This window comes from Pempheris klunzingeri, chromosome 16, assembly GCF_042242105.1.
Source record: "Pempheris klunzingeri isolate RE-2024b chromosome 16, fPemKlu1.hap1, whole genome shotgun sequence".
Lineage (NCBI taxonomy): Eukaryota > Metazoa > Chordata > Actinopteri > Acropomatiformes > Pempheridae > Pempheris > Pempheris klunzingeri.
Genome location: NC_092027.1, coordinates 9,949,359 through 10,071,254, shown reverse-complemented (window position 1 = coordinate 10,071,254; position 121,896 = coordinate 9,949,359). Strand labels below are relative to the sequence as shown.

Sequence of the window (121,896 nt, the reverse complement as noted above, 5' to 3'; positions counted from 1 at the left end):
GCATGATCAATTATTTAAAAGATAAGAAAATCAGTATTGCCTCAACATTCAGAGTGCACAAGGTCGTCCTGTCTAAAAGAATGCTTTAAGGTTTAACGTAACTACTAGAGGTATTAATCTGCAACCAGTACACCACAACACACTGACTGCGCTGGCTTAAAGTTCTTATTTCATTTTGTAAAGTTCTCAACAGAGTACAGAACTTGTCTGATTTTGTATTTGTTGCCTTGGTGTCTTAAAATTTCTGCAGAAAGAAAACTCATCTCACAGTTGGTTTTAAGCAATAATGAAATTTGACCATTTGCCGGCAAACTGTGACTTAACCCCAAGAAAACGCATCAAAACCTCGAAATGATAAACTTCACCTTTACCATGATATGGGTCAGTTTCCACCGTCAAATGAACCAAACAAACAGTAGAGAACAGCTTCTTGGTAAAGTCTTATCAGACAAAAGTTACACAGGCATATGTCTCAACATTTATACAAAGTCGTGTACATACATGCAAAAATTAAAGATGGCTAACTTGTGATTGACAGGTAGCATAGCAACCATTGCTATTGTTCAAAAGCACATGTGGGTCTTTCTTGTGGGCTCAAAATCCCAAGTGTGAAAAGGTATCTGACTAAACCGTGAGCTTAGCTGAAATCAAGTATCATAATGGATGACTCTGATAAACTGGTGCATGGGAATCAGTAAAGCAGTCCGTTTGCTCAACTTCTGCCTGACATAACTTACGTAACTTTTTGACACGGACAAACATACCTATTAGAAAAACTGTACAAGTTACCAGGCACTGGGCGGAATATTTTTCATTCGTGTATTTTGGATAAGCATAGAAAAATATCTTTTTTCTGTCTTTTATTTTCTATGGGCCTATATCATTTTCTTCCAGGGAGTCCCATGGTGATTTTTTTTTTGTTTTCTAGCAACTAAGGCAGCAAGGCTGGAAAACTGATTCTCTCTTTACAAAAATAAACAAGATGGCCACCGTGTTGTTTCATTCTGAAGAATCAAGGACCTGACTGGCATGACTCTCTCAATGACAATAATAAACCATGCAAAAAATGCTAAATTTGGTTTAATGAGAGGCTCCGTCATAGATTCAAATGGGTCTTTCCTTTAATTGTGTTTAAAAGACTGATTTACCCAAAAGTGGGTAATGAATGGAAGAAAAGTGGGGTGAATGAATTGAATTGGAGTTGAAAGCAACGTGATTGTTTTACTTCATTGTTTTATAAAATTTTACTTTACAATGTCATCTTGTGTTTGTTCAGTATCATTTAGGTCTAACATGTAACAGTTCCCATCCATAGAAAAGGCAACTTATTTTGCAGATTTTATAAGATGCTAACATGCTACATAGAGGTAACCTACCAAACTCTCAGAAATATGAGAAAGGCTGAATAAAACACTGTAGGCAAGAAGCTCTGTAAACTCAATACAGAGCAAAAGTTTATACAGTTAACCCAAATAATTGATCCTTATGATAAAATTTAGGGTTCATCGCCCTAAGTTCCTAAGTCTCTCTCTATGTAACCTAACAAAATGTGAAAGACATACAGAAAAAAATGTTACATACCAAGACAATTTTGACCTAGAACATAAAGAACACGATAAGAACATATATAAGAGAACATAAGAGAACATTATGCAACATGCTAAAACCATTAGACCATTTAACATGTAAAAATGATGTGTCACATGCTATGAAACAGGTGGGTTGGTGTGCAACACGTGTGACCCCTGAGGACTGAAAAACCAAGCGCAAGCCTTCATTATTTTACATCATCGTTTGGGGACGGAAACATCCTTTGATCCTTACACACAAACGTAATTACACAAATGCACACATACACACAACCCCCTATTTTGCTGTACCATTTCTGTTAGACGGCTTCTATCAATGTAACAAGTCTCCATAAGAACAAACAGTCCAAAAATAAGAGAAAAAACTCAAATAGACTAATTTTTATAGTACCATTTCCTGCAAGAAAGCATTATTTGCCTTTACAAAATAACATATTATATAGGAAAGTGTAGCAAATTGCATGTTTTGTATTATAACATCATCATAATTATTATTACCATTATTATTATTAATATAAATGTTAAGCAGGTTAATAGATGGTTGTTTTATTAGGCAGGCAGCCAGGCACGTAGCTAGTATCATGGCACGGAGGAAGGTAGAAAGTAATGTCACTTGGTTCGATCCAAATGGATGAAGAGAACACTTCGGTCCGGAATTACTCCGGTTTTACCAGTTACAACTGGTTTTAATCAGTTTGAAAAGTCAGCATCCCAACAAGTCTCCCATGTCGGGCCACTTTGCAGCCGTGGTGATTTTGTCAGTTTCAGAAACAACAGGGCACATGTGAAGGAAACAATCTGATCCTTTTGTACCAAAGAAAAACACCAGCTGGGCTGCAGCCTAGAATAAACTGGCTGACCTCTGACCAGCTTCAAAGAGTCAAAATAAATTTTGGTTTTGGATCCATTTGCGCAGCGGTGAAACAGTCAAGAACATGCGCTGGACCAGAACAAAGTAGTTCTCACCAGATCAGATCTGGTTGTACCGAGATAAAACAGTCAGAACGATGCATCAGACTAGTTTGGACCAGCTCAGGGTTCTGATTAGCATGGCGCACAACAGACCAGCTCAGTTCAATTCAGTTTAAGTGTTTTGCTTCTAGCATTTTTTTTTTTTTTTTTGCTCTGCTGTGAGGTGGCTGTGCAAGTGCTGAGCTCCTCCAGCTCATCCTAAATGAGACCAGTCCAACTTTCGGTGAAGCTTCCAATCCTCTTATTTGGAAAGCACATGAAGTGGCTGTTTATTAAAGGTGATTTCAGCTGCATGCCCGGACTGTAGTTGAATACTTGCCACAGAGCTGTCAAGTGACCGTCACTCAACACAAGATTCAGGCTATTTCTCCAGACTGTCCCTGCAGCAGTTCAGCGGGATCCTACAATGATTTTTGACCATTTGACAGCTGAGTGCTTCCAGCATAAGGATGTGTTCCATTTAGTGCCCAGGATAGGCCCATTTTGACATGAGCTAGCCTCCGGGAACGTGGAGGCGTACAGCTTATTCATCCAATAAAATGCATTCTTAAAGGTTTGTGTGAGTCAAAGGCATGAGATTAATTACTCTGTGTTGTCATCTAAATTTTCAGATTCAGCAACAGGTGCAACATCTGTGGTTTTTGTGATGTCATCACTATCATCTGACACCATCTTAATTCCCAATTCCTGTTTTTCCACGTCATGACCGTCTTCTTCGACCTCCTTTTCAACTCCTGTTTCATTGTCTGTGGCATCATTACCTGTTATTTCTTTTACTTGGTTGTCATGACAAACTCTTTTGACATCATTGCTTTCATCTGTGATCTCGCTACGATCATCTTCTGCGTTTTCCTCTGGCGTCACACTATGACACTCGCGCTCCGACACTAGTGTGACACTCTGAATTATGCCATCTTCTATGTGACCCTTGTTTTGTGATGTTTTGTCTGTGTACCTGTGTAAGCCCCTCTGTATGTGTGTGGTGAAATCATAGCGATCCACACACATGTGGAGGCAAAAACTGCATTGGTATGGTCCCTGATCACCATGGCAACTCATGTGCAGGGCATACATGACCTCATCTAGGAAGTAGATCCCACAGTGGATGCAACGGTTGGTCAGGTCATCCTGCGTGGCCACTTCCACCATTGCGCGATTTGATGGGACACTTGATCGACTTTTTGTCAAATGGTCCCTTTCTTCCTTTCCTATTTCCCCCCTCTGGCTCCTTCCTTCGTCTGTCCTGTCCTCCTCCTCTTTCTCTCCTTTCCAGTTCTCTCTCAGCCTCTCAGCTTGTGGTGACTCTTGCCTTCTTCTCTCTGCACCATTTGTGGACATGTGTGCATTCGGAGCACTTGTATCTCTCTGTCTTATTGCAAGATCCAAAGGAGCATCGTTTTCTAATGATGATGAGGAGGTGGTTTGGGAATGAAGAGGAGGAGGAGGATAGTGAGGAGGAGCTGGAGGAGGGGGAAGAGGAGAGTAGGGGGAGGCACAGTAAGGCACTGTGTAGCTTTGCTGATGATGCTGTACTGGAGACACCATTGCACCAAGATAATGAGCGTTATTTCCGAGACTACCGGGGCTGCTTAGATTACTGATGCTACCAGGAACCCCAGAGGCGGCTGCCATCTTATACTTGGTCCAGAATCTGAGCCAATCTGACTCAGGGGTCAAATCAGGTGAGAGGGTTAATGGTAGGGGTAAGGAGAAAAGGGGATACTGATACTTTTCAATGGGTGAACCAGGAGGTGAATAACTAGACGGTTTGGATGGACGCATGTATTTTTCAATCGGACTCCCTCTTTCTGATCCCCCTCCTCCTTTACCTCCCTCTACTTTTGATATAATCCCTCCCTCAGTGATGCCCCCGTTGCCCTCAGCCACCAATGAGGAGGGAGGGTGTGAAGGGAGGAGCAGAGGGGGCATGCGTCGGTGGATTTCCAATGTTTGATTGGCTAGGAAGGCTTGCGTGGATCGGGGTGAGCGTGAGCGAGGGGAAGGCTGCTGGTTTTTGATTGATGCACAGCTTCTGTCTGACTCCTCCCCATTCATACGCTCCTCGCTGGCGATGCGTTGTTGCTTGGGGGTGGGGGTTTCTGATGACAGCGAATCAGGGTTGAGACGTTTACGGGTTCGACGTCTGATAATTTGTTCACCGTTGTTCTGCTTGATGATGTTTAGAGGTCTGGGTGTCTACAAGATAAAAGAAACAAAGAAAAATATCAAGGAAAAAAAGGAAAAGGTTAGTGAACAGTTAATGATAAATGTGATAATCATACATTTTCCTGTTACAACAAGTTAACATCACTGACATGGATTTTCCCAACTTATTTAAGGTTCCTTATCTGACCTGACTAATGTCAAGCTTTGTAGTAACCTTGCAAAACACACATTTTAACAGTTGAGTCAATACAACATATTTATTTGAGCTTGTGACCAATAAATAGTCTGAACAGAAAGCCATTGGCTATTTAGTGAGATCCTCGTAAGATGGTGGCACTATGGCTGACTATTTCTCAGTTCTGAATTCTGTTTCTGAATTCAAAGTTGGATTGCTAGAAATGGTAGAGCTAAGTTTTAAAAGTTTCAATTCAAATGGACTTGATTTAAATGTAAAACCCCTCCGGACTGTGGTTTTTGCCCTTACCACAAGGGGGAGTGCTTACATGCGACTTTATTGATCTCTCATCTTATGTCTTACTATCATCAAGTAATCTAAAAGTCTAGGAATATAGCAAACAACAACACAAAAGCACTTAAGTGCAATGAAAAGCGGAAACAGGCTTTAAGAGCACACAAGAAAGTCAGTGTTTGGGTTAAAAGGTACGAGTCAAGCAGAGTTACTAAGAATAAAAACTGCTCAACATCCACAACACAATTTCTGAAGCCCTCCTCATTTATTCAGTTCTCCACTTGGACTGATTAAAAACTTCAAAATAAAACTTTTTGATGTTTCACTTTACAATTTAAAGTGTCTTTGAAAGTGTCTCCACTTACTTACTTACTACCCGTCGATTATTGAAGACACCCCTCTCTAAATACACATTACGAATAGTGACCTCAACACATTAACTGAAAAAGTCACATTCAGCTGTCATGAAAAGAAGAGCCTTTCAAGGATAACAAAAAAAAGTTCATGTATTATATTTAACAAAACCATGCAGGTCCAATTGATTATTACCTTGTGGAATAATTTGGAGTCTTATTGCGTACGAGCAGTGTGTGTAATGCCTGTATTTGTTTGGAAATTCCATGCTGTGTCTGTATGTGTGTAGGTGATGTAGGGCTTCTGACATGCATTGTGGCAGATGAAAACCAATCACAAAAACATGCATAGAGAAGGACCAAGCAAGAAGAGATAGATAGTAAGAAAAAAATGATGAGGGAACGTGGATGAATAAAAGAGGTGTTCATGTGGATGAAAAACAAAAACATAGGTTTCTAAGCAATAAATCTCTCATGCTTTTGGAATGTATGCTGCGTCTATGCTGAAATCGCCTAGAACAACATGTCCACGTATGTGAATGTATTTATGGTTATGTGTGAACCTATGTGGAAAACCTTATGTCTGTGACTGACATTGTGTGGCCCTCAAGGTATTTGTATGAAAGCATAAGCTTATGTGTGAGAGCCAGCGTGTGTAGTAAGACAGTGTCATTCTCAGTGTGGAGTGTATCATTGCAGAGCAGCTACTGAAGCTATTTAAGAAGAGAGGAGTCATTTAAACCAGCAATCCAGAGATGTTCTGCTGCACTTGTAACATAAAGAAATGATTACCACATTAATTGTGACAATCAAGCCAACTTAACCTCAATATGCTTGTGACTAAACTAGCTCTACAAAAATCCTCAGCAGCTAAACTGCTAATCGTCACTGTTGAAAATCAAAGACCTGTCCTGCTGATGATATTCATACACATTTTAGACACCTGGATCATTACCATAAGCAAGAGTCCATCATTGAGCAGACTGACAGCCGCCTCATTTACACAAATTATGTCAGTCAAATCTTTTACATTTTTCTCATTCCTTATGGTCCTCGGATTTTGTAATTCTGGCTAAGGACCGAGGAGTGAGGAGTATAAGAGAAGACAGACTAACGACAAGAGGTGGGATAAATGAGAAGGGAGAAAGACTAATATATGCTGAACAAAGGAAGAAGTAGGGGGAGGAGACATGAAACAGAGGAAAAGAAAGAGGATGGAGGGAGGGACAGGAGTTAATACAGGAGGAGGATGGCTAAAGAAGAAAGGACACAGCACAGAAATCGCGACCCCCCATGGTGGAAACAGTCCAAAACTGTGCCCTAATTACATATTACACACTAATTTTTTAGACAGATTACACCGACTCACTCTGTAAAGGTGACAAAACAAAGGATACCCAACAGTCAGTATGAATATTGTAAAAATCTTTGATTTTTTTTGAGTGTGCTGTTGCTGGGCATTATTTTCCCAAAATGCAATTATAAAAGGAAATAGAGGAGGAATTATGAATGGTAATGAAACACCTTAGAAAATAACTATTAAAACATTATTGCTGTATATGTGTTAAGTGTAGTTGTTAGTGGCATTTTAAAGTCTTAGTTTCATTTGCATATAATATTCTATACAGTTAGTATGTAGTGTGGAATTGGGGAAACAGCATAAGTTTCCCTTCTTGCTCCGTTCAACATGTTTTGGTCAAACCTCTCCCTCATTACCTGCCTCCAAATGTCCTCCTCCTCCTCTCTACCTTGCTAGTTTACAGTAAGTGTCTTGGTCACAGGGTGTGTAACTACATGATGTCTGATATGTTTCAGTATGGGAACTTGATCACTGATCTCTGGAATCTCACCAATTATTTTTTTTAACTTCAGTTATTTATTTATTAATTTCATTTATACTGTATATTTTGTAATGACAGCTTCAAGCCCAAATAATCGGATATGTACAAAGAAAGCAAGACGGTAATAATTTATAGCTTTTCTGTTTCTACCACCCTGTGTGAGACCCCCAAACTGCCGAACAAGCACACACACACACACAAGATAACCATAATGTTGTACACCTTTATGGCTGAGTGTTGGTTTGATCGAATAGCTGGGCTTAGTTGCTGCTGGTACACATAATTCTCCCTCTATCTATCTTTCCATCACTTTCCTTCTCTTCTTGGATATTCCCCTCTGCATTCTTCCCTAATCTCTCTGTCTCCCTCCATCTCTCGATCTTTATACACACCCTCCCCCTTCATTATCTTTGTCCTCACTCTTTACCTTAATCCTCTCCTCTTTTTTTTGTCTTCCTCCCTTTCCTCTTTGTTTTTCTTGCTCCCTTCCCTTCATTCCCTCCCTTCATGTCTACCTTTTCCTCCCTCTTTATTCATAACTCTCCCTTACCCTCTCTCACTCTGAAGTGTTTTACTAGCTGCTATCCTCTCTAATAATGTGTGTAGAGCATATAAAACTTTTATTATGGGATATAAAATACGGTTGTCGTGAAGATTGTCAAGAGAAGAGGGGAATGGAACGTGATTGGAGCAGCAGATGAGATGAACGGGCTGAACCAAGGACATCTGCAGGGGCAGGAAGGAGTAAACTGCCATGGCTTGTCATCCCCTAAAAGGTCTTTAAAGCTCCATTCGATAATTGCGGTACAGTGCTCTGGGTTGTAACACGGTCAACCCACTGACGCATTTATTGACACTGTGATTTATTACACTGAAACATTTTCGTTCACTTTGAGATTTTACAAGCTGAGCTTAAAATGCCAATATGTTAACATGAACCTGGCATGCACATATTTATATGTTGTGTTCAGAAGGCTTGTTTGCACACCCGCAATATTTGCAAATCTCCAAAGCATATAAATTGTGTTACATATTACACTGAAGTGTGAAATCATCTTAATCCCCATAAAAACACATCTGAGGTGAGAAAGCTCAATATCGTGAAGTCAACTAAATTTGAGGCTGGGTCTTTATCTCATCTGTAATTCATGCAGTCTAATTAAATTTAGGATTTCCATAGACTTTCCCCAGGCTTAGATGGTAAAGTTGATTCATTCCATCATATTTCTCACTCCATGGAACTCCCTAACTGTGACTGCTGAAATGGTCTGTAACTCCCAGCTCCCATTGAATCAAATATACTTTTTAGATAGAATTACTTTTCCACAGCGGGATTCGCCAAATATATACAATAATTTAACTGCAGTATGCGCAATTTAATTTGTGTCGTATGCTAATCGGCCAGACAGGAGGAATGATAATTAGTGGTCAAAACCGCCCTGTGGAGTCTATAAAATATTCTAAAGCACTGGGTTCCTAATCCAGTACAACCTTTATGAGTGAGCATGCGTAGGTCCCTTATGAGTCGATAGGAATTCAGCACTGCAAATTATACATGATGATACGCCTGAGTTTCAGCTCAATTCTAGGTGTTTCTCACTTTTCTAATTTGTCTGATAGAATTGAATAAAGGGGATCACAAACGCACAGAAACTGACACTTAATATACCACATCTGGTACAACTGTTGTATTTCTATTTAGCTCACATTTATCTCATGCCTGCTGTTTTCAAGCACCTGTAAATGTATGTATGTAAATGTATAACTTACCGAATGTAGTTTTTGGTATAAACCACATGCGTTGCAGACGTAGCCTCCATTAGCGTTCTTCCTCCACAACGATGTCTTTGTGGTTAGACAGTTTGCACAGAAGACCCCGCTGCCTCTGCGCCGCTACGGATGGAGAAAGAAAGACAACGTAAGACAGGGAAGTAAAAAGAAAATAGATTGGTGAAGGAGCATTGGGAGGGTGAGAAGAGGAAAAAAGGGAAATAAGACAGAAAATGTTGACTTAAGTTTTGATACGTTTTCAATTTTCACACTCAGAAACAATGACTTGGCAGTAAGGTCAGGAGGGAGAAAGAAAGAAAACAGATTGGCTTGGTGGCAGAGAAATGATGTGCTCTCATTTATCATGCCTAATGGAAAATCCTATAGAGAACAATGTTCTCTACACTGATTTTCTCGTTATAGAGCAAGGTTAATAAAAACACTAAAATATACTTCAATGAAAAGAAAATGATCCAGTTGTGCTGAATAAGTTGTGTGTATTCTTAATATGTGAGTGTGTGTCTCTGAGAGGCCGTGGGATCTGGGAAGACAGATGTGAGATACTACTGTAAAGTTGTCGAGTACTACTCAGCGGACATGTGGAAAGAGATAAGTAATGTTTTCACCTTGGAGCATTAAGTGTTTTAGTGTTTATATAAACTGCAGGAGGTACTTTACAGGTAACTGTATTAGTGTGCATATTCTTATACACTCACCTCTGCAGTTCACGGAGCAGTGGAGCATTGAAAAGTGTGTGCAAGGAAGGGAGGGGGTGAAAAGGCCAATTGTCGTGGCAACGTGCTCCATCACAGTAATGAGCCAATCACAACGTTTCTCCATCCCATTAAGTCTCTGGCCCCATTCACCACCTTTATGACCCTGAGAGGACAGCATACCTCATCTTTCTCCACCACCACTCTCTCTGTTTCTGTCTGTCTGTCTATCCAACCATTTCTTCCTCTCTAATTCTCCGTCTCTTCTGTAGGTTTTATCTCTCTGTATTTAGCATTGTCGCTCATCCAATCTGTTTTCTGCTCCCCTCTAAATCTAAGTTTTCAATGTTTTTCAAAGTGTTTCACTGATTTAATAATATGAAAATGGTCAAGAAAACACCAGTATGTAATTCAGTACACCTCATTGATGATCTCACTATGGTTGTGTTAATAAATGTCTGCAAACTGTATGTGCCTATGAGTTTGACTTACTAAAATCCATAATTTCTTTGTTCTGAGCATCTTTTCCTCTATCTCTCCGTCTTGCTTTCTGACTGTTATCCCAATCTGTTTCTCCCTCTCCCTCCATCATGGACTTTGTGTCCACTGGGACCTTCTCCTTTCAGCGCAGGCTTCTTGTTGTTTTATGTTCATGACAGTGCTGAGAGCTTAGCATATTTTTTTCAGGCTCAGAGAGACCAGTGCTAGAAGTTAAAAACATTTCAACTTTTCACAAAAGAGCGCTGCACTTCAATCAGGCTGTCTGTAGTCTCAGAGCTACAGATGGAGCCACTACCAGCACTTCCACTGAGCATCTGTTTCGTGCTGCCAGCTAAAAGCAAAGGAGCCCAGTGGGCACAGCACTGTTCCGTTTATTTTTGCAGTCTAATGTACAAAAAGGATCACAGCACAATTAACCACTTCAAATTTCTCTGGAAAAACACACCACACACAGACATGCACATACATGGCCTTGGCAATGCAATGCAGATCCATTTGTAGATTGTCATTTGTCGGTTTGGTGCAGTTCTGGTGCTGCAACTGTGAAAAAATACTTTCCAAATGCTAATTTTACATTGTGGTGTTGGAGAATTCCCCCAACATTTAAATGTAATGGAAAAAGAAATATAATATTAAAATAAATTATATGACCATCAAAATAGCAACGAATCAGGAACTGATTAAACATCTGTACTAGACAGTGTTTAAGGATTAGACATCAATCCTCCTGCCAATGAAAAGGGGTTTAATAGCTCTTTTGTTTCCTTGCTGTAATTTTAGCTCATAAACACACATTTATGATGACATTCTTCATACTGTCTGGATCTGACTGAAAAGTTTTAGATTGTTCAAAGATTTAATACAAAGGAATACCATAGATGTGTTTATTTATACTGGAAAATCTTTGTCTCCCCGTCTCAATATGTGTATAATAAAACATTCTGTTTACAATAATGTTGCATGTAATAAACACCTGAGCTAATATTATACTCTTTATGGTACATGTGTTTTCATCCATCTGACATCAGACAGCAGAACACTTACATGATCAAATCCTCTCAGTGGCACACTGAGCCAGAGACTGTATGTGTGTGTGTGCCTGCCTATGTGTGTATGTTGCACACACCATACGGTCACCACATGTAGAGAGACAGAGCCAGGTGATTGATTGATGTACGCTTCCTGTGTCTCTCTGTGTGTGTGTGTGTGTGTGTGTGTGAGTGTGTGTGTGTGTGTGTAGCGTTGCAAGCCAAACACTGCATCTGTCATCAGAATTCAGTTTCCCTCCGAGCGCCCAAATCACTCACATATGGCCCCACAGCTGCCCCTCATCGCAACACACGTGCACACACACACACACACACACACACACACACACAAACGCACACACACCTGAAAATATTTGCTTCCACTGGCTAATGAAGGCATGCAAGATTTGGATGAGAGGCCGCAATCCGCCAAGAGAGTGTGTTTTGGGGGTATCTTGGCTACTCCAAAACCATGATAAAGGGATAGCAAAGTAGGCGCGCATTCAGTATGTGTGTGTGTGTGTGTGAGTGTGTGTGTGTGGGTGCGCATGTGTGCATGAGAAAAAGAGCGAGCGGGGGGGGGGGGTTCAAGTGTCAATTACACAGGAAAGTGCAGATGTAGCCTCCACCACCTTCCAAAATGCACACGTGCACACACAAGACTTGGCTCATGATCTCTAACTTCCCCTTCAATCATCAGCTGGTTGGCGTGACATATGTGGAAATGTGCAAGCTCACGTGCGTGCACACACACACACACACAAACACACAGAGTTCTACTGTTAGCTTAGGTTGTAGTGGGAGCACATCTCTTGGTGACTTTGTAACTGTGTTTGAGTGCTAGGTGAATCGGTGTGTATCTACAGAATGTGTGTATATCAGCGCATGTTTTTGTGATTGATTACTGATACCTGGCCTCTCCCACTCACCTCAACCTGCAGAGGAGGGCTGCAGGTAATTAGAGCTCAGGGTCTTAATGACATCTATTTATCTGCAGCCTATAATTCCATTCAATTAGCACCACCAACAATGCCCTCTGACACACACGTGCAGTGCATGTATGCAGAGGCGCACGCAAGCACAAATGCGTTCATCAGTAAGGAAATGAAAGTCTTTATCAACTTCCTCCTAATCAAGCAGAATCCATGACAACAAATACACTTCAGATACAAAGTTAAGTTGGGAAGTATATTTGAGTAACCAATGTAAACACTTTTCTATTATCCCAAGACCTATTTCTGAGTTGTGCTAACATCTGAAGCTGGTGTCCATTTTCAGTGTTATTAATAAAAAACGCACTTGTGTAATTTTCTTATTCCTTTGTACTCAAATACAGATGCACAGATAAAAGACATCAAATAATTAATCTCCTGATGAAAAGATCAGATCAGCATAAACAATGAGTGTACATCAAAAACATAACACTGACAGGTTGACCATATTTGAAGATTTCATCAGTCTCATAATGCTCATGAAAGGTCCAGCAGAAATTAAGAGTACAATCTCCTCAGTGGCACACTGCACATAAAACAACATTTATTGGTTTCATAACTTTCACAATCAGTGTGATCAGTCTCTCTGCTCTAATGCACTGACAGCTTTAATGGAGAGCCTTCTTCCCCTTGTGGGAGAAGATGTAATGCAAGAATGCATAAAAGAGACTACAAAACCTTACCGTTGTTTGTTTGGGAAAATATGCACTTTGAAAATAGGCTACATTTTGCATTACATGTATTCTGCTCCCTTCTGTGTTCGTGAACAACTCCAATACTCCAATTTTAATTTTGTTTTTAGACTTTTATGGGTTTGCACTGCTTTGCCAATTTTCCATTAAATGGGTTAAAGTGATTGCTATCCTTTAAATTCAAACAGAAGTTATGAGCTGTTTCTCAGTGACTTTTTCGTGACTCTTCTCATAAAATATACTAATAAATTATAACTTTATTCTCGAGAATCTGATTTCTCTTCCAACATCAAAACATATGGTGTAACCACACAGTGGCTGAACCCTTCAGCTGTAGCTTTGAGCCCACTCTGACATTCTCCTGAAGCCATAAATTTACAAATGTTGTACAAACTGTTTACACAGCATGATCTTTTAGATCTTCATGGAAGAGCTGGCCGAGATAGATAAGTATCCACTGGTTTAGGTTGTGTAGTCTCTAAAATGTATTTTAGCCACCATCTGCAACCAATATGTGGTGGCATCTTTAAACTCTGGTGGTGTAGCTTAACTGGAAATAATTTGACGAGGCAGACTGGTGGCTTACACATGATTTGATGCTAAATGTTTTACATTTACTTTGAAAATAACACTCAAGCTAATTGTTGTCTCCCAGTGTATTAAAATATCTTGTTGTCAAGGTCTTAAGACATCATCCACCCATTATCTATACTGCTTATTCTTAAGGGGTTGCAGGGGGGCTGAGGCCAATCCCAGCCAACATTAGGCGAGAGGCATGGTGCACTCTGGACTGGTCACCGGCCAATCGCAGGAACAACATATAGAGACAGACAACCATTCACGCTCAGACTCACACCTACGGGCAATTAAGAGTCACCAATTAACCTGCATGTCTTTGGACTGTGGAAGGAAGCCGGAGTACCTGGAGAGAACCCACGCAAACATGGGGAAAACATGCAAACTCCAGTGCTAACCACAGCACCACCTTAAGACATCATCTCCCGATAATTTCTACCAGTTTGCTTTAAATACTTGATAACCAGCCACTTTCAACAAGCAGGATTGCAATTTTATAATGGCACAAATCTAATTTAGCAAAAAGCAAGCTGACTTTTCACTGTATTATGGTGAAAGAAACCGACACTTTCAAATATTGAACTGCTGCTATCCTTGAAGTAATGTGGCACAATAGACAGATACATAGAGAGAAGTAAAAAAGAGGATAAAGACACAGATTGAAGCATCCTGCTGTCTGAAATACATTCAAAAAGAGGGCTTTCTAAAAGTCTTTCAAAATGAAATTACATTTAATTCACTTAAGGAATAAGTCAGACCATCTTTTAACAAACATGTACACACACACAGACAGACACACGCCACCTACACACATTGATACACGCACCGACTTGCATTAAATCAGCGATTATTTAATCAAGGTAGAAGACTAGCTGGAGGAATTAACTAAATTCCATACTGCCAAGTCCAATATCCTATACACTGGATCAGGCTCTCTCTAATTTGCGTGCGTGCGTGTGTCACACACACACACACACACACACAAACACACAACTGTAGAAAAAGAGGAAAAAATAGACCTATGGACAGTTTCAGATAAAGATTCACTAAGTGAATCCTCCTAACGTGCACACACACACACACACACATTAGAGAGGCATCTGGGACCAATCTAAGAGAGTCCCCCCATAGGTGCTACCAACCATCAACTACATGTGTGTGTGTGTGTGTGTGTGTGTGTGTGTGTTTGTCCAGGTCTGTGTATGTGTTGCGTATAAGGCTGCAGTAGTCCATCTATGTGATTCACTTTCAGACTACTGTGCACATCTAAATTGCTTCCCCTAATAGTATAATTAGGTTTGAGTTGAATGAATTTAAGTTGAAGTGAATTTATTCTGCTAGTATATTCTTACTCAACAAGGAGAAAAAAAAACAACCATTGTATGGCACCATTTAAGTTGCAGAGGTATAAACGGCATACAGCCACTAAAGCAGTTCATCAGGCCACTTATAGATTGTTAAAGTCAGCAGGGAGAAGAAAGATTCACTACAAACAATCTGTGATTCAGGGAAAAAAATAATTAAGAACTGAACCTCTGTTTTTCACTTGGAAAAATGGATATGGTCCAACTACAACCTGGAATGGAGGCTGCTTTTCCTGCTGATTATCTACTCAGATGACTTTACAAGTGAGGCAGGGAGAAACTAGTACAGCAGCAAATGTGCAAAAATGCACTGCGTATGGTGGCCTATCTTTGTGAAGGGCTGGAACCAAACGACTAATTATCCCCTCAGGAATCACCAGATAATCATAACGTACTATAGAAAGAAAATGCTATGTTTTTCAATTGTGTGTAGAGTCCTCCCACTGAATTCTAAATAACAAAGTTGAACATCAAGTTTTGCAGCTGAACAACACTTCAAAATGTTGTGATTTCTGTAGCAGTACAATTGCAATACTAAACAAATTAGAACTTCTTAAAAAAAAAAAACATGTGGCATACAGTAAACTGTTGCTAAACAGATGCTTGTCTGTTTCCTGACAAAGCACCTACTGCCCAGTCACACCGAGTATGACCTTCAGCTCAGTGTGCGCCTGCTCCGAGGTCCCCTCTACACACTACCTGCAGCTCTCCTCTGGCAGTGTCTGGCACTCCCAGCACAGCGATATTTGTAAGCACATTCAGCAGTATCTCCCCTTTTTGGAGGCTGCGGTGACACAATTTGAAGAAAATCAAATTTTAGGACAAAAAAGTTCAGTGACGACATGAGACTGTTTAAATACTAAGACTGGTTGTTAGGAGCAATCACGAACAAGGCTCAGTGAATAAAATCTGACCTTAGACATTAGCTATGCAGTGTGAGCAGCAGGAGAGGAGCTGGAACTTGGGCTGCGAGACGGATTTCATAGGGAGTCATCTACTGCAATAGCACTGGTGAAGGTATTACTCTGAATACATACAGTATGCATACAGTCATGATGCAATTGTGTTTGGGGCAAAGCCCATAGCTGACGGCGCGTACGTACAGTGGTGTGCAAAAATGTGGGCATCTCGAATGAAAATGCCCTTTACAATGAATATTTAAATGAAAAAAAAGACTTCTAAATGGCACAAAGTTCACATCAAAGTTTCAAAATAGAGGAATAAACGGCTGTTACGGCCCATGGCCTTTGGTATAGTGTTTCACCCTGTCTCCCCCTGTTTGTTACAGAGCACCGCCTGTGGACTGGAGGCGTGACTTATCGGACTGCGGCACGCCCACACCTGGTTCTCTCTCCCACAACCGGTTACCATTGGCTGATTGACCATCCAGTGAGGGAGCTCCTCAACTCAGCGCGCTTCCTTTAAAGAGAGACCGGAACCAGCAGTCGAGGCAGCTGTTTGTTTGATTGTGTTAGCAAACGTGGTGTGTGTTGCTCTTTGGTAAACAGCTTGCCTCTGTGTAAATCTCTCGCTCCTTTGTTAAAACCTGTCGATCCTTTATGAGGACTGGGCTTAGCTATAGCTACCTTTTTGTTTGTGTGTTCGGTAGCTTCGTGTGTAAACGCTGTTTAGCGTCAAGGGTGCTACTCCCCTGTATTTTTGTTCATTAGCATAGAGTAGGAAGTCTTTTGTTTCTTTTACCTTTGAGTGGTGTCCGAATTTAGTTTAGTTTAGCAGACTCAGGTTGAGTCCTCTTTTTGTTCTGATTTGTTGTTTTGTTTGAGTAGCAGCCAATCGCCCACCTCTTTTTCCTCCTGTCATTGTTTGTCCGGCACACTTTAAACCACGCCAGTTTGTAATAAAACAACTGTGAGCTGACCTTTATTGTACAATCTGGTCCTTTATGTCTGCGTCTCTTTCCCCTAGCGAGCCGGGGCGTAACAACGGCCCTGTGCAAAAGTTTGAGAACCCTTTTGGATTATCCTTTGCTACTTTTGACAACAATGATTAATAAGGCCCAGACTCTGGTGATTCATTTCTTAGGGCTTTAATGAGTCAGGTGAATGTAATTCAAGGGCTAAATTATTTAATCTCATATTACTCCATGCCTTCCAAAGCAACCCGTTACATTCTGTGCTGTTCTGTTTGGTGCTAACAACCATGTATTCCTCTAAACAGTGTCCAACGGGTGTCAGAATCAAGACTGTTCATTTCCACCAACAAGGAGAAGGCTATAAAAAAAACTCCCTAAACTTTTCAAACTAGCTACTTCTACTGACAGATACATTATCAGAAAATGAAAGTTAACTGGAGCAGTTGAATGCATTCAACTCAAATGCTGAGAATAACCCACACATCACTGCAAAAAAGAAGAGCAGACACAGGTGTAGTTACTCACAGGACAACAATGTTCACAGGAATACTTTAAACAAAAATTACCTACATGGCAGAGCTACAAGAAAAAAAAACAACCTTTCCTTAACACAAAATGAAATGTGCAAAAGCAAAAGAAAACCTTCAGAAGCATTGAAGTTTGAGGCTTTAAGGAACATTTTGCTTTGGACTGACAAAACCAAAATGGAATTTTTGGTCAAAATCAAAAAGAGGTATGTTTGGAGAAAAAAGGGAAAAACGGACTGAAAAGTTTTCTTTAAAAATGTATAGCAGGCTCTAATATAAAATAGGTTAAGGTGTTACTTCGCTATACAAAAAAAGAAAGATCATCCGGTGAGGCAGAGCATACAAGCCTCATCTGTTTCACTTCTGCCAAGATAATCAAGTGTAACGACCCTTTTATCCCTTCTGTCTTAGGCCCTAACGTGATGGTATAAGCAGGAGGAAAGTGATGATCGCTTGTCATTGATTGGTGTTGATGGCCGTGTTAATGATGACGGTATTAATTTGTCTTATCCTGCTGACCTGAAACTCTGTACCAGCACCCAGAACTGTCTGTTGTTCTGCCTCTTAGCCTTTCAGTTTTATGCAAGTTGCTTTTAATAGCTGCTGGGACAAAATAAAGCTGAAAGTGAAACTTGATAAGTGTGATATGTGCTGGGCTGTTATAGCAGTTTGTGCAATGAGAATATTGTACATATACAGTTGCAACTTCTCCATAAATATAAAAAAAACACTGCTAGTCTCTTCACAGCAGAGGGGCTGGATAAGGGACAACCCAGATCCTTTGTTAATAAGATACTACAACACATACACATACACACACATGCATGCTCAGCTCTTTGTGAGGGTGAAATAAAAGGTGTCAGCTTTCACAACAGCCCTGTCATTCTGTGTGCGTGTTTCCCTGTGTGTGTGTGTGTGTGTGTGTGTAGAGAGAGAAAGAGACCAACAGAGTCTAAAGAGAAGCACCAGAAAACACCGGAACAAGATGACATCACCTTGACACACACACACACACACACACAGATGTGGGCCACAATGTGTGGCCCTCTTCCCTCCTTTCAACCTCCTTTCATTCTTTCACCCATTACTATCACTCTTTTCCGGCCCTTTTTCCTCTTTCTGTCATGGCCTTTTCATCCCTCCGGTGTTCAGTCCATACAGTAGTTGCTACCTTTTGTTGAGTCTCTGTGCAGAAAATGTGCACACTTCATACACAAACAGACTGGGCCACACTTAAGCAAAATCCTATTTTCATTGATCTAATTTTGATAAACGATCGCGGTTGCATCGACTTCACAGTTATGTGTTCTGGGTAAAAGCCTGATAATCAGTGAACTGTAAGAGAGAGAGAGAGAGAGCTAGAGAGCGAGCGAGAGATAGAGGGAGAGAGAGGGAGAGACAGAGAGCAAGAGAAGCACATTAGCAAACAGAGAAAAAAGGAAATCGTTCCACGTTGATCTAATTTTGATAAACAGCCTCAGTGCATGCAGACTCTGAGTCCATGGACCAGGATTGTGAATGTGTGCTCATGTTGTTCTGTACTGGAGTGAGTGCAGTAATGTGTATTTATGTGTCTCTTTTCTCTGTTTGTATCTGGACTGCTGATATCCAGTTTCGTGGGTTTGTGTTTATCAAGAAACTGATTCTATGAAGCTAAAACTTCTCATTTTGATAAGATAGCACAAGATACTCTGTGTGTGTGTGTGTGTGTGCGTGCGTGCGCGCGTTTTTCTTCTTTCTGTCTTCCTGATTCAACCTTGTACCTTCTCTGTGCAGTGATAGAGCATGTAATACATGGAGAGGAATAAAAAAGAAAACAGAGGGCAAATTTCATAAAATTAACCTGAAACAGACCGAACAGCTTTATTTTGTATCAAATTAGTTAGTGTTTACACCTTCTATATCCCTTCTCTTTATGAAGCACACTTTAAGAGTTACTGATCTAAAGCTAAAGCCCAACCTGGATGTTTTGGGGACAAAAGATGAATTTGAGGGGTCACTGGATGATAGATTTATCTTTTTTCACATGAAACACTTATACAAATACTGCCACCTCTTTACGCCTATTAAAAAAAAAATCTGAATATCATTAAACTGCATAAAACACAAACTAAGGTCATAACCTCTCATGGGGGGGTCAGAAGGACATTGCTCCATTTAATAATCTGTGATCAAGTGCATGAAATTCAATATAGAGTTGAAGGATAACTAAGTATTTTTAAACCATGAAGTAATCCTTTGGGGCAACCACGCTCATTAAAGTATGTCCACTAAAACTATTTGCTTTTGCCACTGAGGCAAAGTGTCTCACAATACTACAGAAAATGAATCCTGCACAGACAGACCTTTAGATCTTTTTTGCTCAACATGAAATTACCGTTTTATTGGTGTCTTCAAAGCCGCCAGATACCACTGACAAAAACAGTAATTTTACCTCGCAGAACATGGCAGTTGCTGGTCTACTACTGCAATGATCAGTTAGTTTGTTGGTGTTATTGTGTGACCTTGGCGTTTTAAAAGGTTAGTTCAGATGCAACACAATACTTATGTGACACACAATAGTGGGTGTACTTTGACCCCAAAGGCTTACGCCACAGTAATCCTTCCTGTGTCATTGTAACCTATTCGCAGCCCGCTTGTGGCTGCCAGCTGAGCTGATCTACTGGACGAAATAACTTTCTGTACCTACTACTCATTTGGAATGCAAAATATGAAAAAAATAGGAATTTAGAAATAAAGTTATATGTGAAAGGAATCCAGCTGAATTTCCATTATAAACAAAAAATGTTCTGCCTTTTCCTTTATAATTGATAATTTGTATGTTCTTTATCTGGTTTTATGGAATACATTTTCTTCATTAAAAAGCTACATGTTCATTTCCTTGGTTAGAAGTTATTTTCCTTATCTAAAATTATATTTCCTTCCTTAGAAAACTTTTTTTTTTTTATATTTGTGTCTGGAGAGCAGTGACCCACTTCACACTGACCAGTAAAGCACCATGTCTGTGTGTGTGTGTGTGTGTGTGTGTGTGTGTGTGTGTGTGTGTGTGTGTGTGTGTGTGTGTGTGTGTGTGTGTGTGTGTGTGTGTGTGTGTGTGTGTGCACGTGCGTGCGCGTGTGTGTGAGTGAAAAAGGGAATGAAAATGAATGTTTAAGTAAGAGAGCATGTGCATGCATGTATGTGTGTGTGTGTGTGTCTTCATGAAAAGGGCCTGTAGGTTGACATTAACACACTTTGCTGCAACATGCATGCACACACACACAACTTGCACATAATCTAGTGTGGAAACCAGGACACTGAAATCTTAGCTCACTCCACTGCCCAAAGGGAGAGAGAGAGAGAGAGAGAGGGGGAGAGAGAGAGAGGGAAATATACAAAAGTAAGAGGAGAGAGTTATTATAATGTGCATCCTTAATACCTGTAGTCTTATCCACTGGTATTAAGTTTCTTATTAAATGTCTTAGACTGTATTTTATTGTTTATCTGGGAATAGTTTAGTGGGCTGATTCCCACACAAGGCAGACCCACATGACCCATCCAGGTACTGGTGGGCTGGAAGCTAACATTCCTACTATTAAGACTGTCTGTGTGAAGTGTTGAAATGAACACTGCTCGAACACTAGGCAAACTGAAACCTAAAACACTAAACTGTGCCACCTAATCAGGCAAACAGATGCCCTTTTGATGGGAATTTATGAATGGTTGAGGACTGCAATACTGTGTTTTCTCTCCAAGCAGGGATAACAGGTCATCCCCCAGCCTAAATTTAGGATATTATCAGCATCCAAAATAAAGTGATGCCTGACATATGGGATATCTAGATAGAAATATATCAGTGGATGATTACTATACCAAACTCAAGTCACTGCTCAGGATTAAGGTAAATTAGGAGGTTTGGTGTTTGTTTCTTGGTATTAAAAATGCTGACCAGGCTCCAAATTTCATGTAAATGCATCATAACCTTGGATGCATTTACAGCAAGTAATTTTGCATGACTGTGCTTTGCTGTTGGAGGCACAGCTCTGAGGCTGTGCAGTTAAAAGCAAAGCCTGTCATTAATAATTAAAATCCTCCCACTTGCATCACTGTAATAACAAGATGATGACTGTGAGGTTTATGTGAATACATATATTTAAAAAACAATTTTAAAATGGGCGAATAATGGCCTAAAGACTCATGATACAGCAGGGCTTCCTATTAGGGAAAGATATATATTTCATAGGAATTATAGGCAATTCTGCTCTTCCTATTTACTGAAATATCCATTTCAAATAATACAGAGTATTAGTGATGGAACTTGCACATGACATGGTTTTGGTTTGTTTGCTGTGCATGCAGAGGTGTTTGGACATCACTGTGTGGGCATCATTATCATAGATCCTCCTTTCCGTCCACTGTTTCAGTGAACTATCTTGCCCTCTTTAACTGCCTCGTGCTCAAGCTCAATTATACTGCGTAACGTTACTTAATAATGATGTTGTTCAAAGGGGAAGTGAATAAGACATGCACAAATAAAAATACGACATTAAACTTTGCATACAGTAAGCTGACCTGACAGGCAATAAACTTTAATAAGTTAAAAACAATCAAAGATGACACAAACATGCACAAACACATTTCTCTCTGTTAAACACTGACACAAAAACAACTTGTTTTCTAAGTCCCTAAATCTCCATTTTGGATTGATGACAACAGCTGTATCACTAAATGTTTAAAACTGTTTTAATCTAAACAAGGTAAAGATGTACACACACACACACACACACACACACACACACACACACACACACACACACAACGGCAATACATCTTGTTTGCCAAATGACCTTGGATAGGAAAGATTTTGCTACTTGAGAAGAGAAAGAGGGAAAGACGTTTAAAAAAAATGACAAAAAAGAGGAGTAAGATAAAAAATGATTGAGGGGAAAAGAAGGAAAGAAGAGAGAGAAAGAGAAGGTGGAGTGTAATTCCAACCAAACTGCATAATGGATGGCACTTTAGAGTATTACACCTCTAAATGACCTCACACACAGACCACACTGCACACACACACACTGCCTTGCCAAATGACTTTATCTCCCCAATTAGCCCTAGCAGGGAAAAGCAAGGTGGGGAGAAGATGAGGAGGAGGAGGAGGCCTATGTGGAGAGGGGAGGAAAGGGAAGGAATAGTGAATTCACGAGTAGAAAAGAACATTTTTACAACATCACTGCCATTTTTACTACTTTAAATTCCGCAGGGGTCCTGAAAGAAGCTCCTCTTGATAGGTTTCAATGTAGGTACCTACACAGCAGAATGAATTATTGTCTGTACTTTTACATTCACCAATCACTTTGTCTTGCCTGTCACCCAATTTAGCGGTTTGTCGACCTACTCACCCACCTGGTGACCCACTCGCCTGTTTCTCTACGTGCTGTCAATACACGTATTGACAGCTGAAGTAAACACAGCCTTTATGGGCATAGCAAAAAAAAAAAAAAGAGAGAGAGAGAGCGAGAGAGAGAGGGGGAGGTTGCAGGGTTTACCTCTTTGGTGAAGTGGAACATTTTCAGAGTCTCTCTCGACCTCAGTCAGATGGCAAATTATGTATTTTTTCCTGCTGTATGTGAGCATGTGCATGTGTGTGTTAGAGTGTCAGAGGTCATGGTTGTGGGAAATGAGCAACACTGAGTGGGCACAGAGGTCAAGGTGAACACTGAACAGAGGAACACACACACACACACACACACACACACACACACACACACACACACACACACACACACACACACACACACACACACACACACACACACACACACACGGTGCTGGACAGTACATCTAGTGCTGAATTCATTGATGCAAACAGCCTTTACAGCGCACACACACACACACACACACACACACACACACGCCTGCAGGGACACAAAAAGATACAGATACTCAAATAAAAGGTGAGCAACAAAATTTAAAATCACTGTAAACTGTTATTTAGCTGCCTTAAAAACATTATTATGAAAGTTTTTAGGGAAATCATAGATAAATATTATTTTAATCAAAGCAACAACACTAACCTTTATATTAATTCTATTTAACAAATATACAAAATGGTGTTAAAAATAAAGGAAATACACCGAAAATAGTAACACTGTATGCTCCAAAGCCCGGTGAGCAGTTCAGAAACTTCAAAGTGCACTATCAAATTGAAGCCAAAAGGACAAATGATAAGGCTAGCTAGCTCATTATGGCCCACTCATCAAAATGCAGAAGCCATATTAGACTTCTAGCAAAACAAATGAATAATACTTCCGCAGCATAATGAAAGCAGAAGCAAGCTTTTTCTTGAATGTGAGAGTATAAAAATGAATTGAGTCCTACAACAAAGTCACAAATTTAGCAATCAAACGTGTGTTGTGCCAATATTTTGATTTAAAAATGTGTAGGAGCATGGTGAAAGCCATCTTCACCCCTACAATTCAAATCTATTTCTCCATTTCTGTCTGTCTTCTGATGGCTTTATCTCCATCTACACACAGTTTTTCCCTACATATTCAGTCAGTCATGGAAGCAATTCACGCCAAGAGCACTACTGCCAGTGATAAAGAGTGCCTGAAATTAATGAAATACTGTGACCTTTAACCATCATTACTGTGAAACTGACAGCGCTGTAGCATTTCATTATGCAAGCCTCCATATGACTGTGCACAACCGTCAGCAACCCTTCAGAATATTGTAGAGTGCTGTTGACTGTATGCTGACATTGTCGCAGAGCGGTGTCAATGATGGAGAAGTCAGTTTGTTGAGTAGGTGCTGCTTTGTATGATCCACCAGGTTTAAGTGTGTGTGTGTGTGTGTGTGTGTGTGTATGTGTGAGTGCACAGTAAGGCAGCTGGGTGTGTATGCGGTGCTCAGGGTAAGGCTATATTATTATTTATAAGGAGGGACTTGGAGCTAGTGACATTACAACACTTGTTACTGAAAGGGGAGACAGACAACTCTACGTTGACAACATTGCTGTATGCACAGACACACAAAGAAACACAATACAGCATGTCTAAGTGTTTTACAATGCCCCCACATGAAAAGCTAATTGTCATCAAATTGGCTTGCTTGTTGGTCTGAATTCCTATAAATATAGCAGTTCTCCTGACTAAAGAATGAGCAGGAGATAACCAACTGTTTGCAGCAGCGTTATGTGTAAGGCCTACAATGAAAGGCACGCATTTAGATAGTTTGGAACACTGCGGTTACGACTGCGCCTAACAATTATTTTCTATTATCATTATTGATCACTCTCATGATGAGTTTTTACAATTAATAATTTATTAATTCATCTATTATATTAATAAGATTTGGAGTCTGCAGCATTGCTAGCAGCTCTCACAGGCTGAATACATTCTCATAATGACAATACCAACATGCTGACCTTTAGGATTTACCATGTCCACCATATTAGTTTAGCATGTTAGCATGATAAGATTTGGCAATTATCAGTTAAACAAAACACAACTGAGTTGGATGGAAATGTCAGTCAGTAACACTTAGGTATTTAGTCACAAACAAAGTTTTGAACAAATCAAAATTCTGATCTTAAGAAGGTACTAAATAAAAAACTCAGTGGAACACTCAGAAGTGCTTTGGTGACTCCTGACTTTTGTGTTTAGAACTTATGCTTGGTTAATCAATAAACAATGTTGCAACCAATTCATTTTCATTGAACTACTCAATTAATTAATGATAATAATATGTTCTAAGCAACAGCCTTTTAGTGGATTATTATTACTGGTTTGTACAGTTTATTTGGACTTCCATACGTGTGCTGTGAAAACTTGTCATTTGTGTATGTATGGAAGATGTGTGAGAGTGTGGTAGGCATGGTAGTGTGTGGTAGAGTATGTGTGAATTTCAGTGTTCATGTGTTTCTCTGTGTGTATATGAATGCATGACTGAATCCACTTCTTTGCCGATTTGTATGCGCTTGTTCTGAAGCACCACCGATGGTAGGTGGTGAGACCAGCCAGGGGCCTGTTTGACATTTTCCACCTTGACAGGCCCTCAGGGTGGAGTTAGAGCCTAACACATCAATATCTGAATTACTCCAACCCCTTCTCCAGCCCTTCCTCCCTTCATCCCTCTCTCCTCCTCAAAGTCCTTTCACTGCAGTGGGGCCACACACACAGGCACACAAAAACACAAGCCCAAATAAAAGACACACACACACACACACACACACACACACACACACACACACACACACACACACACACACACACACACACACACACACACACACACACACACACACACACACACACACACACACACACACACACACACACACACACACACACACACACACACACACACGGTGTTGATGGCCATGCTCTAGCTGTCAAGAGGAACTGAACAGATCAGCTACCCTCCAAGAAGTGTGGGTGGTGGGTGTAATCGATGTCTCATCTTTGTTCCATTAGCTCCAGACAGCACCATGTATGATAACCCTCATGTTATCAGAGACAGAGAGAGGGAGAGGGAAAGAGAGAGGGGGTGAAACGGTTGCTTAAGGAACTGTTAATTTTTTATAATGTGGATCACACAGCTCTCCATCTACTGAGAAAACGGCATAAACAAGAAAAGGTGTCTCATTCGTCCTCACAAAGTGGGCAGTCACTTTATCTGAGGCCTTAATTAGACTTCTCGAAAGAGTGTCTTTTCACACATGGCACACAGTGCCCCTGCCAAACAGTCAGATCTATCAACAGGTTTGAAACTTGGCCTAAAATCAAGCTCTGCTCTCACTGCTTCAACAGCAGTGTGCTAAAGCTACAAGGCTAGATCTGGAACCCTGAGCTAAATTAAGGCCCATTGCTCTATTTGTACTTACTGTATCTCTGCAATCTGTAGCTGTTAGAGTTGTAATTGTCAACAAACCCACATCTCCAGTCTTTCTGCATGTCGTCATCACTAATTGTTGCAAATGTTTTTAAATTACAACTGCATGTGTCCTAATGTGTGAAACTGGCAGTAGGTTTGTACAATACATCGTGCTACTAAGTAGGAGTGTTAAAAGGGCTTGTTAATGCACTGCTAGCTTAAATGACATACAGAAATTACCAGTTGTGATTACTTCAAGGGCTAAAATATCAACATGAAAGAAAATACACACTTTAAATTGTATTTTTCATGTATGCAACATCTTTTGTAGTCTGATACTTGTAACTATGCAAGTTAGATTTATATCAAGGGCCATGAAACACTGGCTGTTTGGATTGTTCAAGGGAGGTAAAACAATGAAAAAAAACAAACTGAGCAAAATTTATTAAATTCAAAAAACCAATAACAAAAATCCTTGTAATAGAAACAGTGGTTGAAGAGAACTACAAAGCAGACTTTTTCATTTTCAGTGAGAAATGGAACTGGGTCACTCAAGGACAAAGAATCTCAATTTTTCTCTCTGTCTATCTCTTCTTCTCTACCACCCCTGCAGAAAGCAATCTGTTTGAGAAAGAATCCCAAAGAGAAAGATACAGAACGAGAGAGAACAAGAAGGAAACGGAGAGAGAGAGAAACATAGGAAGGGAGTGAACAAATTACCACTAGTGAATAAGATTTTGTACTAATAACTTGATATTATCCACCATACCCACATACACACAGACATCACTCGGATCCTGCTGGAGGGCTGACTTATTATCCCCACAGTGCTACACAAACTCTCGCATTGAAACACCCGCGTGTAACTAAGACACCTACAGCTGGCAAATAGTGCGACCTTCAAAGTGGTAGTTAGCAACCAGTCATTACTGAGAGAAGTAAAGGAAAAGGGAGAGGGGAGCGGGATGAGACAGAGGGTGATCAAGGTGGACAGGAGTTAAAGAGAGGAAGGGGATAGAGACACACAGAGAAGTGAAGAGTCAACAGCTCAGATTTACTTTTTCCTTTTTTGTTTTCCTTTCATTATTCTATCTCCTGCCATATCTTCGCTCCCATCTCTTCACAGCGAGAAAACAAATAAAAACAATAGAGACACTACAGGTTGGAGAGGAGTAAACAGAAGGGAGTGGAGCACAGATACTGATCATTTCCAACAATAGCTCTGCCACAGAAATACAACATAGACAGATGAGGTAATATTAAAGGTAACGACACTCCAAAATATGTTTTTACTGCAGCTGGAATCCAAAGCGTTGGGCAGCTGGACTGTTTGTCCATTGCTTATGGTGTAATGGGTGTACTATGCAGTCCAAAATGGAAAAACTGGATACAGGATAAAAATGCCTGGCATGACAGCATAGATCTAACATCACGTGACGATTTTGCAATTTTGTAATCATGTGACATTAATTTTATCTTTATGTGCAAGATGCCACAGCTCGCTGCTCCCTCTAGTGGTTCAAGACTTCAGTGGAGATGTACTATCATGGATTGAGAGCCACCTGCTCCCATACCCTTTAGGACATTACATGAGGTGGTGCGTGGTCATTTTCTTGACAGGCAAAAATATTGTCAAAGTGATTCTCCCTGGTTTACCGTACCTGTAAATGTAAACAACCGAACTGCAAGTATGTGTGTGTGACGTAATTCTTTTAAAATTAAAGCTTAAAAGGCGAAAAGGCTTCTGCTAACAATCTACTATAAAGTCTGTAAGGCAACACATTTTTGAGGGATTATTTCCTGGCAGAGACTTTCCATTTCTTTCTGTGGGTGTCAGATGATTGACAGTAAGCAGAGTGGGGTGTTGTGGAAAGAAAAGAAAAACTGTACTGAAACTGAAACAAAACCACATTAAGGCTTCATGTGACGGATTATTACTCATTACAAACTATTTTTTCACACAAAACATGAATGCAGGCAACAAAAGGCTTCTTCCTAAAGTAAGAAAATTAACCGTCATAACTCTGGCTGTGCTGTCTGCAGGCAGATATCAGCAGGCACGACCAAAAAGAAGTGGGGAAAACAAGCCAGTTAGGAGTCATCGTTTAAGTTAATGTTTATTGCTCATTATTACTTTCATTTTGTAGGACATTTGTAAACCAGTTATTCTGTTATAAATATATAAAGCATTGTTCATATGGCACTAGGGATGAAATATGTAATTGAAATGTTTCTGACTAATATTGTCATTTACGTTGTTAATATTTTCTATAAATTAAACAACATGCTTGTATTTGTGGTCTACGTAGTATTGTAATATATAAGTTATAGTTGTATAAATCACCTCTGACAAGGTTTTAATGTCAGATTAACCAGTGTGATTGATATGAAAACTGTTAATAACGTTAGCTTCGCGAGAATCCTGGAGGTCTCACATCAGAGATTTTCAGGTGACAAACTTAAACACATCTGTTGTTTGCACTTGACAAGATGACAGCCTATTTGCTAGCCTCAAGTCTGTAATTAATATGGAAAGATCTTGTTTATGTACAAAATAAGTCACTACTCGCTTGGCTGCTTTTAAAAAAAAGAAGAAAAAAACACAACTGATTCCTTATTTTTCACAAAGCTAAGAAGTTTAGTCGTGTTCCTTCTTCAATTAAAAAATGTTCGGCTAAAGATAAGAGTGTGAAAGCGAACACATTAGCCAGACAACATCCAATTGGTAGAATTATCTTTTGCAAACTACAGCTGAGTAAATTCACCGGCGACAGTTGTCATTATAGCTGGTGGAATCAACAGATGCAGACTAAGCTTATAGTTGTATATTGTACTCTTTCAATTTTGATAGAAAAATGGGTAATTGTTCAGCCCCATGACACATATTGTAATCTCCCCTCTCTGACAAAACCATGATACTAAAGAGCGAGGGCTATTGATTCCAAATCACTGCCAGTTATCTGAAATCTCCCAACACAGATGAGCAAATAGACCAGCAGCTGGACACCCTGGACACAGATGGAGTAAAAGAGCCTGTAAATATATAATGGGAAAAATGACACTGCAGAAAACGGACTCTTGTGTTTGCTCATACAGTATGTGCATGTGTGTCAAGTGTGTGCGTCAAAGAGTGTATGTGTCCATGTGTTGGTTCCCCATCAGCTTGGTAATAAAGTGTTAGGACGAAGACAGGAAACAACACACGTGTACACACCCACTAACCAACCTATCCGCCCACACACACACACACACACACACACACACACACACACACACACACACACACAGTGAGCAATGTTATGACAATAACTCTGAGTTTTACAGCCCACTGTAGCTACACATCTGGATAACATCAGGACACACAGGCGCAGATAAAGACACATACACACAGACACACATGCAGAGTAAGTGAGAAGTACAGAGATGATGTCGAAGAAGAGAGATGGCCAAACGAGAGAGCACACACTCACATACTGCCAAGAGAAGGCAAGAATCTAGTTTTACCCCCTTTCTCTCCCTCGCTCTGTTTTACCCCTTTCTCTATCCATTTCCTCCTCGTTCTCCCTCTCTTTCCTTCCTTCTGTTCTCTCTGTCTTTTCTCTAATCCTATACGACAGAGACACAGAACACAAATCTCCCTGTTGGCAGAGGAAGAACAGCGTGTTTCTACTGAGAGACGAAAAGAGAGAGAGAGAGGGAGTGAGAGAGGGTGAGAGAGAGACAGAGATTGACTGTTGAACACCAGTTGAAGTGATTTATGAGGTTGGAATCTGTGCTGGAACATATGTAGACACTCCTTGTCTTTCGTTCCTTCTTTCAAGCACACACACACACGCGCACGCAAATGCGCACACACACATACACAGATCACACTCTTTACCCAAACTGAGTGTGTCTAGCAGGCTGCAGGTTGTTAGTTGGTGTACAGTAGACAGATACACATTGTGCAGTCACACACTACATCCTCTGTAAGCTACAGCCATTACACATAAACTGTACTGCACACAAACCACACACACACACACACACACACACACACACACACACACACACACACACTCACACACAGAGTATCCTGGCAGGCTAAGGCAGTTACATTCAGCTCCTCTGGGGAGCCACATTTCTGAATCATTTGAGTTACGATCCAAAAAACTTTACAAGAAAAGCATCCAACCTAAAATTATCTTAATGAGAAAAATCAACCAAGACAAAAGAATACCACAGCCTGTTTCTAAAAATCACACCAAAAATATGACTGACCTAATTCTTTCGGGGTTTACAGTTTCTTTACTTTGATCATTACTGTGTTTTTGTTACATTTTATGACATTACACAGGGACCACACTGACTTAAACTCTTGTGCAACATTTCTAGTTGCGAAGGCAATTGCGAAAGCATTTGCTAGCAGTTCCTGCTTGTGTTAATGCTTTTGGAAAGATGAATGCAAAAACTGTAATCTGTTAGGCATGCAGTATGTGTTATAGTTTCCGCAAGCAAATCAAATCTAGAAATACGACTGAATACGGTAGTCAGTCCCCATGTTTATTACCAACCATGGGCCATACAACCAAAACAAAATCTACAAAAAGCCATTTCAGGTACAACCTTACCCAGACTAATGAGGAAGTGCATAAAAACATCTCAATTCTCGCAACCTGGAATTAATGTACACCAAATATTTATGAACTGGCAAGAATGGATGGTGACCTTTGGAGGCTCCACTGTAAAGTTCACAAATACAATATTTAACTAGAAAGCCAAACACGCGTCTTTCACCCAGAGTTATGCAGTTGACACCTGTTTAAAATACATGTGACAGGTGAAGTCATGATCACCCTTGATGACCATTGGAGCAGAAAAAAGTTGTTGTTTAATCGGTCAGCAAGTCTTTGCTGAATTTTGATGAGTGATTATGTAGTGAACAAGTGGTTGTTTGCATCTTTTCTTCTCTCTTTGTATCATTACAGATTACATATTGTTACATTTTGAGCTGTTGGTTGTAGTTGCAGCAATTTCCTTATTAATTAATTAACTGATCAATAGAAAATTTATTGAAAACTGTTTTGACAATCAATAACATTGTTTTAAGTATTTTGTCAAGCAGGTTACAAATACTGGATGGGCCCAGATTCTGAGATGTAAAATTTGTGTTGTCTGTTTTGTAAATTTCAATAAATTGATATATTGGGACTGTTGGTTGGCCAAAACAACAGTGAAAAAATAATCTGCAGATTAATCAACTATAAAAATACAGCAGCCCTACTTGGTTGGATTAAAGAAGCAAATTGAAAGTGTTATCTTAATTGTAATGGGCTTGTTTTGTCTTATTTTGTAGACAGAACCAGTGATTGATCAAGAAATAACCAATAACAAAAATAATTGTTAGCTACAACCCTATTGACCGTGGTATGTAATGATATCACTTTTACGCATGTGATCTTTTAGAAAATAAACAAGCTCAAATTAAGTGATATTAGATATGGCATTATTAAAAAAGCTATTAAAAAAACTGCAGTAATTAATGGCATTATTATAGAAGCTCTGATGCAAAGACAGATATTGATATGAGTGAGAGAAAAGGGGGAGGGGGCAGACAGAGGGAAGTAAAGTAAAAAGAAATGGGGAAATACTGGTATCCATCTCACAGAGATGAATAAATAGAAAGACTGTTAAAATGCAGACAAAAGAAGAGGATGAAAGAGAGAGATCAACAAATAGAAGCAATATTGTCTATATTGTGCTGATGAGTAAGAATTAGTTGATTCTGTAATCTGACTTTGTCTCTTTTCCTTCCCTTTCGCTCCCTCCCGATCAGTCTCTCTCCCTTGTTCCCATAGTAATCATTCAAACCTGATTGCTCTGATCCCTCTATTCTATTTGTCATTAAATACAAGGCACATGCACACACACACACACACACAGACAACCACAACCCTGCATGGACACACATGCACACCAAGAGACAGAAACAAATGCCATTTAATCAAATCGTATAAATAAATAAAAGGTTTTTATTTCCCATAAGTCCATCTGGTCGCCTGCTTCTCATCACACACACACAGCCTTCATCTGCTGGTCAATAAAGCACACGCACACACCTTCACATTCGCACAAATGCACACACTCTAACTCAAAGGCACGGATGACCACACACATTGGCCGGTGAATCTAAATGTAGATGAGTTCAGCCTGCTAGAACGACTGGCGGCAAGAAGAAACCTTTATCAAGCAAATCTATTTGTTTTTTGTTATTTCACACACTGTGATTGACCATCCTATCAATCGGTTTAACAAAATGTTATCGACATGTGTGGTTCGTTGCTTTAATTTCAGAGCACTCTGCAATTTAGCTAAAATGTGACTACAGTTCTGATTCAGTGCTTCAGTACCAAAGTATTGTCAAACTGCAGAGAATAAAAATAGAACCAAACTTGGGGCACTACATAAACACACGGCAGACAGAAAATCCTTTATACTTTTATGTGCCGATTCTTCTTTAAAGGATTATACCTTTCAAGCAAGTAGTCGTCTCCGTTACTTCTTTCTTTCTTTTTTAATGCTGTTAGGAACAGAATAGGGTAATTTGCTGTCTGATGCAACACAGAGCAGAGAGAGTAAAATATGAGGAGTCACCTGTATTTTTTATTTCTTTTTACAAGACTAAACCCATGTTGGTGGTTAACCAAAAGCAGACACTGTGTTGGTAGTGCTCTTATTTGTCAGATCTGTTCCACAGGTACAATCTAGGCGACATAAATCAGCTTCTAGCCTGTTTTGACTAAACAGTTCCAACTACTTTGGAGCCACAAGAACTTAAATCATGAACTAAACAAAAGCCTCTTTGTGCAATATTGTTCACTTTTCCACCATATTTGAATAACTGTGGAGACGGATTTAAAAAAGACAGCGGCAACTGAAATTCAGTTTTTCGGGCACAAGTTAACAACACCAGCCTCATCCTGTTTTGCTGTTTTATATTTACTGCTGCGCAACTCTGATCTTTTAATAGATTTAATTAAAAGATTAATAAAGAGGCAAACAGAGGCGCAAAAGGAGACTAAATATTCAAGCCCACATGCTTCTTAACTAAATGCTTTTATGATATTTCTGCTTAAGCCACAACTGCGATGAAACAATGAGCATATTAAGTTTCTTTTGGTCACTGGGAGAGGTACTGATGGAAGTTTAAAGGATTTCATATCGATATTGGCCAATTGTTCACTTTTTTAACAATCATGTTATACACATTGGGTACATGCTTGTCACTGCTCACTTGACGTAATGGAGACACTGCCTTAAAATGAACTAGTTTTGCATTTTTGTATTATAATTTCTTGTTTATTTCTTGCTCCTTTCCTGACATATACATCGATAAAGCTATCTGCAGTAGGCCAATAATGGCTGATATATCGGTATTCACAGGCTTTAACATTGTCAAACATTTACTACACATAGAAGCCAGTGACATCTATCATTAAAAGGAAAAAAAAAGGTATCATGATTGTACGACGCCGTGGATTTTTGGAATAATCCATAGCCTGAATATCAGTATGTTTGACATTCCAAAAGTCTGATTAATACTGAAGGGAGAAATGGAGAAATTCTGTCAATCACTGTGTCTAAAACACACACACACACACACACACACACACACACACACACACACACACACACAGTCCTACCTCCTACCTTCCACCTCCCTCCTCTCGCTCTCCCTCTCTCTCTGAATGAATCGTTCCTTGTCTCTGAACTGATGGAGCGATAAAGTTGGTTTAAACAGCCGTAGACACACCGGCACACACTGCCGAGGCAGGAACATGTGTTTTACATCAAGAGCTCCCAGCTATACAAGAGCTAATGTTACCGTCTGTATGTGTGTATGTGTGTGTGTGCGTGTGTGTGTGTGTGTGTGTGTGTGTGTGTGTGTGTCAGAACAGGAGTGCAACATGTCTTTGCAATCTCCTATCAGCTTTTAATCTCCATTCAACAGAGAAGGGGAAACAGAGACAGAGAGAGACACAGAAAGACAGAGAGACACAGACAGAGAGAGAGAGAGAGAGAGAGAGAATAGGCTCTCAGGGAGAGAAAGTGATAACCACTCAGTGAGAGAGGGGGGACACAAAGTTTTCCCTTATCTCTCCATCCTCACATTATTCATTTTGTTTTGCAAGGCTCCTTTGCTTTTTCCCTGCCTCAGGGAAAGAAGGACAGAGCGAGTAGGAGTTGTCTACTTTGGTTTACGTGTGTGTGTGATTTAATTTTTATTGTCTGAATACTGTGGGAGTTGATGATTTTCATTTTGGCTTCTTATGTTACTTAGGAGGGCCGTGTTGCAGGCAGCGATGTCAACATTCATTCCGCACTTAGTGCTTGCTTGGGACTCAACAGTTATTATTTAGCTTGGAATGGTTGACTTGCTAAGTTTGTTTAGACCTTCCACGGTATTGTTGCGGTCCAATTTGAAATGCTGTAGCCTCTGTGACCTTCATGTTTGTTTTAGAGTTGTTTTGATGGGCTGTCTGTCCAATAAAAATAGCACGCGGATGCAAGAATAACGTGCAAACATGGAAATCCTGTGTCAGACCCTGTCAACAGCTCATGAACAGTGGAAATGGTGGAAAAAGCAGACATGGATCACCATCAAAATCTTTCACCTAATCCTCAATAACTGTCTGAATAATTACTTTTAAAACTTAAGGAATATATCTTAAAAAAACACACACACACACCACACAGGTGGTAAAAGTGTAACCTAAAGAATACACATTACAACATTGAATAGTTTAAAAGAGATTAAGAACTGCCCAATAACTGTGTATCAGAGTTTTCCACTTGTATTTGGCCTCAAAACTAGATCAGTACTTATTGCTCAGACCAGAAAATGTGATTACCTGGTTAATTTGGGGCAGCTACAGTACAGGTTTCAGGTGTAACAGGTGTGAAATGCTGTTGGGGCTTGATAATCTTTAAACAGATTGGAACCACTAAATAGGGGATTTGGAGATCTCAGTAACAGAGATGGCCATTATTCTCACTCAAGTCTCAGGTTCGGGGGCAGTAAATTTGTTTCACTAGATGAGTAAAATTACACTCAAATTGTATGGTCTGTCAGTTCAACCTATATTAAAAGGATGGTTTATAAAAGTTACAATATTTGTGAGCCTACTGCACTGTAATGAAAGTCATTTGGCAAAGGTTTACTGCATGAAGAACCACCCAGATGATGTCAAGGAAGCAGATAAAACTGCATGACGTTATTTCTTAAATTCGTTTCAGTGACTCCATGTGGACGCCATGTGGACAGATACGCTCTAACTACTACCTGCCTGGTATGCATGGAATTGTCATCACAAGCAGGAGAATTGCATTTGTTTTGATTCCTAAGTACTTTCAACTGTCCCACTCAACGACGGTCTAAAGGACATTTAATATGAAACTCAAACTGAATAACAATCAGTTGCAAGTCATAGTTTATGTCCTAGAAATGCACGATATGATGCAATGCAGACTGAAAAAAGCCTGCATTGCAAATGACCATTTTTTTCAGATTGCTACCCTGTTCTCTAAGAAATTCAAAAACAAGGGAAAAAAATGAGATACAACTCTAGAAAACAGTGCACAATATAGACAACAGACCACACACACACTACACACAGCGAGGGAAACAGATAGCAATCTGCTGCTCAAGTGTAGCTTGGTAGATAACAGGCTAACATAGCAAAACACAGAAGAAAGGATACATGCTGATGTTGCAACACATCCTGTGACCATCACTGTGTGACTTTGGGTAGAATCTGGATGAAGTCATAACCATTTTAACTCGATACCTAGTAGATGAATGTGTTTAAGTTTAAACTCCTTTTCTAGACCAAAGATGTATAGTAATATTAAATGTGTTTTATTTTGTCAGAAAAGCAAGACAGAAAAAAGACTGGTGAGGTAGCTCTCACTGATAGATTCTACTAGACTTTGAGATGAGTCTATAATCGAAATGGCTTTAAGTATCATGTACTGTAAGGTCAGGAAGACGCCCCCACAAGATTTCAACATTATGCATCACAACAGAATTCATCTTTGGAGGCTTTGGAGGCAGATGTGAGTTAGTCCTTACTGTTGCTTACTGCAGAAACACTGATTTTGAACACTGGCCAAGTCTGTGTGTATGTGTGTGTGTGCGTGTGCACACTTTCAGACCTTATTAGGTTGTACTTGTGGTGATGCTTAACCCCACTCAGAGCTTGGCAGCTGCTCCCTTTTCTTTCTCTGTCTGCCTTTATTTCTCTCTACTTCTTCTCCCTGCATTTTCCCTCTCATCTTCATGTCTTTGTCGTCTCTCCATGCTCTTTCTGTCTCTCTGACTCTCATCTCTTTGGTGCTCTTTTTTTCCCCCCTCTCTCTTCCTCTGTCTGCTGCTCACTCTCTCGGTGGTCTTGAGGTAATGTAACACTTGTTTCCTGGTTGATCTGCAAATAGGGGGATTTAAATAATGATGATCTTTCACATATGTTCATCTGTTTGCAAGGTGTGTGTGTTTTTACGATTTTCGTATGTGCATGTGTGTATGGTTGTATGTGCCTGTATTCAACATGAAATGCATTAACTCACTAAGTCAAACTGTTTACTATGTAGCATAAGTCAGATGCTACATAGAACCACAATGAACCACAATGTAACTGCGATCAGTGATTAAACGTACCATGTGGAGTTTTTGTCCACTGGTGGTGCTATGGAGAGTTTACGAATGGATCCCCGTTTTGTTTTTACTGTGCTTGTTCACATCCTGCCATAGATTTTTTTTGTTATTGGTGGCGGTAATGTGCCACAAACACAGCGATGGCCCAACAAAGGTGGTGAACAAGAAGACTGCCGGCAAGCAAAATCCGTCCTGTAATGTTGTCAACCTTTTCTGCAAACCCTAAACTTCAGCCAGTAAGGTAGATCAAAGGTGAACTCAAAGTCTAAGACCGATGATGGGTGTATGAAACAGTTTGAGTAATTATAGGAATGGGTTTGGCAAAGCCAGGTCTTCAGTGACCAATCCTACAAAAATGAGATCCAACTAGGAACAAACCAAAATGATCCTTTGAGATCAGGCAGACCTTAAAGAGATAAAAGAAATTCCATTATTCTGCTTCTATTTTTCTGTCAGTCTCCCACTTATTGTCAGAGTAGTTCACAAGTCTCCTGGTAGCATCACACATTAAAGCTGAGACTCTCAGGTCTGTGGCTATGAGAGAGGGAGTTGTTCTTAATCAGTGAGCTATGTTAGATCAAAGGAATAACATGGATCCATTTCAGAGAGGATTTTCTCTCTAAAATGGAGTTTGGTTATCTCAGTGACCTGAACCCAAAATTTAAGAATAAATGTAGGACTGATAGAGGATCCTATCAGACTTGGCTTAAATAACAGAAGAATATCCTGTTAAAGTTGGAAAGATGGAGCATGGTTCCAACATTTCTGAGATGAGACGAGATAACAGTGTTGTAATGGTGTTGATGTGTTGCAAGTGGACACATGAGGCCAGTTGCTGTGTTTTTCTCAAATGGGAAACAAACAAACAGACTAGAGATACAGACAGACTCAACAGACAACGTGTGAGTGAATGTGTGTGCTTTGTGAGAGCTGCTTTTATAAGTTATATCCAGTTGTTAGATGTTAATGCAGCAAAATCATAAAGACAACTTGGGGAAAAATTGCTCAAGGACATGTGAGCACAGCAGTAGTTAAGAGTGACACACACACACACACACACACACACACACACACACACACACACACGCACAGGCATTGTGTGCACACACCCATTGTTTGGCAGCACCTGGTCTATTAAGGAACAGGATAGATGGGACTAGGGGACCTGACTGTGTGAATGTTTGTGTCAGAGTGTGTGTGTGTGTGTGCGCGCGTACAATTTCAGAAGCCAAACATCTGCAGCAATGACGCACCAGTGACAGTACACACACATCACACAAACACAGATACACAAATTACACGATTACCGAAGTGATGATTAACAGTACTCATCTTCTCATCTCTGTCTCTCTCTCTCTCGAATTCTTTTTACTCTCTTGAAATAAAAACACACCATTCTCATATTCTCATTTTAAAACACGATTTGAATGCTATGTGTGATGTGTGTGACAGACTTCCATGTACAAGATTATGTAGAGTGTGACAGCAGTGGAGGGAAAACACTTGATTAATTAACTGCATACTGCAATTTAGTAGGTTACATCATATGTACATTTCTTTCACATTCACTGTGAGCTTTTGAATGTTTTTGAACTGCCCAAGATACACGACTGTGTTAGTAGAAGTATTGAAAACATACTGGTAAAAAACACTATAAAACAAATCGCAAAACAATTTCTGGACTGTGTCATAATTAGAGCTCTTATGTCAGCGTTTTAAGTTTTACCCCAAAGGTTTTTTTGCATGTCTTGTTGTACAGTATTATGGCACGAACGCATCAACAGGGGGCATTGTGCTGGCATTACAGGCTGATTGTGTCTGTGAATATAGTGAATCTTGTATCTGTGAATCAATGTATTTGTTGAGTGGTTAACAAAGTTTTACTTATATAAATCCCTAGTTTAATTTCAAATTGTGTATTTTTCAGGCTTTGCGCATACACAAAGTTACTGAGTAAAGCACCAAACTTCTGTTCACTCTGATCAGGAAGCGATTTATCTGTGTCATATGTGAGAGAACTTAATGAAGGTTCGCACCTATACATGCAAACCTGCATGGGAAAAAAAGCAAACTCAGTCTTTCTGTGTCATTTATCAAAGCTTCTTAGTTATAAAGACAGAACAAAAACAAGGCTCTCACTGGCCAAACGGATTGTGGTGTATTTAGCTTTGGCTCTATCCACCAAGCTACACAGGATCACAGGAACACAATACAAGTCGATATGTACTCTGTAAGCAAACATGTCCTGAACAGTTGATGCTGTGCTGAGTTGTGTTGGGTCCTGTTGCAGATAGAGAGAGAGAAAGAAAGAGAACAAAAGAGAAATGATCTTAAGGGAAATTGGGTATACAAGATACATTGTGCCAGTGGAGCAGAATTCATAAACACACTCGCAAAGAGACACGCTCACATGCACACGCTAGTGGAGAATTCCTAATGAGTGAGGACCTCACAGGGGACACAGAGGACAGACAGAAAGAAAGGGAGAGGTTAAAAGAAAGATAAAGAGACACATAGAAGAAGAGCGAGAAAACTGATGTATCCTTCTCGAACTTTAGCCCCATACCAAGAATGCATGGCACAATGGATGGATGTGCGTTTCCACTGAGAGAAGTTAAATGAAAATCTCCTCTCTACATTCCATTCACACACACACACACACACACACACACACACACACACACAGGGACACAGGGATGGCACAGTGTGCAGCACGCGCACATGCCCAGAGCCATATTACTACCTTGCCAAGAGGGCCTTGGACCGCCAAGGTTGCCATGGCATTGCTCGCTCACAAACACACACACTTTCTCACTCTCTTTCACTGTCTCTCTTTCTCACACACACACACACACACACACACACACACACACACACACACACACACACACACACACACACACACACACACACACACACACACACACACACACACACACACACACACACACACACACACACACACACACACACACACACTAAAGCAAGGTGTGACTAGATGCCCCAAAGTGAAGTGGATTAAAGTGTCAAAATGACTGGTTGAGTCTGAGTGCGTGTGTGCATACTGTATATGTTTGACAGTGTGTGGGTGCGAGAGTGCGTGTGCTGTGTGTGTGATGTGACTGTGAATATAGGTAGTGCACCTCTATTCTTTACCAAATCTACTTACTTGTTAGAGTGAAGGAGGTGCACTGCTGTGATAATGATTCCCATCTTCTAGACTCAAACTTGGCCAGAATGCAAGACACACTAACGATGTCAGATGTGTGACAAGGCAGGAGGGATGAAATGCAGGTAGAAATGCAGATCAGATCCACTGGCCTTCCAAACACTCTTTGTCTTACTGTTGTGGTTTGGCAGGAGATCTGCATTACACCTCTCCTTAGAAGTACAATCATTTTCAATTTTTTATACCTTTTTACCTATCATCACATCACAATTCAGCTGTGTTTTAGTGCTCCCCTGCCCACTTTAAGGCCATGAGATGCATCCTTCTACTGAAATCCTTTCTCCTAAGCCATGTATATGTGTGAACAAGGCCTTAAGTCTAGAAGACAATTGATGAAAAACACATATATAAGAAAAGGGAAGATATTATAGAGACATATCTACTGATATGTTAAAGAGATTGCTTTTCATTGGGTGTTTCTGCTAAAACATTTTACAAGCTTAATTAAGTCATTTACTGGAAGCAGTTCTACATAAACTATTCACCATCATTTTATCCAGGCTCTTTTCTGTTCTGTGTCAAATTGCATCATTCACTATTACTGAGGCAAAAGCCTGATTGTGTGAAAGAAACTCAGATTAAAAGAAGAAATGAGGGAAGGAAAGGAGAGACGAGCCAAGAGAGCCAGGAGACAGAGGAAAGGGGAAGGCAAGCAGGGTTTTCAAATTAACTATTGGTCAGGGGTCAGATGGACATTTAATCTAACCAATCAGCTTCCTAATTACACAAGTGCTGCCAGAATGGTGTACCTAATGCATTTCTGTGTGTGTGTGTGTGTGTGTGTGTGTGTGTGTGTGTGTGTGTGTGTGTGTGTGTGTGTGTGTGTGTGTGTGTGTGGAGCTGGCTCATGTTGCGTGTAGAGGTCTTGTTGTAGCAAAATGATCATCTGGTCTAAATATTGGTTCCATGTGTGAACACACACGCATATGCATGTCTGCATGCGTGCACATATTCACATGTGCAGACACACACACACACACACACGTAGCCTGTGGTGAATTGCTCCCACCTTACACAAAAAAAGAATGAGAGAGTGAGAGAGTAAGAGAGAGAGAGAGAGAGACTCCAACAAAGAGAAGCATAGAAAGACTGTGGGACTGGATGTGGAAGCCATGGAAGAAAAACACTGTGAAGTATACACATGTGCACACACATGCATACACACACTTCCAGTAGTGTGTGTGTGTAAGTTGATTGTAACAGTAATTGATGTAAACGTCTAAATTACAGCTAGGAGCTAAAATAACCACTGTGTTTTACCGTTGCCATGTCGACATGATAAAAAACACCTGGTTGGTTCACTGGCGGGAAGGGTGGAACATCTGTGTCATGCGCTCCCAGCTGAACCAATGAAAAGGCCACGTGTGTAAGCGACATGGGTCTGAACCAATGAAATACTCACTGGAAAGAGAAGCTATTTAAAGAGTAACCATCAAGATATACATATTCTTTAGATGTACATATTCATTTAGATCTCCTCATGTCTGCTGTGACATTGTAAATTCCCCTTGTTGTGGGACTAATAAAGGAATATCTTATCTTATCAAACTGTCTATTATAGTATAGTATAGTATATTTCATATTACATGCTATTATGAGATGTAAACTACTGCATCATCCACAAAAAAATAAGTTGGTTGATTCTGTTGTTTGTGTAAATTCATTTAAGATCAAGATTCTTGTATAAGCACACTTCATCCAGAGGCTGGTACAAAAACGTTTTTTTCCTACATTGGTGCCACGGCTGGTCATAAACAGGATCATTCGCTATGTACCAATAAAGTTTAGACAATCACAGGAAAGTCTCTTTTAATACTCCACTGATCCCAGGAGGAGTAATTCTTCCTCTTGCTGCCTCCCCAACACTGGAAGGCCAACTACAGGGTCGGATATCCAGCAGCAACCTCGGAGCAAATGGGAATTCAACATCTTGCTCAAGGACACATCGGTAGGGGAGACACGTCAGGCACGGGGGATTGAGCCTAAGCTTTCAGTTGAGGGACATCTGGCTAATCGCTACACGACCCTGCTGCCAAAAAGTAACCCAAAGAAAAACCACACTGCCAAATCATGGGATTTAAAAGTCAATTTGGTGTACTTTTCTATGACTGACGACTGATTTTACACATTTTGAAGTGGTGTAATGTGGTAAAAAAGTCATGTTTCCCAAGCAGGTTGAGAGGGAACATTTGACTTTTTATGGTTTTTCTAAGCCGAGTCGGAAGCAGTCAATCAAAGAATTCAAAGCACACTTGAAAGGAGGATTAACATCGAGACATGAGCCAAGATATAGTCAAGCAAATAAGCTACTTCTTGATTAGTGTGAGCCAAAACTGCCAAGCTGTCACCTTCCCACTATACATGTTGTCAGCTGTAATATGTGTGTGTGTGTGTGTGTGTGTGTGTGTGTGTGTGTGTGTGTGTGTGTGTGTGTGTGTGTGTGTTAGCGTGGCATGTGTGGAAAAGCCAAAATGGGTCTAAATGTGGTTAAAATGGTGTAATTTGTTTTTCAAGCCAAATGTAATATTCCGAGCAGACAATGAGACTGCTGTGGACTGTCACACAGCGTAAAGCCACACATGGGTCATAACTGTGACACACACATAACACACACGTGCTCACACACAAGCTTGTCCAGCAGTATTTCCACAGACAGATACATAAACACACTCAGGTCAAAATTAAAGCGAACGGGTATTCTGATTATGTTTCTGCTACACTAAACATAGCCTGGATTTTATACACTAGGCACATTACCACACACACGAGCTACCACACACACGAGCTACCACACACACACACTTTTTTCTTTCTTTCCAGCATGGCTGTGTTTATTTGAGTCTGTGTCCTGATGGGAAATGTGACTGCTACACAAACAAACTGTACAGCCCCAGAACAGACAACTCTGTCTGAGTGTGTGTGTGTGTGTGTGTAGAGAGGGAGAGCCATTTGGTGAATATCAGTATGCCTTCCCTTTTTCTGACACACACACACACACACACACACACACACACACACACACACACACACACAGTACATGCATGCACACACAAACTGCACCTCAGCAACTACAAATAATTAAGACAACATTTCATGTCCTCCATAAGGGACAGTATATTGGACACTTGAAGTCCTTAGCAGAGCATCTTCATCTGTAAGCTCCATTTATACAGGCTTTGAGCTCAGACTGCTGTATTGATGTTTAATGACTGCTGGAGCAGTCAGCATTTAGCTGCTCATAGTTGGTACTGACATAGTCAGTGGCATGTACATCAGTGATTGTCTGCATTGTCACCCTAAGCCAAGTCTTCCATATCAACAGATAAAGAAACAACCAAGGTCAGAACAACTTTAAATGATGACTAGAAAAGACCACTGTAATATCAACACACAACATACACAAACATTGTTTAATTTGATTATTTGTCACTAAGATATGTACTGTGTGACATTTTAAAGTTGAAAATTAAACTTGTCCAAGCTCTCTGATGAATTTTGGTATTTCTGTAATAGAATTTTTTCTTTTACTTTAAGGTTGACTAATATAACAATAGAAATTTATCTGTGATAACAGATACAAGATACAGTTTTTAAAACTGCTTCATCACTCTTTCTTATTTTTGGAGCACTTTTTCTGTACTCAAGGGATCTTACATCTAAGGTAATTGTGGAATATATGGCCTGCAGAAGTGTAAAAAGGCCAGGAAAGGGATAGACAAAATCCAGATAACACAGCAGATTAGTTAGGGACACAAATTGTACGTTAAATATATGAAGTTTTGCCCCTTTTTGTCTTTAAAAAAGCATTAAGCACACAAACACAGTGACACACACATACACACACTCGCACACTAACTTGAGCATAAGCTCCATAATTTCCTGTAGCGGATATAAAGTGATGTTAAATTATCAGCACAGAAAATAAGTTCAATTCATGCTTTCATTTCCTTACAAAACACATACACGCAGTCACGCACACACTCAGACAGAATACAAATGCACTCAGATTGTGCATAATTAAGTACACAAGCAGCGGAAAGCACACACAGCCACACAGATGCACATGTACACTGACACACATGAATTTACGCAAGGCAAGAGGGAAGAAGGGAAATAGAATGCAAAGTAATGAGAACTCTATGGAAATCCAGCTGTGTGTGTCTGTGTGTGTCTCTTAAACATAATTAGCTCCGTCGGGCAGAAATGTAAACGAGAGAAACTTTAATGAAACTCTTCTCTGATCTGCTGAAAGCACACATTCCCGTTTATCTCTCCCAGTTTGTCTCTCTATTTTCTCTGTCTGACTCTCGACTCAAATAGAATTGAATGTCACGCATGGGACTTTTAAAACCCTGAAGGTTCACATTTCACTATTGCATTATGACCACATAAGATGAACACAATTATATTGTGTTTGTAAGGTCACATCCACAATCTTATCCTCTCTCTGCTTGTGTCCATTTATCTACTCTTCCCTGCTGTCCTTGAGGTGGAATTCCCTTTGAAAACACAGTCTGGACTTTATTAGATTAGAAATTTTGGGTCGGATCACATATGTTTGGGTGTATTCACATGTGTTCACATTGTTTGGCTCAGAGGCGGACCTTTCTCAGCCCTACTCAACTTGGAAAACCACCATTACTCAAAGTCTGTCTCATTCCATTTATAAACGAAGACGTCAACCAACCTTTTACTTTATCATCTCTAAACCTCATACACTTTCTATCCTTGCCTTATACAGTCTGTCAAACAGTCAGAAAATAAAATTTCAGACTGAAAAAACATCTTCAATGTCATAAATCACAATGAAAACAAAGCCAATAGCAGGGCAATGTCTCAACACTGTGCAGCAATTATAGATCAGGCCTTTCAAAAGAAAATATTCTTTCCTCTCTACAAAGCAAAAGGCCGCCCATACCAGAATACTAAGAACTCAGATTCTATGTGTGTATGTCTGTGTGAGGTGTGTATCGATTTCTGTGCATCAGGTGAGTTGTCCTTTGAGGAAAACAAGGGAAATGAAAGAAAAAGAATGAAAAGAAAAACGGGGAGACAGATCAATGCGGGGGAGAATAGAAAGAATAAGTGAGGATGAGGAAAACACAAATACACGCAAGCGCAGAACCACACACAGGCACACACGCATAAAGAAAACACACACACACACACACACACACACACACACACACTCAGATGAAAATATGAGTTTGGCCATTTGTTTCTGCTTTTGTCTCTTTTTAATCCCTTGCTTCCTCCCTACTAACCCACTCCCTGCATCCTTCCATCATTGCTCTTCCTCACTACTTCTCACTTGCCATTTACAAAGAGTCAATTTGTATTTTGGGCGGATTCACCTTTTATAATTCAGACTCTGCCCTGTTGCGTCAAACGCTGAATTTAAATTGAACTAAATGTCTGCGTGTGTGCGTGTCCTTAAGTGTCAATATGTGTGTGTGTGTGTGTGTACTGAGCTATTTCAGATGATCCTTTGCATTAGTGCCCCTCCCTTACCCTGCCCAGTGATGACTCAACCTCAGCCTGCGTGCGTATGTGTGTGTGGTATATTTGTGTGTGTGTGTGTTAGACGTGTCACTGCATGCCATGGAAACTGTGGATAAATATTGTGTAGTGAGAGGAGGGTGAGGGAGAAAGATAGCAGCAAAGACCATATCTTATGAAGCTATTAAAGTAATAAGTCATGTTCAGCTTCTCCTCTGATAAATTGTTCAATTGTTTGTCTCTGCCCTTCTTTCTTCTTCTCTTCCTCTTTCTTCATCTCACCTTCCAACACTCATCTTTCTTTTGCTCACATTAACTCCTTTAACTCTTTAAAGGCTCTGATACAGCAGGACAACAGACATGGTTTAAACAACAATGGTATTTGGTCTATACTACACCGGGTGTCAGTGTACGCAGATATCGTCACACATGCAGTCAGTGCATACAGTCTGCGCCGCAGCAGACGTGGAAAGTATCATTTGAGCTTCTTACTGACTCGCTGATGGGTCAACTATCAAAAACTCATGATGTGCAGCCAAACTTTGTTTAAACCAACAAAAGTCTGTTTTTCAATAAAACATTGATTCTTGGGTTTGACTGTTACCCTCGGGAAATTTATAGCTTTAATGAAAGGTTTGGAAAAAGCAGGATGTTCAGGATGTATATGATACTGTCTGACAGAGTGGAATAAGAAAACTGTATGTTAAGGGGTTAACTTTTTTTGCTACATACTTTTATCTCCATCTACATATTTTTATCTCCCTATCTTCCTCTCTTCATCTGAGCTTTCCTCCCTTTCTCTCTCAAGCATGCAGTCTCTCTCTCTCTCTCTCTCTCTCTGTCTCTGTCTCACTCTCATTCTCACACAGACACACACTGCCCCACCCGCGATAATGAGTAAACCTCTTGCTGCCCCACCCTGCCCAGTCTGCCAAGTTACTGCCAACACCTAACACACACACACGCAAACGACCAATCCACAACTTGTACAAAGAAGCCTTACACTCAACTCACACACTGATATGCAAGCGCACACCAGGAACACCACTCTCACACTCACACAGTAAAAACACTTACATCGACCCATGTCAGTGCCTTGACACACACACGTGCACACACGTGCACACACGTGCACACACACGCACAGTTCAGTCTATTCTGATCTAATGTGATCATAGCCAATGAGCTCTGTGGTGCTGGCAAACCACAATCTGTTCTTGCCAGTCCATGACATCACTGTGAAGTGAAAAGCATTGTGGGCCACAAAGTAGAATGAGGGAACTGACTGACAGGTGGTAACCATGGGAACTGTCAGTTTGCCTCCCCCGTTGCTGTAGCAACAGGCAAGTTTCTTAGTGTTGTGAGTGTTGTGATTTGATTTTAAAAAAGAAGAATACAACTTATGGGAAAGGAAATTATGTCATGGGAACACACACACACACACACACACGGACAAAAGCTCATAGAGATATGAACACACAACCATGTGGGCACACTCGCTCACACATTTTTAGCCAACATCAATCTCCCCAAGTGCTCTAGAATTACAGATTTCATTGTAGCTGCTCTCTGTATGAGGTCTTATCTTCACATCTGATTCAAAGGAAAAGAAGATGAAAGCAACTAATAAAAGCACTTTGCCAACTAATGCTCTTAGCAGGTAGGATATGGCTGTAGAGATCTAGCTCCAAAGGCAAAGAGTCAGAGCTAAAAAAGTAAAATCAGGGAGTAAATGAGACACCGAAGAAAAACTAGGCTAAATGAGAGAATATGGTGAATGTGAAACAGGAATATAAAGAATGAGATAAATAAGAGCATGTGCACATCTTACCCGTAGCAGGGATTGGGACTCTTCTTTAGCGGCTCCTCCTTTCGTCTCCTGTCCTCCCCCACCTCCACTCCCTCCTCCTCCTCCTCCTGTGTACTGCTGAGGGGGCATATGGATCTGTTTCTCCCCTCCACCACCACCTGCAGTTGCTCCTCCTGGCCTCCCTCCTCCGTACAGCTTGGCATCTCCCAAAAACGACTTGGTATCTCCCAAAAACGACTTGGTGTCTCCCAGGTAAACCATGCTAGGTGAAGCCACACCTCTTTTCTGCTGCGAGGCCTCATGATTGGCTGAAACAAATGACAATGAGAGGGGGGAGGAGAAAAGAGAGGGGCTCCCACTTCCTGTTCCTCTTTCTACTCCTCTTTCCGGACCCATGCGCTCCTTGGGCACCCAGAGTAAACCATGGGCCTGCTCACTTCCTCTTTCACCTAGTCCTCTTGTCTCACCAAGAACCCAGCCTTTCTCTCGCTCTCTTTCTTTCTCCTCACCTCCCTCACTTTTTACCACCCCTCCTGCCTCTTCTCTGCCTCCTTCTGCCAAGCGTCCCTCAGGAGGTGCAAGGGAGTAGAGGAGACGAAGATCCCCCTTGCTTTCTTCTTTAATGGCTAAGGTAGAGGGAGCTGAGCAGCCATTGGCTGAGAGTGTTAACGAGGGCGTCAGTGAGGTTGTCAGTGAGGTGGGTAAGGAGGTCGTTACCAATGAACTTAATGAGGAAGAGGATTCATGACAGTGGGCGGAGTTAAAATGGTCGAGGAGGGCTGACGAATCGGGAGCCGTGAAGTCACAGCGTCGGCAACGGCAACACGCGTGGACACGCCTGCAGAGAGGGAGAAAAGCAGCGAGTGAATTATTCACAAATAAAAAACTTGAATTAGAATAAATTAAATGTTGTAGCAGAACATCATAAGTACAAAGGAGTATAAATGTTTTATTTTTTTTATTTTGAATCAAATGGTAATCTCAATGAATAATATTGCTTAAATATATACATAAACAATGCATTCTTCTGTCTGGACAGTAGATTCTGTCATAAAGGGTTATTTTCAATGTGACAGTGAGTCACACTGACGTCAGAAAAGCAAGACTGATGAGACAGAACATAGACTTAAGATTTAAGAACTTGGTTTTGTTTTGATGTCAATTCATCTTGAATTCCATCGATTTAAAATGTAAAAAGCATTCACTTCAACTCTAATAGCTTTTAATGGTCTGTATATTACAAAAAAGTTTTTCACTGACCACATAACATCAAGAAAACCCACTCTCTGAATTGACTAAATTTAAAGTGCATTTGTCAATGCCCGATTTCCTCTAACCACTCAGGTAGAGTTTCGCTGAGCCTGTGGCCAAAAAATGACTCAGTGTTCCACTAAATCACAATGAATTAGGACAAAACTGTGAGGAATGTAAATGAATCTGAATGACAAGAAATGAATCACCCATCAAAAAACCACCTTCATTTCCTGTTGGCAAGACCCTGGATGACCAGCAATATATGCAATATACACCATCAGAGTTTTTCCTGGCTCAAAAAACAGTTTTGGTGCCTCTTGTGCGGGCCAACCAGCAAAATCAATCGACCATCTATACCAAGGACTTGGACTCCTGTTTGTGGTGGCTCTTGGTGAGCCCACTACAGGCAGCTGCTTTATATTTAGTCATACAGGAGAAAGATTAACTAGCAAAATATGAACAAAGAATCTTTTTGTCTGTGCTGAGAAGCTTTAATGAGCTAACAAACCTCTCCTCTTGTAAACAAATAGAAAGATAACAACTCAGATCTTTCCCTCTTAATTATTTCTAAACAGACCTGGCATGCATGTTAGTTAATTGGTAACTTAAATTTGCAAATAAGTCGGGTGTGTTTGACTCAAAATAGAATAAAGATCTTTTAACTTATTTCACTCACATCTCTGTCTGCTGTTGTTTTCACTTGAGTTTTTCTCAAAAGTGATTTCTCATTATTGTCACAATAAAGTGGGAGTGTTTCCTAGCAGTGGAATATAAACATGCAAAAACTTTATTGAAAACATCAACAGGAACTATCAAATTGTGAACAGAGAAATCTCAGTTCTGGTATCTCTCAGGCCTGCGGATTTACTTGGGAACATGCCACAACAATTATCCAGGCAGAAGAAAACAGAAACTTTAAGGTGTGCATACAAAACAATTAACAGAATGCACACATATGAACACCCACACAAACATTAAGGGATTCAGAATTATAACCCCTCAGAACATAAACTCTATCTTTCTTATTTGGCAGCCATATACGAGACATGTTTTTTGCACGATTGACAGGAAGTGACATGGTAATGGCATGTAGGCTCAAACAAACAAAATATCATACATTAATTTAAAAATACATGCGGTGCAGATTCATGCCTCTTTTAGGTCTGTCTTACTTTTTCTCTGTTTCTCTTTCTCTGTATATCTTATCTGGTTTTGTCTATCTATTGCCGTTTAATGACTGATTAGGAAAATAAAAGCCCTGGGTAATGACAACAGCATCTAGAGTAGATCAAAATGGTCCAGGTATTTGTAGAAATTTGCAGAAATGTGTGTGTGAGTAAAGTACACCTTGTACCTAGTAGACCTAAATGTCTCCAGATGCTGAACAAAGACACAGTGGCCTCTCTGTTTGTCATCAACATACACACCACACGTGCACGCAAGCACACATGGACCGGTGCACTCACACGCTCATTCATCTACTCACTTACTTGCTCTGCCACAATCTCTCCCTCTCTCACACACACATACACGCACAGTTTATGTCATTCATTCTGCACATGTACTGATCTAATCCACCTTTACTCTGAACACTGTCAACAGCTACATCTGTCTCACATACACTAAATTACATTTTTCCCATGGAAACAAGGACATTACATTTAGTATTACAGCATAAAAATATGAGCTAGATTTATTTGAGACTATTTCTTGGGTTCATTTTTCCCATGGAAACAAGGACATTACATTTAGTATTACAGCATAAAAATATGAGCTAGATTTATTTGAGACTATTTCTTGGGTTCTTTGTAAACTGTTTGTCATTTTCCCCACCAAGGTATTTCTTTGAGGATAGTAAGCTGGCATCACAAAAGCACACAAGTTCATTGGGAAACTGCATAAATTTGCCCTGGTAAATGAGAACTACGGAGAAATCATTTTAAGAATTCTCTGTTGAGAATGTAAACTAATCAACTTGAGACTAATAGTCCACCAAAGGTCTGTTACATCAGAAATGCATAACAATGGACATGGCAAAGCCATGGCAGTCTTTAATAGCAGTATGTGAGGTAAAGAATTTAAACTGAACCCTAAAGGCTGGCCCACATGTTTGTGCTAGCTTATGTGCACCTTACGTTGAGTGTGTAACAGGTCTACATCAACTAATTTTCAAATAACAAGACTGGGTTTAGGGTCACAACCCATACACACTCTGAGGTCAAGACACACTTACTCACACTCATCAAGTGTTAATAATTGCAATCAGAGCATGAAAGGATTTCTGCATTGCTAAAAGTTTGAGAATTAGCATGTCATTTTTTAGTATGTGTGATTTGCACACATACTAAACATTAAAACACACACATTGCATTTATTTTGAAGCCCCAAATTACCGGGAATGTAATTATAAAACTCACATTCTCAGCTATCGCAACAAAAACATATGCTACTCAGCTCTTGGGGGCATATGTCTATGCCTTACAACCTCAGTGAGGGTGTTTAGGTGTAGAAGTTATAAAAGAGATTGATTAGTTTGTTTGAGCTGGTAACTTCTCCCCCCCCAAACACAATGGTCTTTTGTTCTGAGCATCCTATAATTAAATCTTGAATTCTGTTTTCAAAACTTGTCCTCGGAATCCTTTTAGGTTTGGTTGAATTTAGTGGTGGTGTGAAACTTTCTGGCTTTATTTCAGTTTTATTTGATTTGAGCTCCGAGATTCAGAGCTTAGATTTTGTTAAGGACGTGAGTGGACTGTTAAATCCCCTCCACACTCTTTTTCTCCCTCTCTCGCTTTGTCACCCTCTCTCCTCCCTCTTCTCTCCACTTTCCTCTCTGCCTTTCTTTCTCTCTGTTTCTTTGTCTTTCATTCTCAGTCCCTCATACTATCTATTCCCTTCTTTACTTTTCCATTCCTTTCTCTTTGTCACTCGATCCCTTCTTCTCCCTTTATCTCTCTACCTCTCCTCCGCCCTGCTCTCAGTCTGGAATGAATCAAACTTTTTTAATGTTTCATTGATTTGTAGCAGAAATCTTGCTAAGATGGCTCTGTCAGAATGTAATTTTATGTCTGTGTGTGTGTGTGTGTGTGCAAGAAAACACAGCTGTAATGTGACTTTGTTTGTGAGCATTTATCAAGAAGTAATCCAGATCAGCGATCTAAATCAATACTTAGCAATAGAGATTACACACAACTGTCCTCAGTTCTGTATGTCTCTCTCCATCTTTCCGTCTTCAGCCCCAGCTTTCCCACACCACCCCTCTCTCTCTCTTTCCCACCCTAACTTAATCTAGCTTTCTCTATCATTTGCTGGCGCTGTCACCAAAAACCCACTGAACATGTGTGTTTCTTTGGGCAACAACTTGGCTGAGGAGTCTAGTCTGACCTCTCTTGGCTTTTAGAGGTCTGTGACGGAGGGCTGCATTCGGAGTGGAACCCAACACAAATCTCTAGGGAATGGGTGGTTTGCTGCAGGCGGGAGCTTTTTTTTGCGGGATAAAAATTATAGAAATTAGTTCCATTATGTGATAATGAATGATCAACCCTGTCTTGGAATAACCGCTAGTTTATTAAGGATAATCACTACATGAAGAATTTGGATATTAAGCAGGTCCTCCTGATTGTTAACAACACTGAAGCCAAGCTCACTGGGGTTGCCACGGATACACATACAAGGTACAGAGGCTCATAATGACCAAAAAGAACTAACATTTAACCAAATGATTTTACAAAAATCAAATCAAAGTGTTTTGTTTAAATGTGGAGGAGGAAAACATAATTCGCAAAGTTATCACCAACAGGTATGCATATCTCTCTACAAATACTACACAGCAAAATAGCACTTTTTCCCCGTGGGACTGGAGTGGACACAAAATCGATGGAAACTGATAGTGCAGGTGGTAATAATCAGGATGTTTGTGGGTGTGGGCAGGAGAGGAACACACTTCTTGCATGAGCTGACTTGGATTGAAAAACAGTCCTGTGCAGGACTAAACTGTACATAATTTAGCAGGTATACGCATACTGCACACAGACATTTGTATAAGCAAGCAAACAAAAATGTACTGTACTCATATGAAAACAACTAAATGCAACACAAACTCTGAAAGTCTTTGGTTCATATTGACAAGCTGATCCTTTTTGGAAAAAGCTGCTCCAGGAAGGATAGTCAGCAAAAATGCTATATTTGTATACTTTTACACATAAAAGTCTGTTTACATGTCGTGCAGTGTCTGCATATGGGAAAAGTTCTATGAAGTCTTTTGTGGCACCAGAGGGAACGGCACAAAATCAAATTGCATTGGTTGGGGAAAACTGAAAACAATAAATTTGAAAACGAAAAAAAATCTTTCTGCTTGCGGTTCAATGCGGTAAAATGGTGGAGGACTCTTCTATAGGACTTGTGCTTGTAGTAGATTAAAAATATGGCAATATATAGCAGCGTGGCAAGCTTTGGTGGGTGTGACCGACTTGAGCGTAGCACTTGACTCAGTCACATGTTTATTAAAGATCTACACATTCTCACGGCCAGTAATGATGGTAATTAATTTTGTGCTATCTTGTCTAACGCTAGCTTGAACTTGTTGACAACTAATGCTTTTTGCCAGGAGCATCGTTGGTTGCAGTGACATTGAACTTGCTGAACGAACTTCCGAACCCTAATCTAAGCCTTCAAACTCAAAATGAAATCATAGCACTAGGTGGAGACAGAATCATTGACAAATTAGTCAGAAAAGTGAAAAAAGAAACGTACTTTTCAATCATAATAGACTGGACTCCTGACATTAGACACACTGACACAACTTTGTGTTGTCTTGAATATGGTGAACTGCGAGCCATCAGTTAGTCAATCTTTCTTTGAACATTTTTCAGAATTTGTTGATAGTCAAGACATCACTGAAAAAGATCTGTGACAGGAAACATAGCCAAGACATAGACAAGGGGCTCAAGCAAGAATACTGCAACTGAATGAGAAGGCACTGTGCATCATGCAGCAGTCAAACTCTTAATCTTATTGTAGCAGATGACGCCAACACTTTAGTACTTTACGACTCCTCCTTCAGTGTTCTCTAGAGACTGTACAATCTTTTCAGCTCCTCTCTGCTATGCTGGACTGCTTTACAAGAACAAGTTAAGCCATGTTTTACTTAACAGTGAAATCTTTGCCATTGACCTGATAGGAGAGCAGGATTGACAGTGTGAAAGTGGTGCATTACTACCTGAAAGAGATCATACAAGCATTTTCTGCTCTCCCAACCCTCTCAGTGCAGAAGAAGAACTTGGTAGACACTGTACACCGCAACCAGCATAAAGGGTGAACTCATGACATGGAGGTTTGTACTGTCCACTGAAATCTGGTACAACATATTGCATCAGATCAACCACACCAGCAAGATTCAGCAGAGCCCCAGTGTTTCTCTTACACTTAAAACAGAAATAAGTGCAGTGAGTGTACATCTGAACAGTTTCAGGGAAATTGATGCTAGAGAGATAGCAAGAAACCTAAAGACTGACGGCACATTTCCTGAAAATAGACAGCAGAAACAACCTGTACGAGAAGAAATGCAATCTGCTCCAGATGAGGTCTTTAACAGAGAGTTTTCTCTGCTCCTAGTGGACGTAGCTCTAAACAGCTCAGATGATAGATTTTCAAAAGTGGAAGACGTTTATGTCATTTATGGTTTCCTATTCTCAAAAGGAAAAATGTTAACCACTATTCAGAGTGACAAACTTGCAGACAACTATAAGAAACTGGAGATATACTACACAACACAGATTTTGAGGATTTGGTTCTGGAGGTCAGAGCTGCTGTCCATGCCTTTACTGATGATATATCTTTGTCCCGAAGAGACATGCTTGATTACATTTACAAGAGATAGCTTCTGGATGTTTATAGAATCCTCAGCATTGGCCTTCGTTTCCTAGTAACTCTTCCCGTCACTGTTGCCTTTGCTTCTCGGCTTTAAAACTCATGAAGTCTCAGGTTAACCATGTCCCAGGAGAGACTTTCAGGACTGGGTCTTATTTCATACAGAGCAAGGTTTTTGGATCTGGAGGACAAAATGTGACAACTTGGAAGTTATCTGGTTAGTTATTTGGGTTTATAGTGTCCTGGTTTTTAATTGTTCTTTATATTTGTATTTTGAAAATAAATTCTATTATATGAAAATTAAAAAAATATATATTTTAGATTTTTTTTAATTGGTGTCCAATTAGTTAGTTGGAAGGGCCCCCACTGAAATATTTACTCTTTGGATAAGACTCAATAAGATCTGTGCAATCACTTGATATCAAACTTAATTTCTTTATGACTTCTTCAAAACTAAAAGGTAGACTTCCTATGTATGTTTAAAGCTTTTTAGAACCGTTTCATCGAATAATAATTGTGTATTGAATCAATGCTATCTTATCCCATCTCTTTCTTACCTGTAGTGTCTAAAAATCTCTTCTTCCACTTCCGTGATGAAGTGACACTTTGTACAAGAGTACTCCCTCTCTCCACCTCTCCCTCCTTCCTTGTCTCCCCCAACCTCTTCCTCAGCCTTGACATGTGGTGGTGCCCCCTTTAGATTAATCAGGGTGTGGCAGCTTTCGTAGTGTTGGAGCAACACATCGATGTCGGTGGTGGCAAACGCACACTGGTCACACAAGTGGGTGACGCCTAGCATCAGAAAAACAAAGAAAAGATGTTCAATATATTGAAAACAAAGTTGACAAGAAAAATTTGAAAATATACTGACAAAATATGCTAGATGAAGCATGTCTTTGAATACCTTGTGTGACAACAGGATGGGCAGGATTAGAGGGGTGAAAAGTCGATCCTGAAATCCCACCAGGGTCGCCTCTTAGGTTTGGAGGAGTCATGCTGGGAGAGGTGGTAGTAGCGGGTTTCGTACCAACTGTGTCCTGCTGTTTGGTGGATTGAGGAAACTTGGAACAGCATTTAGGGCAGATGGGCTTCCGACAAGCAAAGGGGTGAGACACCTATAAAAGAAAGGAAAGGCAAATGTTGATGAAGGGTAGCATGGATCTTTGCAAGCTGTAGTTACTACAAAGAAAATGTGCATATAGGCTGAATTTAGACTTTAAGTCTCTTTGTTGTTTTTCTCACTTTGGTGTTGTTATTTATTATGTAATATTGTCCATGTAGGTGATATCATAGGGCACCCAGTATGAATGTGCATCATTAACTGAACTATGCTACCCTAAATTTTGGTTGTTAACCATCCTTTTTTGCTTTTTTTTTTTTTTTTTTTAACAGCTGCAACTGCAATGTTTGACAGCTGGCACAAAGGAGGGTGAGGAGTGTGTGTGGGTGGATTGGGGGAAGCAAGAAGATTTTAACTCTCTTTATAATTGGAAGGATTAACTTTACACTTGTTCAAGTATTACATTTTATTTTCATGAGCTTACAAAACAGCTATGTTTTTCTTCTAACTGCCAAGCAAACACCAAAACATCAAGCAAATAAACACTAATATGTATTTTATATATATATATATTTAATATTTTATTAATCTCACCTCCCCCAGGTGTTTCTGCGGCTGACAAAGCCCCTGTGGACAATACATGCAGTGCTGAATGCAGCATCGGTGGATGGAATGGTTGTGCTGGTAGTGCAGCAGTAACGGTGCTACTACTATCACATCTGCACTGTGGGCCATTGAGTACCGGAAATCACACAACTGACAGTTATAACTGGTCACGACTGCTTCTGAATCACTGCTGTTTGGGTCTCCTAGAAGAAGAAAACAAAGCAACGGTCTTAAATAAAACAGTTTGGGTCTTGGAGTAGAAAAATGAGGGCATGTCAGAAATTCTAAAAGGGTTTGAATGCATTGTGACAATAAGGGAAACAACAAGAAGGGTCAAGTAGCATCATTGCACTTGGGACAATAACAAAGAAGGTCTCAATCGGTATTGTAGTGCTAACACCAGCAAATAAGTAGAGGCTTGTCAGAAAGAGCAAAGTCTAGCAGCATTGTAGAACTAGAAAAAGTAAAAATCATTAGACTGCTATTTAATTTAACGTGATCATTACTCCTGTGCCCCATTAAAGTAGCTACCTTATGCTGAAAAACACCACCAAAGTAATTCACCACCACATTTCACCATACTTTTTCTCCCATTTAATTACCTTGGCTTGTGCTGGATGGGTTGGATGATAGATCTTTGCGGCTTTTGGATGCCATGTGGTCTCTTTCTCCTCCTTCTCTTCTCCCTCCTCTTTCCCTCTCTCTGTCCATCCCCCCAGGATTAGAGTTTGGGCTCATAGTGCCTCCCGTGCTTATTCTGTGTCTTTGTTCATAGTGCTCTAAAAGCTTTGCTGAGCCTCCTGACCACTCACAACTCCAGCTACAGAATTTACACCAATAATACGCCTGCACAGCACCTCGACCCGGCTCGCCTGTCCAGCTTGATGAATCTGAACACGCCCTGACTGGGATGGAGTACCCGACCAAGGAATCATCTTCTGCTCTCACTGCGACTCGCTCCGCCCCATCTAAGATTTGACTCCTTTCCTTTGCCTGGTTGTCGTGTGTTGCCAGGTTATTGGTGGCCAGTAGGGGTGTGGTTGGCGGAGTTTTGACTTTATTTGGATGTGAAGACAGGAAGTGCTGTTCAAGTTCTAAGGAATTACTGCCCATGTATGTGAAGTTGCAGAATTTGCAGCGAAAGTACTTAGTATTCCCCTGGCAATCAGAGGTCTTCCGGCCAATCCCAATTAACGTGCCACCCACCATAACCTGTTGACAAGAGGAAGAGAGAGGAAAAGGCAAAAAAGATTTTGTTACATTGATACCTTCAAACAGAGCTGTGCTGCCGCAAATAGGGAAAAATATGCCTCAGCTGCTCTTAGTACTTGTGCACACAACAAATGCAATGCATTGTTTTCCTTATGTAACTGCTGACCATTAAAAAGCACATAACTGACCAGTAACATATATCTATCTATTAGGCTCTACTATAGTATCCAATATATGAGGCAATGATTCTGCATTACTGAGCAAGCAACATGACGTGCATCTGATTTCTATTACATTAGCTCCTTGACTATAAGTAATTATAGTGTCCTGCTGGTTAGATTGGCGAGCTGACAAGTCCAACAGTGACACTAGACTTACTACTGTACACTATGGATTTGTCTCTTTACAGATCTGTGGTTTGATGCTGACTGTTAGGGGTCTTATAATGGAGGTTTAGTGAGAACACAATGCAATAGGTAAGCTTCTTTGTAAGGGGACAAAGGTGTGTTTCATTTTTTCATATATGAGCATTTTAGCTTGATTTTTACTGTGCAAATGTCGATAAATATGCATTTTAATTTCAGTCATAGCAATTAAATTACTGCAATTAATGTTGTTGTATTCTAAACTCTAGCTAGGCTATCTTGTATTATTTAATTCATTCTTGCATCCTGGTCATTATTTTGTACTAACTAATTCTGTACTTTACTCTTGTACAACTTTAACTAACTATTAAAAAAAAAAGAACACAAATATTTATAAACATGGGGCCTAATTTTCAGATATTTTGTGTTCAAAAAGACTAGTAAGTACAAAAACTTTTGGAGTTGGTCCCGTAGATCAGCAGCAACAGGGCGATGAATGAGTTAAAACGGGTTTAATGTAATCCTGCAAGGCAATTGCACCAGATCAAAGCATGTCCACTAAAAGTGCTTGTTTTTGCCACTGGCAGGTTCAGATAACTTTTAAAGTGTCTGGCAACATTATAGAAAGGATCCCTAAAGAAACAGACGTGTAAGGTCTGTTTTTATTTAACCAGAAAGAGTCATATATTGCTAGGTTCAGAGTTGCTGGTCTACTGCTGTCTCGATCAATCCATTTGTTCTTGTAATTGTAGGACTTTGTTAGTTCGGATCCAGCACAGTATTTCTGTAGCACACATTAACACAAACAAACTAACCCATTGAGGCAGCAGCAGACCAGCCACTCATATCAGTGGCAAGAGGTAAAATTTGTCAATGAAGTCTGGTGATTTTGAATAACCCAAGACAACAGCTGTATTTGGTTTAGTCTCTCTCTGTAGGGATCCTTTCTGTAACATTATAATCTGAACCCGTCAGATTATAAACATCAAAAACCCAATTTTCAAGAAAAAAAAGGCACAGGTTTAAAAATGCTGAGTTGTCCTTTAACAGCTCTGGCCTGAGAACTTCAATTTAAATATGGCAGAAATTGAGTAAATTAAAGACACAAAGTGAGATGGTAAGACTTTATATTATATTTCTGCTACATGAAAGAACAAGTAAAGTAGTATTTCAAAAAGCAATTTAAAAATGTAAGGCATGTAAAAATGTTGCGTCATTGAAGAGAATAAATTCAGAAGGCTAAATGAGATTTATTACTGTGTGTGATCTCACAACAGCAATCATCCAATCATCACGTCCCACAGACCCTGCCTAGGCAATTAGAGAATGGCCAAACATCAAGTAATTTTAGCAGAATGGACAGAACGACACAAAGGAGAACAGGAGTGGGAGAGAGAGAGAGAGAGAGAGAAAGGAGGCAGAGAATAAGTGGGACAAGTCGAGGGAAAAGTGTGTAAGTCAAGGAATAGAGGGGGCGAGAAGAAAGAGGTGAGAGATGGATGAAAAGCAAATTGGGAAGTGAGAGAAAAAAGGGAATTAAAGTAAGAAAGAGGGAGCAAAGAAAAAAGGTAGAGCTGAGGAGAAGGTGAAGGAGAGACAAAGACAGATGAAGAGAGAGAGAGAGAGAGAGAGAGAGAAAGAAAGTTAAATGTGTCTGACAGCTGTTTCATTACACTGCCTAACAGCCGATTATAACTACTGGTTTCAAAGCTCCTCTCTCTGTCCGTCTCTTCCACCCCCTTCTCCCCTTTCCTCCTCCATCTCTTGCTCTTTCCTTCTTTCCTCTATCCCTCTCCTCCCCAAGTCTTTTTTTAACGAAATCTTATTGGTTGACAGGGCATCTCGTCTTAGCAAATGACAACATGGAATTTTCCAAACGTGGGCGGGAGAGAGAAAAAGCGAGTGAGGGATGGAGAGAATAGAGACCCCTTTCATTCGTTTTTTTTATACTTTCACTTTTTCTTCATAATGACGACTTAAGCCCACTGGATTTTCTATTTCTGACTGTGCGTGTGTGTGTGCTTGACTACCGTGTGTGTGTTTCTGTGTCCATTACGTGACTTAGGGCCATTACAGACTCCTGGTTTTAGTGAAATGAAACTCCGACTATTCCGTCCACACGCGCGCACACACACACGCACGCACACACACACGTTTATTAGATCATCTTGTTTAAAGTTTTCAGACAAAACCCTACTGTTCACGCACACTCAAAATCCTGATCCTTGACCCAATTGATACCAAAACTGGAGTAGTACAGATGTAGAGAATTTAGGGCCTTAATTTATAAAAAAGTAAGGTAAGTATTGTAACTATGCCGACACAATGAAACATGAACATTAAAACTATTTTCATGTATTTAGGTATTTTCAAAAATGTATTTGCACTATTGGCCCCAGTAATTACAGCCAATGCAGTTGTGGAAAAAATTATTTGTTGACTGCCATATTTCCTGTTGAAGGAATGTGACGGCCTCTCATGCTACTAAAAACTGTGTGTTAATATGGTATAAGCAGCTTGCTAACTAAGCTGCAAGATATGGACAGAACATATTGCTGGTTTTCATAAAATTTGAAATATCAACTCTGTAAGTATACATATTCATTCATTTTGATTAGGTCAAAAATGCTATCAATAAGTCTACAGTTTCTGATGGTGGGTTCATTTTCCTGCTGCATAGGAGCAACTCAATGGCATTTTATTGTCTTCTACTGAACTGAAACCATCTTATTTACAAATGTCAAATGCCAGACACCTCCAGTTTTACTATTTTAGCAACAGTTAATTTTAAAATGAAAACTGCACATTCCTACTGCCTTACAAAGACTCATAACTGGCATTCAAGCATATATTCCAATATATGTGTTTAAAAATGAGACATATGCCCCTAAAGGTGAGTTTTAAAGATCAAAGATCAGTATATCCAATCATTTAAAAAGTAGCTTAAGAAGAAAGACCTGCATATGTTTACATAAGGAACTAATTTGTTTGCATGCTGAAAAATGCCAGTTTCATAAATATAGTGGACATGTGAATACTTGTGCCAACTGTCTACTAGACCAGGGACAGTAAACTATGTACAGTGTCAAGTGGAAAATGTGCACGTTTTCATTCGGCAACTGTTGATTTCTACTTGATTAGTTCTCCCTGATTTAATGTGCAATAATCAGTGAAGTAAAACTTAATCACTGAGGATATTTTTTATCCTCAAACAGGTTGATGTGTTGATGTCCAGACTGCTGGTGCAAATTGCATCTGACTTTTTAATGTGATCTGATGGTATATAACTACAAGGTAAAATATAATCATCTTTAAGTATATGGACAGTATTTATCTTGAAGAATTATGTGTTAAACCTGAAAGTTTGCCACATTCCTGACTTCATCCTGCAATTTATCAGCAAGCAGCTCCCACCAGATACTAGCCCTCGTAATAGTTTTTACAAATTGAGGGCAGAATATGAGGGCTCAGCGCAGGATATGCTTTCATTTGTCGTATTTTAAAGCACAGTGACTATGATGCAGTGCACATGTATGCACATGCCTGTAGGTGATTTGTAAAAGAGACTGTGTACCTGTTTGTGTCTGTGTGTGTGCATGTGTGTGTGCGTGCGTGTGTGCGTGTGTGTGTGTGTGTGTGCGTGCCCTGGAGCATGCATGTACACATGTGTGTAGCCTGTCTGCCAGGTGCGTGTCCGTCCATCTGTCAGTCTATAAAGTTTTATAACTTGCAGTACAATGCCTCACTGTCCAAATCACACTATGTTATAAATCAGACACAGATTGTTTGACCCAATAAAATTACTAATTTTAGTTATGGGCCTGGATTTATGACAAAAAATAATGCTTATACTGAATCATTGCGTCATCTGTTTTGGATCAAAATTTCTTATTTCTTCAAGTTTTCTGATAAACTATGTCAGGTTCATGCAGGAATCTGAATACTGCAACCCACATTTTTCATGTTTGATGTATTCATGGACCTGACATTGTTGTTATGTGGTAAATTATTTCAGTTTTTTGTGAATTCTAATGTCCTTTTGGCCTCTATGAACTCCAGTGAACACAGAACCTGTTTGCAGTGACTGTAAGTATGAGGCTGATGGGATTAGGTTCACCAAATCTGAGAACGTGATCCTCGCGCAAAAAAAAAAAGCCTGATAGATAAAACCAAATAAGGGGACAGCAAATACCCAAAGTGAAGAACTTCAGTTATGATGAGGTCTTTATTAAGAGTGGAGGTAAAAAGGATTGTGAAATCGACTGTTACTATGGGGCATCGGCTCCAGTAGTGCAGGCTTTTAATTGGACTGCGGAGGTAACAGGATGTTATAAACCAGAGCTTTAGTGAATAAGTCTTCGTTTCCTCCTTTGAACATTTTAACTTCCTTCCAATTAATTCAGTGCTGTCACACCATAAGATGCAGTATACAGGGTTTGTTGATTCAGTGCTTCTGTGTTTTGTCTTTCTTGTTACTCATTGCAGAGGTAGCACGATCACTGCCTCTTTGTTTACGCAGCTTTTTTGGTCCTTGTCTTTTTAGCATATGCATTTTTGTGCATGCGTGAATAAAATGCATGAATGTATTTATTAGGCTTTATGGAAAGTTATGTATGTTAAGTCTATTTAACTGTATTTCTTCTCTTCTTCTCAGGTTAGTGCTTACCTGTACATCATATGTGCCATTCATCATAACTGTCCTGTGCTGTTGATTGTGTACATCTGGTCTTGTCTTCCCCAACTCTTTGGCTTGGTTTCTCTGCCCCTGTCCTATATCTGGGGGCAGAAACACAAGGAGGGGTCAGATTTGTAGAAGTAGATAAAAACAAACAGGTGGGCCTGGCTGCCAGACACACAAAATCCAAGGACATGACCTCTGAAAAAAAGTTTTAGATCAATAATCAACAAGTTGTTCATACAAGAAACTGGTACACCCTGCACATAAATGTACCTTTACAATGTAATGAAACAGGGCTTCAAAAAACAGTCTGGCTTCATATGCTAATGTTTTTAGGCTTGTTTTGTTTTCATGCAGACCTGAAATAGTCAACTATTCATCATTTCTATGTAAGAAACCTTATTCGACTGCAGGTCTCACTGTCGAATCGTCATAATCGGTGTAAAATGTGGTTTTGAAACAGAAGATTATTCCATTCGGGGTATGGAGCTGCTGAATGTCTAATCTTACAATGACTTGTTTGAGAAATTACTACTGTTGGTCTTTGGGTATCCATGTCTGTACCAGATGACTTCCCCGGACTACCACAATATCAACATGAAAAATAGTGCAGAGCAAGTCCTCTACCTTGTGCTGACATTTTTACTTCTGCGGATATTCCGTATCATAGCAACCGGACTGTCGCAGCTGAAAAAACAGTGCACCTCAAAAGCGCTTTCAAGCGTTCCCAGCTGTGCATTTTCAGCGCCTGGTGTTTTAGGCTAGGGGGAAAAAAAAAGCTTTGGGAGACACGAGCGATGTGTTCAGTCTGTCTGTATGTCTGTTGATTTCAACTTCGTTCAGCGCGATGGACAGAGCAGCGGTGTGCAACCACACAAGCTTCACACGTCACTGCATGACCTGCCCTTGCTCTCATTTTTTAAAAATCAGATGTAAATGCGTCCAAAGTTGGTAATCTAGCGATTTGTGGGTGTATTTTAGTTAGCTCTTTTGTCTTGTGAGGAAAAGACGGAAGCAAATGTCACAAATGAGAACATTAATCAAGGCCATCAACTACAGACTTAATGAATCAACTACGACTAAAACTTGTAGTCAGGGACATCCCTTTTTGTCTTAATGTTAATACATAATGGATTGAGAACTGTTTGTTTCCTGTTTAAGCTAGAATTTGTTTCCAGTACACTTGCTAACCTTTTTAAGTGTGTCAGTGTGGTCAAAGGCTTGAGCATCGATTCTTATGTAAGTATGTTAAGTATTTCATTATGTATTTCATGTTATTTTCTTTGTTTAAATGTTTTATATAATAATGCTCAATGCAAGTCAAACACATTAAGAGCTGGAATTACCTAGCGGTGTATGTTGGGGAGCCATGTTGTGGAGGGCCAGGATGTGTGTGTCGAGGGCAGCATCCTGCCGTGTGCGGTTGTGCAGACCCAGGTGATACTTCCTAAAGTGCTTCACCAGGTCAGCAGGGTCGTTGCCATAGTAACCATAACCGCACACGTTGCACTTGAAGTCCTGCAGCTTAGGAGAGGGGCTGGAGGAAAGTGGAGGGGTGTCAGTTGTCGACTCCTCCCTTCCTTCCTGTCTGGGGAGGAGGTGGGGAGCAGAGAGGAGAGGAGTAGTGTCTCTTGCGTTCCTCTCTCCTTCCTCTACCCCCTTCTCCCCATCCTCAGGCTCCGACTGGCTCTCAGGTCTGTCAGTCAACGCCACTCCTCCTTGTTTGGCCCTCCCCCCACCTCCTCTCCTCCCCCCTCTCTCCTCGTTGCTGTAGCGATCACCAACGGATGACGGAGAGACAGATGAGGATACGCACTCACTTTCTCCCTCCTCCTCTTCCTGCTCCTCATCTCCTCTGATCCGGTCGGAGGATTCTGGTTCAGAGGGTCGGTTTATACGTTCGGCCTCTGCTCCTACTCTCCCCTCCTCCTCTCCCTCCTCTTCCTCTTCTCCTGCTGGCCTCCTCCCCTCCTCTTCCTCCTCCTCCTCACCACCCACACTCCGGATAGGGGGATTCTTCTTCCTCACCATCTCTGATAAGATGAAAAGAGACAGGGAGAGAGACAGAAAAAGTTAATTTGTTGTTTTATTGTTCAAATGATATATTGACATTAAAGCCCGCGGACTGTGATTTGTTTATGCATATATGAAGGAACTGTGGGATGAAAATATCAGGCAGATTTTCATAATCCCTTCAAAATCCAAACATTAAGAGATACAAGGTGTCTACAGAACTCAAATAATATACTAAAGATTACATGCACAAACACAAACACACACAAATGTAACTGTCTCACAATGATTTATGTGCGCAGAATAGCTTTGATTCAATTTACAAACTTCTTTGAACGCAGAAATCTGTGACGATTCTCAACCACAAACCTCGTCAAAGAAAAACAGCCCCAACAAATCAGAAACATCTCAACTGCGAGAGAGTTTTCAGGGGTGTGTGTTGGGATGTTCGTTGCATCCTTAAGTGCAACTTTTGGCATTTTTTTTTGCAGGGAGTGAATCTTTTTATCGTTATGGAAACCATCCGTGAGAATCTCCAACACATGACCACATCAAACCCAAACCATATCAGAGAGGCTGGGAGGGAGGCCGGGGGAGAGGAGGGGTGGCAGAGAGAGGGTGAGGCACAGTGAGAAGAGGGGGAGACGGCGAGAGGAGAGCGAGACGGGGAGAATGGCCAACAGACAACCACATCAAACCACAACACCCCATATCAGTAAGATGGATGAGGGAGGCGGCAGACTGCAATTCATCCCCTCCAGCACTCCAAATTTCTCTTTCTTTCTTGCATCTCTTTCTGTGTGCCTTTCATTCATTTTCTGGCTTCCAAATTCTCTTTTTCTCATCTTTCCCTGTTTCTCCTACTCTATCTGTGTCACCTCCAGTCCTTTGGTTTCCTCTTTCTTCTTTATTCTCTTTTTGTCTGCTTTTCTTTCTTATTTCAAATCCCAGTTTACTTTTACACCCTCTCATCATCCTCTTCCCTCCCTACAACCTCTCTCACACCATGCTCATTTATAATCAGTACAATACCTCTTTCAAAGTAAAAAAGCACTTATTCAAGGCATTTTCCTCGCGTTTCAGACATTTTTTTATTCTCTATTGCCCTCTTTTGCATGCAAAAATAATTGGTACAATAATTTGAGTAATTCTGTCATTAAAATTTCTCTCTCTGTTCCTGCCCTCTCCCTCCCTCTGTCATTCCCCTTCTCCCGCCATCCCTCCCCTCTCTCCCTTATAATCACTATACAAAGCCATCAAATAACCAACCATGTGTTTTATGTTAAACCATAATGTTTCTTTTGTTTGAAAAGAGAACAATTGTGGTTGTTCTGTTCACAACAGTCATGACAGAGACACAGATACTGTGTGTGTGTCTTCTGAGCGTGCGTGTGCAAGCTTGTGTTTATTTGTGGTCGTTCAGTTCATATTCAGTCGTAAACACAGTCAACTCATTGACCCATGCGCTGTGTTTGTATGCGTGTGTGTGTGTGTTCGGTAATAAACAGTCAAACCCAGCTGACGCCTGATAGACGCCAAAAACTGATCACTTTTAGATCAATGCAATATGACACTGAGTGTGTGTGAGTGTGTGTGTGTGTGTGTGTGTGTGTGTGTCTTTATGAGCGAGTAATTCATGTTTGATGATGTGTGTGGAAGCAAGATAGCATGTGTGCGACCCTATGACTAACTCTGTGTTAGTGTGAGAGATAAACGCTTATTGTTATTTACTGATAGCAAACTGCAAACAGTTAAAGCATGAGGGAATCAACACACACACACACACACACACACACACACACACACACACACTTCTAAAGAAAGAGAAGTAAAAGGGAATGTAGTTGAAAACAGACAATCAGATGACCATAAACAAACACAAGTAGATACACATAAACATATTAAAAAGGACCATATTTTAGCCCTGTAGAGTAATCTAGTGGATTAGGAAGAGAGGAGAAAAAAAAAAAACACAAACAAACACAGAAAAAGAGACGAAAGATCACACAGCAAGGGCTTTCTCCCTATGGCCTTCCTAGTATTTTAACATTTTTACTTTCCTTCTTTCTCTACCATGTAACTATTAAAATAAAGCAATTTATGTCTGCAAGGGCCAACGCCTAGACCAGCCCTGGCACTCACTGAGTGTGTCTGAATGTGCATGTGTGTGTGCATGTGTGTGTGATTGCATGAGTGCAGGGAGCAGAGGAAAATCTCATCTGATGTTCACCACACCCAGTCAGAATTCATCATTCACACACACACACACACACACACACACACACACAGACACACAGACACACACACACACACACACATATAAACACAGTGGAAAACTACAGATCGTTGTGGTAAAGCAATGAAGCTGAAATCCTGACCTAAGAAGCACTGACTGACCTAACTGTGTTTCCATCTGCCCTGTATGATTTCTGTGGTGACTTAAAAAGTTAATCAAAATGATAATAAGACAATTATGAATGATTTTAATGAAGTGTGAAATCAGCAGAACAGGAAGTAGTATCATCTATGACTTATTTACATTGGCATCACGCATTCATTTGCATACATCTCATGTGCTACTTGCAAGCTCCAGGATGTGGGCAAGAAGAAGGGGTGTGTGGAGCAAGGCCGTACCGTATGTGTCTGTTTCTGGGTGTAGGCATCTGTGTGTGTGTGTGTGTGTATGTGTGTGTTTCGATGTCGCAGCACAGCCTTTGTCTGCTTCAGGCTGTATACACAGACTGGAACCATTACTATCAACTACAATTAGGTACAACCCACCACAACATACCACATAACAACTACTGCTACTAGCAACAATTAGACCCTATACACCACAATGGCCTCAATACCATAGCAAGGATAAATGTGACAGTTAATCATTTCCATCAACTACAATTAACCCCAACGCCAGTGAAGCTTTTATCTGAAATTGCCAATAATCACCCCAAGACATCTGTTGAAGGATGCACAGAGAGCAGGGTGGTCAAGTTAGGGGAAACATGTTGCAGAATTTTGATTGTGTTATATATTCTATGCAACTTGTTGTTAAGCTACTTAACTTCATCACAGCTACACTGCTAATCATCCCTGCAATTAACCAATAAGTCAAAACGTTTTCATATCAAATCATGTTGCTTTCAGTTGGGTACTGCTAAAACCAAGAGGTACTTACTACCATCGGCATTACAAGCAGGGCTGCAAGAAACATTTATTTTCACAAGCAACTAATGATAATGTTCAATTATGATTTAGTTTATAAAATGTAAGAAAACAGCGAAAATTCCGGTGATAAATTCCATAAGCCAGAGATAACTGCTTGTTTTGTCCAATTAAAAGTACAAAACTCAAAGATACTCAATTTGCAATTATATAAAAACACCAAAAATTCAAATTTAAGAAGCTGTAACCTGCAAATGATTGACATTATTGCTTAATAAATAACTCAAATAATTATTGGATTACATCATGGTGGGGATTAATTCTCTGTCACTCTACTAATTAATTGATTAATCAATCATTTCAGGACCATAAAGGACAATGGATGTCAGACCATGATTAGTCATGCACTACAAAGAGTCTTTCATGTAACATTCAAGTTGCGTGAACATTGTGCAACTCACATAAAAACATAATGTACTCAGTATCATCACATAACCACTAAAATTTAGTGTTCAAAGAACTAAGTTAGGTCTCACTAATGGGAAAAATAGATTACCGGTGGATCTCACCCATTTCCACCCACTGACTCCAGGCTAATTCTCTAAATGCATAGTATTAAGTCAGTGTAATGGATGGGTTTGTTAGCTAATCTTAACGCAGTCACATATTTCTGCTGCCTTCAGATAGCTCTGCTCTTCCCCTTCCCGTGGGACAGCTGTAGTTGGCATCTCAGTCTTTCATAAACAAAGGATTAATGTGCAACATATGAAGAAATAATGCTAAAGGCAAGGTCTTGTTACACAGAGGGATCTCTCAAGCTTCTCTTTCTGTTTCTCGATCTGCGTCATTGTGTCTCTTCATATTATTGTCTCCGTCTTTGTTCCCACATTTCCTGCTTCTCATCAACTGTCTTTACTTTGTTTCTTGCACTGCTATCGCTCTTCCTCCATTTCATGATATCTTTTGCAGGTTTTTGAAAAGATAGCTTGATGGAGAAGTGGGGGTACACTGAGGAGGAGTATTGTTAGCAGAGGACTGTCTGTGAGAGGAAGAAGGACAGGAGCTTGAAGGGAGGGAGAGGTTATAGATAGGGAAGAGAATGCATTTTCTTCATTTAAAAAGAAAAAGGGGAGATTGTCTGGGGAAATGGATGGACAGAAACCAGAGCAAAGGAAGGGTGTGCAGGAGGAGAGAAAAAAAGACAGGAGGCAAGGAGCCGATGAACCCCACATACTAATAAGCACCCTCAAAGAGTGGATGACTAAAAATCTACTTCAAAACTTCCAAAGTGAGTTTAAGTTTTGCCAACAGAAAGAGCACTGTGTTTATCAGCCACAATCGGGCTACTGGAGAGGGGCATTTTACAGACGACCTCTTCTCATCTTCAACAACAAACAGTGGAACAACAAAAACAACATTATTTAAATCTTTTCAACAGATTCTAGGATGCTTTAGGTCAAATTTGTCCAAAACACCAAGATGGAGTTGTGCATCAGGTCAGGCGTCCAGCTGGTTGCCCCTCTAACAATGTGCCGCATAATAGCTGTCTGCAACCCACAGTGATATTCCTGGTCTCATTCGACTGGTAAAATCAAACAATTCTTTCCCAGATGTTGTGTTCTGAATTCCCAGATGTTATTGAAATCATTGAAAATTTATTTTCTGTCAACTATTTGATTAATTTACTAATTGGTTCTTCTATTGGGTTTGAAGTGTATTCTTATTCTTATTCTTTTGGAGCTGTGTGTAACAAAAAGCAATTTCCCCCTGGGGATTATTAAAGTAATTCTGATTCTGATTCTGATTCTTCTATACAGCCAATGTGTGCAAAAATTTGGCACAAATTAAATTTAAATTAAATCATATTTTCTGTATACTCCGCCATGGTGACTATGCTCGGATATTGTGTCTACAAATAAATACTGCAAATTGAAATTGAAGTTGGTGCCAGAAACCCGAAACATATCACTTCCTGTCCATAAAAAAAACAATTTTCCCTAGAAGGACCTGGCAGACACCAGCTGTTGTTGTTGAAAATGTTAAAGCTTTCATGACCGTTGCATCACTCAGCAGTCATTTATTTATATGAAAATGTCACAGATTATTACTTCTAGGAAGGCCACTGATGCACGAAATGGCAGTCACGCTGGAATGGCTTGTAGCTTTAGGTTACGTGTCAGTGAATGAAAGCAGCTGAAGAAAATATTAATGAAAGCATGCACGTGACTGTTTTAGTACCCACACAGACAAAACAGATCAGTCCGTGAAACCGAGCCTATTTAGAGCGGTGGAATAATAATAGGAATCGGCCACACAAGTGCACACTGCTATGTGGTGCTTGGTTCGAGTGCTGGATGGGAGCACGGACGTGTCTTTCCATTTCCAGAAATACGGGGATAAGAAGGAAAAAGAGTCTGCGAGAAACAGCCCTGAATTGATTTTGCAAAGGCAGGAGTCTAATTGAAGATAGGGAGGGGGGGGGTTGGGAGACGAACAGAGGGGAGGGAGAGAGAGGAGGACAACATAAAATCACTGTGAGACAGAGTCCACCTGCCATTTTAAGACTAAAAGCTTTCAGTTGCTTGCTAGGCCCCTAATCAATGCCAGAACTTTTACACACACACACACACACACACACAGTCTTCATCTGTTGTGTAGCAGGGGCCCAATTCATTCCTTCCACGGATCAAGAAAATCACACCCATACACACACACACACACTCCTAGAGTGTAGGACTCATTTGTAATGGGGTAACAGCATGCAAAATATGTCATCTTAAATGTCAAACTTAATCAGAGGTTCACATTTCAATACCTCTCCCTCGTTATGAGACTCCCTCCCTCCCTTTTTTTCTACTCCCTCACTCTATAGCTGCCTCTATAATGCTCTCCCTCTCTCTCACACACAGACTAATGTGAGCACACCTCCCTGTGTCTGGTGCGCTCCCCATCTTTCCATCTTTCATCTCGCTCTCTCAATTAATCTCTCGCTGCTACCAACCCTATATTTCCCTCCATCGTCTCTGATGCTGCCTCTTTATCAATCTCTTCCTCCACTCCCCTTACTTTGGCTCTATCCTTACATGACCCTTGGCTTGTTTGTAGATGTGTGTGTGTAATGGTGTGAGTTTTGATATTACAGCAGGCTAAATCACTCTATGTGACTGACTGGAACAAGCGCTGACAGTGATTCTTATGTCTCTGCCTGCGTTTGTGTGTTTGTTAGTGTATAAAAAGCAATAGTGCATCAGACTATTCCCTCAAATATACTCGATACACAATTAAGACATAAGAGTGTTTTCATTTTGGCAAAAGTTAAAAATGGAAACAATATTGCTTACTAATTATGTGCTACTTTGCAGCAGCACATAATTCTGCAGAAAACACTGATTCAGAAACAAACAGTGGATGACACTAGTAAACATAACCCATACATACCCCCAAATATCAATGCATAACTCCTGCATGCACAGAAGTCCCCCCCCCACACACCCCCACCACACAAACTTTATTAAAAGTCTATTAGAGGAGTCTGACCTCGAATAACTACATTGGATTACTGCACCACACAGGGTCTGGGAAGCACTGTACTGTGTGTGTTTGCATGTGTGCGTGCCTGTGTTTCTCTGTAGGAGGGCTGTTTACCCCTTTGGGAAGTTAAAGGCAGAACACTTGTTGACACCAGTTACACACAGATCTGAACATCTGATCTGTCCAGTATAACCATGGTCTTTGGCTACTGAGCACTTCGGTTTCAGACTGCTGTTCAGTTGCACCCCGACAGCTACTGAGAGAAGGGAGAGTGAGAGAGAGCACTCCACCGAGGGAGATTTTCTTAACTGGTCTACAAATTGAAACAGCCAAATTTCTGCTTTCAAGCTCAATTTAACTCTTTGACTTTATGACGCACACAAAAGACAGTGAAACAGAAAATGTTACAAGTGATAGAAACCCATTTTCCAACTGTGACTCACTCAGCATGACACAAACTAGCTGTTTTCATCTGCAAAGGCAAATTTGAAAGTGCTACACTAACACCCTAAAACCCACGGTCTATAAAACTTGATTTTGAAGTGTGCGTCGAGGCCCACAGGTGGGTCAGAGGAGTATAAAAACAGGTTACTCAGTTTCTCTGATGGAATAGGTCTGAACTTCTAAGGCTGTCCAATCATTCCTAGCCAAATTGCTGAGGGCTAGCAGGTTAAAACAAGGTACATTTTGTTGGATTAACCTACACAATAGACCATCTTTGTGTATGTTAGACTATTACAATGAAGTAGCTGCCAAGAAATTGCTGGTCCAGTTCCCAAAGGAGCTATGAATGATGCTGAAATAAATCAGCATTACAACACACACATGCAAAGACGCTGCTCAACATAAGCATACAAAGTGCATCCAAAGCTTTTACACACATTTCACTAAATCATAGACATTTATGCACAAAAACACATACACGTGCAGGTGTGTTCATGTGTGTGTCTGGATTTCTTGGTCTTCTCTGTATTTTGTGATATTTTTGTAAAATAGTGAAACAGAAGACACACACAGGCAGACTATATATCTCTTCTGCTATTTCAATAATCTGTGACCTGAGAGTTTATAAGACTCAATAGTCTGGCCTCTGGAATGACTGTCTGGATTTTAACTTTACACACTGACACACACACGCACGCAGCTCCCCTGCTATGGTCCTTAGAGCCTTTTCTGTCTGTGTGTGAATTTGTGTGTGGAGCATACCATGTGTGTGTGGTCACGTCTAAGAAAGCTCCTTTAAAAATGGATCTCTCTCTGTCTCTCTCACTGATGATGTCACCTTAACCAATTTTTGCGGTGAGCAAATTGTGGTCAACTGTTATATGGTGCTTGCATTTGAGTGTGTGTGTGTGGGGAGGCGGGATTCTCATTTGTAATTTTAGGGATAAATCATAAAACTGTCATTAGGGAGCACAGCTTCACACATGGAAAGCACACACACAGAGACTGCAAGGAGTGTGTGTAATTAATTATTGTTAAACTGGCTGTCAGGAGACAAGGGTTGGCAATGAGAAGAGGTCCTTATGGATCACACAAGTGCAGAGAACGGGAAAACACATGTCAGCATACAAAATCACATATTACACCAGAAAAGTATCTCGTAAAAGTCAGTGAAAGAGTTAAAACAAACTAAGCAATCCGTCGATATGGAGGAAATACAGCAAACACACAAACATTCACACGATTCTCCGATAAGGATTGATGAACTAAACAACAATTACATCTCACTGAATTCTACGTGATCATAATTAATGATAAAAAGCACTGTAATATGACCACATTAAAAGATTAGTTCCACCAGTTGCGTCTAATCATTTACATTATTGAAAAATAATCCAACTTCATTAAATCCTCATTTAGTTTCTTCCTGCACATCAACTAAGTACCACGCACTGCAGACATCATCAGTTTGAAATCTGTTGCTGCATTGGAACAAACTGAATAAACAATAAACTGAGACGTTCTTCTGGTGAAATGTGTTGGAAATCGTCAAACCAAAAGGAAAGACATTTACGTAGTGATAAAAGTATTAACTCGTGTCCTTAATACCAAAAGAAACACACTGACAGTATACAGAGATACACAATACAAATACACCCCATACACACACACACACAAAAGAAAACAACCAAAACAGTGTCTGATAAATAATCGAAGGGCTTCCTCCAAATCCTAGAAATATTATGATTAAACAGGTGTCTGGTTTTAGAAAAGCCTTTTTTAACAAAGAGTGAAAAAGACTGTAGTGCTGTATCAAACATGAGAGACAGAGAGAAAATATTCATGATGATACCACATCTCAAAAGAACAACCCAAGAAAACATGAATAAGAAATAAAGAATGACCCAAAATATCACATTACGCATCAACTGCCCACAATTTACAAATTTCAGTGCACGAATATTCAACTTTGATCTGACAAAGTGTGTCTGGTGTGTGTCTTTCTGATGTGAAAGACACACACCATTTGATCCATCTAAATCCATTGCAACAACTGTGGCCCCTTTTACAAAGCCTGTTCAAGGTGGGAATGTTGTGCCGTCATTCTTCCTCGCTGTATAAAACGAATCAAAACAGAGCAGGGGGAGCATTGTTGTTGCTGCTCCACCTTTAAGCCGTTAGCAAAGGTAGTAACAGAGCTGAATATACATCAGTGTAAAAATTGTGAACTGGCAGGAGGGGATGCCATCTCTGTTGTGTTACACATCAAGCGTCTTGTGCTTCCAGCAGACTGATTTTAGTGGAAAAGCCAGCGTTATGCCGGGTCTTCTTTGTGCCAGCACTGTGGGCTCTCTGTGTAAAAAGGCTTGTTTTATAGAGTGACCTGATAATTCTTTGAGTCTCAAAACAGAGGCCCTGACTTTCTATGCTCGTGTTCAAAGACAGAATGATGGAGTCTGTGTTGGGATATTGATTTACTGTAAAACTATCAGACACAGTTTAACTCCGCACACTCAGGGCACACACACACCAAACAAACACTGACTGACGGTCAAAAAGCCAGAAACAGTTTGGCGCCACACACTGAGGACACAAACTCTGGACACTGTTCCAAAGCTGCACTGAAAAGCTCTATCTTGTGCTTGTGGTGTAGGTTTTTCTACCTTCAATTGCTGGATTTTACAAAAAAAGTTCAGATGTGGAAACGACCTTGTCTTGTACGTGTGAATGTTGAAGCACCATTATAAACGTGTAGCGCATGGCCACAAAATCAGCTTTCTTTGTTAACCAGGTGTCTAAGAAATCAGTCTACCACACAGAGCAGACAATACCAAGGTTACGAAAATGTATGTAAAAACACATTCTTAAGCTGCATTCACACACAGATACAAAGTAGTAGCCCGTCTCTGGCCTTTCATAAACCAATAGCTTTGTGTATGTGTTGCACTGAGCAGGTAATTTCATAGCTGCCCTATACACACGAAAGTGTCAATTTTTTGATGTACCTTTTGCTTCCTGAGTACATAATAGCTATTTGCAGTATGCACAGTTGGAACTATTCTACCATAATGGCAACTTTCCCTTGTAGTGCCGGTGAGCACCTTTGCAATCTGTGCAGCTCAGAGGGCAGCGACAGGTTGAAACACCAGGTCCCCTTTACAAAGAATTGCACTCTGTTGCTCCCCCATCTTTTGAGTCCATATGCGTGAATGGCCAATTAGTTTGCTGAGGAGTGGCAGATGCCTCACAAAGAGGGACTGAGCAAAAAAGAAAAGATGAGAAGGTGAGAGATGGCAGTCTAGGAACTGACTTTTCACACTTGACAAAGAAAGAGCACCACATGAAAAAAAAAGACTATCCTGACAGCTGAATACTGCCTCCTCCCCTTCTCTCCTGCTCCTTTTCACTCTTATTCACTCACCAATACCATTTGTCCTATTAGTGTGAAAGTGTGGGAGGATGTAGAAGCGTGAGCATGTATGTGTATGTGTGTGTGTGTGTGTGTGTGTGTGTGTGTGTGCGCGCGCATGCGTGTGTGTGTGTGTAGTGGAGACCTGACAACTTCCTCTCAACTTCCTGTGATCAGAGCTCGGGGCTTGCTGGGGGACAACCAGGAAATTACACACACACACACACACACACACACACACACACACACACACAGAGTTGCTGAAATGTGAGCAGACTAAACAATGTGTTTTTTTTATTTAGTAATCATTAATGTATTTAAGTATATATAACATTTTCTTTGAAAATATATTAAATTACAGTACTTAGAAGTAATAGCACCTGCATGATGTAATACATTGTATACTCTGTCCAAAATGTACAGTATTGTCAATTACAGGAAAGGGTTTTAAACCATGCACAATACATGTGCGTGCACATGACAGACAAAAAAGAGGAAGGAGGTGGCAGCGCTGCCCAATATTTCACAATAAAAGCTGAGATTTAATCACTTTCTTACACCATACAGCACACGCATATGATTATGTGTGTGTGTGTGTGTATGCATGCACATAGGTACCTGAGAAAGAGAAAGAACACGAGTGTATTCTTTCCTCATTTCCAGCTCTAACTCATGTTTTCTCACACGCTTCTTTATGGGAGCAGATGTGCTCAGTCCCAGACACACACAGCAACACACAAACACATGCATGTGAAGGACACTGAGACAGTTTAGAAAGCCTTGGGGCTCAGTCTGAGCTTTCATTTCCTCTATCCTGCATAACAACTGAGGGATACACACATAAGTACACACACACACACACACACACACACACACACACAGAGCGGATGGTTATGAGATTTTTGGCCTGCCCAGAGGGAACACAGAGGTAGACAACTAGCTCTAAGAGAATTACTACAGAACCCCATTCTGCATTAAGAACCTTTTCGACAAGATACACTCAACAATCATCATCATTTTGCCTTGGATGAAAATTAGCTAGAAGAATTCCAGCAATAAAAAAATATTTTAAAATAACATCAGGGCAGCACAATTATGACTAAAATGCTAATTTCACTAAAAAAGCGACAATAATATAATAATACATCAGAAACCATGAAAAGAAAGACACAGAGGAGTTTTCCGGCAAATCAGCATGTATCTGTTGCATTGCTTCTGGGCCAAAAAGGCAATACCTGAAGCTTCAACGAGGTATAATACAGACTGCAAGAGTGGGGTTAAATTGTCAGTCTGAAGGCACCTAAAACTCTCCATGAAGTGTCAAGTTTGTGTTTCAACTTCAGGCTATCATTCTCTCTACAAAAGCAGGTGTCATATTTTTCTTGAGGTGAATAGCTCAAGACACTCTGGGGAAAATCAGTTTTTCTTTTTAATAGAAGCGACAATAGTTCTTTTCCTAATTAAAGCTGCTCCTTTGTCGCCCGGTGGTGATGGAGTACTGGGATGGAGAAGGTTTGCCTGAAAAAAGAAAAAAATGTCCAAGGGTTTTTTTGAGCTCACATCCATCTCTCCGGTGTTAGAGCCACATATTACTCTTCTCACTCGTTTTCATTTTCTACTCTCCTCACACACACGCGCACGCACACACACACACACACACACAACCAGACGAACACACAGACAGTGTTCTTCTGCTAGGGGAAGTTGCAGGTCCTTGCGACATCAGTGTTTGAGATAAAAGCTCCTTAGCACACATACACACACAAGAAAATACACACAGTATGGATTCAGTTGAAGACTTCAGCTCAGGTTTATTGTAATAGGGTTTTTATGAATAAATTTAATTTTTGAAATGTATTAAGAAGCTACACTCGTACACATAAACACATAAATATGAGCGTTCAACGGAGACAGTGCAAATGGTCACTCCTCTACGTTCGCACATCACCCTATTACAGCAGAGTATGCCAGTTTTTTCAAACAGCTATTACTGGCAAATTGCATCACACAGTGCTCCTCTTTAACCTACACTACATAGATCGTGCTGTGTAGAAATTCCACTTGCATGTATTTGTATAGGAAGTTTAATGCAGGTTGCCGACAGAGAATAGAAACGTTAGAGATGAGGAATAAAACCACCATAGTTTAAATCGTGAATAAATGCATCAAATAAGACTTTGTACGAAGCACTGAGATGTGCGAGTTTCATCCACAGAGCCAAACCTGTCTGACATTACCACTCAGCACTCACAACAGCAGCATGTTCCTCTGTCCTTTTAAGGAGAAAGGTCTGGACAATATCTGCAGATAAATATCAGTAAATAATAAAAAATCCTGTTGCAACAAGAATGTGACCAGGATCTGACACAAATTCTTGTTTTTCTCAGTTTAACTGTTTAGGCAAGTTACTGTAAAACTCTTTAGCTTTAGAAGGCAGATAACAGTCCCATAGCAGCAGCCTTTGACCTTTGGAAAACCAGCTAGTATGAGTTCTCAGTGCATGAAATCGGCACATCCAAAATAAGTATCTTTTTTTTTAAGGCTCATCTGGGATACAGCCTGATTATCAGCCATGTGTAGTTAACATAACACAAATTACTGCAACTCATACACAAATACATGGCTGCCTATACACACAAAAGAGGCGACCATAATGTAGAGTGACCTGATTTGATCTAATTCTGCATTCTCAACATGATAAACTGAAATCAATCATCTGTGATTATGTGTCTCAGGGTGCTTTTGGATGATTTTATGGAGGAGCAGAGGCTTAGTAAGTGGGATGAAGGTGCCGATTATTCAGAGAGGGTTGTCTTCACACAGGTCCTCTGACTGAAATATCGACAGTGGGTTATCGACCTTAAATCATGTATTGTGGAGCAGACGCTGGCATCGCCTCTGCAATGCACTTTGGATAATAACTGAAAAAAGGAGCAAGAAGCGGCACGTAGAGTGAGCCCACTGTAAACACCTGCTGTGGAAATTCACTTTGACATCAGTTATTTTTTTTTTTTTAATATTCTGACCTGAGGGCAGACACAGCATTACACCTAACTCGTTTAATACAAACAACACGCACAGTTCATCATGTAGGATTACTGGTACCACATACAGATGGCAGTAACAGAAGCTGAAACATCCCACCGTACTGAACCCAATGAATGACTAACAGGTGATGTGCAAAGACTGACACATCTCTTTCTGCTGCATCAAGTTTTTCGTGTATGCAATGTCCCTCATGTGTGCCTTAATTTCTTCAAATATAACTGTCAAATGGAGTGATTATGATTGTGAATATGAAAGACAGTGACATACAATGCCTGTCAGCCCTGAAAGCCCAAAAATAAGCCTCGAGAAAAAGATTTTATCACACCATGGATTGGGCAATCTTTGTGCATGATTTCCAAAGACATTGGCAGAATTCACCTAGGAAGGCCTTTTTATGTGAGGGTGTGATATCAAATATGTGCTAGCTACCAGCTTGCCAGGCCTCAAAATAATGACGTGGTAATGTAAAAAAAACAAGTCTAACACACCCTCTCTTGCTCATTCTGTCAGAACTTATCAGCCTCTTTTAAGTGCGTGCTGAGGAGAAGTCATGTGACCTCACCTAGATCAGGACACCTTATGTAGGTCAAAGATTTACAAGAGATTCAGGTGTGGATCAGTAATAAAAGCAAAGGTATGTAATCTTTAGTTCTCACACCCATCTAACTGCTGGTACACCCTTAAAATCCACACACTTACACACAAATACAAGCATGGACGCGCACAAACACACACAGTTTAGTGCTTAAACCTCTCTATTGTAGCTGTTACTACACCCTAAATCCTTTCATCTCTTATTTTATACCTAACCCCTCCCTCTGTCTTTCCCTTCTTTTCATCTTTTTATTCATCTCTCTAATCTCTCTCTGATCTGCACCACTGATGAATGACAAAATGAGACTTTCTTCCATTTTTCCATGTTCAATTTTTACTGCAATTGACAGCCGAGAGTGTGCTCTGCATGTTAGAAAATGTTTGGTAGCCCAGGGGCCAAACCAGAGATAGTGTATTGTAGAATGTTAAACATATATATGGGTATCAATAGGGAAATTAGCTGGAGGTACAACTGACTGTTCCCCTCTAACTGCCTTTCAGCTATCTCCTTTGCTGTCAATCACTACCTGTTGCCTGTATTTAGTATTTGTACTTGCGCCATTGCGCTCCAATCATCCATGAGTCAAACACAACAAACCCCAATTTTGATAACAACTCAAAGACTTGAAGGCATGCAAAACATGCAAAACTCTGCAAATGCTTGATAATTCAGAGTTATTTATCTTCTGGGTTTGATCTGCAAATTAAATATTTAGGCAGCTGACCTGAGGATCTCTGACATCAGACCCTATCACCTCTAAAGTCTAACAAGCTGATCCTGTGGGGGAAAAGCCTATCCGTCCTCAACATTTCCACCAAATCTGTCCAAAGCTTGGCATACTGTATAATGTTAACTGAAAAAAGAGGTGGGAGAGAATATAATCTCCTCCACTCCTGTTGGCAAAGTTGCTATCTGTTCTCTTTCAACCCGTCAAACCTGCAAGTCCGCATGTTTCTGGATACAAATCTACACAGGCATAATCTCTACAAAGAATACAAAGAATATGTAACTGTGGGAGAGACACCTAGAGAGATAGAGAGGGAAAGAAACATACATGGAAAGAATGAATAGAGACAGTCAAGTAATTGAGTTAAAGTCAGTTAAGTAAGACATAAAAAAGATAGAGATATTTAGTCCATGATTTATATTGTATACTATTTCATTTTGTCACACAGGAACTTGATCGTCTATTCACATTTTGTAGTTGCAGCTGCTGTCTTTCTGTTTGCCAGTGAAAATTGACAATGAATGAGAGAAAGAGAGAGAGAGAGAGAGATTAACATACAATTGGGACTGGGAGAGAGACACGACAGGGAAGAGATGGGGAGACAGAAGGAGAACGAGATGTGAATTCATTGCCTTAAAAGCAGCTCTGAGTCAAACAGTGTGATAAGAATCAGACGGCACATGCACACATGCACAGACAGACATAGACACACACGATCCATGAATCTTTACTTTGAACTTCTTTGGACAGATAAGTAGATAAGAAGTGTTCAATTACTGTTCAATTGTGTGTGTGTGTGTGTGTGTGTCAGAGACCAAGAAAGAGAAAGCCAGTGTGAGACAGGAGCACGGATGAGATTCTTTCCACCTATGTGTCATTTCCTCTCTCTCTCTCTCTCTCTCTCTCTCTCTCTCTCTCTCTCTCTCTCTCTCTCTCTCTCTCTCTCTCTCTCTCTCTCTCTCTCTCTCTCTCTCTCTCTCTCTCTCTCTCTCTCTCTCTCTCTCTCTCTCTCTCTCTCTCTCTCTCTCTCTCTCTCCCCCCCCTCTCTCAATGCATTACCCCTGTGCTCTCTCACCATAATTTCACTGTAACTAGACTTTCTACCAATCCCTCCTTCTCTGTGGGCCTACCTTGCTCCATCATCCTGCACATCTCACTGAAGAAAAAATTTCCACTACCCTCAATAAAGGAAAACGGATTAGTGCTGTCAGACAGGGTTAACAACAAATACATTGTCGATTTCTAGCCATCTGACGATGTGTCACTAGGGGACCGAATGAAAAGTTGTCCTGTCTGATGTGACACTCCACTGATAACAAGTTGCCTTTTCTCTTTTCGTAGAATAAAAGGAAGGTCAGAGGTCAGGATCAGTTGTGAGGAGTTGCTTCTGGAGCCATGTTTAGTTTTTAGTGGCATTGCTCTTAGGATTGGAAACATCAGTCTGGCAGTCTGTTGGCTGGTCAGTCAGTCCACCACTTCCAGACTAAAATTTCAACTGCTACTGGATGAACTGCCATGAAATTTTGTACAGGCATTCATAGTCACTAGAGGATGAATCCGAATGACTAATGATAGTCTGACTTTTCTTCTAGCCCCACCTTGAGGTTGACGTTTGTGGTTTCGAGTGAAATGTCTTGACAACTATCGAATAGGTTGCCATAAAATTAGCTGCACATATTCGAGTCACTTCAGGATAAGTTGTAATCACTTTAGTGATCTTGTTTGCATATTGCTGTATATTGCATTTACATCTAATACCACCATCTAGTCAAAATTCCCTTTGTCCAATACTGTAATTTCTGATTGAATACTAGTAAAACAAATGACATTCCCATCAGCCTCAGATGCACTTTGTTAGCATGCTAACATGATCAACTCAGATTGTGAACATTGTATAAACGTTATATCCAGTTAGCATCAGCATGTTAGCATTGTTATTGTCAGGGTGGTAGCTTACTGATGGTAGCATTCAGCTCAGAGATATTTTCATTGCAGAGCAATCTGCTGATTGTCTTACCATTTCTTAAATCAACTGTAAAAATGTCAGAAAACTCATCTGTTTCCTGAAGCCCAAGGTGAGGTCTTGAAATATTGCTTTCTCTGAACAACAGTCCAAAATCCAAATGCTATCAATTTACAATAATAAGAAACAGATATTCAGAAAATGCTCACAACTGAAAAGCTTTAGCTAAAAAAAGTTTTGCTTAAAAACTGACTTAAACTATTAATTGATTGTCAAAACAGTGACCAATTAATTTTGTTTGAAGGGATAGCAGGCCAAAAACTTTGGGAGCCACTAATCTAACCATGTCTGTGCACATAGTGTAGAACACTGGTACCTTTTTCTGTCCTGCCCTACAGATTGTAGAGGAGGGTGAAGCCACTGGTCCCAGGGGTGCTGTCTGCATTCTGGAAATTTGTCAAGAGTTTATCAAAATAGGGCAGCGTTCAAGCACAAAAGCCAAGGGCAGCAGGGCAGGGTGGCAGAGTGACTAAAGACTAAAGCATCCTTCAACCAGAAGGCCAAGTTATCTCCCCTATGACTGTAAGAATCCACCCTGCCAAAGTGTCCTTGAGCAAGACACCGAATCCCTACCAGTCCCAAGGGTGCTGTTCTGTAGAGCAGGCTGCAATTTAAGAGCGGAGATGAAAAGAGAAATCTCACTACAGGGGATCAATGGAGTATCACAAAAAGCCTGTGAGCTAAAGTCACCAAAGTTCCACGCCTCACCTCACCACAAAACACTCTGGTGGCAAATTATCTGCCTCCCCCTCCTTCTGTCTATGTGGCACTCTTTTCTCTCACAGCCTTCCTCTTTCTCTCTCCTCCTGTCCTATTAAGGACATAGCAACAGTGTTGCTGTCAGGACGACTAAAGGTTTGATTCACCGTCTGTCCCTGTCTGAATGCGCGTGTGTGTGTGTGTGTTAGATAGCAGATAAGAGCCATATATAAACAGCACTTGAAAGCAGAAATGTAAATGTTTAGAAGTCACAGCAGAACACAGACCATATCAAGATACCAGAGAGAGCAACAGAGAGAGAGAAAGAGAGATTAAAGGGGAGTTCACACCAGGAGAACTCGCAGGAGACTTTAGTCAAGACTCAAGTCAGACTCCAGTCATCAATAAAGATTAGTGGAATTTAGCATCTCAAAGCTATACATCTAAAATCCTTCATCTGTTGCTGAATGTAAGGGAATGCGTCAAGTTTTTAAAAGACTGGCTGATCGCACATAGTGCATACTTTTTGCACTGCCTTTTCTTAGCCCAGGGCTATCCTGGGCTATCCCTTTCACACACGCACACACACATTGTTAACCCTGGGTTAACCCAAGTCCAGGGACATAGAATTCACATCACACTTCTACTACTCTTTAATACCAAGAAGAATAAATTGCATTGTTCAGTTTAGCCCCTTTTCACACAGGCAACTTTTAGCCTCGTGTTTAGACGATTTACAAGGATAACCCCGCAAACTCAGGGCTAACCCTGCTCCACGGCAGGGCCAAAGTCATGGTTAGCCCACTTTGGAACGCGCCAGGATTGTGCCAGTGTGAAAGCTTTCTTAGCCTGGGGCTAACATCTTCTTTAACACCAGGCTAAGGGAGCCGTTAGCCCCAGGCTAAGTGCAGTGTGAAAAGCCCTTTTGAGACATGTGTAGCTCAGTCACTGCTGGGCTTCATGTTAATAGATATTAAAACTCTTATGATAACATAATACTCAAAGAGGCTGCAAGGTTTATGTTTGAAAGTGAGAAACTAGGTATTTAAGCACTGCTGATGTTCTCTGGTCATACACCTGTACAATCACATTAACATCCTTTTCACTACAGGTAAGGTTGTCTCCTCTGTTACGGTTTGCATTATATACACATGTACCTATTGAAAACTCTCCGATTTTGCAACATATAAAAGAATATTAGAGATAATATTATTGGTATAATGCTGGTAAATATTTTACCCAATCTGAATTCCCATTTGAATTTTCTTTTAATGATATATTCACTGTTCCTCAAAAGTAGAAACTCCTTGGCCCTGTTCAGAATTTGCATTAACATGCATCTTCAGTGATCCAATCACAAGTGGACAGGTGTGAATATACCCAAGATGCACTATGGCTGCATTGAGATCTGATCACTCAGACAGTATTCAGGGGTGGTCTGGGCCACAAATAGCCACATTCTTTAAGCAATGTGTACATGTGTGTACTGGGCCACATTGAAGGACCACTGACTTCCTCTACCTCAGCTGAAGGTACGTTGATAGTAGAGTGAAATCTGACTTACTATCAGAACTAAGTTACTACTAAGTAACTACTAATAAGTTAGTGAGTCACTTTCATGAGGAATTTTGCCTTTAAAAAGTTTGCAAAACATTTTCTGTTTTCTATCTTTCTTTGAAACATCGGGCTATCTATACATCCATTATCTAAAATTAACAGGAGCTTATATTTTCTTCAACATATATTTCCTTAAACTGCATTCATCTTTTTGAACTTGACTGTATTGCTGAGGTATTTCAGAATGAAGGTGTAAATGTTAATTTCTCTACATATTACAGAAAAAAACCAGCACACATTATCTATTAAAATGTCACACATTAGCCCAATTGACTTTTTTTTTTTTTTTTTCTGCAAATGCACCTTTACCTTCAGGTCCAACATTCAAAGTGAAGCTGTAAGCGAAGTTCATGAATCAAATGTGACAGGTTTCTTGCAATAATGTCCATGCTTGCAGATTTTGTAAAGCAGTCCCAAAATGTGTTTGTGAGAATGCCTTTGAGTGTGTGCATGTCTTGTATGTGCATGTATATGTTTACATGCATGTGCACACTTTATATACATGCTTTGAGAGTGCATGTGCGCGTGTGCATGCTTGAAGGGGTGTGTACTGCTGCATATGTGTGCACGAGCATTTGATTGTTAGCAGAAGCTCGTTAACGTCAGAAGTCATTACCACAGCCCTGAGGTTTACGCCAATTAGACTAAATAAACGACAAGTGAATAACAAAACACACAAATGAAAAACAAGAGGAGGAAAGAAAGTGATTACTGGAGGAAAAATCTAAGTGATTATTTTCATCAATTTAAGAACAATACAAAAAAAGAGAATTAAATGACAAGAGAAAGGCAAAAAATGCTGAAAAGAGATTAATTAAGAAAAAAAAAAGAGAATGATCATTACACATTAGACAAGATAATTTGACTCAATACAACTAAGGACACACAAAACAATAGAAACAAATGATCAAGACAATACAGGAAGAGATAAGGAAGACTATTATCACTATTAACACTATTATCAAAACCAGAGGAAAGACAAAATAATAGGCGATCAAAGATAAAAAAGAATGAATTGCAGAAACTCTGCGTGCGTCCGTGCATGCCCTCCTGTGTGCGTTCATTCGTTTGTGAGCGAGAGAGAGAGAGAGAGAGATAGAGAGAGAACGGAGAAGTATTTGACATCACTATGTAGCAAATGTAGCCTTTTTCTCAAGACGTTTTTGTTTTTACAGCTTCACCCTGGGCAGACCAGACTGCTGTACACACATTCATACACACAAATACACATATTCTCTTTCTCTCTCTCTCTCTCTCTCTGTCTGTCTCTCAGACACACACACACACACACATACATATTCCCATACACACAGACCCCTAAAGGGGCCTTTTTCCACATTGGGCCATATGGTGCAGACAGGCGCACGGAAACAATTCTCTAAAAACAACACACACTCTGCACTTAGAAACCTGTCACACAGCCACACACACACACACATATATTCGTCTCTCTCTCTCTTTCTCCCTCTCTCTCTCACACACACACACACACACACACACCAGACAGTTAAACCTGCTGAATGAATTGCTGCCTTGTTCAGTAGTGCACTAATGGCAAGGAACCTGCCGTGGAGATTACCACACGCACATATACAAGCGTTCAAACACACACATACACACACAGGGGCTCAGCATTAAGCATTCTAGGGCATTTATCCATTAGAGAGGTTAGTTATTTTCCCCAGTCTTAAAGTAGGTATTCAACTTAATATTCCAACAGAGGCGGCTGTAAATCTACTCCGTTAAGCAGCTGGGGCAGATGTCTGTGAAAAGCTGGAACTCAGAACTTCAGAACCACAGAACAGAGCTTGCCCAGTTATACTGCCTAATATAACGTCTAATATTTGACTTATTTGGCAATGGTACTGTCCAAAATAACAGCGAAAACTAAGTTGAATGGGTTGTCTAGCAACACCTGATTGCTGTGCTCACAATGGTCTAGATGGCAAAAGCTAATTATATGTGCCAAAGAATTCTTTTTAACTAATATAACAACTTTTACAGGAGGTGGAAAATGTATCTAGGATCTGGGATCTGCAATGATTGGCTCTAGTCTGGCTGAAAGTATGAAAGCAAAAAAGTAAAATCTATGTTGATAGATTAGCATACCATTATCATTTTGCTACAGCTGGCATGGACTGAGAAAATATCATGAGAGATATACATTTCTATCTAGTCTAGTGAGACAAACAACTGGCAGAACTGATTAGAAGTCTTGTGCCAAACAGAAACGATCTACACCTGACTTACTGTAGTGTTACCATGGGCTCACATCACCCACTTTGTAATTAATAAACCTACATTAGCCTGAATAAAAGCATATTGAGTGATTGACAAAAATCCAACTTTTGAAACAAGGAAATTTAAAACGTCACACTATTAAGTCGAATTTTACAACATGACAGCTTTAACGGCAGCAGTGCTAAAGCAGAATCGCATGCCAAACTAAGCAGATCTTACTAAACTAAACACAGCCCAGACACCTCCTTATTAAGTCTTCCTTGAGATCATCATAACATTAATCTGATGGTGATACATTCAGTCTCTCCCGCTCTCTTACTCTTAGTTTAATTCAATCATGTCTTTCTTAGCATTCTGTCAATATAGTACTGCCAATGCTTTGGAAGTAACTCACTTTAATCATGTTTTTTTTCCCCTCTTTTTTAAAAGTTTTTTTCCAGTCTTTCAGTCACAGCTACATTTTCTCTGAAGGCATTTAAATCTATTTCTCTGCCAATCTCTCATTGTCCCTGTTCCCTCCTGTAGTCAAACACACAGCAGGTCCTCCAATATTTTGAACAATATGGAACATTTCATGTTCCATTACTGACAATTGGCTCTGAAAGGATTCAGGAGTCAAATTCAGCAGTGTTTGTTATTGCAGTCAAACGTATCCGAGGGACTCAAAGCAGCTGGAGTCAAAAACGTCTGATTTTCCAGGTTGACTTACTCAGCACTGACTTGTTAAGACCAAATAAGTGACTTCTGTAAGACATGATGCAGAGAAAAAGAGCAACATTGAGTCGTTTTCTAATATGCTATCCAACATATGATATCCTATACACAGCAGTGCCTCCTACATACTACTGTAACAATTACTTTAATTTGCATTTGAAAGTAACGGCATTGGCTACTGTGTATCTGCATTGTCTATTTCCAATTCAACTCTATTGGAAGGACTGAAAAGTGAAATAAAGTTACTACACAGAATTAAATATACTGAAATCTTCATCTCACTATGGAACATATTCACAACCCCATACACAAAAAGATGCACCTACACATGCTGAAAGATGCACTTTGAAGGTTGACTAAGCATTTAAACTTCTCTGAGCATTAGAGCAGCATTAGTAAACAACAATGTAATCCTGGACATAATGTGTACAACCGCAATATGTTTACAGAAATACTCAGTCAACATCTCTCGTCTTCCCGTTGGCTTAGCTTGTTTCTTCCTGTTTATCTCTGATGGCCATTTTATGCCCACATTGGTCCACACACTAGCACTGGCATTGGCAACACAGTCAAGCAAACACAGCAGTCTACTGTGAAGCCCACTGCAGCATGGTGACTCACTTGCATTTGGCTTTGATAGGCACCTGGACCTGAAAAATTTACCAGTTGGAACTATCTGTCAGCCCCCAGCTACTCTGTTTTTATTGTTCTGGCAAGTTGTGCTGATGCTGCCAGGCAGCCTGGCTGATGTAGCTGGTTACGCTGGCTGCTAGCTGCAGCACCACCGCTAACCACTAGCCTGTCAGCTCCCAGCAGCTCTGTCTTTATCGTCTTGGGTAGCGGAGCTGTAGCTGACGAACTGGCAGCAGCACTATCTGCTGCAGCCCGAGCCTCTGTCTGTCTTTGTTGCATTTCCTCAGCAGTGGACTCTGGCTCACACAAACCTGCATAGATTTTGACAACATGTTATAAAATGTGAAGCAAAGCATTAAATTCACTGTGCATGTAAGCTGCTCTTAGCCACAACCTATACCCATTATGTCGTGATATAAAAGTGAATGGGGAAAGTAGCTACAGTGATAGCGAGAACATTTCCAAGTACTGCCAGTAAAGGCATGTCATGGCTATGACTAATACCTGGTAAGAAAAAATGTTGAAGCAAAGTGCTCCTTTAAGCATAATGTATATGTAAAAATCACAGTATGAGTTTTTGTCAATATAAGCAGCCACATTCAAGCTGACTTGGCAATAATTTCTGTGCCTCAGACAAGGCTGCGACTGCAGAGTGATTTTTCCTTCCAGACATACCAGGAGCAGCACACAGCTGTATAGTTCACCAGCATATGGATTAAATAAATACAGTCTGCACAGAGCTTGTTAACACTTGTTCACTTGCCTACAACACACTGTTGTAGCCAAACTGAACAAAAACGCACACCCACTTCTGCACACACACACACAGGCACACATGCAAGCTGCACACACACAAACACAAACAGGTAGCCTCAGACATGAGCAAACATCCTTAAAGAGTAAATTTACAGGTAAATGGGTGTAGCGTGGGTTATTGTGGGAGCAAGTGTATGGGTCTAATGGCTTGGGAAGCACACAAGCATGCACAAAAACAAACATTTACAGAGGAGAAAACTTTTAATAATCACTAACCAGCGTGTGTGTTAGTAATTAACAAAAACTCATTTACCTGTGTGTGTAAAACCTAGCTCCACACTCGCGCGCACGCACACACACGGGTCCGTAGACTTGCATACACCAGACGCCTCTTACACACGGTGTAATTCTGTGGTATAATAACACTGGAATACTGGGGGTCTGGTCTCTCTCTAGCTATGTGGTCAGTTGCTAACCTAATCTGATTAATGGATTTCAATCTCAGCTCTGCTACAAACACAGAAACAGACAGACAGGAAGATTAATTGGTAGGTTTGAAAACCAGGTTGGGTCCACTGGCCCTGCTTTGCCTAGTTACCATTCATAATCTGATTAATGGATTTCTAGTTGGATGAAAAAAAGCATCCTCAGAACCAGCAGTAAAAAATCAACACACAAGGTGGCCAACACATGCCAGTTTTGGCTGTGTAAAGTTAGACAAACTGCACCAACGGGTGGATGTGAGGAAAGAGTGAATTTCAGAGGTATTTTATAGTGAAAACTCAAGAAAACTTTTTTTTTTCCTGTCGTCGCGATAGGATGGTCAAGGGTATGCAGTGCTTAGATTTAATATCTGATTTGAATTGATCCGTTTCCTAGTTTTAAATTAAATGTATGTACTACTGCTAGTTTATCTTTTTTTGCAATTATCTTTTTGTCCACTATGGGTCTGCAAATTAGTTTTTTGTTATATGCAATTTTGCCTGCATTGGTGCAAGCAAATGCCTTCACTTAATCAGGCTAAGCAATAAACCATAGCAAACTATAAGCTGAGTCTAATGTTGGCTGACAAGCTACAGCAACATCACAACTGGATAACACTTGTTCATTAGTCAGTACAGTGATGACTGCGATGCACTGCATTATGGTTGTAGTTCGATAACTCGTCTACGACTGAGTAAACCAGATCTTTTGAGGCTGGTTGCTAATATACCAGGGTGGTCATCCCAAATGTAATAAAATCACTTTAAGATGAAGAGAAAACAAGATAATAGCAATGACACAATAAGTGTTCTATTAGTAACCAATAACTATCATAGAAGAATGTAAACGGACACGATCCACACAGAAACCCATACAGAGAATGAGTCTCACACACAGACACATCTGTCACTTTGATCTTTGATTGATTCTATGCCCTTTAAACAAGTTGATCATTAACAAACCAACAAATGAAGTCATTAATTGTCATGACAGCTGGTGACACCTACTGTATTAATCTTTGCCTGCATAATTAATAAGCCTTAATTGGAATTAATTAATTGTTGTTTAGGATTTGGGGGACAAAGAGAAAAATCTGCTATGTGCGTGTGTGCGTGTAGGAGGGGCAAACGTTTATTGCCCTTCGTACAGAATGATGAATGACTATTTGTTGCTGTCCCACACACACGAACAGAATGAAACACTGACACAAAAACCCACATGTGTGTGTTTTTCTCTGTGTGAGAACTGGAGTGGTACATCCTGCTCTAAAGTTGTGAGAGGGTGAGATCATCAGACAGACAATGAACTACCTGTTGACCCATTTTGTGCATATAGGTCAACAGGTAGCTTACATACCCACGTTCACATATTTTCTCCTGAATCAGGCTCTAAAGTGACTTTTGGCGTTTGTGTGTGAGAAGGAGCCAGAGCGACACACAGAGACAGACAGTGAGAGGGTGACACAGAAAGAAAGAAAGACTGACAGACGAGAAGAAAAAAACGCATGGGGATTCACTGCCTCAGAGCAGCGAAACTCATTTGTGGGACACTACATCACAGAAATAAACTCCTGAATGTCTTAGTAGTGTGTGTGTTTGTGTGCGTGAGTGTGTTTGTGTGTAGCATGAGAGTCAAACTTGCTTGTGGGCCTGACTGAATTGTCTCTACTCAACATTCCTCAGTTTTCTAAAACTCTGAGAAAAAAATCGACCAAATCTGACTTGTACTAGCACATCAAAGACTACATAATACCACAACACACACACACACACACGCGTGCATGCATGCACATGTGTATATACACAGTTGAGGGCATGCAAACATACACATACGAGGACACAGTTGGACACACTCACAAACACAGACCACAGCTAAAAGCATCAAGCAGCTCAAAGCAATCCGCCCTGCTGAATAACATCACCAAGCAAAGCCACCATACCACATAATGAAAAACATACACAAACACACACACACACACACACACACACACACACACACACACACACACACACACACACACGCATTCATGTGCGTAAAAGGCCTCATACATATGTACCCGCTATCATACACTCAGGCTTGCACTAATCATTTTTCTATACAAGCACACTGAAATAACAGACATCCATAATAATACACAGCATGAACACACACAAATAGACAAAGTAAGTGGATGAGCCTCCTTGTATTTGCCCTTAAAGGATCATTTCACCCGAATGACACACACCAACACACACACATATAACCTAACTTACTTTCCCACTCAGCCTTTGTGGTGTTTAGCCTTACAGATAACTTAAGTTTAGTTGAGGAGATTCGAAGACTCATGCGGCAATATAATTACAGTGAATGGAATTTTGTTTCAAAGCGCTGAAAAATTATATTCGTAAAACTCTTTCCAGAGACAATATCCCAGTTATTTTGGATAACACAGACACGTCACTGTGCCCATTTTTCTTTCCTCCTTTTTTTTTGTTTGTTTTTACTTAAGCTGAAACTGTTCACTATGAAAACTGTTGAGAGAGAAAGAAAAAAAAAAAAAAAGCGTGAGCAAATGTGAGAAAGAGAAAGGAAACAGACAGCGAACGCCTCAGCATGTGTGGTGACACAGGTGTAGGAGGATAACACAGCAGTCATGTGTGTGTGTGTGTGTGTGTGCAATTGTTACAACTGATGACTGAAGAAAAATTGAGGCAGTCTTATACAAACCGTTTGCGTAAGTGTGTGCACCTTAAATGCACAGTCTTAAAATAGTTCTAACCCAGCAATATATATACTTGATTAAAGTTTACAAACTCATGCTCCGTCTGTCACGTATACTTACACATTTATGCATATACAGCATAACTCAATGAATGGCATAAATGCAGGCAGTGCGACATATAGAGCATTCCAACAGACGCAATATAATATTCATACACCTATTACTATAATGCACCTACACCACAAACCACTGCAGCTATGTGTGCACACGTTTACACAATAACCTCGACAGTATATATCTGTATTTCCTGCAGTACAATAGACGTGAGTGAGTGTTTTCAAATGCATGCAGCAAAAGAAAGACTGGCCTCATCAATTCAAAACACTGAAGACATCAATAAATTGATTTGTACTCCAATTCAAAAATAAAGCTGTACATCTAATTAACATGAACACACAAAAAAAACAAACATCCAGTTATACGTCTTCATCCAGTAATTGCACGTTCACTTTCATTATCACCAATACAGCAGATTGGCTTCTGCAATGCCTTTTATATATTTTTACACCTATGGTATATATCAACCTTACTACATGGTGTGGTGGAGTAAAAGTTTTCAAAGCAGCTACGTCGAAGAACGAGACACGGCTGATAACAATAACTTTCATATTATGTATAAAAATATGATCTTACCCTTCAAACAACTAGCAGGCTGCTACCACTAAACTTCACTGAGTGTGAGGAACTAATGAGCTCTGTTCCTAACGAGGTTTACTGAAGCAGGACGCAACAAAGTAGGCATGATGGAGGAGCAGGTAATGTTTGTCTATGAGGCAGTCGTTCTATAATGTCAAAGACATTATTCAGCTTTTTCAGAATGCGGATAATGATCATACAGTTTTCCACGCTCACAACTAAAGCAGCTAAACCTGAAGACCACAGCATATGGGTAGCATTTTGAGACAACTCACACACACTCACACACTTCCTCCAACAGTGATGACTAAGAGCAGTTCTTCATAATACCTCTCTGAGCATCATTGCCCTGCATAAACGCTAATTTATCAGCAGTTACTTAGTCTCAGTTAACCATCCCCTGCACCAATTCTAGCTACAGGCAGTGACACTAATCTACTGAACCCCACAAGCTGGTTGAGCTTTAAGAGGCAGAAATGCCAGCAGAGACTTTTTCCTTTAATCTAATCAAATGGTGCATGTAGTTTGGTGCTCATTTGTTACGTTTTGACAAAATCATGACTCACTGTGCCAAAAAAAAAAAAACATGGTGTCAAGTACACCCACACAATAATGCACACAAACACTTCAAACACACACAAATAAGACGGTTGACTGTTGACATTGATTTGATTCATAGAACAGAGATATATTATTGAACAATAATTACTATAATTACTCATGATCTCAGATTGAGCAATTTATAACAATAAATAAGAATAACCACTAGATAAAATATGTTGATGATCTATGATTAAGTTTTAAAAAATATACAATATAAGGTATATGATTAATTGCTAAATGCTACTGGAGCATACATACATATAATTTAAACACTTACATACAAAGAAAGTAAAATAGTATTAAACGTTGTTAAAGTATTTCATTTTGTCAAATGATTTATGTCACATAATCCTCATGATGGAGATAATGAGAAAAATTACTAAATTAAAACATAATTGTCCTACCTCTGCTGTTCATCAGGTTATAAAAACATCATGGCTGACTCCTGGCCTTGGCATCGGCTCTGTTGAAGTGGCTCAAGACACCCCCGCACCGCCACGACCTGCTCAGCAGCAGCCAGCAGTTCGGCTACTTGCCCTCTGTACTCCACACGATAACGGGAAGCAGAAACCAGGTGTCGGGGCGCAAACTAATATCGCTCCATTTCTTTATCAGGTCCACCTAACTCCACACAGGTCCGTGAACATCAGAGCAAAAACTTGTGCTTAAGAAGGTCTTTAACTCCTCGTGGCATCAGCTACCTTTGGTCCAGGGCTTTTGCTCCGCTTATGCTTTATAGCTGGGTAATACAACTTTGAGTTTGATCAAGTGTGTTGTAGATCCATGTAAGAAGGATTATGTAGGCTGCCCTTCTTGCTGTCCTGTCCTTTTTATTTTTTTGGTTCTGGTTAAGGTCCTCAGTCACGGTTGTCAGAGTCCACCATCAGCTTAACAACCTGAAAAATGACAGGAGGACAAATAACGTTAGAACCGAGCACATTCTACAACATTTACTGAAACTTATTTGAACCAGACTTCAGACATTTTGTTCAAATTTTACGTATGCGGGAAGCAATTTTGTCCAGACTTTAGACGTCCAAATTGACTGGCTGATCAAAGGACCACAATAAGCAAAAATATTCAGTGCCCTGCTGAGACCCCAGCCAGTCAAAGTCTCTAATTGTACCAATTTTGTTTTATCACCGTGGTTGACAGCTGACAACACCTTCCACATGTGAAGTTTGTTTTAAGGCCCGGGATAAAGCCAAGCCACTGATAATGTGTTCACATGGGAAAGCATCAACCAGCTTTTCTCAATAACGAAAGCTGTAATAGCACAAGCTTTGTGTTCATCTAAGATTTGCAATTAACAAAAAACAACAAAAAAAAAACATGTTTGAAAACTGTGTGCCATCTACCTTTTTAAAAAGCGTGTATTGAGGAAGGCCACACCCAAGGTAGTTCAATTAATAGCAAGAAACGTCTTTACAACGAGCATGTGTTTGTGTTGGGAAGGGAAGGGGTGCAGCTATCTATACAGCAGACACACTGGCAATAACATACTCAGTCAGCTAAAAATACTTTAAATGGAGTTTTCAGTACAATGTTCTGCCATTACATTGGTGACAAAAAAGTCACTAGTAATACCAGAAGGGATTAATTCCAATTAGAAAACAATTACAGTAGTAGCAATCGGTGGCACCGGCATACCATTTTTCTCTCTCTTTCTCTGCGTTTCAGCAATTATTATTCACTCCATTTCAGTATTGATTGTTTTATTGCTTTATGAATCAGAAGGAGGCAGTCGTCAATGAGCAATTTCCCGGAATTAATAAATAAATTCATTGTTGCAGATTAAATTTCCTGTGGTGGTGACCATTGACAAATGTATTTTCTACATTTGGTAATTCTAGTGTTAAATGTCAGACTCTCCAGTTCTCAGTTCCCCCTTTTGTTGCCCCAACCACAAAAATCACCCCACCCTCTCAGTCTGTACCACTCCTCTCTCTCTCTCTGTGTGCCACCCCTTCTTCTTTTCTCCATTCGTCTTGCCTCTTTCTCCCTCTCACCGCAAATCTAAATCTGAGTCTGTATTTATACAAAGCCAGTTTCCTTGGGTCAGTCTGAGTAGTGTGTATGTGTGTGTGTGTCTCTATCAGTGGTGGATAAGAGACAAGTCCAAAGTCTTCACACACACACACACACTTCAGAGCAGAGTCTATATTTGGAGCTTTTTTCTCAGTCACTTATAAAGCTACTGTTTTATCTTCTTTATCCTGAGGCTTTGCATATTAAACCATCTTTCTTTGGACATTACAGAATTATTATTTTATTTTTCCACAACATGTTGCACTGCTGCCCTTGAAGTTTAAATGCAATGTGAGTAAGCATAAGCTGAAAAGAGCTGACATTGATGCAGAGGAAGGACCTTCATATCCCAGGATACCTGTTCAGTGGTTTACCTGGTTCAGTGTGGTCCTGACCACTTCCACATACAGTTCTAACTTTGTTTAAACTATAGATAGAAAATTGACAAACCAGCCATGTGAGAGCTGGAGTGTGTCATTATCTGAAAAGGGATATCTGCAGCTTAAAAGGGATAGAAAAAAAAGATTGTTGGCATAAAAAGTAAAACACATTATGAGTCATTACTGAAATTATGAGTCATTTACGAGACCCTCCCACCTGAAACAGTAATGTTTCTGAGGAGATAAACATGTTTTTTTGGAAAAAGCGGTTGTTATTGACCCATAAACCTGTCATACGTCCCCAGGTAACCTTGTAACACGTCCTCAATTAGGGCATATTTTATTTCACTAACTTTAAATGAACGTATATGGACGCTTAACACATTGTGGGAATAAAATAAATGCAAAACACAAAGACACAAACATATAAACACAAAGATCACACTCCTACATTGTGATGTTTTCTCCAGGCAAAAGGGAAATTACACTGAGCACACACTCACACAGGGTCCCAGTTATTACATGATTGACCACATAATAGCATTAGCTATTAGAGCTGAAAGAAAGTACGAGCATTTACTTCAAGAATGAGAGAAAGAAAGAGAATAACTGGAGGGTGACTTACTCATTAGTAGTACTCACAACAGGAAAAGAAGAGGGAGAGAGGAGTTTTCTCTTTTCTTAGAGTGAGTGCAACTCTTAATATTTTCCCTGTGGAACTGTGACTCAGTCAAGCTGCTGCTTAGTCATTTAGTCAATCACTATCTTTCCCTGCCCCTCTGTTTTTCTCCTTATCCTCTTTTTTTTTTTCTTCTTTATTTCCCCACAATGTCTTGGTTTCTCTCACTGTATCAACTCCCATTTCCACATCTCATGTCCATCAACTTTTAACTCCGTCTCACTTTTCCCTCTCTCACTCTACCCTCCATCACTCGGTCTTTCCCATCAATCCATCACTAAGCTCCCTGTCATTTTCATATGCTTCTTCTGTCTGTTTTTCCAACTGTCATTGTGGCCGAGATCCCCCCCCATGCAACTCTCCCCATCACCGCAGCCGCCTCCTCCTGCGCTCGGACCCCCCTTCGCGAATGTGTGTGGTCCAGTCCGACTATAGACCATTACATTGTCCTAGACAGGTTGGACTGCGCCACTAGCCAGGGAACGTGGGGGGGGTGGGGGAGGTGGAGAGCAGGGGTTCCTAGGGAATGTTTGTTTTTCTGTTTCCAATTTGGTCCAGCCCGAGGAACTCCACACTCCGCTCTGTCTCAAACACACCATTCATGACGGCCTGACGTACATGATTACACACAAATACCCACTCACTAACTCTCCCTCGCTCACACACACACACACACACACACACACACACACACACACACACACACACACACACACACAGGCACGTATGCACGTTGACAAGCGCACACACTCCACTCAAATTCATTTTCCAACATTCTTACCATGAAACACAAGCCGTTCAATTTATCTTTATTCACATCTTTTATTGTTTTCTGATTTGTTATTGCTAATGCCGTTTCAAATGACATGGTGGTCAAACTAATTATGCTTGTTTTTTCCTCGTCTTTCAGTGATTTTTTTCCCCTCTGTCCCCGGGAAAGTTATCGTCTTTGAAAGGCTTTTTTGATGTGTCTCACTGCGTTTTTAGATGTTATGTAGACGTAGTTAAGCTCCATGTTCCACCAATTAGAGTACAGAGAGCACATTGTTTCATATTCAACTCAACTGTTCCATCTGAAATGGATTATTTTAGTGAGTTTTGTTGTTTGGATTTCAAATACACAACGCTGATCTTCACATGTACTAATAAACCTTTATCTTGTATCAGTACAAACAAATAAACCAGCCAACAGACAGACAGATATAAGGGCTTTCTTTTCTGATGCACATTGGTTTGTTTTAAGAAGTCATGTAGACTGAGTTTAGTTCCACATTCCATCAATTACGCACTGGACAGACAGGAAACCACAAAGCTTGTATTCAAATCCTACATATGAAAATTATAGGTTTATTCAGTTGTTTTGATTGTCTTTAAACTCACAAAGCGTGATATTCAAATATTCGAAAATATTTAAGACAGACAGAAAATCAGATATCATAAGGGGACAGACAGGATTGGCAAGCTGATTTTTTAAATAGTTTTTAAAAGTTATATAAATCTGGGTATTATCCTCAACCAGTCACAGTGCAGAAATAAAATGTCTAACTTTGCAGCAAAGCTCCATCTGAAAATAACATTTCACTAGCTCATTGCCACATCTGAAAGCTATTGTTGTTTTGAGTGTGCCAACTTTGCTTAGGTCCAAATACATTAAGCAGCTAGAGATATTGTAACTAAAAGTACATTTGCTGACGTTTATTTTATTTAAAAGTTGATTGATAGTTTTTAAATGGTTGAAATTGTTTTGAACGGCTAAAAACAGGATGGCTAAATTGAAGTCATGGCACTACTGTGTTTGCCCTGGATACACACAGACAGACAGAGAAGCTAAAGTACATCTCTTCTCTTTTCAGTTGTTGACTCATCACTACTGCAACATGGATTTAACACCAAACGCTGAATGAGAAGCAAACGAGCAACCAAACAACAGGAAAAGGAGATACATCTGTTCTTCATTTTTCTTTCAAACACACACTGCTTAGTTACTGGAAGCTTTTCAAATGTTAAGCTTGAAATTTACATTATGAAGTCAGAAAACAAGAAAGCATTGTTTTGTATAGTTTAACATGTTGTGTATATTATGTTAATCAGGTGATCAAAATGTATCATCTTCTCTATCAAAAGCTAGACCTGAAGTTTCAGAATAACAAGGGTGATATAGATGCCACTGTAGGTCAGTTAGTAACAATTCCTCTGTAATAACAGCGTTCTCTTATGTGGACTGATGGAAGAGAAGAAAAATGAAACAATGTGGTTGTTATACCTTGGCTTGAAAATACTAACATGATAGCTCCCAGCGGAAGACATGTCAGAAAATGAACCCCAGTGGGCAGTTGAGTAGCAGCTGACACTAACTGCTGATGTCCGCAGCACTGATGACTGTCTACAGTTACATACAGAATATTTCACCATCCTTTACAAATTCCTTTTTACTGATGAGTAAAATTAACAGGTTTTGGATGATCTTTCCATAGAAAACAAACTATTTAAAGACACCAAACTAGAATGGGGAAAATTGCCATTTTTCACAATTTTTCCAATACTGCATGAAAACAATCAACTTTCATGCAATGGGATCACACCAGCACACCAGATCAGGGCATATGGTGCAACTGAACACACTGCAAAACAGGTCCACTGTGCAAAATGTATTCAATATGCCAATAATTGTTTGAAATTTGATGAAACTTCATGATGAAAAATCATGGTCCCTTCAGTCAGTGTCCGATTCCGTTGAGGGAATAGCACAATAACTCAACAACATATTGTGTTGACTTACATGTATCACAGGTTCAGGGGCTACCCATAACCTAACATGAAAGTTTAAATGATCTTTTTATGAAATTATTGTGTATACCAACCCTGCAATCAAACAATCAGTCCGGCCCACTGTGAATCTTCCCGTGTCTCCTGATTAGCTCCTCCATGACTGAATAAAACCTAAAGCGCCCACCTCTTTCTGTCTCTGTCTGTCTGTGAGTCTCTCACGCTCTCCGTTTAGACACAACAGGCAAATATGCGGAATAACTACACAAATGAAAAATCACAAACACCAGTGACATTATATCCAATAAATATTGTGGATGGGCAGATTTTGCAGACTGGCTGCAAAGTTTTGTGCTGCTGTGGTGCAGAAATGAAGTGGGCAGTGCTTCAGGGTGCTTTGTGGCGCTGCCGCTTCCTGTGTGTCCCTGGGGTAAAATTCATCATGTCATAGTTGCTCTTGTTTCTTGTTATAATGAAGGTTTAATGATATCTAGATTACTCTGGATCAGCTTACAGTAATGATTGATTGAAGCTAGGATATAGTGATCCGCAACTTAAAACGAATGAGGGCCAGGGGCGTAAAGCGTTGGGGCCCCCTCCCTACTTCTTACCCTCCCTAATCCTGCGCCTTTGGTCAGACCAGACCCATTTTCAAACTCAATCTTCATTCTGATCTTAACTACACACCTGTAAAGTTTCCTGACTGCGTCGTGCATGGTTGCAACACTATAACGCTGTCCAAACCTGACCAGACAGACACATAAAAACTCACGAGCTACTAAAACCAAACAGCTACCTAAACAAGAGTGTGTTTATATACAGCAAAAAAACCCTGATCACAACACTTTTGACATAATAAACCCACATCTTGTGTTGCACAGTACATTTATAATTGTGTCTAGTTTCTCGCCTCTAAAATGTAGACAGCTGCTATCTGTGCATTCGAAGAGAGAGAAACAGCAACTGAGCAAATCAGAAACTCCTTTATCAATGTTTTCGTCAGACATGAAACCTAACTGTCATAGCAGAGTCACAGTACTGATTTTAATCAGTAGTGAGCAACATCAATCAGTGAGCTTGATCCACCAGCTCTTGGGGTAAAAGCTGAAGATGTGGTTTGTCTTTTCATTACTGTAAGCAACGCCCAGGGCTTTTGCTCTGACACAGATGCACGTGCAAGTTACTGACATACTGCAACTTCCCTGTATTAGATATGCTCCTCTCAGTGACTCTTGGTGCTTACTTGACAATAAGATAAATGGTATCAGTCCACTTCTTGTGAATTTAGGCTTAATTGGGTTATTTATTAAATTACAATATTGGATATTGCAAATCTATATACTCAAATATGTCAAAATGCAGCAGGTAGTTTTACATGTCTGAGTTTTTTTTTAGATTAATTATCTTTTTGGGGCATTTTGCCATTAATCAAGAGTCAGCAGTATGATGCAATGGGGGATTCGCATGCCACAAACGTCCCTTGTTAGACTGACGACAATGTGATTAAATGGTATGTGCCTTAGACCAACCAGCACAAAAGTCCAGAGAGGACATTTTTTGGAACTTTTTTTAATTAAAATCAGCTTATAACAGTTTATATTGGCCCCATAACACTTTATTTTTTGCCATCTATAACTCTGGGAAAAAAAGAAAATGAAATCTATTCTTGCGGTCATTTCAAAAATAAGAAAAATAAAATAGCTGTGTCATTTTTCCATTTGTTTAAAGAAAAAACCTACACAAAGTTTGTCAATAGAATAAATAAATGACTTACAAAAACTAGTAGCTGCAGAATTTGCCGTTTTTTTTAGCAAACAAGATCATTAACTGCTGCTGTGGCTGGTAGAGGAGACAAACTTAACAACCACAGACAAGACAGTAACCGCATTTGCCTGGATGGACAGTGTTAATGTCCCGCTTTGATATACGATAGTAGCAGGAAACCAGGAGCTGCATAAATCAACATGGGAGTGTTGATTTTGACCTTGCTCTCCACAGCTAAGACTCTCATACATCAAGAATAATGGAGAACAAACTCTGCTTCAGTGGTAGTTGTAGGCGTAATGGAAGGAACTAGTAGCTGCATAAATCAACATGCTGATTGTTGACGCTTGCCTAGCTGTCTTTTCCCCAAAAACACGGAAAACAAACTGCAGCTCTGCCAGAAACGCACACATAACACACACACCTCACCAGCCTGCGCATGTCTGCCAGGCATATCTGATGATTTTCGACACACATACACATAAGCATGCACACACTCTTGTACGTGTGTGTGTGTGTCACGGTTTGGTTTGTCTCTGTCTGGGTAAGCTCAAACATTACGTCAGTCACACACGCACATCCACAGACAAAAACACACTGACACACTTGACCGTGCGCACACTGCAACACATTCGCAACTCAACACAACTCTCTCTGTCATGTATACACACACACACACACGCACACTTTCCACTCCTGGAGAAATGGACGTTTCCTGCGAGTGGCCGGCCCGACGGGAAAAATGTCTGGACAAACTTAAGACACACACACACATACACATACACTTACACTTACAGACACACAACGGAACATTTTCAACCCACAATGTTGACTTTATATTCCTTTCCAGAACCCTTCTATCTGCACACTGGCCAAGTGAAGCAGCGTTTCCCTGTTGAACACTATCGGGAAGCAATACTAGGAGGTTTCAGGCTCTCACTGATGTCAATGCAGGGCTGGACTCCATTCAAAACCTGGGCTTTAATCAAAATTCAAAGCCAAATATGCTCATACTATCACAGAGAGCCACTGCAGTGTCTTAAATGCAGAATTTCCACCGCAATAAAAACAAAAACTTTATTATTTTTCACGTTTTTCAATATTTTTCGTATCGAAAAGGCATCAACTTTATTGTGATACATTTCTTCTCTAAAAAAAACTACACATCTAGTGACTGAATGCCAAAGAATCTTTCACTTTCCAAGACTGCAGCAAGGAATCTTTCCAATGATATGTTGCTAATTTGCAAAGAGATAGAGACTGACTTAATGCCCAAGAGCCATGTCATTCATTACAGTCATTACAAAAAAAGTCATGACAACAAAAAAAAAAACACCTGCAATACATTTTGGAAAAACGATTAACTTCTGATCATTTGTGCAATGCAGAATCACACACAGAAGGTGTATGACGAGCGTATGAACGTAAGGGGAACGGTCTAGACTCACTACTTGTTGGTCAAAGCATAACAAGTACTGAGGAGATAAGTAATGGACCGCAGTGCCCCAAACATACTCTGTACGCTACTTGAATCTACAATCAATCATGACAAGGTCTGGAGCACACGGTTTAGATCAGTTTAATGAGGTGCAATAAATTACTGCTAAATACAATATATAAAAGCTCAGACAATAACCATGTGCTCCAGACTCCATCACTCCAGATCCTGTCTAAATTTCTTTGTCTTTCTCGGGCAGAAGTTTGATCAGAGCTCATGAATGATCTTAACGTACACTATGTCTCTAAGTTGCAGTGATTCAACAGATGACGTGAATCTGTAACGAGCTTTACACTGATAAACACTGTGGTGCCCCAAACATTCAGGTTTCACTTTTTCTCACCCTTGCTGCCAACTCATCTGCTAAGATCTGTGACTTCCCAGTCCGCATTCTGGGTTTTTTTTTATTCTATCTTCTCCTTCTCTCCCATTTACATCTGCAAAATTGAACACTGTCAAAGCTGCCTCATTGTTTGGTCTTATGTATGACAGACTTACTACACTTTGAGACACTTCATAACCACATACATACAGTGAGTATGTGAAGTTGTCGGCCCGTGGTGCAACATTACTGGAATACATCCTGAAAAACAAGGCAAAAAGCACCTTTTTTTTTTTATCTTATCCTACAAGACATGGCTCCAATTTTAACAGCTGCTTTAAGTACCAGGCAAGACAAATCCAGAGTCTTTCCCTGCTTCGCACCTAACACTGAACAGACTTTTATTATTTGAAAAGCAAAAACATGAGCACTTGTTTTATATCTTACAACAGACACATCCCTTGAGGTCTTATTAAATCTGGTACACGAGCATTAAGTGCACCATAACTATCGGAAAGCATACATTTTTTATGTTTCACACAGGTGTGAAAGTTGTAGACGTCCAAGAAACTGAAAAAGCGCAAGACAGTGGAGGGAGTGGCCGACTGAAGAGATCACGAAAGTTACAGTCGATCTGTCAAGGCATCTCTCCTGGTTTGTCAAGCCTGCTCTCGACCAATACAGCAGAAAAACTAAACTGACATTTTTATATGGGAGGGGAATCTAATCTGATCATTAACTCCCTGACACGTCTAAAAGAACAAGACAGAGAAAAGGAGAGAACTTAGCGGTGCGAGAGAGAGAGAGAGAGGTTCTCACAGCTAAGAGAAATCGGCCTCGAATGAAAAGGGAGAGGACAACTTGTGTGTGAAGCAATAAAAAGCCCAAAAGCCATGTTGCAGAACAAACGCCATGCCCCCCACTGTGCTTTTCCACCCACCCCAACACACACACACACACACACACAGGCCCAAAGTAAATTTAACTGTCAGCCGTAAAGTTTTCAACTATAGCAAGTGATCTTTTGCCCCCTTTTCTCTCCCCACTTTTCCTCCTCCCACTCCTGTGTCCATGCAAATGAGTTCCTCGTCTGTCCTTCTGTCCATCCATCCTCCCTTCCCTCTTCCTTTCTTACTCCATTTCCTCTTTATTCTTCAAACCATTTCATCTTCCTTCTCTTCTTGTGTCTATCACAGCCTAGTTTTATTAACTTTCCTAATTCTTTGTCTCACTTCCTTTCTCCGTCCATCCCCATATCATTAATCTCTTCATCCATCCATCTGCTTCTCCCTCTCTTTCTCTCCCCACTCCACAGGCCAAAACTGACCACAGACATCCCTCTTATCCCATTTTCCTTATCTCCCACCTCCCCAGAAATGAGAAACTACCCTTTCCTCTTCCATCTTTTTCATCCATTCTTCCTTTACCCCCACCCCCCACTAACCACACACACACGCTTCTGACTGTGGGCCTCTGACACCCACCTTCTCGTTTCTCCCCACAAAAGTCTCAAAGACCCCCAGATGTGTGCCCCTTAATTTCCATTTCAAAAAAGAACCACCTCCCTCCCTCCATCATCCATCTATCCGTGCATCTAGTTCTTCACACACACACACACACTTTAAAAACACAGCTACACATGCACACTTATCAGCAAGTAGACTTTTCTTCTTTGTGTGTGAGACAGAAAAAAACCCACACTGACCATGACAAATATCACTTATCAGATCCTTTAAAGGGAAAATGCCTGACTGTTGAACATTAATACCACCAGACGACTTCCCCTTTTAGTGAGATTTTTTTAAACATGCTGACAATTATTATTTATCCAGAAGGAACATGCTGATGCTGAACAAATTTCATGAATCTCTGTGCCATTCATATGCTGGTTCAGGACCTGAAGGTGAGTCCTGAGGAGGTTTTCACTTAAAGCTACTTGGATAGCGTTTTAAAAAGTTTGTGGTTTTGATGCATTATACCTTAAACTATAATCTGCAAAAACCAGGTTTAAGCATAGCCACATGGTTGCAATGAGATTCTTCTAAAAAATAACCAAAACCAATGCTACGACTCTCTAAAAAGTCCTGATTTGAGAGACATTGGTATATCAGTGAAAATTGAGCCTACTCTACCTTGAATATCCTGTTCACAACAATATAAAATAGCTGAACTCCTGGATATTCTAAATAAAAACCATCACAATCCATAGTTTGATGAGTTTGCAATCGTAGAAGATTAATAAAGCCAGAAAATACCCACATTTGACAAGGCAAAAAGGCTCAAAAAGATTAACTGATTATCAGGCCTACGTTGCTGGTTGATTTTCTGTCTGATCTAAATAAGATTTTTTTCTTTAGTTGTTACCAAAGTATGTGACAATTAATCACGATATTGATTTCAGATGATATTGCCAGCCCCGATTGCAATACTAAAATAACATCTTTTCCTGTAAAACAATAGTGTGCTAATCCTAAAAACAGCTACAGCTAGATCAAATACTGCAACTCAACACAGGACTAAAGATTCCTAAATGTGATCTGATCACTATTCGAAACCATTCAACAGTGTTGCACAGCCACTGAGATGGGCCCGTCGTTGGCATTACACTGCAGATGCAAATGCCGCTAAATTCATGAGATCGATCAAAAGAAAATCTACCTGAGCCAACAGGTTGTGGCTTACTGCCCACAGTCAACCGTTTCATTTTACATCAAAGAGTCTCCTACATTATATATGATGCACACATTAAACTAAAGTTTGTACCAGGACAAGATGCCACACCGTTAAATATGCCGTTTAAGCATTCTTAACTGCTGAAAGAGAAGATGAATCCCTGCTTCTTTCAAAGTTTATGTGGTTTGAAGTGAAGCCCTGAGGGCATCAGCTCAAACTGTCTGCAGGGCTGTATCCTCTAAAGCCCAAAGCTGCTACTGTAGGAGTATTTAACAGAATCAGAAAAGTAAGCCCATCCCCAACCTGCAGAGCATAGGTGAGACAGTTAACTGTATCTAACCACATTTCACTGGTTCTTTCGAATTTGAGCAGAACTGTCAAGCTGGACCAGAGGCAAGTTGGAGGGGTGTCATATCTCCCAATGCTTTCATCCAGCTGTCTCTCTGCTATGGAACAGCTGGCCAGTGTAACATGAATAAAATCACATAACAGGCCGGTTACTAGATGCATGCATAAGTCTCTGTTTTAATGTTCTTCTACAGTCTAAACAGTCCATACAGCCAGAGGCACGTGCAAAAAATCTGCAGAGGCTGGTGTGGCTATTCGCTTTATTGAAAAAAAGAATGTACACGTTAGTCGTTTAAATCATAGTTTTAATTTGACGGGACGCCATAAAAAGTCTGCCCCTTATTACACAGACACAAAAACACACACACACACATGTGAACACTCACACTGACAGACACACGCATTGCATGCACACAGAGTGAGGACAAAGACTACTTTGAAAAGTTACTCAGCCACCAGATGTTTTAGCCAGATCCCAGACAATACTAATGGGGCTGTATGTGCATGCGTGTGTGTGTGTGTGTGTGTGTGTACGAGAGCAGTGGAGAGAGAGCCCAACAGTTCTGAAAGCGGCAAAAATGAGTTCCCTTCCTCAGCAGGTATATAGTTCTAACAAGACCATATCTACACTTTCACAAATTAAACATATCGCTTCATATTTCACACTCTATCACACAGACATATACAGAAAAGGCCCAGGTCCACATATCAACATGGCAATTTTATGAAATACTCTTGAAACGCGTCATAGTTGTCTGGGTTATTATTGCGTGCACATATACACAAGCACACACAAACACACCCATCCAAAATAAAGAGGTAGAGGCTAGCGATAATGCTATATGACAGCAAGACACAGGGCAAAAGGCATGCTTGCCACGTCAAATCCTTGAAGAAATATTATCGTGACTGAGAAAGATCACAATAGCAAACAAATGTCAGTGTGTATTTACACTTGAAATAAGGCTTAATTGCAATCTCTGAGCAACTAAATCAAGTCTTTCTTGTCTTGCATTACAGTAAGAATAAAACAGAGATTTAGAGATACAGAAACAGAGAGGGAAAGAGCTACATGTAGAGATAAAGGAAAAAAAACAGAAACAGACAGAGAGAAACCAGCAAATCTGTCAGCCAAGGAATCTAAAAATGCGTATGTGTACGTGCAGGTTCTCGGTTTGACTGTTGACAGAACAGACAGTTAACCTTCGGTATAGAAATAAACAATCAGTGAGTCTATCCAATCATAACCAGGCAGCAAATGAGACATATTTGACATCAACGGAAGGAGATGAATGGTGAGACTCTTACAACAACTGATAGCCATCTATCAATAACGCTAAACTGTCTGAAGATGAGTGCTCTCCAGTGCTGCAGGCTAACCATGAGAAGTTGAGATAGATACAGGAGGAGCGGATGCCATATCAATGAAATGTATAGAACAACAGAGGCCTGAAATCACCCAACCATATCAAAAAATGCTGCTTCACTGATCCTGCAGAACAGACTGCGGTTGATAGTCGCTAAAAGGAAAGGTTATGTTACACGATTAACGATTCTTCCGGTCCTCATCTCTCTTATTACATAACTTGTTGATACAATACAAATCTTAAACCTGTAAAAGCGTAAAACTATTTGATCTTGTGTTTTTCTACGACAAAGCAACACTGGGATTGTGTTGATCCACAGCAGGTAATTTTCCCTCGTGCAAAAAATGAAATGACTTTCTTTCATTCAGAATCAACCGACTGTGTCCTCACTTTGGAGTGAGACAACTTTTACCCAAGTAGCTTCTTCGATACAAGAAACAAAACTGCCACTTCTACTTGAGAAAAGTCTCGCTGAATTAAGCATACAGTACTTGAGGAAAATGGTTCAGTACTCTCCCCATCTGCGTGTTGCACAGCCTTTTCAAGCTTCAACACAAAGAAGCTCACAACATAAATCACATTCAAATTCATGCCACTTATGCCACTGTCACATTTTCCGTAGATAATTTTCGCTGTCTGTCTGCTGGGTTCTGTGTGAAAACCGTAAGAAATTACAGATGGAGCCGTGCTCACAGGAACACTTGAGTACAGTATACAGATGTACTTGTGACACCACAAGTTTTAATGCATTTTTACAGCTTGAAGAGCATGGCGCAGTCGCTCTCTGTTCACTTCTGTGCATTTAGAAAATCTCCAAACTCTTAATTCAGGTTCTGACCTGAATTAACAATTACTTCAAGATATTGTCTATATATTCCTTTCTACGGCTAGTTTATGTCCCAATCACTTTGGCATGCGTGCCATATGCATTTTATTAATTCTTAATGCAAACATTAATGGCAATAAAACAAATTTAAAACCCTGTCATCGACATATAAATATAAAGATACGTATGCGCCAACATTTGTAGGAAGTTTATATCCTGACATAAATATAAAAAACATATCTTCATGCTGGTGTCCCTGTAGTATTTGACAACAAGCAAAGCTTTACAGGATACAGTATGCTCAACACAGGCACAGAGAAATGAAACTAAAATTAAACTGACAAATTTGAAAACCAAATTCAAACAGCATGTTTACTCTGATCATCTTTCTCTTGATCCTTCAAGTCATTTAAGTCATTTTGAGTCGTTTCTGACATTGAAAACTAGTAAAGAGCAGCAAAGTGGCTTTTTTCTAGGTTGCACAACAAGCTCTAGGACCCTCGCCTGCTTTAAACGTATACTGACACCACCAGGAATAATGTAAAAGAGAGCAGAAATACAAGCAGATAACACAAACACAAAAATTCTGGCTATTCTGTCTATACTGACACATGATTACAAATCATATAAAACAATCATAGATGTCAAAAAAATGAAATGATACCTATGAGGTCCTGGTGAGACAGCTGCAGTATGCTTGGTCGACCTCACTAACCACAACCTCATAAAATCCTGTTGCTCTAAGTAATACCAGCATTGGATCTCATTCAAATTCATTATGCGAGGATTAAAAATTCTAAAAGGGCAATTCCCTAATAATTCACCTCAATAGCAAAGCTGATTCTCCTTTAATGATTTCTGCTGCAAGTTTTGGCTCAATATTTATCATTGTCAATTACAAGTCACTGTAACTGGACTTTACCTTTTAATGTGGGGCGCCGTTCTCAAACGTGAAACCATTAAGAGGAAGGTTTTATTGACTATAATCACAACAAGACCTACATTGCCAACATAAATCAAACTTACTTTTACTGCACCGTAGTGTAAATACGCAGACAGACTATATTTACAAAGCCTCAATAAAAATCATCTAATAATGCAGAGATAATACAAATAACCTAGAGCCTCCAAACTTTTCTTATTAAGACCTCTGCGACGTCAACATTTGAAACACATGCAAGTTTGTTTTATTCACACAAATCTGATCAGACTTCCAAGACCAAACACACTCCGTCTACTGTGTTAAAAGATAGGCACTGACAGCCGTTTGTAAGCTTTATAGCTAAACTTTTCTCCTACGTACACATGGCCACCAACACTTGAGCTCTTTTTTTCCTTTGCAAAACCCTTCAAACCTGAGACAACACCTGTTGCACAGCTTGGAGAAGGGTGGAGGCTGAAGACAGGCGGCACAATGTTTGGAACTTGTGGAAAATGTGGAACTTACGGCTGTATGATTAACGCATGAAGTCAAATTTGTCCAGCATATGGAATGGAAAAACTACTGTTGTGCAGTAAATATGACAAAATCATTCCATACAATTAATACTCTTACACTGGAAACGGCAGTTGATTTGCTATTTCTATTGAGCATTGATGCAGTTTCAATTAGATCTTGATGTATTTGAAAGTTAATTGAACACAGCCTTGGAACAAACTGAACGTTTGGGTGCACAGGAAGCATGAGTACAATGCTGAGTCAAAGCAGTCAGAACTTGCCACTCATAACAAGCCAGCAGGTTTCCCAGACAGAGAGACTTTTGATTGACTAGCCCAGGAGCCACGATTAAAAATGGTTTCGAAATCTGTCTGCTACCATGAAATGCGGCACATGTCAATTTAAAACCAGGGTCGTCTACTATACATTTTCGAGATTTGACTGATTCTCATAGACGATAAGTTACAAGGAGCGAGCAGGTGTTGTGGGGTTAGGACGTACACCCGTTTGGTAACAGCAAAGTCTCTATAACCACAAGACCATGCTGCTGCCTGTGTCATCACCCTCTACTAGTATATGCCTAAATCCACTCAACCACCACTTTATCAGTCTCCACTGTATCGTGACAGGAGGATTATTTACTCTCCCAGATCAAAGGAAGAAAAACTGTCCCATATTTGGGATTTGCCTGTCCCAAAAAACTAAAAAACATGGGGGGAAAAAAAGAATCATTTCACCCTAAACCAAGACCATGTGCTCGTTATCTGAAGCAGGCCGACTAAAAGACAGACTTAAAAGTCTAAAACAAGACCAAAAGACATTAGAGACAAACTCAAGCCTAAACAAGGCTGCACTAACCACAGACAGAGTGGGGATGACATTTGGGGCATTTAGCAGACACTCTTTTCCAGAGTGACTTCCAGTAAATGCAACAAGAGAATAAGCTCAAATCCCTGCGTCACCGACGTTACAAGCAGCTAATATAAAGCAATGAAAGCGCCAAAACAATGTACCCAGACAGTAAAACAAGTTTAAAACAATTGTGTCCTTGGGATATGAGCAAAACAAGAGACTGGGTAAAAAAGAAGTGTGAGCTACGGAGCTATGAGCCAAAAGAGCCAGAAGCCGTGGAAAAAAGGTTTTTTCTTTGAATAAACTATCCATGACAAATGGAGGTTTTCCTTTATCTGAACTGCAGGCAAGGTTGAGATGAATAACGGCTGATTGCTCTGATAAATGCTATCATTCCCTGCTTATTGGAAACAATAAGAGCTAAGACAGTCCACGTTCATAAATGCGATCAGAAATTGGATATAAATGAGAGTTGTGTGTCCACATGAAGAAAAGCACTTAATAATCTTAAAGAAAAAACATCCCATCCCTTCTAATCTTGGGCCGAAACGATATGGTTATTGCTGACATGGGCACACTGGAGCTTAATGGTGAAGTAAGAAAATGTTCGGTAAACGTCAGCTGTGAACACTTCTGCTATGTTGTTTAAAGGAGGCTTTCCAAGCATCTAATTATGTGACCCATCAAAATACACAAAAGAAAAAGACAGGAGTGAAACTCAAAACTTAAATAAAACAGTAAGATCAAAGTTTTAACAACTGCTCCTGGTGCCACCTGTAGCGACTAGTTCCTCAGCTGTCTTGACAATACAAAATATTTATCTCAACTGATTCTAGAGGCTGCTCTCTCCTCAAGTCGCGAAAACTACTGTTTTTCACTCCCACACACTCATCTGTGGAGCGCAACAGGTCTGTGAATGGGATTACCTAATTTCCCATCATGTTAATATGGCATTTCCCCCACATAGAGCCAGTTTACAGAACAACACTGATAAGCCAAGATGAACTGAAACACATTAGAAGAAGGTGAAACGGGGCACAAAACTCTGAGTGAGGACACGCATCGGTTCGGACCAGATAAAGAGATACAGCAGTGGCTGAGAGGCCGGAGTTATTACTTGGACTCTCCGTCCTCATGACGGATCTTTGCAGGTAATGTGTCAAATAAAACACCTTACCTCGTCTAAAAGAGATGTAGTAGAAGTTTTATAAACTTATATCAATCCCCTAAACTTTTTTCTGCTGATGCAAGTTCTACGTTCTTACCTTGCGTAGGTGAGGTTCTTAATTTTACTGTATTTTGACCCACTTTTTTGCAAAAATGTCTGAGTTCCAATGATTTACACCCCAATCTTATGACGGTACTTTAGTTAATTTTTTTCCATAATGCAGATAACTTTACCTTTAAAATACACAGATACTAAACTTCTTTCAAAAAACTTTCCAAACAAAAAGCTATTTTTAAATCTGGATTATCATTAATTATGACGACTGCAATTAAGAGTTTAAAAAAAAAACAAAGATGGTCCATAACATGGAATATTTTTCTCGTCCATAACATTATGCCGTCTGGCCCTTTACACACACAAACTTTTTCCCTTGTAATGAAGCACTGCTTTGAAACGGCCAGAGAAAAATGCATGGCAGCCCACAAAATCACTACAGTTGTTCCTCATGTCTTACAGAACATCAAACCATCAATAAAACATGGGAGATGCATTCCAGCTAGTTGAACAGGACATTTCTGACTTCCCTCACTCCATGTGTTCTCCCTCTCTCTCTCTCTTTCTCTCTCAAAACTTTCTCTCTTCCCAGTTCCACCACAGAGACTTCACATATTGCAGCCATATGAGTAAGCCATGGCTGCTCACACAGACACTCACACAGGAAAAAAGTGCTGTGCTCTTTCCCACTCCGTCTCACACACACACACACACGGGAAAAAGTTTTACAAGCAGAGGTTCTCTTTAGGAAGTCGTCAACTGTTTTGACGTTTAATAGCGGCTACGAACAAGGCCGTAAGATACAATAATATCCAGTGTCTGGAAAGAGGAAAATTTGTAAAGAATTATAGAGCTAGACTGATACATGGCCAGATCAAATGTTCTCACACATTTTAAATAAACTTTTTAAATGTTTGTAAAAGTTTAACAAAAGGCACATTACATGCTAGACATCTGCTGATATAAGAGTAAATTATTCGAGCGACTACATACGAGGTGTTTGATAGACGGTGGAATAGACCTTAACGGGGCAAGATGGACGTGACAACACAGGACAGCAAAGTGCTGTCTGACAAACATCCCCAACTAGATTCAAAATGTTAGTTTAAGGCACTAGATTTCTAACAGAGAGCCGTGAGGTGCTTTTGCAAAAGAAAAGACCTGTAAAAAAAAAAATAAAAGTTACACATGGAGCTGTGCATCACATATTTACTGGAAACTGACACAGAAATATTCAGAGCTTCTACTTCAGCAACATGCCGCATCTTTGACAGCATTTGTGTGACTTTGTGAAGTCATTTGGTTTCAAAAGAAAGTAATAAAAACACCCATTTGTCATAATCCTAAATCCTGCAGAAGATGCTAAAAAGTCTAAATAAATACTCAGCGTTTATGGCGTCAGAATTAAGAGTTACGTTACTATGCCGCTTGTGAACCTAAGCAAACCAGACCTTAAAAGTTACACAAATCATTTTGCCTATTTTGTATTTTTCCTCCAGCGGTCCGCATGGTTTGAGGAATTGAAGGGATGCGAGGAGAAACTTTCCACGCTGCTGCAGCCGAGAGAACAAAACTTGCAAAAACTTCTGAATTTTTCGTTCCAGAAAACTTTTAAGGACACACTGGATGCTGGAACTTTAAAATTAAGTCTTTTTGGTTTAAATGCTTTTTTTTTTTTTTTTTTTTAAAGTGAGTGTAGCCGAGATGCTGTTGAAGCTAAATGTGTAGATAGACATGCTTAATATTCAAAAGCCTAGAAATAACCAAACAGGCTTCACGAGGTTATCCAGTGAATCAATGAATGAATTGAATTAAAAATCGCTTAATAAAACACAAACTGTCAGCTTTTCAAACAACAAGTGTGGGGTCGGAGGAAAGCCTCGCAGGCCCGCTCTGCTTTTAAAAAATTACTGAGGTTATCTGTTGAATAAAAGTCGGTGCACACATAAGCAGCTCTTTGGGGGCCAGAGCTGGAGGACTGTGAAGGACTATGTAAAAAGCTTCCTTGCAGTGTGTGCCTCATTGTGCTGGCTTCACATACTCTGCTCTCCCCACAGAGTTGTCATGCCTACCCAGCTCCCTTATCTCAAAGGAACATCACAGTCTCTTACAACAGGGGGGGGGGGGACTTTTTCAAAGTTGAGTGGAAATGCAACTCAGGCTTCCCGGCATCACTCGTGAAAAGTTCAACACCAACAACAACAAATAAATAAACGCAAGATACTTGAGCTAATAAGTACTTGTTGTCCTTTTAAGCTGATAAGACAGGATGTTTGGGGATCTTTTACGACAATTCACATCCACCATGCGCTCTCGGGAGCTTCCTAACAATGAAAAGAGGTGCAAAAACAGCGCCACATCGGCTGTAAACCACTTAATAAACACAATCTCTTTGATCTGGAGTTGCACTACTTTCCCCCCCACTTTTAGGCAAATAGAACCTACAAGCATGGAAATGTGTTCATCTATCGGCACAAACCTCTTTCCCCTCTTTCTCTGCGTCACTCGGAGCACCAAGAAATCTGAACTTGAGTAGCAAGTTTTGCAGTCAGAATAGTAATGAAAAAGTTATCAATGAAAATGGCCCCAAAAAAAAGTAACACAAAGCAAGTTAGTTTGTGGTGGCAAAAATCACTCCAGCTCTCCGGCGTGTAGCAGCTGAGTCAAGGATGCCACTTATCGCAAATTAATGTCAAAAAAAAAAAAAAAAAACAAGAACAAAACTTAGAAGAAACGCAAACCTACTTGAGGCGACTAAGTCACTCCACGTCCCCTCGCTGTTGCCTTCAAACTCAGACTTAAATCAAAAGCAGCCGCCGTCCCCAGCAGCCCCCCAATTTGTATTTGTGTAGCGTTTGGGTGTCCTAACCTAAATGTAAATTGCCATGTGAATTCAAAGCGGTGCTGCTCTTTTCCTCCCTCTCATTCAGCAGATCCCTCTTTCCTCACCGACGCTGCTCAGGCCGTTAGTTACATAAGACGCAAACCGACTGCTGCCCGTCGTAAAACTACCACCGACCGACAGAGCGATATTTTGTCCCCTAAACGCACCACTGATAGCCCGGCTCCCCTTAAACACGAACAAATCTCATTTCCCCACTTATCCGACTGCATGCATTTCGCCATCTACAACTCCAACCCTGCACCGCCGATGCATTTTCTCTCTCACCCCCCCCACCACCACCACCTCCACCACCACCAGCTCGTTCACAATGTCACTGCACCAACTAGTTTACAGGGCTGTGTGCATGGTGTGCATTTGTGTTGGTGGTGTTTCTCTTGGTGCTGCTTACCTGTTGATCAAAATAAGCATTAGCCTCTTTTCTCTCAGTGTGTGTCTCTTTCAGCAGCCTGTTAAGATGGTGGCTGGCTGGCTGGCTGGTTCGTCTCTTTGTGGGGTTTTTTTTTTTTTTTGTTTGTTGATGATGTCGGACGGGGAGACTGTGTCTTGGCTGTCTCTTTTTTTTCTCTTTGGTCTGAGAGGGAAGGAGAGATAGTTAAGGCTTCACGGCAACAACACAGATACCGACAGATCAGTGAGTTAGGCTGGCTCTGGTGAAGTAATAATCCGATCTTATATTGTATGTTATTTAGCAGCCCGGAGCCCGGATTTGCCGGCCACAGCAAACCACAGCAGCGCAGCTCGTTATCTGTAATTTTTTTGTTCAGACTAGTGTTATCGCTTTGCTGTGACAGGACCTCTCTGCCTGTCTCTCTGTAGGCTGTGGGCATTACGTCAGAGGAGGAAGACACAGCAGCTCTATTAATATCAAGAAGCCACCCGAAGTCTGACTCTTAAAGTGACACACACAGTAATCTCACTTATTTGCACTGTTAATACTGAACCAGATCAAACACTCGTCCAAAATAACGAACAGACTCTTAAAGTGACACAGCCACTGAGAATCACTTAGTTATAGTTGTTAATCCAAATCCAAAAGCATTCATTTATAAAGTGATGTTAATCTAAATATTCACCTACTTATATGTTAATAAGAGAAATCAGCTCAGATAAAATCAAGAATGTTGACTCTTGTGGCACACGGCTACATATGGCCCTCTATTCTTAGATAATCATTTGGATAAGGACCACACCACCACCACCACCACCGAAGAAGAAGAAAAAAAGAAAACTTGTACTGGGAAAACTGGGGGAACCTCAGGAAGAGCGACAAAAGAGGAATCCCTCCCTCTCCAGTGCAATAGATGTGTGTGTGCTGTATTGCAGTTATTTACACTGTTAATGCTGAACCAAATTGATGATTGAGAGGCTAAAGTGACAGAAAATGCAATCTGAGTTATTTACATAATTTACCAAAGTTACTAAAAATTAAAATCAAGAGGGCTGCCTCAACTGGCATGCACTGTGGTTTCACTTCATTTTAAACTAAATCATTCATTTCAAATGGATTAAAGGTACGCTGATTTTGCTTCAGCGTTCATCACCAAAATAAATTCTGTGTCCTTCAGACTTAAATCAAAAATTAAAATGATGAAATCATGTGCTACATTATGAAACATTTGCAAAGTCGTTTTGAATGTTTTAAAACATGCAAATGTTTTCATTGGTTAGTATTCTTCTTCTTCTATTTCATTGGTGCGCTATTGCCTTATGTCCACCAACAACTGGTAATAAGCATTGGCATGCTAAGCAGTCAAAATAGACGTATATCACTTCACCTTAAGCTTGTAGCGCTCATGTGTGCGACCAAGACACGCATGAAAACAGAAGCCAGAAGCTCAGTTATGCCATCAACATTTTACTGATCAGAAACAATACTGAAACGTACGAAACAAAAAATTGTTCTGAAACATCACAAGTGGTCAAAAAGGCCACAAGGTGCTGTAACTTTAAGTCTTCAATGAATCACACTTCAACTCAATCTGTTACCACTGCTAGAGATAGTGTACCATATTAGTAAATGTGGTAATAATGCAAGTGAAATTAAATATCACAACTACAAGGTCCTCATTCTGTATTATGGCCCCTTCAGATTGTTGAATTACAAAGGATCATATAATATTTTATGCAATTCTGATGTGCACTAAACCTTTCCTTGCAGCACACCACGTTTTAGGCGAAATCCATGTTTTACGTTTTATGACTAAATCATCTATTTGTTTTTTGACCGTCTACAGTTTTTCTTCCATCCATTGTACAGTATATAAGCACTGAATTCTTATAATTCAAGAAGACCTTTTAATGAGCCTATAAAATAAAACATATGCAAATATTTTACTATAGTGTTTACAAGCATTTAAAATGTAAATCAATCTTTCACTGCACTCAAAATACATGAAAGCCCAAGTTAGGCTCTCATAGCAAGTCCAAAGTCATGTATTAAATCAAAACCTCAGGCAAGTTACATTTTTTAAAATTCATTTAATCAGAACCAAATTGGATGTGGTCTGTCCTCTACAGTGTAAGATCAGAGGTTCATACATATTAATAACTCTTATCTGGTATCACTACCTATTTAACCAGAGGGCAAATGAACCTGGGCCAGCATGATCAAAATCTCAATCCCTAAATGGATTTATAAGATGATAATTTACTTAGTCTTGGTCTGCTCTATCAATATCATCGTCTGTCCTGTTTGAGATCATTTTTGATTTGATGTTATCCTCGTTAAAGTTGAACCCTAGGCGAGTGGGTAGTGTTTTTCAGAGACCCACAGATCAGGCAGGAATGAGGCCGGAAGTTCAAAATGCAGAGCAGTTTTATTTTTATTTCCTTGTAGACTGTTTTATATGTCTGTGCAGTTTAAGCTCTGCAGGGAGAGAGAACACCATTATTAACATGAAATCAAATTATTTAAAAAAAATGTTGTACGATAAGTAAAGTCACTCAGTATTACGGAAGGAAATTCACACACAGGATTCACACAAAATGGCCAAACACAGAGCAAAGGGAGGAAGGCGGCATAAGTAGCATCATGTCAAGGGTGATCGGACCTGAGGGGGGCGTCTTCTTTTCCAGACAGCAGTGCTTGTGGTGTTTTTCCCACCTCAGGTGTGATCATGTGAGATCTCTTGATGGGAAATATAGAGATATTTAATGAATGCTTTTATTCAAGCCGTCTTACAGTGCGTAAGTGTGGGTGGGTCGAATGGAAACCGAGCAACATAAAGACAAGATGAATGTTAGTGAAAGAGAAATGCTGATAATTCAGCATCTCATATTCACTCAAGCCTTTAGATATTTTTTTTTTATGGTGACCATAATGCAAAAATAATTAAAGAATAGTTTACAGGAATGTTGCAGGGAGGGACTGAGTGACATAAATAATGAATATGTCCTTGTTAGCTCGGTATGAAAACCAGGCCATTGACTTTCACCCATCCCTTCATAGTCCTTCTCCCATTGCCCCACCGGGAGGAAGTAACTGCAACTTTTTAGATTCTTTTTTCAAACACTGTCCTTCAAAAGCCAAAGGTAAGAATTTTTTGCTTACAAAGGCAATCCTGCAGCCTCCAGGCATACACACTGCTGGATCCACCACCACCTGAGTGGTGCAGGTTTTGGACAGACCACAGAGGAGTCACACTGAAGAAGTAAGACACCTTCCCCCTGCCGAAGAACTTGTACCTTAAACTCCTGTCGATTTTTTTCTAGAAAATGTAAAAAAAAAATTTCCTTCCTCCATTGTTTTTCTAACTTCCTCAACTCTTTCCTCAAGAAAAAGCAACTACCTTTGGCCAGTTGGTAAAGAAAATCTCCACATTTTCTTTCCTGGACACAACAAAGTAGGCTGTGCATACATAGTGTAGGAATGTTGCTTGTAATGACACATTTGCCTGTGACAACACTGGCTAGACTGTTTTCTGTCACATCTATGACTTCTCCCTCCTTCATCTGCCCATTCTATCTATTATGTAGTGATGAAGACATGTGGTCATACAGTGGAGATTTTTCAAATGGTCAAAATGGCCACAAGGAATTTTCTGTCACCCCTCCTGTTTCATCTTTATGGCTTCTTAATGAAGGATTCAGCAATCTGATTCACCAGATCTGGGCAAATAATGACCTTAAAGAGTGAATCAGATGCTGGCCAGTGTTTCCACTATCTGTTACATTTAGTTATGCCAATTTCCACATAGTTTCATACACAGATACATTTTGGAGACAGACTACTGGTATGAGATCTATCTGGTATCTGTCAGAACTACATTCAATTTTGCAAAATGCAACATGTCCTACAAAACTAAATTATTAAGTCCTGCAAAAACACATTATTTCAAATGAAATGATTGATCATAGGCTTTGGCGACATGTACAGTATGTGCAGTATAATGATGTGATGTTTTCTTCCCTAATTCAGGTGTATTGTGTGATTATTGACTTGTTGAAGGTTGACCTCAGAAATAAAGGAGTCTGAGGAGGAAAAGTGAAAAAAGCCTAATATGATTGCCGCAGTACAACAAATTGTGGTAAATGGACTAAAATATGCAAAAACATAAGTGTGGCAACCGAAGGCTGAAATGTCACATGGAATGATGTTTAGTATTCACAGCAGCAATGAAAACTGCATATATTTTGTTAATAACAGGGTCAACTGAAAAGAAAATCCTTTGACTCCACTGTCTGGAAAACAAATAGGGAGAGCTGCTGTAGATCAATGTAGTTTTCATCTTCATAGCAAAGCAAAGCTTTGGATGTGGCTGACCTTAATCAGAGAATACAAAGAGGACGATGAATAAGTGTGTATATACACAACAAACCATATCCCAGTAATCAGCAATATGCATAATCCCTGTGAGAACAAGAGCTTTTGAGTCAGCATAGATATAGAGAATTGCATTTTTTTATTCTGCAAACATCGAATACTTTTGGTTTATTTTGTTGAACTCAAAACCAAACTGAGTAAAGACTTGAAAAACAGTTAATACGAAAAACATACAACACATATGTTCAAAATACAAGATGTGTGTGAAAGTGTCTGAAATTTTATCATCAGTAGCAAATGGTAGCCGCGTTCAACAGAGTCTGAAAAACAAACACAACATTCGAGAAAAAGAATCTAGAGTAGGCTTTCTTTACCTGCTGCCGTTACCTTAAGACATAGTTAAATCTGCTGGAGGTTGTGGACTGCACAGTAGGTTTCATAAACCTAAAACTGTAACAGGCGGTAAGATATCCATCAAAAGATATATAGTGTTTTTAGTGTGTTACTTAGTGTTACATTATGTAAAATTATGATCCTGTCCACAGAAAAGTAAAACAGTAAAACTGAAAGAAAATTACAGTGATGCTGACAGCCTTCAAGTTTGTCCCACGGTGTTCAATGGTCCTGTGTGACCGTCCTTTGAAGGTTGACACTTAATGCTCCTTTATATCTTTTCTTCAATACCCCATAACTTTAAATGGAGAGAAAGACATAGAGACAATGCTTGACTGGCAGACAGACGAATACTGTACAGTGTAAGTCAGTAAAAGTCAGCGCTCAGATGTTTAATGACCTGCTATGACCTTCTCTATATGAAACAATAGACACCTCTCAAGCATTTGATTTGTGACATGATGCTTTTTAGTTTTAGTGCCTTACTGTCATTGTTTCTGCTATCTATCTATCTATCTATCTATCTATCTATCTATCTATCTATCTATCTATCTATCTATCTATCTAAAACCACGGTATGTCATGCTGTGCTTAGTTTCTTACATTTGTTAACTTGTTTGTTTTTTCTCTTTCCACCAGTTTGTCTGGAGGCAGCTTGCTGATTTTTTCCAGTTGGTCAGTGTGGCTCACTGGCAGACGCCTGTCTTGTGGACGGGTAATTACTTAGACAAAGAGGTTCCTTCAGCCGCTTTTCTTCTGCAACTGCCTGGTGTTTTTCAAAATGTCGTCTTCCATTTTCATTTTTAACATATGTTGTGGCATTTTGCTTTTATTAGACATATTGACAGGAAAGACTGTGAATACCAAAGTCGCCAGAAATTAGGACATTGCTTTTACATGGTAAGTACCTTAGCCCACTGAGTCACCAGGACACACCACCCTACTTTTTATGTTTTCCATATTAAAGGCATTGTTTGTTTTCAAACATTTAAGCAACTCGTATTTTTGTCTGCCAAGGTAAATTCATTGTTTATTTCAAACAATGATAACATAAACATACCCATGACCCTCAGATTCCCACTGGCCACCGTTTATTCAAGACATTATTGATAATAAGCTCTGACCTTGGCAACAAAAAAAGGTTGGTATGGTATTCTCCTCTTCTGTTGTCACTCTCTCGGTATATTCAATAATAATTTCAACATAAATCGATAAAGGGTTAAGTGACACTGTTGTTTTGAGACAGAGAAAATTCATTATATTCATCATAAATTCCTTCATTGCTGAGAGAAATAGAGGGATTGGAAAGTTCAGCAAAACAACTATCAGCCAGGCTGCATTTTTACCAAACCTTCCAAAGGCAAGATCGACTTTCATGTTCAGTTTGTGCCAAGTGCTTTATCTGCAAGCTGGGTGGGACACACAAGCTATAAGGTTGAAAAAAAAAAACGATATAGTGATCCAGCAAAGAGATTATAGCGAGGATCATGACCACAACCATCATGATCAATGGAAGGAATGAGCCAAAAACCCGTGGTTACAATTACTTGTGCCTTATCGCCACAGAAAAGAAACGCATCATGTGTTTATGGTCTTTCATTTGGTCTTTTCTTTACCCCTGCAGGGATGAAATAAGCCAGTTGGTAGAAAAAAAAAGCTCATGTAAAGGAAAACCCAAGAGATTTGACATCGCAGTTGAGTTTGCCGTAAAGACGGCAAGGCAAGGAGGATAACAACTATGGAGTCTCTCAAAATCAGAGTTGTCATCTGTGTTGTGCTTGACCTTCTGTGGAAGGGGATCCCTGTTTTGATGTCAGCTGACCTTAAGTGAAGGAGGCTCTTTCTGATGAGATTATATCATCTGTGAACACTGAGCCGGACCTACAGTAAAATCAGTTGGGCTGTAGCTGTTTCTATAGAGCATCCAGAGGTGTCCTTCCCTCATCACTGAAGTCACCGCAGAGTGTCCATATTGACTGATAAAACTCCAACGAGAAATGTAGATGGTCGAGTGGGGAAAACTTGTTGCCATTCTACTGGGAACAGGCCCTGAGCTAAAGGTGTCACTAAAGTGATTAGGTGTCTGCACTGCAGTTATGCTGCAATATCTGTTAGAGGATGTGAATATTCTCTGAGAGATTGAGACATAAATTATCTGCTGGAGGATGTCAAGAATTCCAATACTAGACCATCAAGTATGGATGTAATATCTGGAAAAAATAATTTCTGAACATTTTCATACCTGTTTGACAGTCGAGATATGACAGGAAATGAGGAGAGAGATGGGGAATTACATGAATCCTGTTACTATTTTATGCTTCCGCTTTGCTCCATTTATTTGACAGCAATAACTACTAGTTACTTTACAGATTGAGGTTTTGCAGACAAAGCATTTGATCAACATATAACTCACCAAATGTATATTAATCAGTTAAAATTATCCCCACCTCAACCAGAGTCATTAAAATGGTGCTTACACATTTATGCATCAGAAATAATAATCCAATAATATAATATACAATACTGTAACTCTGGAAAGGGCCAATCCAATGCATTATAAGTACGTTTTACTTTTAATACCTCAAAAAGCTTTCTAGTTGTTCTTTAGTAATGTAAGATTTTATTGCAGGATTTGTAATGGAGTATTTTTACACTGTGGCATTGCTACTATCAAACTGAGCTCTCTAAAATGGCAAAACTTGTGTGAGAAGTACAGTTGCATCCTACACTAAGTGTGTACTTAAGTGGACGTGCTGCCTTATAATAAATTTTCATTAGTCACTGAGGACTGCGGTGTTGCTGCAGTCCTTCTATAAAGAGTAATTCCTACAATGTTGAATGCCGTCATCCTGACTGGGTGTCCATGCGAATACAGACTAATTTCAGCACAGAGAGATGCAGAAATAAGTCACAAAGCCTTTACAAGACTGTTTAAGGATGACGTCCATGATTACAGTACAGTTACGATGTGTTACTTTGGACCCCACCATGTGTTTTTAAAGTAGTGAGTACTGGAGTGAACGAC

At 40.1% G+C, this 121,896-nt stretch overlaps 1 protein-coding gene across 1 annotated transcript; it reads right to left on the bottom strand.

The window, feature by feature from the left end:
• Positions 1–2,537: 2,537 nt before the first annotated feature.
• trps1 (trichorhinophalangeal syndrome I) lies at positions 2,538–93,237 on the bottom strand. Its single transcript, XM_070846693.1, has 10 exons — positions 93,053–93,237; positions 63,900–64,586; positions 62,542–62,651; positions 56,901–57,510; positions 56,287–56,501; positions 55,537–55,747; positions 55,190–55,424; positions 47,532–48,348; positions 9,161–9,283; positions 2,538–4,757 (listed from the first exon to the last, which is right to left on the bottom strand). Exons 1-10 carry the CDS (start codon positions 93,063–93,065, stop codon positions 3,144–3,146), a joined length of 4,635 nt encoding a protein of 1,544 aa, XP_070702794.1. The 5' UTR covers positions 93,066–93,237; the 3' UTR covers positions 2,538–3,143.
• Between the last annotated feature and the right edge of the window lie 28,659 nt (positions 93,238–121,896).

What these genes read in the sequence shown, in the direction of transcription:
- trps1 (XM_070846693.1), bottom strand. An exon ending in CCATCCTGTTGTCACACAAG is followed by an intron (nt 55,425 to 55,536) that starts GTATTCAAAGAC and finishes TTCTGATGCTAG; the next exon opens with GCGTCACCCACTTGTGTGAC. An exon ending in GAGATTTTTAGACACTACAG is followed by an intron (nt 48,349 to 55,189) that starts GTAAGAAAGAGA and finishes CCCTCTCTGCAG; the next exon opens with GCGTGTCCACGCGTGTTGCC.